General features: G+C 42.7%; 1 protein-coding gene across 1 annotated transcript; it reads left to right on the plus strand.

Moving 5' to 3' along the window:
* The first annotated feature begins 40,306 nt into the window (after positions 1-40,306).
* On the plus strand, positions 40,307-111,682 carry C6H14orf132 (chromosome 6 C14orf132 homolog). Its single transcript, XM_074956184.1, has 2 exons — positions 40,307-40,658; positions 109,197-111,682. Exons 1-2 carry the CDS (start codon positions 40,344-40,346, stop codon positions 109,419-109,421), a joined length of 540 nt encoding a protein of 179 aa, XP_074812285.1. The 5' UTR covers positions 40,307-40,343; the 3' UTR covers positions 109,422-111,682.
* Positions 111,683-136,977: the final 25,295 nt, after the last annotated feature.

Consider the following 136,977-nt stretch of genomic DNA (forward strand, 5'->3'; position numbering starts at 1 on the left):
TTTGGCCCAATGTTTACCAACAGAACAAATATAAATATATATTTATGTAAATATACACAGGTAACCTTGTTTTAAGAGACTGCCTAGGACAGAATGTATTCTGCCTTTGCAGCTCCCTGCTGAGGCCCCTACAGTCCTACTAACACCCCACCCCAAAAAGCAACCAGCTGAGAGGAAAAGAGCAGCAAAGATGGGTTCTCCAATCTTGTCTAGAAAGGACTCTCTGGGGTGGCCATTTTGGAAACCACAGACCTCATCCTCCAAGGGCTAGAGGGGTCAGCAACAGCCAGTCAGGGCCCTGCGTGCCCTGATAAAGGTAGCTGCATGGCCTTGGCATATCATTTCCTGGCTGGGATGGGGGGTGGCAGTGACAGCAGCAAAGGTGCTTGAGTGATAACCTGAGTTTGGGTCTGGCTGCATTTTGCATAGGTGGCTTTGCAGGGAGATAGAGGACCCAAGAACCTTAACCCTGAGATAAGGGTAAAGCCAGAGGGGCCACGCTGGATGAGGCCCAGGGAACAAGCAGCAATGAGCTGAATGGAGCAGTATGTGGCAGCTGTGTATAGGGTTCCTGGGTTGAAGGCTAGAGTAGTGAGCACACCCAGCTTCCCCTACCAGTCACTGGTAAAGTGGCAAAACCCCAGCAGAGGTTCATTTGGACCCTGATACTTGTCTGGAGGCCCAAGCCACTGAAGTCACCCCCAAAGTCAGCTGGCTGCCTGTAGCAGAGGCAAGAGAAGGACTGCAATACCACACACAGCTGCATGGAGGTGAGTGCCTCTTCATTCTGTCCCAAAACACCCCAAATATTACACCCAGTTCAGCCACATCTTTATTAGGAGACCCACTTCCATTAAGCATTGATCTTTGCTGATACCTTGAGTGAGTCACTTAAAACAGGTTCCACAAAATTCAGCATGTTCTATGGGCTGAAACTAGTCTTTTATCCTAATTTCCTTCCTCCATCCCACAGAGCTATGATTGTAATCAAATGCATCCTAGGTCCTTCCAAACCAACCCTAAGTTTGGTTTTGGTTCTGCAAGTTTGCTTAAGAACCACATGGGCCAAAATGAAAATATTTAATTTAAACTCCTGTCAGAACACTGGCTCTGATACAGAATAGAGCCAAAATCTTAATCAAAAGCAAAGCACAATCTCTCCTGCCCATCTCTAGGAGAGTTTTAAATTACTACTTTCACAAATGGCTTTAAATCCATTCACTTCTTCAGCTGCTGCATCTGCTAGTTTCTGTAGCATTGGAAGGGCCATTTAGAAATGGCCCTTTCAGACAATGAAGAGGAAAACATAGAAGTTGGTCTGAAGATGGCAGATCGTGATGGGTCACATTCTAAGATCCACGGAGAATATTTTCTCACTGCATGTATGTTATCTAAAGACATTTTGCAAAGGCAGAATGTTTATATTGTGTATATACTTGACAGTATAACATAACCCACCCAGACATTCACACAGAACATTTAAACCCTGGAATTACCCATATTGCCCAACACCCATATCAATATTTTTGGGGGTGAAGCATGATCATATTTAATATTTTTATAGTTTTTAGGCACTTCCTTGAAGAAACATTGTTTAGAAATAAACAAATTGGATTTTTCATTGTTTCAATAGTCACTAACTTCTTATGCATTAGGGACACCTGCTGGTATAACAGTAATTTTGCACATCCTGCTGGATGTGACAGAAAAGGCATGTGAGTTCAGAGTCATGTGAGATGAGCAAAAGGGTGTTCTTGGGAGCTCTTGGTAAAACACTGAAGGGAGGGCTGAGTTGGATTCCTATATCTGATGGAGTCATCCCCCTCTATGGAAGCTGCTAAACTTTACCAACTTATCTCTGGGGTTCATAAAATGAGACAAGCTTGAGTTTGGTGGGTGTTTTGAATGGATCAGACTGCCTCAGATAGCAAACTTTTTAGAGAAGTGCAGGGTAAAGTCAGTTTGCTTCTGAAGTGGTATTTCACTAAATCTTTTGTGGTTATAGCAATGGTTACATGGGAAAGTAAGGGAACAGATTCTGCAATCCTTCAACTTTCCTCTCAGCAGGCATATGTACACCTGAGGTACCTGAAGTTTATCACAGCTTGAGAGGAAAAACTAGGAACGCTTTGCTAGAATATTTGTTTGCATTACCTCGCCATCTAGAGGTGCCAGTCAAGAGTGGTACCTGTAGCAGAGGCTCTGGTATCTGTCACTAAGTGCAGTAGCAAAACCACAATTAAGGTTGTGTCAGAATTTTCCTCTTTTACGGAATCTGTACCTCAGTATCCCACCTTTTTTCAGAACTTTTTTGTAAACATGGCATGGGGAATTTCAACCAAATTTCAGCTACTAATATGTGAGGCATGATCTCCAGTGTGTATTGTATTTGTGTGGTGTTAGGGGTTTTTTAAAATTTGGGGACACTGAAATGGTGAGCTTGATATTTGTTTATTTAACTCCACACTGGACACTTGCTGCCCTTTACTGTTGCCTGATCAGTAATGTTATGACTTCAGAGATAATCAGCCACTCATCACTCCCTTCCTCTAGTTCATTTGCTTTCTACAGCCCTGGCTGTCATAACAATGGCTGCCTTTGATAACAGATGTCTCTCAGACTACCATAACATTATTACAAAGGAGCGTCCCAGGGGAAACAGCAATGAAAGCAGCCAGTAGTCTTACCTTTCTATTGCGATGGATGTGCTCTTTCCCGCAGCAGCAGCCCCCAAGCTGGGGCTGGGAAGGAGGGGAGGTCTCTCCCCCACCATAGCAGCCACAGAGCTGAGGCTGTGAAGGAGGGCCGTCTCTCCCTGGCAGCCACAGCCCTGGAACAGGGGAAAGTCACCTCTTGCTCTGGCTGCCGCAGCCCTGCATGTCCCAAATTCCCCCTACCCCCTCTTCTCACCCCACTGCACCCTCCCACCTGCCCCCTATTCCCCCCCCAAGGCCACCACCTCACCTTACATGTGAGTCTTCTCTAGGGTCCAGACACCTAATTAGTGGAGCCACACCTGCATGGCTCCACTAATTAGGTGGGTGGCCCTTCATTCTCTTGTGTGTGGCCACTCCGGTGTGCACCTTAGAGGGAACTATCTGCAGACCACCTGAATGGAGCTTGCAGACCACAGTTTGAGAACCTCTGTTCTAGCTCCTTTTCTTGTAGACTGTTTATGTGCATCTTACAAACTGGGGGCTGTGGCTTTCTGAATATTCACACTTTTTAAAAAGTGTGAGATTTATAGATACAAGTTTTCTGTTACACATTTTAAAAATAGAAATTACATTGAAGACAAATGTGTAAGTGCTTTCTTTAAAAAGCAGATATGTTTTTCTGATTAAAAAATACCTAAGGAAATTCACAAACTTCATTTAACATTAGTTAAGGATGTTCTCATCAATAAACCATAAAAATTAGAAAGGATAAAGGTGAGTATTAAAAGGTTGCAATGCCAAGCACTCTCAACCTAGGAAATTCCAGAATGAATATTGCCCATTCAGTGTATGGCTTGTACATATGCATTATGATGCACCCTTTAATTACACAACACTGTATCATTTTTTTTACACAGGATTCCTGGTTCAGTTAGTGCACAGGCTGGATCTGCTCTGAAGAAGAATCAGGGCTGTGTAGTGAAGGAGTTTGTTGCCTGTAGGACCCCTGCCTCATTTGTTGCAGAAGCTTTTTGTAGTGAATGAGCAAGGAGACTGTAGGAACAGAAAGGATGATCTTGTAGCCACCCTAGAAACTTGGATTCTATCTCTGGTTCTGCCACTGAGTTCCAATGCTGGGGAAGTCAATTACACCAGATTTTTAACAGGTAGTCACTTCTGCATGAAACTAAAGAGTATCATAGTTTGTATTGTATTTCCTTGTTTTTTATGCTTGTGTTTAATATTAAATGAAGTTTTCTGCTTGGGAATTTAATAAGTAGAAGTATAGTTTAAAAATAATGGAAGTCTGCAAGTAACATTTCTAAACTCTGACAAAAAGGTATTTAATGATCCTACTCACAGGGTAGAAGCCGTTTGTCTGATCTAGAAGATAAACCTTTGAAAGGAGGTTAATTAGCACCCCTAAAAGGCCTCTTGACAGGTTCAAAGGTGTGACTGGTAAAAGCCTACTTTTTTTTTCCTATAAAAGTTTATGCATATGAATCATGGGGAAACTAATGCTGATAAGAAAATTTAAGCTTTTAAAAGGGGTGCTGGCAAAGCTCTTGCATCTCTCCTTGACAGAGAAAAAGATGAATGCCTATGGCAGAAATATTACTGGAGACAAGCAGGCTCTGACATCAGAAATCATAAGATGTATACTTTGGTCACTAGGTGTAGAAATAGGAATAACCTTGAGAAAGTTATTAGGGAAGGTATGGTGGAAGGTCATCATAGTAGGGGACAACCAGAAAGGAGGTGGAAGGATGTGCAGCAGATCACTGGAAGGTCAGCTGCTAAGTGCTTGAAGATGGCAATGGATTGTAAAGAATTCCAAAAATTCTGCTGTGATGTCTGTCTGTCAGACATGAATGAATATTTTTTTTTTTTACTAAAAAGACATTCTTCTCCTAAATGCATAATCACCCAGAGGATGGGGGAAGGGCTAAGGTGGGATGCAAAATGTTTACCCATGTATTGTGTGGAACTTCCCACAAAAGACTACAGGGCAAGCAGGTGTCAAACGATAAATTAGAAATATGAAAGGAATCTAATGGATATCTGACACAAGACTTGAGAGGTTCCCAAGACACAGAAAGGAGCTATTTTTCTGAGGCTATTAGGACCAAAAGCATCAGAAGGTAAACTGGATTTCTATACATGTATTTTCTTTTCATTATATCTAAACTGACGGAACTTAATCTAGATTAGTGTAGGCACAATTTAAATCTAGGTATGTCATGCATTTATTTAAAATCCTTTCTTTGTAGAATAACTATTTTTTATAAAACTACAAATCTCAGACTGCAGTTTTGATAACTTGCAGGCCACCTCAAAAGCTGTGTCTACCCTAAGAGAGAATGCATTAAATTTTTTTTAAAACAAACATGTATTAAAGTGTGGAGAAGGCAAATTAGCTGACATCCATTAAAATTTGCCTCATCCAAATTAGGATTTTGTCACAGGGTGACTGGGCCCTTGAAGGGGAGTCAGGAGCCATTCTACCCATGATAGGCTTCTTTAAGAAGAACAAGCCTATGTTGGACCACCTGGAATTAACTGCCTACATGGCTTTGGCAGTTAACTGACTAACAAGCACCTCACCCTGATTAAAATGCTACTATCTCTTGGTTAAAGGAGGGTGTTCCTAGAGAGAGGATTCCTAGGGAGAGGACATAGGCTCCAGAAGAAGAGCTGTGGAGCTCCTGAGTTTAGGAGAAGGCCTTGGGAACCCAGATCCTGACCCAGGGCCAGAAGACCTCCCTAGTAGGCAGATGGACGTGAGCAGCCAACAGGAGAAGAGGCCTACTTGAATTAGCACCCCGGCTTCCAGGAGAAGGATGGACTCAAGGGCTAAAAAGCTTGTATTCTGTACCAGAGTTAATTAATAATCCCCACCAAAGGGTAATCTTGGTCTAAGCACTTTGGGCTGGGAAAAATTATTGCAAGAGGGTGAGACAGAGCTGGGGGCCTGAAGAGTCTCCTGGTTCCTCAAGGGGTCATGCTTGAGGGAGGTGCCCTATCAGACTTCAACACATTAGTTAACCTAGGTTAAAAATATACACTTCTTCCTAGTGAAGGCAAAGCCAAAGAGAACAAAACCCCTCAATTTCTAAGGGAGATTATGAAGGGAAAAGAGCTCTGGGATCTTCCCTCTGAGGCCTCAGTCAAAAGAGCATAAGCCAACACTGCCCTCTCCTGCAGGGCGTGCCTTATTCAGGGCTGTGGTCAGATCACACATAGGGCAATGCCTAAAGAGATGCAGATTTAAGGGGGAGTGCTAGTGACAGAGCCCAACTGTACCAGGCTCTACACCACCATTGGCAGATACAGGCAGCACATCACTGAGGCCACAGTTCAGCAAAGCACTTAACTTTAAATACGTGCTTTGAATCAGGGCCTGGATCTGCTTCTTACCATTACAGTCTTTTGAGCAAAAGAATTCCTGAACACCCTTTTTTGTCACTCCAGTTCCTTTGGTCCGAAATATATTTTTAAAAAAATGTCATCTTGGAATGTTGCTAATTGCTATGTATAATATTTTCTGTTTCTTGAAGGCACAAAATAATCTTTCAAAATAATCTTCATTTATGATATGACTACATGCAGCCTACCATATAGTCTGTGACAACAGGCAGATTGCTAACAAAAAGTCCCCGAAGGCCAAAATTTTCAATGTAACTTGTGTGTGCTGTAACATTACTGAAAAGTAGCTCACTTCTTTTGGTGCCTAGCATGGCTGGGATTTTCAGTGGGACTGTTCCCATGCTTAAAGTTAGGCATGTGCTTAAGCACCTTGTGGAATCACAGGCTCCTGTATTGGTGGAGTGTGCCAGTGCTTCCAGTGTGACCATCACACCTGTAAATTTAAAAATTCAATTCCCATATGATTTTCAAATTTCCTTTCCATGAAAATTGTCAACAGTAAATCACCTGGTTGCATGCATATTAGGGGGAAGTGAACTAAAAAGAAATCGGGTGCATGGACAAAACAAGGACATTTAAAAATTCACGTGGATACTTGGAAAACACTATTATCCCAGGTTTAGCAATAAACCACCAATGGAAGAATTATATTTTCCCTTACTACTCCCTTTAAAATTACAATTGGCAATTAATGGTGTCCACGTAGTAGATGATCCGGTTTTATATTTGATGTAAAATAAAGATGAGCTCAAACAATATGGAACTGGACTTCATGGAAGAGGACTAGCTACACTATGAGCCAGGACTAAGACAGAACCCTTCCTTCCATTCCCCTTCCCCAAGATGCCCCCACACCTGAACTTGAGGAAAAATCCATGTCTTGATTTGACTTCATGGCTCATGCCTGTGTATGCTATAAAATAGAGATGGGCAAATCTTATTGTGCATGTTTGTATGGGGTTCTTTAACTTTATTTCTCAGGTGTTGGTTTTGCAATACCAAAAGCAGGGGTGAGTCACAGGGCCAGATCATGTCCCCCAAACCGGGCCTAGAGCTTTCGCATGCATGTAGATTTCCCATTTAGGATTAAGCCCCTTTTCAGTTTAAACCGATATTTACTGAAAAAATCATGGGATTTACAAAAAGTATTCAGTTTTTTTCTGATTTTCACCCTACTTTTGTATCATTCAAATATAAAAAATAACTTGTTTTATTAGGAAAATACAATACATGGCATGAGATATATGTATTAGTCTGTGTGTCTGGGGTTCGGAGTGTGGGAGGGGGCTCAGAGCTGGGGCAGAGGGTTGGGGTGGGGGGAGGGTTCCAGCGATGAGAGGTTTGGGGTGCAGGAGGGTGCTCTGGCAGGGAGAGAGGGCTCCCCCCAGCAGGACCTGGGCTGTGAGGGAGAGGCGCCTCTCCCCGCAGTAGCAGCTCTGGGGCTGTGGCCACAGGATAGGCCCCCCCAGCAGATCCGGGCCAGGGCTGGGTTCACGGAGGGGCACCCTGGCTGCAACATGTCCGGGTCAGGACTGGGTTTGGGGAGGGGTGCCATGCAACCGGTGTTGGCTGGGCCGTTCAGGCCGGGCTGCCCCAGCCGGTTCCAGGCTGTGCCACCCAGGTTCAGGCTGGGGTAGGGGCGCCCTGGCAGGTTGGAGGCTGGGCTAGGTTGGGGCCAGCGGAGGGGTACCCCTCCCCGGCTGCGTAAGGTCCCCGGGCAGATTCCCGGAGCGCCTGCACAGTGCTAAATAGGCTGCTGCATGGCCGTGCAGTTTACAGGGAACTTAGATCTGAATGTATATGAATCTCATGCCCACCATGTTTCACGTACACATTTGAAGCTGATACCAGATAATGGTTTAAAGATTTGGCACACTAAAATGGGAAGAAAATGAAAATCTGTATTAGGTTAAGTTTAAAAAAAAAACAAAAAAACAGGAGAAAAGGCTGAAGTTGAGTGTATGCACTGCAAATGGTGTGGCCCAATTATTAAATGTAAATATTTATAGGTTAATAGTTCTAAGTCTACAACAGTAAACTGTTTATTCAAATGAAAAGTTTTTATTTGGGGATTAGAGATAGTTTTCTTAAATGCAGAAGTGGCATTGTGTTGAGTTCTGTAGCAAACCACACTGATGAACAGAATTCAAAGCATTAATCTACTGAATACTTTTCCCCTTGTCTTTCCCTCCACCAAAATAAATGCTGATATTTACCCAGAAAATTATTTAGTTGTTTGCACTGATTTTCACAAGTTTTTGTTGTTGTGGTAATAAACACTGATACATTCCTGGGAAAAATTGAAGACAAAATTCTGAAAACAAAGGGCCCTACTTATGATGCAGTAGGGGGCTTAGCTGCCTCTGGGGCACCAATCCTCCATCTGCATTCTGGGCTCTGTGCTGGGGAACAGGCTGGGGTTAGGATGTAATCCCCACTCTAACACTATGGAAACTTTTTTAAAAATGTTATGCAGCCTGGGGCAGCTGTATTGTCCCATCCATGGACTTCTACCACGTCAGGATGTCAGAAGCAGTAATAGTTAGAGGTGGGCCTACAGTTTCAATTGAGCTGTTCTGTCAGGAATCTGTCGTGGCAGCCAGAATAGGTAGCATGGTGCAGAATAACCTTGGCCTCCCACACATCCCCAGGATCCACACAGATCCTTTTGGGGCTTTTTCTGTGAGAAGACAAAGTTCACACTGTGGGTACAATGGGTGTCCACAGAGCAATCATCACCAGAACTTATTCTCTCTGAGATTCCATCCTGCTAATTTTACCATAGCAGGGGACAGCTGATGACACACAGTTTTATCTGTTTACTGTCAGAAAAACATTAAAAAAGAAAGTTATAATAGTCACAAGGGGGCAGAAGCAGCTCAGGATAAGTAGTGAGTTTGTCACCTAACAGTGGGTATTGTGACAAAGCTCTGTCCTTGTCTCCGTGGGTCCCACATTTCCTGGCAGATTTCGCTAGCCTCAGAGGCTCACTGTGACCCTCCACGTAACCCTTCTCTCTCTAGAGACAAGGGTCACAGTCTACTGAGCCATTTTCATCATAAGCCAGCAAGGGAGGTGAGGAGAAGCTATCCTCCCTTGCACAGTCTCTGTCTCCCAGTCTCAGTGATTAATCAGGGGGAGCAATGGGGGGAGCCCAGGCCCACCCTCTACTCCAGGCTCCAACCCAGGGACCCTAATAATATCAGCTATGGTAGCTGACCTTTTAGAAACATGACACGTACAATTCCCTGGGCTACTTCCCCACAGCAGTCCCCACTTCCTCAGGCTCCACTTCACCCTTACCTCAGGGCCTCCTTCCTTGTGCCTGATATGGTGTGTACTGCTCAGTCTCTCCAACAGCACAACTTCCTTCCACAGCTCCTGGCATCCACTCCCAACTGAGTGGCTGGGAGGCTTTTAATTAGTTTCAGCCAGTCCCTGATTGGCTTCAGGTGTCCCAGTCAACCTAGCATTCCCCCTGCCTTCTGGAAAGTTCTTAATTGGCCCCAGGTGTCTTAATTGACCTGGAGCAGCTGCCATTTAACTTATCCTGGTACCAGAGATTTGTTTAGCCTGGCGCTAATATATCTATCTCCCACTACTTTTCTATGTCCACTGACTCCCTTGATGCCTTTGAGGAGCAGTGGGCGCTGTCCGGGGTTCTCTGCTCGGTGACCCCATCCGGTTCCCTCCGTCTAACCGTTTGCTAGGAGGGCCCTATAATACGTGGGTGTCTACCCCCCCACCCCCAAACTGCCCACCCCGCAGCCATGCCCATCTTGCCGGGCACTCTCAGGGGGGGGATAATCGGTGACACTGGGCGCGGCACTAGGTAACTCGAGGGGGAGGAAGACCACGAGTGTCGAGGAAGCCCCCCCGCTCTAGGCCACCAGGTAACTCAGGAGGGTGGAAGACCAAGCCCCCCGCTCTGGGCCCAGGCTAGCCTGAACACTTTCTCCCTCCTGAAAGCTGCTGTGTTATACCTTCTGTTTGCGTTGTTTTGTTGCATACTTTGATTTGGTTCTTGATAATTCTTGTAATTGTCACAATAAAATTTTTTTTTTCTGTTTCAATAAAAAAAAAAAAAACTTATCCTGGTACCAGAGATTTGTTTAGCCTGGCGCTAATATATCTATCTCCCACTACTTTTCTATGTCCACTGACTCCCTTGACGCCTTTGAGGAGCAGTGGGCGCTGTCCGGGGTTCTCTGCTCGGTGTCCGCGTCAGGTTCCCTTCGTTTGACCCTTTGACCACACTCCTGTCCCTGTTGTTCATTAGTTGTCCCCCGTAATTATTTGGTTTTCCAGGTCCTGTGGACCCCCCACTTTGCCCGCCCATTTCCTGGATCCCAATAAGACTACTTTTCTATAGCCATCTGGCTTTGCCCCGTCACAGTATATGTAGTAAGTTCTCTTACAATAGTTTCTGGTTTTAGGTTCTGATAAAATCCCACCAGAGCAAAAATGTGAGTATAGGATTTCATAAAATGTACACCAGATATATCCCAATTGGGTCATCATTATTGCCATGTTGAAAAATGTTTGCCAAGAGTGTTGATTAGCAGCGCCTAAAAGTTAAGGCCTAAAGATCAGGTTTCCCGGGAGTGTGGGCTATGGAGTGGGCATTTGGTTGGCTGGTTGGTTGAAGTTCTTGAAAACACTTTCTTTTAAACCTCAACAGAAAGCCTGGTTTTACACCTAGAAAAAGTAATTACAAAACTAACCAATTCAATAACAAATATCTGAGGTCTATACACACACTTTGTATGTATGTGACTTTCTCCCTCTATCCATTGTTGTATGCTCGTCCTTTTAGGCCCAGATCTTGCAAAGATTTTTGCACATGCTTAGCTTCGAACACTGACTCCAGTAGAACTATTCACGGTGTGTAAGGATTTGCAGGCTTAGGGCCTTGCACTGCAAAGATTTTTTTTTATGCAGAGATTGTAGCTACCATTATGGACTTGCCTCTGCAAGCTGCCCCAGGCTCTCAGAGCTTTCACACCCATGGAGAGCCCAACTGATTTTGGGAGTGCTTGTGTTAAACATGCTCTTTCATTTTTAATTTTACAGCCACGTAATGGCATCCAAAGCAGAGCCGGATCCTAACTGCAGCAGGCAGCCCTCTGTTCTGATCAGCATTCAGAATCCTGAATTGACTGGCAGCTTTGAACTCACCAGCCAAACCCAACAATAGTAACTATTCCGTGCAAACACACCTACCTGCATGGAGCAGCTTGCAGGATCTGGTCCTATATTTGTACAGCACCTAGTAGAATGGGGCTGTGGTTCTTAAGTGGGCCTCTGGCTGGAACTGTGACATAAATATTAAATACTAATATTAAATATTAAAGACTAATCCTTCAACTTAAAATTCTGAATGGTCTGACTGTTTTGCATATAAATGAATAACTTAGCTACTGAAATGTACATTATGGGCAAAGCTGGTGAGAGCTGCACTGCATGATAAAATCAATACAGCTAACAGGGTAATATACCACTGTTAGAACAAAATTGTCCATCACTTCATGAGAAAGACAGACCACTCAAAGAATTGGATTATTCACCTACCAAATGGAATACATCACACATTGCATCAAGTCTTCTACCCATTTATCAATATGTATCTGGAGAGAATTTAATCTACTTCATGTGATAATAATGCATCTCAAAAATAAACACAAACATTAAAAATGGCAAACATTTCCTGGAACAAATCTTGCAAAATCTTGCAATACAGGTGCCTGATGTAGCAACTCTTGGTGTGGTAAAAACACCTTTTTCCTTCACTTGTCTGAAAAATCCTTGGAATAGCAACCTGAAAAATAAAGGCTGCAAAGTAAAGAAGGCAAAATTTAGGGCAACATTCTCCTTTCCTCTCAGATTGTACTCCTATGTAAATGCATAGACACCAAAGAATTGGAGATAAATACAAAGTGAGTTGCTTCATACTGTACTAATCAAAAAGACAAATAGGTGCAGTTATCTAATTCTGAGTTTTATTCTTGCTTAGAGATTGGCCCAAAACTAAATCCGAATTCTCTGCAGGTGTCAGAATTTGAACCTTGTTCCATCTCCTAACCTATTACTGACAATATTCCACAAGTTGGCCCTTAATGGGTGTGAGGAATTGGTTCCTATATAAGGTGAATTTGTATTTGTTCAGCCTTTTTGCTATACTTTCCTAGTTAATTTTTTCTTCTCCCCACATTCATTGAAATAAAGCTGCTGTGGGTGGACTGCCCACCTTCTGCATTTGCACTGTTCCATTTTTTATATTTATTGATTTCTTTAGACTATCTACCTTACAGTTTTACACTGCTGCTCACCTCAGTAGTAACTGAGTGCCTTCCACATAAAAATGATAGGAAAGTCCCTAGTGGACTTCATGAAGTCTCTGGCCCTTCTCCATTTTCAGGTTGAAAACTCTGCATGGGGTAGGGGGTTTGTTTTTGATTGTTTAGATTTTATTCATTTACTCTTTTTTTACTTACTCTAAGGACTTGTCTTCACTACTGGGGTAAGTCAACCTAAGTTTTGCTACTCCAGCTACGTGAATAATGTAGCTGGAGTCAACGTAGCTCAAGCTGACTTACTCTGGTGTCTTCACTGCACTGAGTTGATGGAAGACCCTCTCTGGTTGATTTCCCTTACTCTTCTCGGACTGCTAGAGTATCAGGGATCAACTGGAGATTGCTCTACCATGGAGGGGATGATAGAGATCTGGAGAACTAGGTTGTTTGTTTGGCATTAGGAGTTAGAACCTCCTTGATGAGGGAGAAAGGAGGAAATCTGAGTCTCTTTATTAGGCTCATTATTTGGCTGCACTCAACCTGATAGTCCATAGTCATGAAAGCTCTTTGCTTGAGCAGGGTCTGAGGCCGGGCCGAAGGAAGAGTTTAAACCCTGACAATGGAAATGTTTGATTATTTTGGAAGGCCAGATACCTCTGTCAGCTGGACTTCGTGACTTTTTGCTTTTGGTCCAGAGCCCAAATGCAGCTCCCCAAGCTCTCTGCCTACAGTACTACAAGACAGTCATGGCTTGTTCAGCAGATTGTTTCTAACGCTAACTCATATAAATAGAACCCCATACAATGGAATAGATCCTGTAACAAAACTCAGAGTAGCAATAAATTGGTTAGTCTGTAAGGTGCCACAAGTACTCCTTTTCTTTTTGTAACAAAACTGTGGCCCATTTGTAACTGCACAATAAAATCGGATAGGGGAATGTGAATCAGATGGCTTAGAAATCTTGCTATCAATATGCTGATAGGTTATTCAGAGTCTTGTTTCCAAATGAATTAAAAACATCACTTGGCTAGAACAGCCAAAGATTGTGTATTGTCAGGCTATTACTCAAATTGCTCATGAGGAAAACTCTAAACAATCTCCAAACACCATATCAAATGCAGGAACGTGTGCTTCGGTGACACTGAACTCCATTGCAGTGTAGACAATAGCAATGCAGCTGAAAGTCATCTGATTCTATGTTCTCAAGAAATGCAACTTGAACTGGTTGAGCATGTAATTCATTTCAATTTTATGCTACATGATCTTGTTAGGCAAATAAGTTCTAAAAGAGCTGCACAATTGCACAACGCTGCTTAGTACCCTGGAAACTAAGACCCTTCAAGGTCCAATAATTCCACTTATGGTCCAATAATTAAGGCCCAATAATTCCTATTTCAAATTACAACATGAGGCAATGAACAAGATAATTTATCTGACAAAATATACAAATATTTTATTTGAACACATTAAAGATATTTAAGGCTGAGGGCTCTATTATGAGAAGATTGTAATTGCACTCAGTTAATGATCAACTTCATAGAGCAAGAGACAGTGAAACAGGCTTTAGCATACAGTGTATATATCCACAAATCCCCACATATGCTGCAGAAGCACATTATATTTCTACATTGGCTCCCTTAAAGCAATTTTTGACAACTGATGATGGCTGGGTTGCTCAAGCTGACCGCACCTAAATTGGTACATCCAGGATGTTTTCAGTTGGAGAAGCTGCAACTTTGGGGCTTCCTTCCCCAGTAGAGCCAGAGTTTCACAGGTTTATAGTCCGACATCCAGGGCATGTCGAAAAGCAAATCTACTGTGGCTAAGACTAAAAAGTATTTGTAATTCTGGGTATCCACTCTGAGACCTTGTAAAGGGGCCTGATTTTCAAAAGGTGGATGCTCAGCACTTTCTGAAAACCAGGCCCTTAAAGGCATTGCCAACAGTCAGCTGGAAGTTAGGGACCCCAAATGACTCGTCGCTTTTGAAAATCTTGGCTTTTCCTCCAGGGCGTGGGTGATTCTTGTCTTTTGGAGGCTGTGTGGGGCGTTCTTTTGGTATTGTTTTCACTTTGTCAGTGTAGTTGTGTGTTTTGTGTGTGTGTTTTACTGTAAATGTGCGTAGAGGACTGTTAGACACATTATATCAATTAGAATAAATAGCTATGTCCCCTTAATAGTCAACAATCTAACACTTCACTTATTTTAGTAACATTTAGGGCTAGAGTCACAAAGGGACTTAGACACCTAACTGCCACTTTGAGTGTTTAAATCCCAGAATCAGGCACCACTAGTATACACAAAACTCTTGCGCAGCTGTGGCCAAACTCTGCAGAGGCCTAAACTCATTTGGCACCTAAATGTTTCCGGTAAAAGTTCTCCTGACTCCTGTGTTTCCGCCTCCGTTCATGTGCATTGCTGATCCCAGGAATTTGAATGCCTAAGTCCCAGTGCGATGCACAAACTGGGGAAGAAAGATGTTCCTATGCCTACCTCGCCAGTGGGCCCCGATCCAGAGAGCATACTCAGCTCTCACCTACTGGTTGGAGCCCTACAGGTGAGCTCTCACAAAATGGCAAAGGGAGGAGGACCTCCCTCACAACTTTTAGGCCAGAGGTTAGAGTACTCACTTGGGATGTTGGAGACCCCCTGCTAAATACCCCCCTCCACCACATGGGGAGAAGGGATTTGAATGTGGGTCTGCCATTTCTTAGGTGAGTGCGCTAGTCACTTGCCTATGGGATATTCTGATGTGGGAGTCCCTCGAGCATTCCTGTTAAAGCTATTCCATCATTGTGGATAACTAGAGTCAGCAGAGCAGGGGAGTGGATCCTGGGCCTCCCACATCTGTGGTGAGTGCACTACTCACAGGCCTACAGCGTCATTGTCATGCTTGCACTCATGCTCGTTCTCTCTCTCTCTGGCCCAATAACTCCTTAGTTATTTAGCCACAGTGGACTAGCTTCAACAGGAAAGACAGAGTATCCCACACCGATGCCCCAAGCTCAGTAGTTGGGGTACTCACCTGAGCAGTAGCAGATCTATGTTCAAATCCCTTCCCCCCGACTCCCAGTAGAAAAGGGACTTGAACGGGGCAGGGGGTCTCCCATATCCCAGCAAAGTTCCCTAGCCATTGAGCTGAAGATTTTGATCTGAGAATCCCCACTAGAGGGAGGCACCTGCCCTGCAGCCAGAATTTACATGCTAAACTCCCTAAGAGGGGTGGGGCTTAGGACACATCCCTCCCCTTGGCATTTCCCAATGGCTAGCATGCTGGCTTTTGTGAATCCCATTCTTAGGTGCCCATCTCCCTCCATTCATTGTACAGGGAGCCTGAATGTATTACACTCCAGACGTTTTGCTAGTTACCATCCTTATCCTTGTACCTGCTAGTTCAAACAAAACATCCATATCCATTATTCTGTCATTGCCTCCTTGTCTTTACGAGGAGTTGGTGTGTTCTTGTACCATTTCTTAGCAATGTGCTTACTTGCTCTTAGCTAATACTTAGTGTATTTTTGTTCTGTCAAGGCTAGGCCTTTTTGGTTCACAGCCTTTGGTTCACACTGCTAGTTATACACAGAGCTCCAGCAAGGCCTACAGTCTCAATGGGAGTTAGGTGCCACAATATATTTGAGGATCTGGGCCTAAGTGACTTTCCCAAGGTGACATAGTGAGTAACAGTCAGAGCCAGGACTGGAAAGCTGTAGCTGACCTGGACAAACTTTGCAGTAAACACCTTATTCAACCAATTTAGCCTCTTTCATTTGTCATAAACAATCAGCAGACAGACTTAAATTTTCACGGAATTGTTTGTTCAAAATTATCCAACAGTTTGTGAGCAGCGTTTAAGCAGTAGCCCAAATCAAAACCTTGGATATGAATAAACATACCCGAAGGCCAAGGGCTTTGTGAAATTAAGATAATTATCTGAATTTCAAATGGCCCCTAACTTTAGAGTAGGCTGAACTATAAGCCCAGATCCAAAACATCCTGGAATGTTAGGATGATTGAAATCTGCGGCTGTGTTTCTTGGCCCATCTCAGATTGAAAGGGAAGAACAAAATCTCTGTGTCAGAACCTTTGACTTATTAACAGTACTCTATGCAAAATGACAATGCCGAACAAACATGCAAATCATATGTGCAGCCCACAAATGAGCAGCACACAGCAACCAGCCATCATGCTGTGCTCTCATTATGGTGGCATCAGAGATTGCTGCTTCAGCTCCTACATCCTTCTGTTCCTCAGGACTTTGATATCTCTGCTTCCTGTGCTACTGAATCCCACTTGAACATGAGAGCACAAGTAGGCATTGACTGCTGTTGCTATGCAATGAGAAGCTGAGTGATGCAAAGGGAAGGTAAGTTTATCTTTCTGGTGATTGAACTGCTGTTGATATAGAAAGAGTCAGTAAGCACTAAGGACTGAAGCTTTTTCATTTTAATCTGGGGACAGGGGAGGAAAAGAGAGAGAGATACTGTCATAAAGTAAAAGACTTAGAACAGAATCCAGCAGCCTGTAAATGCCTCAGACAGTTCTAGACCTAAGGGATGAAAATGGAATGAATCTTTATAGGCTGCAGTTTAATCATTTAAAAAAAAATCTTTGAAATCAAGTTTTGGAAGAGCTGGCCTCCCTTTAATAGTTCATGATGAAGGCCATTAGCTGGTGGTATCACAATGCTGGATGCCTCTTGAGAATGGACCTCTTGAAGGAGATGGACTGTGGTCTGTCAACAGGGGTATCAATTCTATCCTCCAAGAGACTTTATTGTAGAGCCACAAGAGTTCTCCATTAGCCTATGGCATGGACACAGCAACCCGGTTTGAGGGAATTGGAGCTATGCTGTGGTCTGAAGACTGCTAGGAAAAACAAAGGGAAAGGGAAAGAATGGCTCAGGATAAGCCACTTCTCAGCACCTGAGGATCATTAAGAGACAATACCAGGACAGGAAGCACATGGGAGATCAAAATAACTGTGGCAGGTTGAAAACGGAACATTCTCTGAAGAGGGAAGGAGTTGTTCAGGGGAACAAGGCAGAGACACACGATGCCCTGCTGGAGGTATCTGAAGAATGAAAACTTTGCATCTAATACAAATCCCACTTCTGTTATAGATTTCCGATATGTACTGAGGGGACTACACTGCATTTTCAAATTAGGATGGAGATGCTGCATGGCCCAGCACAACTTAAATTATTACATGATCTAAACATGCTAAATTACAAAGAATTTTTTTTTCTGAGTCAAATACAAATCACAGCAAATTTTTCAGGACAGCTTGAAGCTTTGCTTAAGATTACAAAGAAAGGCTAAACCTTAGAGAAGCATGTGACAAATATGGCAATTTCTTGCACTATCCCAGACAAACCATATTGAATTAAGTTTATATATCATTGTGTGCCAGGGATTGTGTGTAATTCCATGGGGGAGGGGGACCACAGCCCTCCAGGAGTTAAGAACTGCGGGGATCAGGCAAATGCATTCAGGTTGTAACACCTCTAAAGAGCTACCATCACCTAGAGAGTGGCTTGTATATACTAGTTTAAACTGAATTCTCCAGGGTCCAACAGACAAATGCTTTTGGTTAAATAGCTTGAGTTAAAACTGACTCAGGGCCTTCTTTCTGATCCTGTAAATGGACAGTTCCTTTGGTCCAAGTGTGGCTCAATCCTTACAGAAGCATCCTTACTGAGGCCCCATAAGACTGAGCATGCATGTTCTGAGCTGAACCTATGATGAACTTTTAACCACAAGAAGATCTCCTGTGTGGGGTTTGAAGGACTAATCACCAGCTAGAGCCCTTGGCAGAGTGAGTGGTCATCTGTGGTAGCCTTATTAGCAGGAATGTGGTTCTTTTATTGTTTTTAATGTTTTCTCTGTAATGCTTTTACCTTAAGAATAAATGTGCTTGTTTAATGACAGGTTTCAGAGTAGCAGCCATGTTAGTCTGTATCCACAAAAATTAAAGGAGGACTTGTAGCACCTTAGAGACTCCTTTTCTTTGTGCTTGCTTAGAGTTTTATGTGGTAGTTAGACTGCAGGCAATTACATTGTTTACTATCTCTCCGAAGCGAAACAGGCCTGCTTAGGCAGTCTGACTTTGCTATGGTGTTCACTGCATAGGAAGAGAGCTATGCAGTCTGTTAATACCCGAGTCGGGAGGGGGAGAAATGCAGGTCTCTCACCAAGAGAAGTGATGGATGAGGAGCCTGGAACCTAGGGTGGATGCCATTGCTGGACCTTAGAGCGGGATTATAGGTGTAGTTGCCCTGAACTGTGATGAAGAACACAAGTTACATCAGAGTTTTAACTCCTAGTTAGATACCTTACATCCCTTCAGTGTCTGCTTTGATAGGTGGTTTGTTTCATTATATAGGCAATGTATCTGATTTGATTAGTTCATGGTGGTTTGACTTGGCAGGTGCTATATATTTGTCAGGGAACAATGGATTTGTTTTGTCAGATGGTAATGGTCTTTGGCAGCATGATCAGCTTAGGTTTTACTATGAGATGCGTTGTGCACATCAAGTTAATGATGTACAAGGCAATACAGGTTACCCTTTTGGTGTATGTTTTAGTAATTAATTACAATATGTAATCTATCCACATTTTTTCCATAGTGAATCTTTATGGTATCACAAACTTTTCTTGTCAAAGGGATTTGACTGACAGGGATTGGGGAATAAGGTTTGACTCACTGTAGGAGTCTGGTCCTTTACATCCATCTCTGAAAGCAGTGGAGTTGTGTGTAATGACAGTGTCTTTATTATGTGTTGTATGTGCACTCTGAGCTTTATGCAAGGAAGTATTTTATTTATCTAAAATATAACTAAATAATATGAACCTATTGTTAATGACTATTAATGACTGCTACAAACTTTCCTAAGGTAGCTTCTAGTCAGTGCTGAAATGTTACATACAGTATTTGTAATCTGTTTGGGGCAGGAACTGTCTTTCACTATATGTTAGTTGATAGCATCTAGTTCCAATCCTTTTGCTTATGGAAACATAAATGTTAAATCATCATAATCATCTTGGATATTGCCTGATTTTTATGCAGAAATCACTGAACCGATTTCTGAAAGTAAAGACTAGGTTATTTAAAGGCCTAGAAGCTCCTTAGAATTGGTTTCTTTACCTAACAATAACTGTTTCTGGAGCTCATGGTGCACTACAGCTTTTCAGATACCACAGTGAAGGACATGGCATAAAAACCTAAGTAGAAGCCTGTGTTTCTTTCTTAATAAAAATAAATAACTAACAAACTAAATGTGAATCCAATACAGAGTTTCATATGTTTTATTTCAGCACGTAATCTTGTACTTAAGACATTCTGGAGGAGTCATTAGGATATTGTCTAGCACTTGAGTGAAAACCAATTAATGTTGGCCTTTTATCTGCAAGGTAGGATTTGTTCTATTGTGACTTTTATTGAAAGAAAATGGCAGCCATATAAAAATAAGAAAAGCTTAGACCTCCAGTGTAAGACATAGTGGATATCATCTGTACATGTATTATTTTTAAAGAAAGAAAAGATTTTAAGGACAAAGTTTGTCTCCTCCCCCCCGAAATCCTCTCAAATTATATAACTGACAAGTGAAATACAGATTAAAATACTCACCACAGATTTTCAGAAACATGATAGGAAACTGCTTAGCTGCTTGCCATAGTGATACATCCTAAAGGGTAACACTGTTAGGTTTTGGTTTTCTACTCAGCATTTCAAACAGCAATCTGGGTTTGAGCTGTTTCATTCTAAACTGCTCCTCTGCTTAGAAAACAGAAGAATACAGGTGAAATCCTGACGCCAGTGAACTCAATGGCAAAACTACCATTAACTTTAATGGGCCAGGATTTCACCCTCTGACTTCAAAACACAGTTTAAAGTGGCAGTGTACAGACCTTTTAAATGAGGTTACAGTCAGAGTGACTATGGACTTCAGCCAACGCTTGTTGAAGTCGATGGGATTCTCTCCATTTACTTTCACAGACACTGGATCAGTGTAAAAATGCCATCTCTTTGCTCAGCAGATTTGCTTCCTGTGTACATTTCAAGTCCTGTCTGCTTATTTTTCTGACTAACATAATATTAGAGAGAGAAGGTGAATGAGGTTAGATCTTTTATTGGTCCAGTTTCTGTTGGCTCGTCTCTCTCACCTTTGAGCTTCCACCAAGCTCTCCTTCAGGTCTGGAGAGATCTATGCAAGCTCAAAAGCTTGTCTCACTCAGCAACAGAAGCTGGTCCAATAAAAGATCTTACCTTACGCACCTTGTCTCTCTGCTACCCTGGGACCAACATGGCTAGAATCGCACTGCAAACGTACTTGACTGTTTTTACTTCTCTTAGAAATAGAGAGCCAACAGAGTCCTGGGAGACTGAGCTGGATTCTGTTCTGACTCTCAAATCATCATTGGACTTCTTATGCAGAATCTTTATTAGTGATGATAAATGAGCCCATGTTGAGATTGCAGGACTACTACTTAGAAAAAACCCTCTCTTTTACTTGTTAACTGAGGAAATTACATATGGAAATTGAGACATAGTAAAGATGGAAACCCATGATAATACTCTCTTCAGGGTATAACCACACTGTAAGAAATACTTCATGTTTTGGAAACCTTAATGCTGTCTTTTTTTGTCCTTCACAGCTGAAATTCAACCCTATATTTACTGTTGCAGAGGGTGTCAATGGTGGTGGCCAAGGATCTATGTTATCCTATGACCCTAGCATACTGTGCAAATGCTATGGAGGGCAGTAACTGTGCAAATCCAGGTCTAGGGCTGAGTGATGGGTCTTATGTATCAGCTACTTACAGTCCAATTACATGCTATAATGCTGCTGTAGTCCGAAATGTAATGAGGACTGGACCATACACCTACATGTAATAACAGAAGAGAATAGGGAAACCCAATGTCCATCAGTGCCCAACTTCTGCCCTCCTCCTGCAATCACCAGAAATTGATCACAAGGGATATGTCATCATGGGTTCTGAAGGAAAGCAAACATTCCCAGCCCACCCTCTGCAAATAGTACAGAGCTCTTGCAAGCTTGTCTCTCTCACCAACCAAAGTGGGAGGCATGGATCAGCATTACGTCTCACTCGCAGTCAGTACCCAGCCCAGGCTGGGGAAGCTAATGATCCAACCAACGGACCAAATTTGGTGATGAATCCTGGTCACGTGCCACTCGGGGCACGTTGCACATATGCTAAGCTGACGACCAACAAAAGTTGGTCCAATAAAAGATATTACCTCACCCACCTTGTCTCTTTAAAAAATTATAGTTTAGAGAAACAACAAATGGTCTGCCAAATCTTATCATTATTTCTTTTAATGTGAATTTGAGGATATTACTCCCTCTATTTTAGTCATATAGGTTCTTGGGGTGGCTTACGGGACACCATGATTAAAAAGTGCCCTAACCACTAGGCTATTAGCTATTTTCGTGGGGGTGGCGGGTCTGTGTGTGTCTCTCTCTGGTTTAATTAGAAATTCCATCCTGGACCAGAAAAACCTTCGCAGCAAAAGTTTGATCAAAAATTTTGGTTTCAATGAATCACCATTTTCCAATGAGCAATTCTGTTGAAAAATTCCTGACAAGCTCTAAGAAACTGTCAATTTTTTCTAAAATCTTAGTCCAGTACTACAAATATCTCCAATGGGCACAGTTCATGAGAATTACAGCCATTGTTTACACCTTCAGTCCTTTTGCAAAAAGAGGCTGCTGAATGGGAAATGAAAGGTTCTACACATGCTTCTGCATCTCAAAGGAATTTATGCTTCAGTAAGGACTCACAGGACACCTTGCACTAAATTACAAAATCTAAGTGGTTATATTTCCTGGCATCAGAGAGTCATTATTCCAATGATCTAGTGCACCATAGCAACAATTGTCAAAAATGGCTAGTTATTCCAGGTGACTGAATTTTGGGTGCCCAAAAAGAGATATCTTAGAGGACAGGTGCTGAGCACTTCCTGAAAATCAAGCCCTTTGAAGATGCCTCAGGTTGGGCACCCAAAATCACTAGTCACTTTTTTGAAAATCTTGGCCAAGGTTCCTTGAAGACTAGGTATAATATTTTCCTCTGGAGAACACACATGTTCTTGGAGGTATTTAGAGTATGCCTTTGTGTGTTGTTATCTCTTGTATTCATCAGTACAGGCTAGTATAGGAAGGGGTGGGGGGGTGGGGGGAATCACAGTCTACTAATTTTGGCTTGATGATACATCTCCTCTTGTACCACCATCTGATGAATGTGCACTAATTGGTTATTGGCGGGGGGAAGGTGGCAGAGTGAGTTGTGGACAGTTCTCTAATTGACCATAAAGTAGCAGAGCTGTTGCTGGGGTGCCAGGCAAAAGGGGAGCAGTTTTCTTTTTCCTCATGCTTGGGCTGCTCCCTGTCCCTTAAGAAGTTGCACATCAATGTACAGGATCTATACCAGGATTCTTTGACCACTTTTGCTTCCTCTTCAGCCAGAATGAATACAATAGCAATGGAGTGGCAGCAAGGATAAGACAGAGACAGTGTCTGGTAAGCTCTCTAAAATGCCAATCTCACATCCTCTTAGGGTTGAAGCTTCTGTTAAGCCCTGCAAAGTCAACTCAAAAGAAAGAAAAGTAAGCAGAAGCCTTTCCCTCTGTAGCAGAGATGGGAAGATCATTAGCAGGGAGCAAAACTGTCTTTCTTCTTCTGAAGCCTGCAACTGGAAATGATGTGAAAGGTGCTCATTAAACCAGAATCTCCTTTCCAGATTCTCTCCTGCCTACTCTCTGTTCTCTGCTTTAATAAGAATTCTGGAGAATGTGCTGTGAAAATACATTCATTTGTTCTCTTGCTTTTCAGGATTAATTACCTACTGTCAGAGAGGGTGGAGGGGAGAAAGTTCCCAAACGATCTCCTTTCTTCAGTTCATTTTTCAGTTGCCGCACATCCCCAGGGCTGACACTGCCATTCAGGCTGAAGAGGGGTGCTTAGGGATGTAAAATACTAGGGACAGCAAACAAAGCTTAATGCCTGTTCATTGGATGAGTGACTTTGGGTTCCGAGGAGGTAGGCATGTTGCAGCTTGCTTAAAGTGGAACAAATTATAGGGTCAATGTTGTATATCCCCTCAGGATGCCCTGCAGTCCTATAATTTCTCTTTGATTGCATTAAAGTGTTTTAATTAAAAAAGTGAATGAATTTGGCCATGCAAAACACTGCTAACTGAGAGGAAGAAAATTGGCTCCTTTGGTAAATGGAGGCCGTTTGATTCTTTTTGGACTAAATAGAACTGAAGTTTCTTGATGGTAAAAAACAGTGGGAAATACTGATGTGACTTAACTGGTTCTTCAGTAAACCAAAGTGTTTGTTGCATTTACATTTATGTTTCAGCTAGACTTGTTTTTTTTTAATTACAAACACTTCCTGTGCTTTTTAGTATTCACTAATGGTTTGGAGCAGGATATCCTCTACCCTGTGACAGCACGAGCAGAGGCAGTACAAGATTTCCCCATGCTGCTCCTCCATTGTAACTCATCCATGACTAGGAGGGATCACCTCTAGCACAGAGGGTCTAGCGTTTTGACACCATATAATGATTTTTCTTTGTGTCCTTTAGGCAGTAGCTCTGCGCCCGAGAGATGATCCAATCAGATTCAGGAAGAGAGGACAAATCTTACTGTTGATAGGCACAACTTCTAAAAGGAACTGTCAGACAGCTCTTGCAGCACCAGTAGCTGTTAACTCTGTTGATACATCAAATAAAAAGAACATAGTGTGTAAGACCGTCTGTAATAACACCATCGGATCACTTCTATAACAAATTTACAGGGGTGAGGAGATGCTATAGTATTCATTCTTTATTTAGAGCTTTGGCTCTCTACTGAGATTGCCAACTGGTGGTGGATTTTGTGACATGAGAGCCTCTTCGGGGGGTGAGGTTGGGTGGATTGAGACCCTCAGACTCTTCTCACATAAAGAGGTGCGGCTCAGAATGTTGCCATTTATTTAAGATATGTGTAGCTGCCTACAATTATTTGAAAGTTGCAACCATCACTGAGACAGGAATAAAATGGTGTACACAGCGGAGGAATGGGATGAAACGGAGAAAAGGAAAACTTAGGTTCAATGTCAGGAAAAGCTTCTTGAGACGTATTAGCCTGTAGAATGGTTTCCAAGGGAAGTGCTCTGGTATATGTAATACCAGCCTGGACAAAGCCCTCGAGAATGTACAACAAGGAACAATCCTATGTTCTTTGTATCTCAGAAGAGCTGAGTTCTACACAAAGGTATAACAAGATCCTGTGACTGGAAGTTGAAGCTGGATTAATTCAGTCTGGAAATAAGGCATACATTTTTAACAGTGAGTAACTACTGGAACAATTTACCAAGGGTTGTGGTGGATTCTTCATCGCAAGCAATTTTTAAATCAAGATCACATGTCTTTCTAAAAGATCTGCTCTAGTAGAAGCAGGAATTATTTCAGGAAAGTTCTATGGCCTGGGTTATGGAGAAGGGCAGACTGAAAGACTATAGTGGTCCCTTCTGGCTGTAGAACCTAGGAATTTATATTCCCAGCTCTGGTGTTGGCCTGCCATGTGACCTTCAGCAAATCACTTCAATGCTCCGTGACTCTTGTTTCCCCATCTTTGAAATGGGGATGATGATACTGACCTTCATAAAGTGTTCTGCAACTTACACATGGGCAGCGCTACATAGGCACTACAGTAACACAAATAATAATATCTGGGCTAGGAACTGTCATTATTACACTGGCAATTGGTTTAGATGTAGCCAGTGGAATACAGCAAGGATGAATTTGACCCTGTAGGTGTTTTCGTAGGCAGTGAGTAATATGGACCCATGGTGCTCATTCTCCACCAATATTCAGGAATGTGGGCCCAGCTCCACCAATATATGGGCTAATATTTTCAGAGCTGTCCCGTCCATAGGACAGACCGGGGCAATTGCCCCGGGCACCGCACTTTGGGAGCCTGGCGCTTCAGGGGGAAGCGGGGTCCAGGGCAGCCTGGGGGGCTAGCGGGGGAACTGGCACTGGCAGCAGTGAGCAACCCAGCCCCAGCCTGCCCCACTCTGCCTCTTCCCGCCCCTGCTCTGTTCCCAGCCCTGCCTACATTCCATCCCTTCTCCCACACCCCTGCCCAGCCTCTTTCCGGCTTCCACCTCCCCCCCCCCCCCCCCGAGTGACGCCGTGAGCCGGCGGGGCAGGGTGGAGCAGGGCAGGCTGGGGCTGGGTTGCTTGCTGCTGCTGGCACCAGGCCCCCCTGGGCCCCATATCCCCCTGAAATGTGTGCCCCCCCAAAGTACGGGGCACGGGGTGGTTGCCCCCGTCCAGCTGAAGTGGCACCACCAAAAATTATATAAACCTGGCGCCCATGCATGTTTTCCCATCTCTCTTTACTTTTGTTTGTATCATGTAATCTAAAGATAGAGGAAGCTGTTTCTTTGATATAGCTTTTTTATCTTTCAGTGTTAGGAGAAAATGAAATCTCATTATTTTCCTTCTATTTGTATTTTTTTTAATGTAAAAGCCTCAGACTCGCCCAATGAACACTCCTTTGAAGTTTCCGTGTCACTTTTCTATCAACAGTATCCAATTATAGATCCCAGACAAGTTGCATATTAAGGAGGCATTCTTTGATTGCAGAATATCATGCTTCTATGATTTTAAAGTTTTTAATGGGCTTTTGCAAAACACAATATAGCTTTGTGTCCAATTCTCTTCTCTTTTATTGTGATTCCCTCCTTTACAATATCCATTAGGTGTCTTTTAAGGATGGAAACTCTATTCCAATAGAGCGCTGACATATGAAACAGATTGTTCGTTGTATGGAAAGAGGTCTGCATAAGTTTTGTTCATTGGTAAAGAAAATGGAAGGTTTGGTGATGACCAAATTCAGTTAGCCTCTGAACTCCAAAGGCTAGATCATTTCCCATGTTGGAAAATTAACATGCAGGTAACAGGAAACTCTATGAGGTTCCCTTTGACTTTCACTAGATAGTTCCCTTGGGGGAGAAAGGAGACAGGACTTACCCCATATGGAATCACCATGGAGTTTGCTCCTGCCAAAACAAACCTTGTCAAGCTAAACAATTCCATTCCCCACTATTTTTATATGAATGTGTGGCCTAGTGGTTTGAGTCCAACACTAAACCAGAAATTCCTATGTTCTAATCCTGCTGAGCGAGTTCTGCCACAGACTTGTGATAAGGCCTTGGTAAGTTCCATAACCTCTGTTTCAATTTCCTTGGCTATGAAAACTGGGCTAATAACACTGACCTACCTTTAAGGACTGAATCACTAATGCTGGTACAGTGGTTTAATTATATGAATCATTTTATAAACTCTGAGGGGTATGAATTGTAAAGCACTCCAACATGCCGCATGCTCACTTCATGATCTATGGAACTGAAGTCAAAGGGCTCATATTCCCTGAAGGGACTATTATTGAGGTGATACTAGGGAATGCCAGGGAGTTAGAGCAGTCTAAAGGGTTTAAAGTTGCATTTGTTCAACTTAACCTGCAAGCATCTCTCTTTGCAAATGAAACTGTGTAGAGCCAGCTGGCGTGCACTAAAAGTTGCCTAGGGCACATTGACATAATACTGTTAAAAAAAGTACTTTTGTTAACATGCGCTAGGGAAGGTTTCCTGCACACCAGCAGGGTCTGCATGGGCCAGTTAGTGCGCAAGATGTTGATGTACTTTAGAATTCACACCCCTCCAGTTCATGTTCCCACAGCACGTAAACCAGCCCTAAATATTCCTTTAATATCCAGTTAGGGTTATCTGACCAGACACACAGCCTTCTGTGCTCTCCTTCACTGTGTGGTGTGGACGAGAGGAAATAAAAGTGAAAAGGGACAGTATGCTCCCCTGCTTTTTGAGAGCATGTGGAAGCCCCCTAGAGCCTGCCCTGAGGTAGGCACTCGCCATTGTGCGGCACTCCAGACATAAGGTTGCCAGGTGTCTGTTTTTTTGAGCAGAAAACTCGGTTGAAAAGGGCCCCTCTCGACTCCAGTCACTGCTGCTGACTTGGCCATTAAAAGTCCAGTTGGCTGTCTGCAGCGAGACAGGCAGGGTGCCTGTTTGGTTCCGCGTGGCTCCTGGGAAGCTGCCAGCATCTCCCTCTGGTTCCTAGGCATAGGGATGGCCATTGGAGGTCCACACTTGCCCCAGCCCAAGTGCTGGCTCCGCAACTCCCACTGTCCAGGAACTGCGGCTAATGGGAGCTGTGGGGGTGGCGCCTGCAGGCAGGGGCAGCGCGCGGAGCCCCCTGGCCGCACTGCCGCCTAAGAGCCAGAAGAAGATGTTGCTGCTTCTGGGAGCTGCCTGAGGTAAGCACCACCCGGAGCCCACACCCCGAACCTCCTCCCATGCCCCAAGCCCCTGCCCCAGCCCTGAGCCCTCTCCCACACCCCAATCACCTGCCCCAGCCTGGAGCCCCACCCACTCCAAACACCTCGGCCCTAATGCCCAGCCTGGAACCCCCTCCTGCACGCCAAACCCCTCATCTCCAGCCCCACCCCAGAGCCCACACCCCCAGCCAGAGCTCTCACCCCCTCCCACCCCTACACCCTGGCCCAGGCCAGTGAAAATGAGGGTGGGGAGAGCAATCGACGGAGGGAGGGGGGATGGAGTGAGCAGGAGGGTGGGACCTAGGAGAAGGGACTGGGCAGGGGCATGGCCTAGGGGAAGGGGTGGGGCAGGGGCAGGGTGTTGAGTTTTCTGCAGATAGAAAGCTGGCAACCCTATCCAGACAGCATGACACTGCTAACCCAAAGAAATATTTGTGATATGCGTTTGGGTTTCATGGGCATTATTGCCTATATTACTAAGGTCTTCAGGACGCTCAGCAGCCCTGCACTGTTAAGAATTCTCATGCTGTCACTGCTGACATTTATGATATTATTATTTTCAAGAGGGACCTGAATCCATCCCTCTTCTGGAAGAAATATTTTGCCAACTGTGATTTGAAGATAGCCCCTAGTATTATAATTCTTAAATGAGTAACTGGCTGAACTTGTGGAAATGTAGGTGTCTTGTAAAATATTGCAAACTGATTTTTTTTCAACTAGTTGCAATTAATTTATTTTACCAGCTAGGTATGTATGGATGTGAATATGAGGGTACGTCTATACAGCAATTAAACACCCACAGGGGGCCCAGGGCAGCTGGCATGGGCTGCAAAATTGGTGTGTAGATGTGTGGTCCCAGGCTCCAGCCTGAGCCCGAATTTCTACACAGAATTTTTTAGCCCTGCAGCACAACCCCCGCAAGTCTGAGTCAGCTGACCATAGCCTGGCTGTGGCCGCCCTGGGTCTTTATTCCAGTGTAGATGTACCTTGATAGACTTGTGCCCATTAAGTATGGTTGATACTGTAAATTTGAAGCAAGTTATGGATGCTGATGAAACCTACATCAACTCAATGTGATGCTCTGTTTCCCCTCTAATGGTGGTTAGGACACACATAAGTTGACAAACTAGCTACAGCTTTGGCCAACAGAAAAGTGTGTTTTTGTTTTTGGTTTTTTTTAGTTCAGGCAGTAGAGGCTCATGGATTGGATTTAGAGGTCATGGGTTTGATACCCACTGTTGACTCAGCCGGGAACATGGCTGTATACCGGAAACAAAACAAATAACAGTTGTGGCATGGAAGTTTTTTAAATTTCAAAATATAGGTATATGTGGTGCCTTTTCAAAGATTGGAATGTGAAAATTCAGGATGACACGAGAGCATACTGATTTATGCCACAGGCAAGCTTACTAATGGCAAGAGGGTGTATGTTACTGCGAGGAAGCCTGGGCCAAATTTTAATGGGCTCAAAGTCCTTCATGAATATTGCTCGAGGTAGGGACAGTCCAACCAGATACATACAAGTATCTTTTATTTCCAGCTGGATATTTCGATGTTCACTTTATCTTAGTTGCTTTCTGTTAAGCTTAAATAGGCTAAAAGATTCATTCCCTGGAAGCTTTTGCAAAACACACATAGCTAAACAGAAGTGGTAGGTTTGTGAGAGATATTTTGAGAGAGATGGCAAAAAAACCAATAGTTCAGTACAGTAATTGTAATGTATCATGAGCAAGAGTAAAGGAAGTGACTCATACAAAAAGCCTTACGTGTATTGTTGTCCATCTATAAAAGCTCCAAAGAAGCAATAATGAATCCAACTCTGATCCTGGGTTGTATTTACAAGGAAGATCAAGTTTTTATGCCAAGAAATGAGAAAGAGGGGACCTGGGTTCTGTTCTATTGACACTACCACATAGAGTTGGCATGTCATTGAGCAAGTCATATGTCTATCCCCCTGTTTCCTGTAACATGGATATAGCAAGTCTTACCTCGGTGTCATGAGGCTAAATTTTTTAATATTTTTAAAGCATTCTAAAATCCTTGCTTTGCATTTCTATAGCACTTTTGATGTATTAATTAGGGAATACAGTGCAAAATACTTATATTTTAAGCCAAAATCTTCAGATTTGTTTGACTAAAGTTAGGCATCGAAGGGCTTGTCTCCAGGAACACTTAATTCATGGCAAGTTGGGGTGTAAATCTTCCCCCACACTAGCCTGCTGCACACTAATTTTCCATGAGGACCCTGCTGCCGTGCACTAGAAGTTCCCTAGTGCACTTATATCTACTCTGCTTTGAAACAGGAGTAGATAAAAGTGCACTAGGGAATGTTTAGTGAGTGGCCATAGGGTCCACATGGACACTTAGTGCATAGCAGGCCAGTGCAAGGTAGACTTACACCTCAACTTGTTACTAACAATGTGTTCATATAGACAAGCCCCAAACTTCTGTTTTGAGCTATAGCATATCTTTTAGAAAGGTTAAGAGAAAGCAGTGTTAGTGGCCTACAAATACGTACATGAGGAAGAGATTTATGAGAAGAGATGGCTCTTAGATCTAGCAGAAAAAGGCGTGATGAGATCCAGTGGTTGGAAGCTGAAGCAAGACAAATTCCAACTAGAAATAAGGCACAATTTTTTTAAGAGTGAGGGCAATTTACCTTTTGAACAATTTACCTAGGGACATTGTGGATTCTCCATAATTTGACTTCTTTCAATCAAGACTGCATGTTATGGCTCAAACAGAAGTTAGGGGCTTGATGCAGGAATTACTGGGTGAGGTTCTGTGGGTCATGTTATGATGAAGTCGGCCTAGATTATTGTGATGTTCTTTCTCTCAATCTATTAAATGTTCCATCTGTGAACATATAGATGCAGACCACTTACCTAGTTGCCTGAATATGGAATAAATGTAGGCACCTATGCTTGAAAATATTGGCATTTTGCCTTGTGATGGTGAAACAGACCTACAGATTTCAAACCCTAACGTACCTCTATTGCAGAGGATTTCCCGTCTTGTAGGGTGAGTTTCATTGGATAACACTGAGTTTTTGTAACAAGAGAGGCGGTATCTTAAGGCTCCTGGATTTAACTAATACCAAGGGCCTGGACTCTGGAAACATTAAAAAATATGGGCTAGATTTTCAGCTGGTATAACTGGAATAACTCAGTTGACTTCCATTACTTCAGTGGAGCTCTGCAGAGGATCTGGCCTTGTGTTTTCAAGATAATGCCAGGAAAGAGGATAATGCTTCTGGGTGGGTTGTGACGGCAAGATGGAGGAAGACAGCCGACTGACCAAATAAGTCAGCTTCATTATAGTGGATTATTGGCACCACTATATAGGTCTGCCAACCATGCTTGTCCTTTCGGCTCAAATTCTTAAGGGATTTGGAATAAATGCCAGCCTTGCCAGCAGCTTTTTCCACTGCTATTGGCCATAAGGGCCTTGTTTATTTCTTCTGTAGCATATGGAGATGATAGCGGTGGAGTAGCAGGGCTCTGTCAGATGTTTATAATGAGCTCTTTCTGCGCCTTCTATCTAACCAGCTTGTCACTTTTGGTCTTAGAATTATGGAGAAGGTGTGAGGCGATAGCCTTGGCTGACACTTTCAGCTGACTGCATTATACTGAGTCAGCAGCTCCCAGCTTACAGAGGAGTGCCCAGGCTTTGCATTGGAATGAGTGAAGTCAAGATGAGGGCTAGTAAATGTCTGTAAAAACTTCGAGGCCCTCCTCTGAAAGGTGCTATAGTAGTGAAGGCTAAGAGATGACTTACAGTTTAATAAATCCCTCCACAGGGAGAAGATTTCTGATAGTAGAGCATTCTTTAATCTAGCAGACAAAGCCATAACAAGATCTAATAGCTGGGAAGTGAAGCTAGACAAATTCAGAGTGGAAATAAGGCATACATTTTTAACAGTGAGGGTAATTATCCATTAGAACAACTTCCAAGGGATATGGCAGATTTTCTATCACTTGAAGTCTTTAAATCAAGATTGAATGTCTTTCTAAAAGATACATACTCTAGCTCAAGCACAAGTTACTGGCTTGATTCAGGAAGTATTGGGTGAAATTCTATGGCCTGTGTTATGCATGTATAGATTAATGCATTATAAGGCCAGTAAGTACCATTATGATAATCTATACTGGCCTTATAATGCATTAATCTATACATGCAAAGTGTTACCAAACAACATTATTCTCCTTACTGATTAAGCATTCAGTTCCCTGAATGGCACCAAAAAGAATGATAAAGGGAAAACATTTCTAAGTGAATTATCCTTTGGTAATTCAGTCCAATCAGGCTCTGTATTAAAAATGAAGAATCCTGCTGCTTAAATTATGATGTATTGTAACAACAGGGGTCTATCAGAGACAATGCATGCCATCTCCAGGTAGGGTTTCACACATCACTTTGAATTATTCCTCCTGAAGAGAACTAACACTCAGCTGCAGCTGTGAATGAACCAGGCTTGGTACAGTGAAGAGAGTAAAACTTAAAACTGACGTTCAGAAGAGAATAGCATTTGTTTAATTATATCACAAGTTCACCAAAACCTCGGATTCACCTTCTCTCCAACATGGAGAAATATTATCTATGTAAACGTAAAATCTGAGATCAAAGGGAGGCAGAATTGGGAATAGGGTGACCAGATGGTCCAATTTTATAGCGACAGTCCCAATTTTGGGGGCTTTTTCTTATATAGGCTCCTATTACCCCCACCCCGTCCCGATTTTTCACATTTGCTGTCTGGTCACCCTAACTGGGAATGCTACAGCACTGCTTTGGTAGTAAGATACAACATACAATAAATATGACTGTACAGATACAAGCACTCATAAAATCCTTTTCAGTAGCAAGACTCAACTGTCAAGTTTTGTAAAGTCTGCTTTGTGAAGCAAAAACATAACTTATGCATGCATTCAGTGCAACAAAGGATTTCCTACTATGCCCCAGGAAATCTAACAAACCGAACTATTCTCTAATTGACTTATGTTCCACTGAACTGAAAAATGTGGTCTTTTTAATAAACAGCTCTAAAGCAAATTAAGAAGCATGTTAGGCAATTGTGGCTTGTTTTTGGAATGCAATAATGTTACACAACTGAATTTGCATTTTAAGCTAGATGCTTTTATGCTGTATTTGTCATAGGCACTAATAAATCATAACTCTATTTAAATGCTCTCAATCTACTTCATGAGACCCATGGTTGGCATGCTAGCTACTGGACCCCTATTCACACCTTCCACCATCATTAATAGAAGACAGAAGCAGCCCACAGATTTATTTTACAGTAGAATTTAAAGAATTTGAAAGATACAATAGAGTAGTTTTGATGCAAAATTTAGTTTTGCATAAGGAAAAAAAATGAAAAATGTTTATAAATTCTCTTCTAATATATTGTTGGAATGAAAGTAGTTCATTTTTCATGGCATAGTGTTTGCAATTCAAATATTTCCGCATTGTGCTGTTGCAGGAGCCAGGAAGAGAAATTGTTAATGAATAGAAGCAAAAATTGACTAGTCTATTTCCATCAGGCAAACAGAATGAAATGCAAAAAGTAAACGAACATCATAAATCATATAAAAAAGATTATCTGTCAAATTTGTTTACTTAAATCATCTAAGGCCTTGTTAGTGAGAGGACATTTTGTTTTTAAAATGTGGAGATTATTACTTCCTTTTAGAATAAAACATAACCAAATATCATACCTATTATAAACAAAAACAGTAAATTTACCTCTTTCAAAAAAGAATGACATCTGAAACAGTAACCTCCTTTGTGGTGAAGAAGGAAGCTGGAAGTTACGAAGTTCTCTTAGGCAGCTTTTCCCAGGCAAAACTGGCAAATTCTGCCCAGGTATTATTCCCATAAAACAGACTGCCTAAACTGTGTTGGCAGGGAAAGGGCCCCAGTAGATAAAGTTCCAGCTCTGGTCAAGCCATTCAGGAAGTAATTCTCAATGGTAACCATTGGACTTTACTGCTGCATATAGTTAGATCCCATACTGGAGTACATCTTGCACCTGCAATAATCCATTACTTTATTATTCCTCCACCATCTGCCACTTCAGTCAAACTTCTAGAGTGCTTAGCAAATACAAGATATCATTTACCTGCTGTATATCCAATGAATGGATAACAGCTGTGAAGAATAATACTGGCACCACATTCCAATGGCACCAGATGTAATGAGACCCTCCTCCTTCTCAGATAGTAGAAGAGCATGTAAGAAATCAAATGTAAGCAAAGTTCTGCATAACCCAAACTATGGAAGTGAAGAAGAAGAAACGAAGCTAAGCATTTGGGGTTCAGAGTAGGAACAGACTGGGGCTGAGTTGCTGTCTTCTGTGCTAAGCACAGCAATGTTAAAAATTGTTTATATGAAATAGTTTTTCTGCTAAATCCAAACTCGGCTCTCACCTACAAGGGTCTAAATCAGAAGTCACTCCACAAGGCATATGCACCATGGAAGTGAAAATTTTGAAACTTGAAAATTTTCAACCAGCTGTATTCTCCCTGACCTTAGTTACATAGGTCTGGAGCGGAATTCTGGAGTTGGACACATTTCGTGTGAATCAAGATTACAATGAATAAGAGAATATCAACAGTTTGATGCTAGAGCCAAATCATGAACTTGGCTCTAATATGCTAGTCCTACAGCCCTGGGGTGGGGGACAACAAAAAAACCAACAACCCCTCAGACCTTAATGAGCAGATTGAACGACTGCCCGTTAATCACCTAAGCATCATTTGATTGTCCAGTAAACCTGCAGGAAATTCACTGCACCATTCCAAAATCAAAACTGGAGAGAAAACTACAGGTTAAGCTATATTCCTTCCTTCCTGCATATTTCTGCCCATCTTTCAGAGGATTAATGCAGACATGGGCTGAGTGTCAGTGCCAGAGCCATGCCCCTGCAAAGCTCTTAATACACAGATCAAATAATATCCTCCTTTAGGCCCCAATTCTGAAGAGACTTAAGCACATGCCTAACCTTATGCACTGTGAGTAACTCATTGATTTCAATGAGATTGCTGAACGTGCATAAAGGTAAGAATCAGGGCCTTTGCTACTTTATTTTCCTACTAAAGTGATACTGCTATAGCTTTTATTGTGAAGGCAGCCAAATGACCCTATTACACTCACAGGGATGGCTATAAATGCATGCCAAGTTCATCTCTAGACAATTAATTATTGCAACTGCTTTGCTTTGAAATTACCTTATGGCTTGTGATGCATGTGTCAATAACCTTTTAAACCTTTTAAGACTCTGGAGGACTTCCCAAAGTGAGGCAATTCCATTATTCAGAGAATATAATTTAAAATCTTAAAATGAGAGAGCCTCATTTAGATTCTGTTGGGTTTTTTTTTTTTTTTTTTTTCCCCTTCAGTTAATGGGACTCTTGACACGTAGGAGAATGTTTGGCAGGGACACAAACAAAGTCATTCAAGTAACTGAGAATTGATTTTTTTTAATACATCATCTTCTTTCCATAGTCACCCTCTGCAAAACTGTACATAATTATCTTGAAAAAAATAGTATAAGATGTGTCTACTGATTGGGAGTGGGGAAAACACAGTTAAAACCCCAGTGCATAGGATCAGAGAAAAGCTGCCACTACTATGCTCTTACATTCTTATTTGTATCATAGTAGCATCTAGAAGCCATGATCAGGGCCCCATTGTGTTAGTCTCTGTAACTAACAGCAAGCAGGGGCAAGCAGTAAAAACCCAACTCCAGCCCCAAAGAGCTTAAAATCTTGAAGATGTTGCAACATGGATGAAACAAACAGATGTGTGGCAGGGGTAGGATGAGGTAACAGTAATACAAATAAGTCTAGCATAGTGAGCAGTAGTTGCAGCTTTCTACCACAGTTGCCAACTTTCACGTGGTAAATAAGCACCTTGACTTTCACAATAAATCAAGCTAATCCCATTTCAAAACAAGGCCAAAACAAGCGAATCTCTAAGAACCCCAACACTCTACGTGACTAGATCCCCCTGGAGTACAATCTGGGATCATGGTGGGCCCGCTGTGCACCCATGACTCTCTTCCCCTACCCCTTGTCCCTCCTTGCCCCTGCTTGCCCCTGCTTGCTGGGAGCTGATTAAAAAAAAAGAAAAAGAAAAAAGAAGCAGCAAGCTACAAGCCAAAAACTAGCCAACAAGCAACTCACAAGCCAATTAAGCCAAAACCAAGCCCAATTTCTGCATTTTTTTCCACGGGTTTGGCATGTCTGCTTTCTACCCACCTAACGATGGCCAAGGGGCAAGCTTTTGAAAGGATCTCAACAGAGGTGAGACTCCAGGAGGGATCTGAAAGTGGATAAAATAGCAGCTGTACATATCTTTTGTGGGCGATTTTTCCCATGTGTAAGGGACAGCATGAGAAAAGGTGTGAAGATGTTTGAGGATGAAGCTGCCTATTGAGTGGTAAAGGCTGGTAATGCTGGGGGAGTGAGGGCACCATTAAATGTCATGATGAATTAGAGTGGTTAGGTAAGGTGGGGCTAAGTCGTGGAGGGGCTTAAAGATGTGATGTGGTGGAGCAGAGGAACCAATGCAGTGATGCAAAGGGAGGGGTTCTGTGGCCAGAGTGAGGAGCCAGGAAGATGACTGCAGCAGCATTTTGAATAGACTTGAGAGGGTTTACATAGACGTTTACAGCATTCAAGTACCTCTGTGAACTGGGATGGATTGGTACAAGGTAATATAAGGCTCTGTGAATGAAATGCAGGCAAACTGGAAACACCTATTCCTCATTCTGTTAATTGGTCCGGCCCTTGTCTTACTAGGAGTTCTACAGAACCCAGCACTCACCCCCACGCTCAACATCATCATACTGCGTACACACAAGGCGGTTGAATTAAGGTAGCACAGGCAGGTTTAATTTTTGGCATTTACTAACTTTTGAGTGCATGACTTTGTAACCTTAATGTTCTTGTAATAGCTGTGTGTGTGGGTAAGTACCTAGGTTTTTAAAAAAGCAAACTGAAAAAACAAATTCCCTCAGATGACATCATATTGACACCTACATGGGTACCATAGTTTGAATCTTTAAATCCACCGTGCAGACTGTTGCCGCTTGAACTGATAGAGGAACTGATAGCAATTGTAGATTGTCATCCTCTATGTACACCTGCACTAGAAGAGGGGATGAGGCTCCCACTTTTCAGGTGGGATTCTCAGATGTCTGCTGACAGCAGAGGATTGATGCGATTCAGGAATCTTGAATTTCATCCAAGGTTCTGGAGGGGAGTGGGCTTTAGCAATCTCCTGCCTGTTTCCCCAACGTTTGACACCTCCTATCCCATTCCCTCCATCCTGTCCCTGTCCCTTCTCTTCCCCACTCCTGGCTTCTTGTCCCAGTTCCATTCCCTTTGCCTACCCAGTTACAAACTCTACTCCTCGGGTTTCTCGTCCCTGTTTTCTTACCCAGCCAGACCTTACCCATCTGGGCTCACTGTCTAAGCTCCAGTCCTCCCCTGCCCTTGCTTCCAAATCACTCCCCCACCACACACCCCAATCTCAGTCTTCGTGCCCAGCCAGTCCCAGTTCCCCACTCCTGGCTTCCATCTGAAATGTCTCTCCCAACCCCACTAGTTCCCACTCATTCTCCCTTCACACTCCTCCTTCTCCTCTCTTTCCCCTCCCTGCTTAATTACCCCAGTTTCTTCAATAGCCGGTCCCACTTCTCTCCCTGCATCCTAGCTCCTTGTTAGTTCTGTCTTTCCTTGTCCTCAACTCCTTCTCCAGCCAGTCCCAGTCTCCTTCCTCCTCCCAGCTCCTCATCCCGATCTGTGTCCACTTTCAATTGGCTGGCACCCAGTCACCCCCAATTCCGTTGCCGGTTCCCAGTCCCAGTTTCCTTGTCTAATTAGCCCTTGCCTCCCCTCCCACCCAGCTCCAAGTTCCAGTCTCTCCGCCCAACCAGTTCCGGCCTCTCTTCCACAATTGCCAGTCTCCCCAAAGGTGATTTTGTCTGGTATCGACAGGAGTCTGTGATTTTTTTAATGAGGTCACGCCAGTGGGGGTGGGATAGCATGTTCTTAAAAATGGCACCCTGTTTCAGCGTTACTTCATACACACCAGCATGACCTTGCATGTATGGTGGGGGTTCATGCCATTCCCATAAGTACTGGAATGTCTTATACCACAGCCAGGAATGTGTGAATGGCTTAGTCCTAGTGCCCAGCCCAATCTACCTGGGTGCAGACACTAACAGGGATAGTTCTTCTGAGAGCCTGTATTCCTGGGCTGAAATATGCTTAATCACTCTATGGTGCAGTCCAGTCCCATACAGCATGAGCAGTGAGGGTGGAATCTTCTGAGATTTTAGTTGTTAAGCTCCAGGACGTCTCTACCAAGCATGTGCAAATTGTGATCTTTTTTTTTTTTTTCAAAGGCTTATATCTCAGCCGAATTTGGGTGGATTTTCATGGAGACGAAAATCATCCCTGACACTAAAGTATCCACCTGCCCAATTTCAAGTCCCTGCTCCAAAGCAAGCAGGGTATTAGAGCATTTCAGAGGCAAGGTCTCAATTTTTTAATATGGGCACAACATATTTTTTTTCCTAGCCTCCTTCTTAGAAACAGCTGGACCATTTGGGCTGAAATTTTCCACTAATATTTCAGCCCAAGGCAGAACCCAGCATGGACGTTTTTAGTCCAAATAAGTGTGTCAAAGTTATAAGCAACTGAAAACAGCGTCTTATGATGGGAAATGACAGGCAACCTATGGTCTACCAAACCTGCCTTTAATATCATAACTAATTGTATTAGCATCTGAAACACTTTTAGAGGAGAAGGAAGCTTGACTTGACTTTAGCAAAGCTTTTGATACGGTCTCCCACAGTATTCTTGCCAGCAAGCTAAAGAAGTATGGGCTGGATGAATGGACTATAAGGTGGACAGAAAGCTGGCTAGATCGTTGGGCTCAAGGGGTAGCGATCCATGGCTCTATGTCTAGTTGGCAGCCGGTATCAAGCGGAGTGCCCCAAGGGTCGGTCCTGGGGCTGGTTTTGTTCAATATCTTCATTGATGATCTGGAGGATGGCGTGGATTGCACCCTCAGCAAGTTTGCAGATGACACTAAACTGGGAGGAGTGGTAGATACGCTGGAGGGTAGAGATAGGATACAGAGGGACCTAGACAAATCAGAGGATTGGGCCAAAAGAAATCTGATGAGGTTCAACAAGGACAAGTGCAGAGTCCTGCACTTAGGACAGAAGAATCCCATGCACTGCTACAGACTAGGGACCAAGTGGCTAGGTAGCAGTTCTGCAGAAAAGGACCTAGGGGTTACAGTGGCGAGCAGCTGGATATGAGTCAACAGTGTGCCCTTGTTGCCAAGAAGGCTAACAACATTTTGGGCTGTATAAGTAGGGGCACTGACAGCAGATCGAGGGACGTGATTGTTCCTCTCTACTCAGCGTTGGTGAGGCTTCATCTAGAGTAATGTGTCCAGTTTTGGGCCCCACACTACAAGAAGGATGTGGAAAAATTGGAAAGAGTCCAGTGGAGGGCAACAAAAATGATTAGGGGGCTGGAGCACATGATTTATGAGGAGAAGCTGAAGGAACTGGGATTATTTAGTCTGCGGAAGAGAAGAATGAGGGGGGATTTGATAGCTGCTTTTAACTACCTGAAAGGGGGTTCCAAAGAGGATGGATCTAGACTGTTCTCAGTGGTACCAGATGACAGAGCAAGGAGTAACGGGCTCAAGTTGCAGGGAGGGAGGTTTAGGTTGGATATTAAGAAAAACTTTTTCACTAGGAGGGTGGTGAAGCACTGGAATGCGTTACCTAGGGAGGTGGTGGAATCTCCTTCCTTTGAGGTTTTCAAGTTCAGGCTTGACAAAGCCCTGGCTGGGATGATTTAGTTGGGGATTGGTCCTGCTTTGAGCAGGGGGTTGGACTAGATGACCTCCTGAGGTCCCTTCCAACCCTGATATTCTATGATATTCTAAGCTTGCACCCTCATAGTTATGGTTACTCTACAGTACAACACAGGGGAGTGATGGGTAGTTTTTAATCAGTGTAGCTTTCAGAGGTTTATTGTTCCTGGATAGGGAAAGAGAGGAATGCCACTTCAAGCAAAGTTGAGGTCTTGGTCTCCCTGAAGCCAGGGGGCTTGCCCTTCCCTTCAGGCCTAAGGGTGTTAGGCTTTGCATGCACTAGTAGTCTTCTGGGCGTGGACTCTTTTTTGGAGGTGGTAGGGGGAATCCCCTTAGCGGGGAGTACATCCCCATGCCCCAGGTTTGAAGGACTGCCTATGCCTGACACAGTGAACCTGCTTCCCGCTGCCCTGGTAGGAGTACGTGGGGGAAGCCAGTGGCAATGCGCTGGTGGCCCAGCGGGGCCAGGGAAGGCGCAATGTCCGCCCAAGGGCGGCAGTGGAGTGGAGTGGGGAAGGCCCGGAGAGCAGGCGCCGCCCGCAGCTAACCGCTGTGACAGGCTCAGCCACGCGTGCACGGCCCCCGCTGCGGCCGGCAGCAGCCCGGGCTCGTCCCCTGGGCAGGCGAGGGAGAGCCCGGGCAGGGCTGAGGGGCTTCGCCCGAGCAGTAGGCGGGGAGCAGGGAGGGGGAATCACATGACAGCACGGGCTGGCTCGGCGGCTGCTGTGCTGGGAGCTGCCGCTGCCCGAGCCGCTGCCCGCGCAGACCATGAGAGGAGGCTGCGGGGAGCCGGGCTGCTGCCGGGGCGCCGCGATCGCACTGAGCTGGAACTGCTAACGCGCCCGCGGCTGCTGCTGGGGGAGGACCAGCTCCCTCCTCCTCCTCCTCCTCCTCCTCCTCCGCAGCGCCACAGGGACCTGCCGACCCCGGGCAGCAGCGGCAGCCTCTCCAGCAGCAGCACCGCCACCACCCGCAGCAGCACCATGGACCTTTCCTTCATGGCTGCACAGGTAAGTGGCCAGTCCCGCCAGAGGCACCAGATTTCAGTGCCTGGTTAACCCCCACCCCTCCCTTCCCCACTGGATCTGAGTCCCCTTCCTCCCCAGAAACTCCACCTCCCCCAGGGGCTGCCCGGCCGTAGCCTCCTGTCCGGGGAGCTTGGCAGGTCCGCGGGGGGACTGACACAGGAAGAGGCTGCTTTCTCCCCCCTGCCTCCGCCTGAGGCTCGGGGATGGCCCGCGCCCGGCAGGGGCTGCGAGAGGGAGCGGGGCATGTGGATCAGAGCGGACGCATTGTGATAACTGATCTTCCCCCACTCCCTGCCCAGCAGGGAGGGTCCTTTTCCTAGTGACTCTGAAGCTCTGTTTAGAACAGAGCGAAAGACGAGCACTGACCCAAACAGCTGGCCGTAGAGGGAGTGTTTTGTATACAGTCAATCCTGCTGGGTTGTTTTATTTTAAAGGGCACTTAATGATCATTTAAATTGTACATTGTCATTATTTGGCAAAGGGGAGAAGGGATTCTCCTGGTGCTCCCCGGGGAAAGAAAACCAGCAAGATTTCAATGCCAGCCAGCACCCTTTCACATAAATAAAAAATTGTATTGACTTGATCACATAAACTGTTAATCATCATCACTTTCATAACAATCATTAATAATACCCAGAACAGTCGCTTTATTTTCTCAAAGACCTTCCAGGAAATCAGTAGGCACCATATTAATAAGAGCTCCTATGCACAAATCAGCATACAGCACAACAGCTGTTTACACTGAACAGAGCTGCACTTCTGAAAATGGAGCTGCTGTTCTCCATAAGTAGTTTCACAGTTGCCTCTCTGCTGCTAGGTTTATATTCTTACAGGGGCACAACAGCAGCAACATTAGAAGCAAAATCTTATTTTTTAGTTGCCTATTGGTACTCAGCTGGCTGCCAGACCATTCGTTTATATTATGTTACGCTTCAAGTTTATGCCAGGTGATTTCATGTTAAATTGGATTATGTTGTATGAAGGGAGGAGCAAGCATGAAATTTTTCCAGTGCTAATGTCTGCTGGGTGCCTCCAAGGCTGAAATATGGTTGTATAAAATCAATGGTTATCTCCTTATGCAGCCCTGCATTCTATTATATTTATTTTGTTTTCAAATTCGAGCGAGAACAGTATTTTTCCCACCAGGGCCAGAGATTATTTTATCCCCTGAAATATTAATGGGAGTACAGTGCACAATTTGTTTTTCTCTCTTTAAGTGTGTGTTTGTGCATGTCTGTGTGTTTATATATATTATTTTTGGTTCTGAAAACTGTTTCTGTATATGTCCTGTGTATGCGCAAACATATGACAAGCTACCAAATAAGTTCTGTGGGGTAGTCCTATAAATATACAAGGAAATAAACATTCACTATGGGGAGAGCAACTCAATGGTTCCAGATATCCTCAAGGCCAAGAAATGTCTGTGACCTGGGTGGTGCTATCATGTTTTTTTTTGTATTGTTTTGTTTTGAAGAGAGAAGCTGTATCTAAGATATGCTATGAAAACACAGGGTTTTATGCCAATAGGGCATCTTCAATAGACTGTACTTTTAGGATACTTTAAGGTCATTTTTAGTTGGTTTGTTTTTTGTTTGTTTGGTTTGGTTTTTACAGAGAGGTGGGTATGATCTGCAAAATTTGGAACTTTGCCAAAGGATTCAGCCCATCTCTCTTTAGAAATATACTAAGGGCCAAATTCTGGTCTCACTTTACATCAGTGTAATGGCCTGGACACTGCCTACAATTGCATTTTATGAGTGTAATAAAGAGCAAAATTTGGTCCCAAGTGTGCTGTATTTCATTAATGGGATGGTAGTGTTCTCTTGTATGCAGTCCTCTCCCTCTCCGCAGCCTACTTCTTCTTGGTGTGGGTATCGAGCTATGTCTTTCTGAAGGAGGACTGACCCCATTGCCCAAAAGTGAAGTAGTCTCTTGTATTTAGTGGGAATGTCCATAATAAGAATATTCTATAAGCAATGCCATACTGGGGAAAAAAATCAATGGCTTATCTAATCTGCTCTCGTTCCTTCAACAGAGTCCCATTCTGGATTATTCAAAGGAAACTGTCATACATGCCAAGTGTCCCTGTTTAAGCGGGAATATACTTCTTTAGTTACAGAGTTTTCTATGGTCACCATTACCATAGTCCATGGGTACCTCAAAATCACTGATGCCTTTATCTGCATGGCACCACTGTGAGGAAGAGAAATATTATCATCCCTATTTTACAGATGGGGAACCAAGGCAGAGGAAAATTAAGTGATTGACTGAAAGCCACAGAGAATGTCTGTGGCATAATCTGAAATAGAACCAACGTCTCCTGAGGCCAAAAGCTGTGCCTTAAGACCATCTGCATTCCTTTCTTAGCACTATACTTGCTGTTTACTGTTCTCATTCTAAAAATCCTGTTTTCCCCATCTTCAGTATATTCAAAAAGCTGAAGAGCTGGGCCCTTATTTTCTCCACAAAAGTCCCCTATTAATAATTTTAATATGTACTAAATTATGCAATAGGAGTGTGTGGGTGTGTTTCTTCCTGACCCTCCAACTTTTTCCGTGAAATATGAAGATGAATAGTCTCTTTAAGGTCCTAGCTGGTGAAGTTTCAGAATCTATTCTTTATACGAATGTCTGAGTGTATTTAAAGTCAGTTATTTGTGGTGTTAATATCCTGCTGCAGTGAGTGCTAGAGAAAGAATGAGATCATCCCTCCATGGATCTGTGTATATACAGATCTCCCTCTCTTGTGGTAAGGAGAGGTGGAAGGTCTGCTGCCTCCAGAATGCTATTTCCCTACATCTCTGCCTGGACCCTCTGAGGAGAGTTGCTGGTGTAGGGTCCACTCGGGGATAGGGTGGAGACTGGGCAAACTAGGGGAGGATTGAGTGGACCGAGGCAGGGACAAATGATTGGACTGTAGGAGGAAAAGGTTAAACAACCTGAAGCTGTATTATCTTTTCCACATGGTGCCCTCCCACCCCGTGGTCCCGGGAATTGCCATGGCCATAGGAGTCCCTGGGAGTGCAACTCCAAAGCCATGCTGCCAGGGGCCAGAGCCAGTGTAGAGGCAGAGTGCCCCTATGGACCTTCTGCGCTTTTCCCAGGAGCCAAATGAATTCCAAGGGATCTTCCCATTGGGGGAAATGAGGGAACTCCATGAGGAGATCCTTGTGCAGATTTCCCTCCATAAAAACCTGTTGCATAGGAGGGGATGATTTGAGGTCTTATGTGTATATTATGTAAATCCATGTTAAGGGTTGCTATGTTTACTAGAGATGCCCAACTAGCCTTCACTAGACCTTTACCACAGCACCTCTTACTCTGTCTTCGTTCTGAACAAAACAATCCTTTCCCAAGTGGAATTTCATACAGACAGACACACGTCTCTTATTTTTGTTGCCCTTCTTTTTCCGGCCTCCTTTTCCTGCTGTTTTTGTAATTCAAAGCCAAGATGTATGGTCTGTTTGACATAACGGCATTATCCTAGGGGTTCCAATGCTCAGTGTTGTCATCATGTCGCCTATTGTATTATGCAACTCTTCATCTTTCAAACTACCCCTTGGCTTTCAATCTGCTCGGTGTGGCTGGAGCCATCTGTGTCCATAGCGTCTGTGGTGAGATGGTGCACTGAGTTGGCCCTGCTTGACAAGGCACGTGAGGAGTTTGTGGTTAAAGGAGAGGATGTGTGAGGACAGGAGATGAGATGGGGGCAGGAGGAGATCCAGTAAGATTGTGTTTGCCATTTTACGGCATAAATGCCAGATGCATAAATATTATACCTGATTTTTATGACAAGGTAGGCAGTGCTTATGAGCAAAGAGCATAGCTAGCCACAAAGGCAAGGGTTAAATCTTAACTGAATTTCCTTGCTCTTGTGAGTTCATCAGGCCATTAATATTCCTGTGAGAGAGGCTTTGTATATTGATCTTTAAGTAATGCATTCACACAATACGTCAGGGATAGGCAACTTTAAAGTAGCAGAGGACCACTAAAACCCTTTGTTTTTAGGCTACATATTGCATAACTCAGAAATGTTTGCTACATATAGTCTGTTGACCATAAAAATAACTATGTACTAACAGTGTAAAACTGAAGTGTTTTTAAATATAGAAGCCCCTTATAGCTCAACCTTTAATTAAATAAAAAAAAGTTTAAACAAATCTTTTATGAACCTTTTTTTTCAGTGTGCAGAAGAGCAGGGGATTAGGGGTTGTCCATTAATTATGTAACACATTAAGGGTGGATCCTTAATTTTCATGCTTGTTTTAGTGTTACAAGAGTGAGAGGAAGGTCTTGAAAAAAATCACTCAAAAAGGTGTTATATAATTTATGGAGAGCCCCTTAGTAAATGAAAATAACAAAAAATAACTATGAAAGATGTTTATGTCTTTGTTGCTTTCAGTCTGCCTCCTCTCTGCTTCCGGTGTACGAGATATGTTGGCATGCAAGTGTTGAGCTATATTGTAGTATGTATGTTTTACCTTTGCGTGCTGTGTGTTCACCTGGGAGCACATTTGTACTGTAAATAATCTTAGGAATAAAATTGGCTTCTCTTTATTTTACATAGAGATTCAGTCTTTCAAAATAACGGCCCAATTCTGTGAGGTGCTGAACACCCTCAGTGCCCAGTGGGAGCTGAGGGCATGCAGGACTGAGCCCTGAATTCTGACTACATATCAGAAGGCTGTGCTGGTTAAAAAACTGACCTAGTTTAGAGGGGAAGTGAAAGCAGCTATACAAATAAAAAACAAATAGAAGAAAGAGGAAATTGATAATAATGAATATAAATCATAAATTAGAAACTGTAGAAAATTGATAAGGGAAGCAAAAGAACACAAGACGAACTCTATGGCCAGCAGAGTTAAGAACGATAAGGAGTTTTTAAAATATATTAGGAACAAAAACAACCATGACAGTGGTATTGGTCCATTACTAAATAGAAATGGTAAAATTATCAATAATAATGCAGAAAAGGCAGAAGTATTCAATAAATATTTCTGTTCTGTATTTGGGGGGAAACAGATTATATAGTCTCATCATATAGTGTTGATAACACTCTTTCCTAGTCTAGTATCTCTGGAGGATATTAAACAGAAGCTACTGAAGTTAAACATTTTTAAATCAGCAGGTCCAGATAGCTTGCATCTAAACATTTTAAAAAGAGCTGGCTGAGGAGCTCACAGGACAGTTTAATGTTGATTTTTCAAAAAGTTTTGGAGCACTGGGCAAAGTAAAAAAGACTGAAAGAAGGTGACTGTTGTGCCAATTTGGGGTAAATGAGGTGACATGAGTAGGCCTGTCAACCTAAGATATTGAAGTGGCTGTTCTGGGACTTGATTAATACAAAATTAAAGATGGATAACGTTGTTAATGGAAATCAACATGGGTTTATAGAAAATAGATGTAATACAATCCAATGGCTGGAAGCTAAAGCTAGACAAATTCGGACTGCAAAAAAGGTATCAATTTTTGATTGTGAGGGAATTAACCCCAACAGTTGTGATGGATTCTCCATCACTGACAATTTCAAAATCAAGGTTAGATATTTTTTTCTAAAAGGTATTTTCTTGAAATTATTTTAGGGAAGTTCTCTGGCCTGTGTTGTATAGAAGATCCGACTAGATTACAATGGTCCCTTCTGGCCTTGGAATCTATCAATTATTTTGTCAGTGACCACAACCTGGTACCAGGCAAAGATGTGTTTTTTGGTTTTGTTTTGTTTTTTGTTTTTAAAAGCTCTGTAATTAGACAACAAGTTTAAATGATGTTTAAAAAAATTTGGAAAAAAAAGAATGGTTATATGGTCTTAAGTGTGATACATATCATTGCTATCGTACATGCCAATTGTATAACTAGGTCCAGTTAGTTATTTTTTAGGATTTACATTTGTAATATTCCCCTATCCCCACAATGTTTAAAGGATTTGAAAAGATAGGAGTAATTTTTGCTAAATAGTGAAAGAGAAAATTGCGGAATCCTCCTTTCCTTTCTTTGTATTTTTATTGCACTATGTGCTATGTAAACCACTACAATTTTCTGAACCCCATCAATGTCCTTTGCATTGTACCAAAAAAAGAGTACCTGGTAAGGAAAAGACTAAGCCTTTTAAGACTCTAGAGAATGTGGTCAAGATTCTAAATGAAAAGGAGTACTTGTGGCACCTTAGAGACTAACAGATTTATTTGAGCATAAGCATCCGATGAAGTGAGCTGTAGCTCACGAAAGCTTATGCTCAAATAAAGTACTCCTTTTCTTTTTGTGAATACAGACTAACACGGCTGCTACTCTGATTCTAAATGAGTTCATCGGTACAAGTGTAACTTACAAAATTAAATTATCTTTGTGTTCTGCCTGGTTCAAAAGATTTTTTTTGTACAACTTCTGAGAATCCAAGGTCAAGTTAAAGTTAACTCTTAGGCCTGCAATGTGAGTTTGCTCAGATTAAGTACAAATTCTTCACGTTGCTAGAGTGAGTTTTCTAACCTTGAATTTATGCTAGGGCTAGGTACATCTTATATCTTGTCCTCCATAGACATTAAAGTGCACCTCAGCAGTGCACTGTGGAGGTTAAAGAAACACATCTAAAATAATATAGCAGATTCTGTTTTAATTGTTCCCATATTCTGTGTAGGAGTCATTCCATTGACTTTAATAGGTATGGATCAGGCCCTTTTCACAGGAATGTGTTCTTTATCTCCAGTGCAGCTTAGAGAAACCCCAGGGCTCTAAATTGTGCCATCTTGTTAATATACTCCATAGACTGTTACGGTAGCACAGAACAGCCAGATCATAGCTCCCCAATCAACTCTACCGCATCCTCTACCAGAGGGTCCAGGAGTGATGCCAGTGTAGAGCTATTATAAAGATTGTATGCTATTTGGAGAACTTGCAACAATGAGGTTATTCTGCAGGGGCCTTTTAAAACCTTTATGGCCCCTTTACACTACTAGAGCAGTATACAGTGGTCTCAGCATAAGGAAGAATCTTGACAACTGATTCTAGATGCGTGTGTTGAAACCTGGATTCAATATCAGCTTAAAGAGTTAGATCTTGCAGACTTGCTTAGTACCTTGAGTAGATGTGTCTGATATTCAGGAATGCACTGATCACACTTGGGAACTTGTTCTTCGTTTGGCACAAGTTCAGGAAAATGTTCTGATCTTCAAAACAGTATATCATGTGGAAGAAAACAAATTAGAAAAGGAGATTTAAAGATGCATGAGTATCACACGTCAGCTTTTTAGACTTAAAAGCCAAATCCTCTTTGATCCTTAGTATCCAACATTAATAATTCTACCTAAGTGGATGCAGACCTCCCCTTATATGAAAATATAATTATTTCAATACAAACTGGCATAAAACTTACAATATAGTAAGGCACCATAAATTCCTCTACCAGCTTTGCTGTTTTCCAAAAGTTAAAGTAATTTTTTTTTTGCATCCTTTAATCAATACAGATCTAGAATGTCTTGACCCATAATAAATTGAAACAACCTATTTGGGAAACTAAAAGATCAGAGATGGGCCCAAGCTGCAAAATTCAGGTCCAGATCCAGGTTTCAAATTCTCAAAGTTCAGGGCATCTTTTAAGATCAGGGGTTTTGATATGACCCATTATAGAGATATGGGCCACTTGTGAAACTTAGATACAGATCATATTCCACCCCATGCCCCCTCAACACAGAAGTCGGTCGTGTTCAGATCCAGGACATTTGTTGGGGCCCATTACTCTACAAAAGGCTATCTGCTGCTAGAGGCTCCGGTGTGAATAGTCTTTGGTGTGGCCTATCTAGGATTCGATGCCATATGCGATTGGCAGAATCTTAAAGGAAATATCTCTAGCTACAGAAACGGTGGAGACCAAGGCAGCATCTCCAAATCTCATGTTGCTTCTCAGGTAGCAGAATCATTGTGCCAGAAAAGTTTTTGAACTTCATTCTGCAGAGATTTGGTTTGTTTTGTGAAATTCTTACACTGCGCATTGGAAGAGGCTGCTTTGTCCTATCATTATGGCCTTGATCCTGCGCGATGCTGAGAACTCTTGACTCCTTTCCAGCAACGTGTGCTGTCCTTAATATCTATGAATGGTCCCACTGACACCAGTGGGGGCATTCATCTGCTTAAAGTGAAGCACATGCTAAAGAACTTTGCTCAGCACTTTAGGAGATCAAGACCAATCAGAGTGGGAGAGTGGGAATACAATTATAGAAGTACTTTATCTCATGCTCCAGAAGTATCCCAAACAAAGCTGGTGTTTTGGAAAGAATCATTTTAAAGAGATTAATGTCAGCAATTGTCTATTTCTCCCTCCTGTAAAAAAAAAAATCAGTGATAAATATTCCATTGGAAATTACTATATGCAGTGGAGTTGTAGCTGTGTTGGTCCCAGGGTATTAGAGAGGCAAGGTGGGTGAGGCTATATCTTTTACTCAGCCAACTTCTATTGGTGAGAGAGACAAGCTTTCAGGCTTACATAGATCTGAAGAAGAGCTCTTTTATGTCTCTCACCAACAGAAGTTGGTCCAAAGAGAGATATTACCTTACCCACATTGTCTCATTGGAAATTACTAAAACTTTTAGGGAAAGAAAGGCAGGTGGGTAGGAGTGTGTGTCTGTGTGTGTATGCACCTTTTTGTGAACACCTGGGTTTCACATTCATTAGTTTGTGTTTTGTGGGGGTTTTTGTACATGTGCATGGATACACAGTTTGCAGAGAACAGTGCCCCTCTTTGCTGTCAGTTTTATGTGGCAATCAGCTAATAACTGAATTTTATGAACTATTACAATTATGATTTTATTTCTGTCTGTTATGAACCACCACATCCCCAGTCACTACATTCTGAATCTTTGACAATTAGTATCTGAGTCTTTTTTAAAATTTCCTGCTAGTGCAAAAATAAAGTGGATAAAAATATTTGGAAACAGACATTGGTATTATCCATCAACACACCTTTTTGGGGTTTTGGGTTTGTTTGGTTTTTTTTAAAGGATTATTTCCCAGCTTTCTTATGGCAGGAGCTCTGCTGGGGCCCATTGTAAAGAGGAAATTCCAAGAGGTGGAAGTGTGGAGAGGAACCAAGATTGAAGAAGCACCGCGTGCTGGTTGAATATAGTGTTTGTTCTTATGTGTATATTTTGCCCTGCCGTAAGAGCCCAGTACTGCAGTGTCCTGGGCGCTTTTAAAAGGGCTGAGCACTGTCAACTCCTTTGAAATCAATGTGAAGTGAATTCTTGGAGTACTCCCTCCATTCTTAGATTACTGGATTCTAAGTGTATATAAACAGAGTTGCAATCTGAATTCTTTAGAAAATTTAGCCCTGAGTTTTATACAAATCCCTTTTTAATGGACATAGACTGAATCTCACAATGCAGGAATAAAGTGCAAACAGCAAAGCATGCTAAATTAGACAGACACTTTATGAAGAATGAATAAATTGACCAACTTTACTGGCAAGTAACATTCTTTGTGGGTTAGAAGGTTACCATTAGTTGTTTTAATTATAATAATCATTACCGTTGTTACAGGCGGGGTTTATGGACTGTGTGGCAGGGCCGGCTCGCTCCTGTCCCTGCTCAATTCCACAAACAGCTGAGAGACCTTTATGCCGGTAAAACACCCAGTGCAGTTTATTTACAATGCTGGTTCCCATTACCCCTGTATACTATACAGCCTTACACCTAGGGAGCCCCCAGCTTAATTAGACTTTTAGTTCTCCTCAGCCCATCAATTAGGCCCAGCTCTTCTTAATGAGGTCTGCTCTGGAGAAAGTACAGCAGTTAGAACTGCAGTGACCAGAGTGCTGGCTTAGCTGCTGTTGCTCAGTACTCTGTCGCAGGCTGATACACTTTCTTGAGAATTTTGTATGGCTGCTATAGATATTGGACAAGATTCTGTGGCCAGTGTATGGTCTCTTTGCATCACTTCTCCACCACAGCATTCCTCCTAAGGCCTCTCTGCGAGTGGGAGAAACTGCCTGGCAGAAGCTTTCAGTTGTGTTGGAGATGCGGTTGAGAATTAGGGAGTCAGTTCTGGCTCTTGATGCACCTGTTCCAATTTCTGTGCCAGACAACACTCAGCATAGAAGAGTTTAGCCCAATGACACAATTTTATTTTTTTTAAAGCAAACTATTTCCCCGCCCCACTCAGAAAACTCAAAAACAAACCAAAACTTGGAATGAGACTTAGAGCTACAAAATGAGAATCCATTTTACTGCTTGTTTGAACATTATCAAATCATAGTGTCACTTAAAAACCCAATTTGGATCCTTCAGATGAAAGGTGCAGTAATGTAGAAAGTGGAAAATTAGAATGGCAGCAGAAGTAAATTTAGCATTGACCAACTTTGTTAGCAGGCTCAGTGTACCTGCAAGGACTTTCATGGCAGAAAATCCCTTCAGTGAATGTTTCTAAGAATCCTCCATCTATCCTACAGAGCTGGTGTAACCCACACACCTTCTGGGTGTGGTGTTCTGTCCCATGTAGTGGCACCAAGACTGCTTAGAGAGAGAGAAAATGAGTCTGCTTGTTAGGGGGCTTATTCCTTCACCCACTCACTTCCCTGGTTCTTCTCGCATGAACAGAGAGCAACAATACCCGAAGTCCAAAGGTGCAAACAATTCGATGTTTATTGGGGTGAACTTCCAGCAAGCATGATTCCAGTTTCCTTCCTTAGTATCCTCCTTCCCAGCTCTGACACCACAGAGCCTTACACCTGTGTCCCTGTTCCCATCTCCCCCTTTAGCCAAACAGGATTCCAGTTTCCCCACTCCCATTCCCTGTTCCCATCTCCCCCTTTAGCAAAACATGATTCCAATTTCCTTACCCCCATTCCCTGTTCCCATTTCCCCCTTTACACACACACACCCACCCCCTCCCACCAAGGCCCCCTCACTTCCTCATTGACTATAGATTATATAGTAAAACTTCAGTTCTGCTTAGCTATACCTTAACCAATCATTTTCCTGAAATTTAACTAACCAATCCTAACATATTGTGTAACCAATTATATCCCACCACCTTAATTAGTTTACACCCAGCAAAATTAATTATACAGCAGACAGGAACAATCACAGAACCAGACAGAGATTATACAGACAAGCAATAGCAAAGTGGGAACTATAATGACAAAACAATACAGAAGTGAGGATTTCACATCCCAGTATTGATAAGTGAGTTCTTGCCAGACAGGATGCTGTTTCCTTTTACATTTTCTAGGCACTTCCCTTTCTCTGGAGGTGATAGGCATTATCAGGACAGGATTGTATTCCTAACAGCCCAATAGCACCTTCTTTCAATGTGACTAGTTTGGAATGTGAGGATGTGACCTGTCGCTTCCTAGCTTATGGCTGCCTCTGCTGCTTAGCCAAAGGCCTTAGCTTAAGCACAGGGCCTCAGACTGTCACAGTAAGAGAAGGCCCTTACACCAGCAGACAGTGATTTTGATTCTTTCTTTTATACTTCTAGAACTAGCCAAGTGATAAGAATACACCTAAATTCTTAGAGTACAGGCCTTTACAGACAGGCCTGAATATCTATATCCTAACACTGCTCTTCAGCCTTAGCTAACAACCAGTTGGCTTTAAGCTCATACGGAAGACTGGAGGCTCATGCACTAAACTCCAGAGGTCCCTGGTTTGATCCCGCCTGCTAACGACCGGGGTCTGTCAGCGTTACAAGTAGGGGCTCGTCTGGGATTTCAACTGGGAAGTCTCTGGACATGCTTCCTCAGCTAGGGGAAGTATGTAACCCACACACCTTCTGGGTGTGGTGTTCTGTCTCCTCTAGTGGCACTGAGACCACTTAGAGAGATTAATGAGTCTCAGCCAGTTGGCTTTTAGCTCATGCAGTAGAGGCTCATGCACTAAACTCCAGAGGCCCCAGGTTCAATCCTGCCCACTGACAACCGGGGGTCTGTCAACATTACACTGGGACTAGGCATAAGCAGACTAAGCAATTGCTTAGGGCAGTGGTTCTCAACCAGGGGTAACGTACCACTAGGGGTACGCAGAGGCCTTCCAGGGATACATCAGCCCATCTAGGTAGTTATCTAATTTTACAATAGGCTACATAAAAAGCCCTAGCAAAGTCAGTACAAACTAAAATGGCATATAGACAATGACTTTTTTATACTGATCTATATACTATACACTGAATGTAAGTACAATACCTATATTCCAATTGATTTATTTTATAATTATATGGCAAAAATGAGAAATACTGAAAAATTGCTTAGTAATGTGCTGTGCCACTTTTGTGTGTTTGTCTGATTTTTGTAAGCAAGTATGCTTACAAAGTGAAGTGAAAGTTGGGGGTATGCAAGACAAATCAGACTCCTGAAAGGGGTACAGTAGTCTGGAACGGTTGAGAGCCACTGGCTTAGTGCCTCAAGCAGTTCAAGGGGCCCCCTATTAATTATGATGTGTTTTGGGGGGCAAAAATATTCCTACTTAGGACTCTGAATGGGCTAGTGCTGGCTCTGCTATGATTTCACATAGTCCCTTGCCTAGGTGAGTGTTATGATATAAAAAGAACCTGCTAAATCAGAGGTCCCCAAATTGTGGGGCGTGCCCCCTATGTGGCACAGAGGAACGTTCAGGGAGGGCGTGGCTGGGCCAGCCCCCATGGGGCACGGGGAGGGAACACCACACAGCTCTGCTCCTGGTCCCAGCCATGGCTGCTGGCTCTGTGCCTCGAGCTCTGCTCCATGCCCATGCCCGGAGCCCGGCTGCCAGCCCCAGGCTCAGGGCTCTGCTCCTGGCCCCTCTTCTAGGGTCCTGGCTGTCAGCCCCATGCCTGGGGCCCTGGCTGCTGGCCCGGTGCCCCAGCTGCTGGCCTCGGGCTGAGGCTCTGCCCCTAGCTGCGGCCCCAACCTCGACCCCCTTACCCTGGTCCGTGTCCCCCTCTCCCAGAGCTGGCCCTGGCTCCTGGGGCGGGGGTGGGGGAACAGATAAGGTAAGGGGTGAACACGAGATAAAGTGTTTGGGGAGCACTGCCCTACATGGCTTACACGGGCCATCATGTAAAATGGGTGCCCTAAAATAGAAATGGTAAATCAGTGTTGCTCTTAATAAAAAAGTGCTTTCAACAGACGAGCGCTGTCATCTCACTGGAGGTCCACCCAGAGCAACAGTAAATCGGAAACATTTGTGCCATCCACTAAGGGCCTGATTCTCCTCTCAGGGCTAAATTAGGACTAATTCCATCGGCATCAGTGGAGTAACACCAGTGTGAAACCAGTATAAGTGAAAGGAGAATCTGGCCTGCATATTGTTCATGCCAGAAGCACAAATAGCTTTATTATCTGGGGTGTCTGTAATTCCCATTGTAGGGCCAGGGGCCAGATGCACTCAAGGGTGCATTTTGAAAAATTAAGTAATGCACAAACCTTGCACTGCCCTCACCTGCGGAAGAGCAAATTTAACCTACAAATGGTTAATGCCCTTTCCCTCCAACCCCAGCACATGGCCTGAAGATGTCTAGTGCTGAATGCTTGGTGAATGTCCTCTCCACAGCTCTGGGGGAAAACCAGGAGCAGAGGAAAACATTCCCCATTGTGATACCTCTCTGCCTGCAAATGTTCTGACATGAGTCTCTGGGTGTGTGGCAGCCAGAATTTGGTTTATTACTTGCAGCTACTGTATGCCCACACATACAGGCTCACACCCACGTGCAGCTCCTTTTATGTATGTCTCCCAGCAAAGCAAGTTTGAAACCACAGTTATTCCTGTTCCTCGACTGAACCTCTCGTCGCTCCCATTCAGTGTTGAATTCTGCACTCATATTAGCTGTCAGGCCCCGAACCTGCCAAGAACTAGCTAACTAGAAAAAGTTAGTATTCCAGTCACTTCAACTGAGCTGGAAGCCTATTAGGAACAGACGTTGGGAGGCAGAGGCAGACCAAGTGCCAGTTCTTTTGTTATATGACAAGCTGAGTCCTCTCTGTTGAATGATCAAATAGTGCATTTTTGACACCAAAACTGGCTTTTTTGCTGCTACAGCTGCTGTTCGGCTTATTTCCGAGAAGTGGTTATAATGTTATAAAAAGGGGAAACATCTCCGAAATGATGTTTAGCTTTTTAAACAATAATACTTGCAACATTATTTATCCTCTGCCAAACCCACCAGTCAAGCATCAGTAAGGCACATGCTCCCCTGCTGGGCATCAGGGTTTGGGCTGCAGGAACCTGGAGCTGGCAGGAGCTGGTCACACTGTAGAAGCAGCATATTCAGTCCCTCAGGAGGAGGAAGAACCTAAGAGAAAACTAAAGCCACCCCCTCTGGAGGACGCTGCAGCATGCGTGTGCTTGGAGCAGAGAGGAGTAACAGGAGAATGAGGCAGATCAAAAAGAGTCTCCCCAAATAAAAGGGTTTCCAAGACAGAGCATCTGATGCTGAAGACTCAGAGGGGCTGATTCTCTGCAGCTGATCTGTGGCTCCAATTGAGTGAGATACTTAAGCATGTGCCTGACTTTGAGCTTGTGAGCAATCCCATGGACTTCTCTTGTGATTAAAGTGAGGCACGTCCTTAAATGCCTTGCTGTTTTGGGGTCCCTGGCTCACAGCTTTGGGGCTACATGTCATTGCTGTTCTTCAAGGGGATGTAGGATATCTGGACACTCGGACCAGAGGGAGAAAGGTCATTTTCCAGAGCCAGGCCTCCATTATCACACCGTTAGCATTTGCTAGGCCTGTCCCATGACCTTCCTTTCTACCCCTGTGTCTTCAGACTTTGTGTGAAAATTTTCTTTGAGAATGGAGTCCCACAGATCTGCCTGGTGCTTCTTGGACTTTCCACTCTCATTTCCTAACTCAGCTTTTGTGCTCGAGTGCAGGGATTCTCAACCTTTTTCTCTCTGAGGCCCCCTCCTCCTCCCCCCACCAACATGCTATAAGAGCTCCACGGCCCACCTGTGCCACAATGACTGGTTTTCTACATATGAAGGCCAGGGCTGGTGATAGGGGGTAGCAAGCAGGACAACTTCCTGGGGTCCTATGCCACAGGGGTCCCTGTGAAACTACATTGCTCAGGCTTCAGCTTCAGCCAGGATTCCGGGGCTCAGGGCCCTGGGCTTCAGCCCTGTGTGGCGGGGCTTCGGCTTTCTGCTCTGGGCCCCAGCAAATCTAATGCTGGCCCTGCTTGGCGGCCCCTCTGAAACCTGCTCTAGGGAACCCCAGACTCCTGATTGAGAACCACTGGTCTAGTGCATGCAACAAACTAAAGCCCCGATCTTCAAAGTCTTACATTCATACCCATGCTTGGGTCTTTGTAAGATTTGGTCCAAAAGGTGAAATTCATTCTTGTGGAGAGGGCCACTATAAAACAGGGATTAAGTGGGTGTGCTGGCCCACTGCTAAAAGGGACCCCAAAACTTGCAAATGTCTGCTCTGTTGCAACTACTATGATCGTCTGTAGCCAGTTCTCTCACGTTTTAGCACAGCCCTTTTGAAAGGACTAAAAAGAGCTATCGCTTTGTGGCAGAGCTGCAAAGTTCAGGTTGGCCAAGGTGACTAGTAGTACAGATTAGGAGGGCATCATTATTGGCCTATGGGACTCAGAGCCAACAGACATGAATTCGTGTCGTGATAGTGACACTGGTTCATCGTGTGAACTTGGGCAAATAATTTCATCTCCCCGTGCCTCAATTTCCCCATCTGCAAAATAGGGGTAACAAACACTACCTTGCAAAGCACTTTGGATTAAATATGCTATATTTTATTATTTAAGTGGAGGATTTTTATAATATTTTTACATAGTTTTCCCATATGAATGTAGTGCTTGTGAAATGTGCTGGATTAGCAGACTGAACTCCTGTGTTCCCTGAATACATAGAATACAGGCAGCAGCAGCATAAGCTTTCCCATGTTGCTCTGTACCAGTGTGCCTGTGACTTTTACAGGAGAAAAGGTACTTCTGGCTTTATGTTCATTCTTCTCTGCCGAGTCTCACAACCAGAGTGCCACTTAGCGTCAATTGTGATATAGAATCTAATGCACCTGGCATGAAAAAACCGCACTAATTTCATAGAGGTCATCAAAATATCGGAGGGTAAAATCTTGTGGTCACTCTCAATCTGGGCTGATTGATCCAGCAACTCAGATCTGAACGGCTCTGAATCCCATTTTCAGTACATGGCGCCACCCAGTCAATTGGAGAAAAACATTTAAAACATAAAAATAAAACAATTGAGGGGAAGGGAGTGAGTTCAGACGCCTCCTTTTTTCCTGTTCACCTGTCCTCAAATTTTCTCCCTTTTCTCCATTGTGGGTGGACGTTATCAACATAAAAATGCTTGTTATTTGTCATGTCCTAACTTTAAAGAGCATTGTTTGGTATTACTGGCAGCCTCTTCTGTGCTAGTCTTTGCCAAATGTGCAACCTTTTCACAATTCTAGACCTCACACCACTTGACCAGGCATGCTGTGAAAATGGACAGATGGCTATATCAGTGAAATCCTGAACAGATTCACTGACAAAGTGCGACAGTTGGTTTATTCTCCTGGTGTGTTCTTTGGCACTCAACATGTAGATGGGATAGAAAGAGCAGAAAATCAAAGGTTTTTTTCTTCTGGATGCCTTGCGTTCCTGTGTAGCTTTGCAAATCATTATCCAAGTAATGTCATGGAGAACGAACAGAACTGGGCCCTCTTTGGAAACTTCTTTTACAACTGTGCTTTACGCTTTCCACGTGGCCCTCATCTTTACCCAAGCATCCCTGACTTAGCGTGCAGAGAGGATTTAGAATAGAATACACTTTGTTTTGATAGTATCTTCCTTACTCAGCATGAAGAGGTATGATGTATTCTTAACAAAATTTGAAATGCAAGTATTTTTCAAATGTTGTGAATACATAATTAGTCCCATTTCCATAACATTTGCCCAGTGATATCTGTTCCCTGGAATACGGATCAGCGATAAAAAGAGAATTTAGTGATCTGCCAGCAAAAGGTAATATGCTAAAGAAGCTGCCATTGAGGGCCCCAATTCAACAAACCATTTTTGTTCAGCAAACCAAAAGGAATGGGGGTGAGGAGAACATGGGAAATGGAAGAAAGGCAGTGGCCAAATTCTGCGATTTGAAAGCTGGACCTTTCATCCGTGTGTGTGTGGAGAGAGAGAGATCTGTCCCTCTCTTTCTCTCTCTTATGTTATATACTCAGTGTAATAATACATCAGTGCATCCTCTCTGGAATGATAAGAACTGGATGTGCCTTTCATGATAAAATGGGACTGATTACTGTCTGCCTTATTGGGTATACAATATAGAATGGTTTGAATTGATTTTGAATTGAGTTTGGCCATTTCTGAATGCCAGCTCATTACTTCCAGCAGTGTTGATTAGGAAACTGCATCTAGGTTATAAAATTTGAATTCAGTGCTAGAGGAGAGGCTATGGATTTATCGAGGTCTCCTGTGAAATGAAATCAGTCCTGTCATGCTGCTTAACCCGTGTTATTTAAGAAATTTAATAAAATAAAAAAATGCAAAATTATATAAATAAAGTATTGTTAATATATTAAGAAACTGTATCAGTGAATAAACAGCAATCCTGCTTTCTCAGGCCAGACAAAGTGATTTAATTAAATATTTCTTCCCTCTCTAATTTCCATTTTAATAGTGATACTGTTCTGCATATTGCTCTTGCACAACAAATGTCACATGAAGGAACCACACTTAAAGCCTAAGTAACTATATTTACTAAACATATATAGCATGCGAGGCCTAGCTACATGTATACACTGCTGCTCTCTCAGAGCTCTGGTGGCTTCTAAAACAGAAGATGGTTGGGGCCACTGGGGGGCTCACACACTCTTTAAAAGGATATTACGCAATTCCTATATGCTATAGATGCTTGCCATTTTTAAGCCCTGATTTAACTTCAGTTATGTGCTTAAGTCCCATTGACTTCAAGCCACTTTCCAGAGGAAGGTAAGTATCATTTAAAGACAGGGCACCTGAGGCACACAAGGGTGATGTGACTCACTTAAAATGTCAAGGAGTAAATTAGTAACATAATCAGGCCTGCCTGACTCCCAGTTTGGTGCTCTGTCCAGTGGAACACACTACCTGTCCTGTAGGTCAAGTTGAGATTAGTCCTACATGGGGGCAGGAAGGTTTCTCCTACTTCTTGTGTCATGCACAGAGAGCCAGCTGGACTGGCGTGGTGATGTGCACATGTGTCCTATTCCACTGTTCACTCCTCTCCCCATGCATGAGGAATTTACACTACTGCATATGCCCGCCCCAGCCCCATCCAGTATAACCAGTATCTCAAAGCCAACTTCTGTCTGTCTGATTCTCTTTGAACTTGATGAAGTCTAATCTCCTTCCCCATCTTAAGCAAGTCTTGCCCTTCCACGCTGCACTCACCACAATCAAACTCATACACAATCAATTATTAGGGGCCCCCTTTCATTCGAGGTGACCTCAGTAAGTATCATCGCTGTGCTGTGAAAGCAAAAGCAATCTTTTCAGGCCCAATCTTGCAAGCTCTCTGAGGGCAAATCTTTCAGTAAAGCCAGGGCAGGCTGGCAGGATCAGGCTCTACATTTACACATCCCAGGAACTAGGTGAAATCTCAGTGATTGTTGATTTGTTCAGAGGCAACAAATGCAGGATTGGGGGAGGAGAACCCACTTTCAGTTTATGTAGGGCTACTTATTGAGGGTTATCCCACGTTCAGCTCAGTTATGGTAGCTGCAAGTTCCTGACCTTCTCTCAAAGAAGTAACAAGATGGTGACAAAAGAGATAATACTCCAACTGTCTGTCATATTTAGACCTTGTTGTTCCACATCAGCCAGCTTGCACCTATTTTGGGCACAGAAAGTTCTAAAAACACAGGAGTAAATGGATTCAGTATTTACGCAGTAGAATGAAACTAGTTTTCTAATTATTTTTAAAGTAGACCATTAAAAAACTAAATCACAAGTAAAAATGTAATATCCCTGCTAGTTGCTAAGACAATATTGACAACATGCCGAATAATTGAATTTCTTCTACTTCCTATACTAATTTAGTAGGAGATCCAAGCATTTAATGCCAGATCCTTAGCTGATTTAAGTTGGCAAAGCTCCATTGATTAAATTTATACCAGCTGAGGATCTGGCCCTTAAAGTAAAGATTTTATTCCTGGATTCAGTGGGTATGTTATCTCAGGCTTACCAAATCTACTAAAATGAAAAAATATTCAGCACAAGGCCAAACAATATTTACTGTAAAAAGGCAGAGAGGATTCATAGTTGTGTGACTATAAAATCAAATTGAAGATTCCCTTTGTTTGTTTTTTGAAAACAGTGGTGGGGGAAAAAACATTTGAAACAATTAATGCTTTCTCCCTTGTAACCTAAAAACAAACACTTAGCCTCACACCTTCCAACTCAGCCTCTCCAAAAACATGGGCACAAGACCAATTTTATAATAGCTCATTTAGTCACTAGATATTTTTAAAATTCAAACAAAATTGTTGATAGTTCACATTCTTTTCTAAATAACGCAGTAAGTCCCAATTCAGCAAAACTGACACGCTTAAAGTTAAACATTGTTTATGTACTTTGTTGAATAGATGCCTGGTATAGGGGGGTCTCAGTTAAACAAAATAAAAGAATATAGCAGAGTTTGTAAAACTTCACCTCCTCAGGAAGCAACCAAAGGGTCTGATCCTAGGAGGTGGTGAGCACCTGCAACTCCCATTAAAGTCAATGGGACTGGAGTATATCCAGCACCTCAAGATCAGGACCATTTTCTACAATATTTGTTTTCTACACATTGATAAACTTCATTTAGAATAAGACCTTTCTGAGCTCACCTGAACAAGCTCCTTGTCACAGGATCATCAGCCTTGCAGATTTGTGTTACATGAAAATCCCACCCAGTTTGCAGGACTTCACTCACACCACCTCCAATAGAATGGACAGATTCATGAAATGAATAGATGCCCACTAATTACTCCTGCCAAAGATCAGCTTAAAAGGGCCACCTAGTCCACCCCTCTACATTAGATTGAATTAATTATCCCTGACCTATTCCTGATAGATGGGCATCTGATTATCTCCGGTGAAGGTGATTGTCCATTCTCCCTTGTCTCCTGGCTCGGTGCTATAGTATACTGGCTAGTGCCTTAAAGTATTATCATAAATCATTAAAAATAAATGAAGAGAATACATGGGATACAATATATGTGCATTTATAATTGTTTGTTTGTGTACTCAGTAAGCCACAGTAGGTCACCCAGTTATTAGTGTGAATTAGGAGATATGACACAACTCACTATTCCTTTCCCATCCACAACTCCAGCTAGTGTCAAATTAATTCAGCCCATGTCTTTTAGGGTTGTTAAATGCATTCCCCATTACAGATGTTAAAAGCATAATCCTGTGTAGGATTCTATTTGCCTGTTCCTGAGCCTTCCGTTTAATAATATTTTGAATTCTACCTCTACTCTTACAAATAGGGCACCTCCCAGAAGGCATCAGGAGTGACTAAGTGGAACAATCCTTCAACTGACAAAATCAAGGTTCTTGAATATTTTTCAATTTAAATTTCTCTTGCAGTTTTCTAAATGACAGTAAACCAGACTTTTTGTACAAGGCCCATATCACTGTAATCAACCCTCCTAGCAATACAGTTCCCCATCCTTTCTTAAATTTGGTATTGCCTGGGAACATTTACTTAAAAACCCATCTTAAATTATTCCCTTAGGACCAAATTTTACTCTGTTACAATGCACAAATACAGTGTAACTCCATAAAACCTATTAGAATGACTCCAGATTTACACCATGGTAACCTTTTGTTAATTTTCCAAACTCTCCAGACAGCCAGGTTGATGGGCACAACTGCTGTGCAAAGAGATGGGCCAAAGCATTAATAATGGCATATGCGTATTTCTATATCGCAGACCTGTCTACCAATCCCAATGCAATGCAGTGTGTGTATTCTTACTATCAGAAAACCTCAGCAGTGATAGGATGTCACCTCATATTGTTGCCATTTAGGGGCTAGGCTGTACCAGCCCTAATGCCATTGTGCAGGGAATAAGTCTCCCCCAAACCTTCCACTGACCCTATAAGCCACCATGTTAGGTATCAAACACGGAAGCTGTTTACTTGATGCTACACTAAAGGTACATCAACACTGCATGCTCCATAGAGTAATGTGTAGAGTATAGACCCAACACCCTCCTCCCCCCAGCATGGGTATGAATAGCAGTGTAGACAATGAGGCACTGCTTAGGTGCAAAAAGCCATGCCAGACCCTTAGGGTATGTACTCAAGTACGTACTCTCTGTGGCTTTCTACACACCAAAGAAGTGCCCGTCTATTCACACTGCTGTTTTTAGCAGTGTAGTATCCTGCAGCTGTCTCCCAGCTGCCAGAGTCTTTCCCCTCTCAGGGACCTTCAGGAGAGGTGAAGGGCTCCAGCAGCAGGAAAAGGGTCTGGCAGATCCCCATTGCCAGGCCTTTCCCTGCTTCCTCCCCACTGCCAGAGCTTTTCCCTGACAAACAAAGTTACACACTACAATGTGGATTCAGCCTGCTTTTCACTGTGGCATGTAGCTACACATACCCTGCACATGATCGCCACAAGAGGTCTGCCCTGGAGACATAGGCTTAAGGTATGTACCCTACAGAGTTCTCTACACACCCAAGCAGTGCCCTCCCCCTACCCCACCGGTACAGCTATTTTAGCTGTGTAGTGTCCCACTGCCAGAGCCCTTCCCCACCACAGGGAGCTGCCAGAGCCTTTTCCTGCTCTAGGAATAGACTCCGGCAGTGAGGAAAGGTCCGTCAGATCCCTGCAACAGGGACAGGCTCTGATAGGTGGAGGCTCCCGCAGCTGCTGACCTGCCAGAATTTTTCTTGCTGCCTCCCCTCTGCAAAAGCCTTTCATTGCCGTCTCTCGCTACACACTGCAGTGTGAGCGCAGCCTGCTTTTTGCTGCAGCATATATCTACACATGCCCTACATGCTGCCACCACTGGTGTGCAGTGCAGACTTACCGTAAGGAGCAAGCAGGCAGTCAGGGATGGATAGTTGGTGGAGCTTTAGTGCTGCCTCCCACCCCCCCCACCCCCCCATAGCAGCCAACAAAGCTGCAGTGAAATAAGTGCCCCATCTTTCCAAGAGCAATAGGGGAGCACCAGAGGAATTGTGCCTCACTGATGCACCAGGCCCCTCAGGCTGCCCCTGGACTTTCCCAGCTCCATGCCACCCCTAACTGCAGGCTAAGTGCTTTAAACACAAATTAGCCTTAGGCTTTTAGTGGGAGCAGGAACAGGCTCTCCCTGCACAGAGCTACTTACCCATTCCAAAGAAAAAAGAGTCTGGTGAGACATGTTATAATTGTCACATGCATAAAACATACAGCAGGGTTTGTAAAATATGCAGAGGTCATGAGCCAGTATTCTGAACATGCACATTGCTGCTAATCACCAGCTCCGTTCACACACACTTTGCCTTCAGCACTCAATTATTTTATTTTCTTTGGCATTACTGTTTTTCAGCTGAATGTAGTGTCCCCTCACAGCTCTGCACCTGAATAATCAGTAAATGTGATGAATCATTTGTTCGCAGACATTTTAAAAATAGAAGCTTAATAAAGCAAGTAATCAGCACTCAGCTGGTAGTATACCCAGTCATGAATGCTGGATGTTATATGATGAATTGGAAAACTGAAATTATTAAACAAAGGAACTAATGATCATCCTTTTTATTTTTTCCTCATGGATGTAATAGACCGAAATGTCAGACTGCAACACACCAAACTTTGAATTCTGAACAGTTCATGCAAACATCTGTTTGCAATGACACATGACACCTTCTGGGGACAGCCACCTGTGTGTGCCTTTTTGCAGGCATGAAAAGAAAGGCCACAGCGCTACATATTTCCCCTTAAAAATTCTCTCCTTATTAAATGATGGATCATTTTAGAAACTGCTATTAGAACTTGTTGGGAATTTTCCATCTGAATGATTTTTCAATGGAAAAAACAATTTTGACAATAATGAAATTTTTTGTGGAAATTTTTTTGGTTTTTGTCAATTTTCTGTTGGGAAAACTAAATGAAATATTTCAGTTTGGGTCGGTTTGATCTGAATCAAATATTTCAGTTTGTGGAACTGATCTGAAATGCTTCTTTTCCCGTCATTTCAACACTAAACTACATCTCCCTATAATGCTGATTGCCTTATGGGTGTTGTTAATGCAGATATCTGATGCCCCCTTTTTCTCCTATGAGCCAGACCTCTTGTCTGGACTACAATTCCTATGATGCAACATGGTCTCCCTTCTGACTGAACCACTTAGTGCATCATGGGAGGTGTAGTCCTGCCAGGGAGCCCAGCCCTCAGGGGAGGATGGGGGCATCAGGCACCTGCATAACTGCCATGAGGCACTGTGGCACCATAAGGGAGATGCAGTTTAATGTTGAACAGACTTGAAATGAAATGTTTTAATTCAGGAATATCAAAATATTTCATTTCATTTTGATAGAAAATGTCAAAACAAAATGTTTTGCCATTTCAGGTTTGAAATTTTCCAGAACTTTTTGTTCTGCTAAAAATTTGTTAATATTTCCACTTTTTGTCCTGATTCAAGATGAAAATAAATATTGAAATATTAGAATTTCCGTTGGATGGAAATAGGATTGCCAGGTGTCTGGTTTTCTCCTGGAACGTCTGGTCGAAAAGGGAACCTGGCAGCTTCTGGTCAGCTGACCAGACGTTAAAAGTCCAGGTGGCTGCAGTAACCGGCCTCCACAACCTGGGGGGGCAGAAAGAGCAGGAGCTGCGGCTGGAGCCACATGGAGGAGTTGCTCTCTGCTCAGCTGCTGACACCTGACAGAGAGCAGTGGCTGGCTTTTGGACCAGGCTCCAAGAGGTAGGTGCTGCTGCTAAGGTTGCCAACTCTCCTGGTTTCATCGGGAGTCTCCCAGAATCGGGCTTTATCTCCCGGAGGCTACTGAAGCCAAAATGGGAGATTTTAGGCCGCTAAAAGTCTGGCGGCGCAGTGGGGCTAAGGCAGGCTCCCTACCTGCCCTGGCTCCACGCTGCTCCCAAAAGTCGCCAGCACATCCCTGCAGCCCCTGGGGATGGGGGCAGGGGGTTTCTGCGTGCTGCCCCTGCCCCAAGTGCCGACTCCACAGCTCCCATTGGCGGGGAACTGTGGGGCGGGCCCCTCCCCCCCACTTCTGCCTCGCCATGCCCTGGTACCTTGCTACAGGGACCAACCCCTCCCCACCTCAGCCCCTTGCTCTGAGGACCTGATTGCCCCGGCCCTGGCCCTTCGCTCTGGGGACTGACCCCCCCTCCGCCCAGCTGTGCCCCAGTTGCCCCTGGTTCTCCTACACAACACTCAGCAAAGGTTTAACAACAGATACCATGTTGTAAGAGTCAATGTAGTACAGAAAAATTAATATTATCCTGAGAAACACTTTACAATTACAACTTCTCCATCACTTGAAGATACAGAACTGTGTATTCTAAGGAATGACTGGTAACTGATATGTAAATATAACCATTTTCTGTGATGGGGATGTGGTGTTGGATTATGAACTAAATTCTCTACCTACTCTCTTCTAGGTGGGCTTTTTTATTGTCTTAAAGGTTAAACCAAATTCAGACTATATTCTCTTAACACAGTTGACTTAATATATCAACATGTTAGTGCCTTGTTTTGTTAATCTTGAGAATAGCTGGTATCCAATGTAAATTATATTGTTATCTTATAGTTTTCACATCATTTTGTCATGGCTTAATAATACTCTACCAAACATGAAAAATGGTGAAACTGTAAGCATGCAAGTTTCATGTACTAGTTACAGCAGTTAGTGCTGTTCCCACGGTGGTGCTAATTGAACTATTGCAAATATACAGAAATGTCCTTGCAGAATTAGATGTTACACAAGCTGGTCAAAATACCTATGTTAACTATGGCTCCACTGAAGACAGAAAAATAGCTTATGACAAATTATAGAGGATAATATATAATATAACATAACATAATATAATTAATTAATTAATATAATTAATTCAAAAAGTCCAGATTTAAGGGGACCTGTGCAGTCAGAAGTATTGACCGCACTATGTTACCAGGCTCTAATTTAATTATAAGTCAGCAAGAAGATTAATTGAAATCAGTGAAAGCTCAATACTGTTGTACATTGAAAGAGAAAGAATGGGAAAGGGGAGTGTTAAAAGGGCTGTGAGTGTGCTAACTATGCTCCTTTTCTGAGCCAGAGCCCGACGGCTGTGCCCGGATTGGGCAGGTGGGCCGGCTCCACGTCAGCTCCTCCCAGCTTGGCTCTGCAGGCAGCGGGTGAGTCCCGGGAGAGAGGGGAGTGAGCCGGGGTGGGGTGGGGTGGAGAGTAAGCGACGGAGAGAGGAGGGGAGAGGAGTTATTGGGGGGAAGCTTGGGGGTAAGAGGCAGGTCAGGGGCGGGGCATCTGGGGAAGAAGCAGGGCAGAGGATGGGGAAAGGGTGTTCAGTTTTCAGCAATGAGAAAGTTGGCAACCCTAGATGGAAATTCTGACTTTAACACAGCAATACAGCGTATGTAGTCTCAAGATTAGGGATCTGTTTCTCTTGCATTTGCTATTACTGTTTTGAACTTTGGCCTCACTTTTACTAGGATTGTATTTTTCATTATCAGTAATCTTTCAATTTCTTTTTGTTCCTCTTTCCACTTAATAGAGTCTGACTCCTTGCATCCCAAATTTCTTTTGATTCTATTTGTCCAGACAATGCTGTGTCTATAAGACCACAATAGTGAGCATTTTAGAGCTTACATGCCAAAATATTAAAAGTTTTATAGGCAGACATCTATTAATTTTTTCCAAAGTGAGACTTTGCAAAGTGAGACTATATAGCAAATTTCTCTGAAAATGACATTTGAAAAGGATGCATGCAAAGCTCATATAAGTCAGTTTGAAACTATGGAGGATTAAAGTATAATCCATAGATATGTCTGGTTTCAGAGTAACAGCCGTGTTAGTCTGTATTCGCAAAAAGAAAAGGAGTACTTGTGGCACCTTAGAGACTAACCAATTTATTTGAGCATGAGCTTTCGTGAGCTACAGCTCACTTCATCGGATCGAAAGCTCATGCTCAAATAAATGGTTAGTCTCTAAGGTGCCACAAGTACTCCTTTCCATAGATATGTAGTGCTCAAGAGGTCATCTAGTCCAGCTCCCCATGCTGAGGCAGGACCAAATATATCTAGACCATCCCTGACAGGTGTTTATCTAACCTGTCCTTAAAAACCTCCATAGATGGGGATTCCACAACCTCCCTTGGAAGCCTATTCCAATACTTAACTGTCCCTATAGTTACAAACTTTTTTCTGTTATCTGACCTAAATCTCCCTTGCTGTAGATTAAGCTGATTACTTCCTGTCCTACCTTCAGTGGACATGGAGAACAGTTGATCGCTATTCTCTGTATAGCAGCTAATGTGAAGGTCAGTCAAGGCCCAGTGCTCTGAATGGGCATCCACATTTCTAAGTATGAATTAATATCACATTTCCACGCAAACACACCCCACTCCATACATATGTATTTCTAGACACCTTGTCCCTCCCCCATAAGCCCTATCTCATGATTCCGTAACCAAGGCCCCAAATTTTACAGATGATCAAGGCCACGGTTCATTTGAATCCATCTCTGACTTAGATTGTTTAATTTTCTGAATTTTATCTCAGCGAGAACTGTGGTTTGCAATAGTATTTGATATGCAATTGAGAAACTAGCCTTGAATGAAATAAATTCTGCTGTCTGCAAAACTAATCATGGTTCTGCATTTTCCAAAAATGGAAGAGTGATTGCAGCTCTATTATTTTGATGATTTCTGATGATAAAAACAAAAAGTGGTTTATTTGGAGGCAAAAATCTTGCCCTTTGAACACAAAGATTTGCAGAGGTGGGAGCATTTCTGATTTAACTCATGGTGAAACTTCATGTTTTCGGGGGGGGGGGAGCATTTGTTGATATATATGGCTAAATTTCACTTCTTATCAAATCTAGAGGTTAAGACCAAGAGTAAGAAGATCTGGGTTTTTCTATTCCCATACTCCTGTTTCTGCTGCTGTCTTGCTATGTGACCTTGGACAAGTCATTCAATTTTATTTAATTTCTGTGAACCAAGTTAACCTCTTGTTAATTGTTAAACTCCATTGATTTCTTTGGGTTTACGTGTAGGCCGAATGTGATCCCTAGGAGCTGAGTTTCTTTTTGCAGCTGTAAAATGAGGATAAGATTTCCCTACCCCTTATTCAAATGGAGTTTGTGAGGTTTAATTACAGTGTATGCATGAAAATGAAAACTGGTAAAGTGGTTTCACACAGCTCAAGAAATATGCAAAGCACTGTAATTACAGAATACAGTTACAAAGGATTCCAGAACACTGTAACCATCAGGCAAAGAATTTCACACTTTAAAAAAGTTTCAGAGTAGCAGCCCTGTTAGTCTGTATTCACAAAAAGAAAAGGAGTACTTGTGGCACCTTAGAGACTAACAAATTTATTTGAGCATAAGCTTTCGTGAGCTACAGCTCACTTCATCGGATGCATTCAGTGGAAAATACAGTAGGGAAATTTATATACATAGAGAACATGAAACAGTGGATGTTACCATACACACTGTAACCAGAGTGATCACTTAAGATGAGCTATTACCAGCAGGAGAGCCGGGGGATGGGGACCTTTTGTAGTGATAATCAAGGTGGGCCATTTCCAGCAGTTGACAAGAACGTCTGAGGAACAGTGGGAGGTGGCGGGGGGGCCGGGAAATAAACATGGGGAAATAGTTTTACTTTGTGTAATGACCCATCCACTCCCAGTCTCTATTCAAGCCTAAGTTAATTGTATCCAGTTTGCAAATTAATTCCAATTCAGCAGTCTCTCATTGGAGAGCCACACAAACTTCCTCATGGCTGGACTTTACAAAAACTAGACAAGCCATTTACAACACACACGTTGCTTCTCTACAAAAAAAAAAGGACACTAAACTATCTAAACTACTACATGCCACAGGGGGCCACAACAGTGGTTCCCTTAACCCACCCAGCAATATTGTTAATCCATCCAACTATACTCTTAGCCCAGCAGAAGAATCTGTCCTATCTCAGCGCCTCTCCTTCTGCCCCTCCACCCCCACGAACATGATACAGTTCTGTGGTGACCTAGAATCCTATTTTCGATGTCTCCGACTCAAGGAATATTTCCAACACACCTCTGAACAACATACTAACCCACAGAGACCTTCCTACCAAGACTACAAAAAGAAGGATTCTGGGTGGACTCCTCCTGAAGGTCAAAACAACAGACTGGACTTCTACATAGAGTGCTTCCGCCGACGTACATGGGCTGAAATTGTGGGAAAGCAGCATCACTTGCCCCATAACCTCAGCCGTGCAGAACACAATGCCATCCACAGCCTCAGAAACAACTCTGACATCATAATCAAAAAGGCTGACAAAGGAGGTGCTGTCGTCATCATGAATAGGTCGGAATATGAACAAGAGGCTGCTAGGCAGCTCTCCAACACCACTTTCTACAAGCTTTCTACAAGAAATCCCACTGAGGGTTACCAAAAGAAACTACACCATTTGCTCAAGAAACTCCCTGAAAAAGCACAAGAACAAATCCGCACAGACACACCCCTGGAACCCCGACCTGAGATATTCTATCTGCTACCCAAGATCCATAAAGCTGGAAATCCTGGACGCCCCATCGTCTCAGGCATTGGCACCCTGACAGCAGGATTGTCTGACTATGTAGATTCCCTCCTCAGCCCCTACGCTTCCAGCACTCCCAGCTATCTTCGAGACACCACTGACTTCCTGAGGAAACTACAATCCATCGGTGATCTTCCTGAAACACCATCCTGGCCACTATGGATGTAGAAGCCCTCTACACCAACATTCCACACAAAGATGGACTACAAGCCATCAGGAACAGTATCCCCGATAATGTCACGGGAAACCTGGTGGCTGAACTTTGTGACTTTGTCCTCACCCATAACTATTTCACATTTGGGGACAATGTATACGTTCAAATCAGCGGCACTGCTATGGGTACCCGCATGGCCCCACAGTATGCCAACATTTTTATGGCTGACTTAGAACAATGCTTCCTCAGCTCTCGTCCCCTCATGCCCCTACTCTACTTGCGCTACATTGATGACATCTTCATCATCTGGACCCATGGAAAAGAAGCCCTTGAGGAATTCCACCATGATTTCAACAATTTCCATCCCACCACCAACCTCAGCCTGGACCAGTCCACACAAGAGATCCACTTCCTGGACACTACGGTGCTAATAAGCGATGGTCACATAAACACCACCCTATACCGGAAACCTACTGACTGCTATTCCTACCTACATGTCTTCACCCAGACCACACCACACGATCCATTGTCTACAGCCAAGCTCTACGATACAACCGCATTTGCTCCAACCTCTCAGACAGAGACAAACACTTACAAGATCTCTATCAAGCATTCTTACAACTACAATACCCACCTGCTGAAGTGAAGAAACAGATTGACAGAGCCAGGAGAGTACCCAGGAGTCACCTACTACAGGACAGGCCCAACAAAGAAAATAACAGAACGCCACTAGCCATCACCTTCAGCCCCCAACTAAAACCTCTCCAACGCATCATCAAGGATCTACAACCTATCCTGAAGGACGACCCATGACTCTCACAGATCTTGGGAGACAGGCCAGTCCTTGCTTACAGACAGCCCCCCAACCTGAAACAAATACTCACCAGCAACCACACACCACACAACAGAGCCACTAACCCAGGAACCTATCCTTGCAACAAAGCCCGTTGCCAACTGTGTCCACATATCTGTTCAGGGGACACCATCATAGGACCTAATCACATCAGCCACACTATCAGAGGCTCGTTCACCAGCACATCTACCAATGTGATATATGCCATCATGTGCCAGCAATGCCCCTCTGCCACGTACATTGGTCAAACTGGACAGTCTCTACGTAAAAGAATAAATGGACACAAATCAGATGTCAAGAATTATAACATTCAAAAACCAGTCGGAGAACATTTCAATCTCTCTGGTCACTCAGTTACAGACCTAAAAGTTGCAATTCTTCAACAAAAAAACTTCAAAAACAGACTCCAATGAGAGACTGCTGAATTGGAATTAATTTGCAAACTCGATACAATTAATTTAGGCTTGAATAGAGACTGGGAGTGGATGGGTCATTACACAAAGTAAAACTATTTCCCCATGTTCCCCCCCCCCCACCTCCCACTTTTCCTCAGACGTTCTTGTCAACTGCTGGAAATGGCCCACCTTGATTATCACTACAAAAGGTTCCCCCCCGCCCGCCGCCCGCCGCTCTCCTGCTGGTAATAGCTCACCTTAAGTGATCACTCTGGTTACAGTGTGTATGGTAACACCCATTGTTTCATGTTCTCAATGTATATAAACCTCCCCACTGTATTTTCCACTGAATGCATCCGATGAAGTGAGCTGTAGCTCATGAAAGCTTATGCTCAAATAAATTTGTTAGTCTCTAAGGTGCCACAAGTACACTTTAAAAAGTTAATTATTTGTGCTTACAGTCTGTGTGCCTTCCAATTAATTTATTCTCTGTTTCCTCACGCTACATTGATAAAAAAGGTAATTCTGAAAGGGCACAGTCCTTTAACGTATTCTGCTTTTAAACCCATCTGCACAGATTTGATCACCTGGGCACACAAGCAATTTTGAGCAGAAAAACAGTGCATGGGAGGGGGTGAAAATTTGCTTATCTATAAGTTGAATCCACCTAGTAAAAATCAGATCAATATTTTTATTATTTTCGCACTTTTTGGTGATGCCAGCATTGATTTGCAGAGGTCAATAAATAATGTATGTGGATAAGTGTTTGCTGTAGACAAGGAAAGGAAACAGATATTATTAGGGTCCTGCGCAGATACAAAATTTGTATCTGCATCCAATCCGCAGACATGGTCCGCAGATATCCAGAGATTTGCAGGGCTTTATATATTATGCTGTTGGTGGCTATTTTGGTTGTTTCTTTTTAATATAGTGTGAATGTATTAGAAACCAGGGAACATGCGTGATGAAAATAATGACAGGTTTCAGAGTAGCAGCCGTGTTAGTCTGTATCTGTAAAAAGAAAAGGAGGACTTGTGGCACCTTAGAGACTGACAAATTTATTTGAGCATAAGCTTTCGTGAGCTACAGCTCACTTCATCGGATGCATGCAGTGGAAAATACAGTGGGGAGATTTATATACCTAGAGAACATGAAACAATGGGTGTTACCATACACACTGTAACAAGAATGATCAGGAAAGGTGAGCTATTACCAGCAGGAGAGCGGGGGGTGCGGGGGGCTGGAACCTTTTGTAGTGATAATCAAGGTGGGCCATTTCCAGCAGTTGACAAGAACAGTAGTAGGGGAAATAAACAGGGGGAAATAGTTTTACTTTGTGTAATGACACATCCACTCCCAGTCTTTATTGAAGCCTAAGTTAATTGTATCCAGTTATGAAAATAATGTTAGGGATGATCAGTTCTTTAGCCCAATCTATTTCTGCACAGCACTTTCTTGAAATTCAGTAATTTTTGCCGCTAAGGTCTTGACTTCACTGGCGTGTAAACTCAAGGTGTAATTCAAATGCGGCCCATAACCCAGTTCCTAGCCATACAAAACAATCTCTAGCTCTAAAAACTCCAGCTGGTCAGGGGCTGTGGGTTGAAACTTAAGTGGGTCTGATGCTCCAGCTAGTAATGCAGTGGGGATGCTGCCAGTAAAAACACTCTGTGCTGTTCCAGTATTATTTTGCAGTGTGGCTACTGACACTCAGGCTAGGCTAACACAAGAAGAGATATCTTGAACTACTCTGCAGTGAAGACATACCCTAAGACTTACCTTGGCTTCTATCACTGTCATCTTCTGGTTCTCCTCCTACTTCTCTAATTGCTCCATCAGTGTGTCCTTTGGAGAATCCTCATCATCCCCCACCCCCAACTTTCTGTGTGGGTTCCACAGGGCTTTTTCCCTCTACACCTCATTGTTGGTTCATCTCATCTGCAAACACAAATTCAACTACCATCTCTATATGCTGACAACTCACAGATCTACCTCTCTACTCCAGACTGGATCCTGTCCAAACTAAAATCTCGGTCTGTCATTCTAACATTCTCCTGGATGTCTAGCCATCAGCTTAAGCTCAACATAGCTAAAATAGAGTTCTTAATCTTTCCTCCCAATTGTTCCCTTCCACCTCCTTTCTCAGTCACTGTGGACAACATCATCATCTTACCTGTTGCTCGGGCCCCAAACCTGGGCATCATTTTCTACTTGAATCTCTCTCTAGGTCCTCACATCCAGGCTATGTGTAAATCATGAAGATTTTGTCTGCGTAACCTTTTCTCTGGCCTTGACAAATGCAATCTTGCCCTGCTCATATCCACTCTGAATGCTGCTGCAGAAATCATTTTCCTAGCTCATCACTTGGATCATATCATGCCCCCCCTTCACATCCCTCCAGCGGCCTCCCCTTTTCTATCACAAAAAACATAAACTGCTTTTCTTCACTTTCAAAGCCCTTCACGGCTTATTTCCATCCTACCTATCCTCTCTCATTCTGTATGGACATGGCGACTTCCTCCTCTGATTGTCCAGTAATGCCATTGTCCACTGTTAAATCTTCAAACAAACACCTTCATGTTTTCTCCCATGCTGCGTCTCGTGCTTGGGAAGAGCTCCTTGTAAACATCCAGAAAGCTACCTCATTTTCCTCCTTCAAATCGCTCTTTAAAACTCACCTCTGTCATGAGGCCTACAAAAAACTTGACAGTTGGCTGTTGGTGTACCGAGACCACTGTCTGTCATGTTGACCGATATTGTCTCATTGTTTCCGCCCTTGTCGTTCTCTCTCCATCTGTTGTCTCTTGCCTTGTACTTAGATTGTAAACTCTTTGGGGGCAAGAACTACCTTTTTGTTCTGCATGCGTATAGCACCTAGCACAAGGGGTTCCTGGTCCTTGACTGACTCCTAAGTGCTATGGTCATACAAATAATAGTGAATAATAAAAAAAATTCAATTTGTAGCCCATCTAACTGCAAAGGGTTCAGCTTGTTAAATATAATCTTCATGAAATGTTATCCCTTTAGCAGAAATGCTAAAAGCTAGTGACTAGTATGTTCCCATGCATATATCCAAATGCTTCTGAAAGCTGTTGACCTCCTGTGGATCCTCTCAAAATGACCTCAAAATGTCCAGTGGTCCGTAGCTGCTTATCATAGTCCTGCTACATGTTGTATGGATTGACCATATTTTACGGGACAAGTTGGATCACATAGTGTTTTTTTCATATATATCCCAAGCACATTTGTTTTGATGAAAAACTCTCACTTCTTGCTCAAGAAAGGAAATGGTTTCTTCAAACTGTTAGCTGTTGGGGCAAAGCTAAAGAGACAAACAACATGCAATAGAAAAAGATCAGTTATACTAATTGAGCTCAGTCTCTTCTTGTCATTCCAGTTTCCTCATGCTCATCCCTTTTCTCCTACTCTAGGTTAGCTAAGTAACAACCCTCAAAGCGGTTAACCAGACTGGCAAATCCAGTTACCTCTTTAGTTTTAATCACCTTGTCTCAACAACAATGCCAGGGAATTATCCAGTCAATAAAGTTGCATTTAGAAGAGTAATTCTTTCGTAGATTTATTTATTTGTGTGAGATTTCTTTCCCCTGAAACAGTCTGAGTTTCAGTAATTCTTCATCCAACTTGCTGGCAGCACAGAGAACAATCACTGCCAGACTCTTATGAATGCTCACATCATTGCATCCTTCATGGAGCAGTGAGAAAATGCTAGCTTTTAACTTATCAGTCCTGAATTATCCACTGGCAGCACATGCATATATCACTATATCAACCAAGCACACATCAACTACCGCATTACTGCCTGCCTTTTTTCAGTTTTGTCTACCTATCCATGCTGCAAAAACAATAAATTTGTAATGATTGTGTATTGAAGGTAAAGATGGCTTCATGCCAAAAGATCTGAATCTGCTTTCAGATCGGATTTCAAACACCACCAAAATACAGGGTGTTCTGATCTGGGTTTCTGGATTGGCTCATGACAAAGATGGGACTAGGGTTGCCAGGTGTTTAGTTTTTGACCAGAAAGTCTGGTTGAAAAGGGGACCTGACAGCATCTGGTCAGCAGTGCTGACCACACACTAAAAGTCCAGTTACCAGAGTAACCACAATTAGGGTCCCTGCTGAGAGACAGGAAGAGCAGCAGCTGTTGCTGGAGCCTGGAGGAGCTGCTCTCCGCTTAGCTGCTGAGGGAGAGAAGTGGCAGGCTGGCTCCTGGACTCAGCTCCAGCCTCTCCAGCAGATAGGTAGGTACCAGAGCTGCCACCACCCGGGAGGGGGGATCCTGTCTGTCCCCGCCCCGCTGTGCTCCCACTCCGGCCTCTCGCTCAGGGGACTGACCCCCACCCCCAACCTTGCTGTGCTCCTGCCCCAACCCCTCCAGGGACCAACCCCCTCCTCGGACCCACTGTGCCCTGATTGGGCAGGCAGGCAGGCTCCAGGTCAGCCCAGCTCTTCAGGAGGCAAGTGAGTCCCGGGACAGGGGCAGTGAGCGATGCGGGGAGGTGGGGAGAGGAGTGAGTAGGGACAGGGCCTGGGGGAAGGGGTGGGGCAGAGGTGTCTGGTTTTCAGCAATTAGAAAGCTGCCAACCTTCGATGTGGCACATTTGCAAAGTTCAGATTCAGAGTATTACTACTAGTTATATAGCACCCAAAAATGTACCAGGGTCTGTATATTAGGACAGTGACCTGTCCTAAAGAGCTTGCAATCTAAAACATAAAGGACAGACTAGGGACTGGGGGGCAAGGAACATTGAAGCTTCAGGATGTATTTCAAACAGCCTTGGAATTTGAGGGATGTTTGAAACTCAGTGTTTTGATTTACTCCAGTTTGAAATGATCTCATGAAGGATATTAAGGAAGTTCTCCGTTTTGGCTACGTGCACACGCTTGTTAGCAAGAGCTATCTCTGGAATAATGAGTTCTTTTTATCATCTCTCTGCTGTAGTTTGTTTTTGCATAACAGAGACATCTCAACAGTCATTTAATAGCGAGTGCTAAAAGAGCCACTCTTTCATCTCACATGCTAACTAGAGGTTGTCACATTTTTTCAGACAAAACATATTTCCATTGGAAAATGCTGTATTGTCTAAAGGAGCATGTCAATTACAACAAAATGTTATTTAAAAAAATGGGGAAAAGGATTTTGATAAGGTCAAATGTTCTGATTTTCCATTTTGTAATATTTTCCACTTTAAAAAAATTCATTATCAGAAAAAAATTTCAATTTTTTTTCATAATGGCTTTTTGACCTGAATTTTGCTTATTTTTTAAGTAAAATATTGAAATCAAAATGAAACATTTAGATTTGATCAAAACAGAATGCTCTGATCAACCCCAAATGATTTTTTTTTAGATAATTATGTTTTACAGAAAATTGAAAATTTTTTGCAGAAAGGAAATTCTGGTTCCTGCACAGCTCTGTTGCTAACATTGTACATTTTCAAAAGTTTTAAAGCAGTTGGATACATTTGAATTATGTTGAGCTCAATAACTTAAATGCATCCATTTTCTAATAGCCACAAAAGATGTGGAACCTAGAGCACTGTTGGAAATCATGCTTTCTAATGTTCTTCTATTCTTCTGATCTATCAAAGAATAAAACATCTTTGTAAGTAAGCATTGCCATGGTATTTCAAGGAGCACCAAAAAGTTAGAGATCAGGCATGATCCTTCCTACTGGGAAACATATTCTGGATATCTTGCTGTCTGACTAGATTTTTCAGGATGCTCAACTTCTCCATGGGATAGTCATAGATTCTGTCCTACCTAGGCATTGGGAGGATATGTTGAGGGGATGGAGCATGTGCACAGCTGACTAACAGCTGGGTGGAACCATGAATGGAATATACATACTTAATATGGCACTCCTAGCTGACAGATCCAGACCAGAGCTGTATCAAGGATATAGGAGTTGTGGCTCAAGGTACCATTTGGTTTGGTTTGATTTTATGGCTCTATCCTGGACCCTACAGCTGCAAGTGGGGGAGAGAGGAAGCAGGATAAACAAAGGTGAGTTCAGGGTGTGGAGCAAGGAGTTCATTTTCACAATCCTCTGCCAGCAGTTCCATTCGCCTTGAATATAGGCTATGTGTTCAGAGCCTTTCTGCCCCCCTTCTTTTCTGAACTGAGCCAGCTGCCCTCTGGATCAGTTAGCAAGGCCACATTAACCAATAGGCTCATGACGCCCAGGACTAGGGTACAGCAATTATAGGACCACCATTCTGGAGAAGTGGGCAGATATGTAAACAGGGGAGTGGTAACAGTGAAGGGAACTAGACAGCTAAGTGGAATCTGAGGCAGTCTGGCATGACTTCAGCCGTTGTAGCTGTGCCAATCTAGGGGAGGAGCTGTAGGTGCATGCTGGCCATGCACCTGGAGGAGAACCATGCCAGCGACAGGATGGGATATGAACAAGAGAATCTGTTAGAAGACGAGGAGATGGACAGCCGCCATCAGCTGTCTGAACTGGCATCTCAGAATGAATATAGGTTGTGTTTATGCAAACATAGATATGTATTGGGTTAATCTGTCTCTGTTGGCCAGGCCCATACAGATCCAGTATATGTAGCAATAATGGATTTCCAATCTCCTTACTGGTGCAGTCCAGGATTTTAATATTAATAATAATAATTAATAATAATACATTAATATTGTAACAACTAGGGATCAACGGAGTTTGGGATCCTATTGGCTAGGCATTGTTCAGACACAGAGTAAGAGACTGTACCTGTCCCAAAGAGCTTACAATCTAAATAGACAAAACAGATAAAGGGTAAGGGAAGGGATATAATACACAAGTAGAGGAAGTAGAGTCAGTCTGCAAACACCATGTGAGTATTACAATTTAAAAAAATTATATGGCTGTCATTTAGTTAGGAGGGGATTAGCTAGACGGAAAGACAAGGGAAGGGAGAGCAGGTAGGGGGACAGGGCAAGGGAGAAATAGTAGGGTGAGAAAGGAGAAGGGTGTGCAGGGTTGGTGGGGTGAGGCTTGGGTGCAGAGAATGTGGGGGAGGGAGTTGGAGCAAACAGTCAGTGAGCACTGGGGAGAGAGTGTCCAGCCAAACCAGTATAAAGGATTCTGATTACATCATCAGTGTCCACTGGTCCCTCCGTGTCTGCTTCTGCTGGTATCCATTCCTCTGGTCCCTGGGGCTGGCAGCTCCTCCCTGGAATTTCTTCCCCTAATTTATCCCTGTGAAATTATATTGCTACATTGCTTAATAGCTGATCTTAAACCCATCCTTTCCATATGAAGATATACAACACTGATATACAGCAGAGCGTCAGGTATGCTTCTCCCCAAGCAATTGGACCCAACCTTCATTCATTAATCTACACAGAAGAACTACATTTATTTATTTATTATTTTGACTGAATTTGTGGAACTATTGGCTATGTTTGTAGCTTGCTTAATGTTATGAAGGAACTTTCTCACCGAGAAGGTGCTCTATAAACTCATGAGAATAACGATAACAATAAAAATAGTTACAGCAAGACAGCATCTTTTATTAGAGTTGGACTGAACAACAGCAACCTACTACCTGGAGGATTGTCTGAGATCCGCGGTTCAAGATAGTCAAAAGTGACTAGTGATAGCGGGTACCTCTTTTGGGGATGCCCGGTTTGAGACACGCTAAAGCGGCTTTACTTTCAGAGGGCGGTTGCTCAGCTCTTTCTGAAAATCAAGCAGCACTCAGGGGTTTCAAATCAGCTACCCACAAACCTGAGGCTCCTAACATCACTAGTTAACTTTTAACAATTTTGCCGCTATGTATCTATATGGTATAATCCCATCATAGCACTGATGGCCCTGATTGGACAGCCATTTCTGGAATTATCCCATACCAGGAAGAGGAATGATATAAAAACATGGCTTCCCTTACTGCTGTCAGCACTTGATTTGCCAGTGGGCAAATTATGGCGGGTAAATGAGGAATATGTGAATGGAAGACCTTGGCTGGTGGGTTATTTTGTTCCTGGTGCATCAGTCGTATTTATATATTTCTACCCTGGTAGTGCCTGGGGCCCAATCATGAATGGGGTTCCATTGTACTGGGCAGTGCACAAACATGGAGTAATAGACTGTCCCTGTATTGCGGGGCTCACAATCTATCAGTGGTTTTCAACCTTTTCATTTGCAGGATCCCTAAACATGTTCAAATGCAGATGCAGAGCTCTTTGGAAATCTCAGACATAGTCTATGGACCCCCATGGGTCCGCAGACGACAGGTTAAAAAACACCGTTCTATGGTAATGGTAACCTTTCATGGACCACTTAGACATAATGTGCGGAAACCTCGGGATCTGCAGACCACAGGTTAAAAACCACGAATCTAAATAGAAAAGACTGGCCCAGATAGAAGTAAGGGATATAACAGAGAAGCAAAGTTCGCTTATTTTCACAATGTTCCTCCTGCAGGTGTGAAACAAATCAAGATGTGACAATTCGTTTGCTCTTGGGTCTTGTTTTTTCTGTGTTTTATAAGTAGCGTCATACTCAAAATCCATCTCATTTGATCCTATGCTGTAAAGGTTCCAATAAATACCTAGATTAGATTTTTTTTTTTTGGCATTGTTTCTCTTTTGAAACATGTCAGTTCAGTTCTAAGATAGATAGGGTACAGACACACTCCCTTGGTAATGAATCATCCTCTTATGTGCTTTCTAGAAATTTTCTGTCTTCGGGGCAGAGGAGTTTTCACACTGGAAAAAATTTTCAACATGCACAATTCTGTTTTTTTATTTCAAAATGACTTTTAGTTAGTTTATAGTAAAACAAAGTTTTAAAGAATGTAAGAAGTCACAACTGAAATGTTGCAAAATTATTAAAGCAAAACATTTTGAGTGACTGAGCCAATTTTTTTTTTTTGGCCTTTTTGATTTGTGAAAATTTTCAAGATTTCAGTTTTTTACAGGAAATGTTTTTAAAATCTTGAGAATTCTCATGGGACAGGAAAACCACTTCCCACTCTGATCCACTTGTGACAGCAGTGCTCTGTAATTACAGATCTTGTTAGCATTTCCAGCATGCACCCCTATTTTCATGTGTTCATAACTAAGCTGGTAAACCATACACATGTATGGTATTTCCTGGGTACGGGAATAAACATGTATTTCGTGCCTCAAGCCTTCCAGTCACATTGCAGGAAGTTGGTGTTATGCCAAAGTCTAGGGCTTGTTGTAGGGTTTGTACAGTCCTCTGGGCCTGATCCAAAGTCCACTGAAGTCAATGAGTCTTTCCACTGACTTCAGTGGATTTTGGATCAGGCCCAACATGAAGTATGCAGGGCCCCAACGGATCATTCCTAACCTTCATATACGCATGATGTCCCTCTTCCTCTGTAGCTGCCTCCTGCCTGTCTGTGACACTCTAGGCTGTGGCAATTTTCCTTTTTCCTCAACTAGTTTGTGAAGTTCAGGCACACTCCTTGCTGACCCAAGAAGCCTAGAGGAGGACCTACAGCACAACTTTTCAGGAATCATAGTAGGACAGTGTTCTACAGAGAAGCTAATGCAGACACTGCAAACGCTGGTGATTACACTGTCCTCCTCTTTGAATTATTGTAAGGACAGAGCATCACAGTCTAGTTCTCTTACCTCCACAATAGTACCCCAACTATCTCTGTTGGTCTCACCAGGGTGTTGGCTTAAGTACATTTGTTTACTGTGACTTATCAGCATTTGCCTACCAGCAGGTAAACCCCGTAACCCTTTGAAACCAGAGACATAATTGTGTACGACAGTCATTAGTGGATAAAACAGAAATCTGTCTGAGAGCATCTGTTTTAAGAGATTCCAACATTATTAAAGTTTAACCATACTATGTTTGGAAGTTAAATTACCATGCTAATTAGACAGTACAACTACTTCACAAGTCATAGGTCCTTTTTCTTTAGGGTCACATGCACATTTCATGTGAACTTCCTGAGTAGTTGAGAGTTTGGCCTACTTTTTCATGCAATCATGCATGAAATGTATAATTTGCAAGCAATCTGCAAGCACATTTCATATCATGTGTGGGTCAAACAGGGTCTAAATAACCCAGGATACTTAGAGCTCACATGTTGTTGCTATTGCAGAATAAGTGGACTCCACTTGCTTGGATCTCTTCTTTCTCCGAGCTGCCATACCAGTTAAACAACCACAGATTACATCATAGCTTCAGCTTGTTCTGAATGGCTGCCATTCCTAGAAACATTTCCAGATGATGTACTTCCTGAAATAATAGCATGAGTGGGGGAAAAGTGAGGGGGACTGAGTCTCCTCTCACTTACACATCTGTAAATCAGCTGTCAAGCCATTGAAATCAATGTCGTTATACCAGTGAAAAATCAGTGTGAGAGGAGAATTGGATGTTCTGTATCCAATTACTTGAAATCTCATCGGTAGATCAGGTATCTGGAGTGGATACCTGCCAGAAATTGGTGTCTCCCACTCATCTATGCCACGCATCAATATAGGTGTTGGTATAAAGCAACACTGGTAACTGTGACATGCAGTTGATTATCATCTTAAGTAAAGTAATTTCTTTATTTATTTTAATATGGGTAACAATTAAAAAATGGGCTGTTGTCTTGTGATGCCGCAGAAAGTTTCTGAGTGTAACTCATCACCATTTAAAACAGAAATGAAAACACAAGGGATGGATCAGGGTTCTGAAATATTCTGATAGTCATCTGGTTGAAATGTCCACCATTAATAGAACCAGAAGTGATTCTTTAAGCCACTTCAGAGCAGAGATCATGTCTTCATGTACGTTGGTTCAATGCCCAGGACAATAAAGACCCAATCTTGATTGAGGTTTCTGAGAACTACAGTAATGCAAACAATTGTGTTATTATTTATATTACACAAGTGACTAGACTCCCCAATCAAGTTAGGGGCCTCATTGTGTTAGGCGCTGTATAAAAAACATAATAAGAAACAGTCCCTGCCATAAAGAGCTAAAATATAAATAAAGAATTGATATAAAAGTGGAGAGCAAAGAGAAGCAAAGGAACGTGAAGTGACTCATTCAAGTCATAGAGCAGGTCAGTGGCAGAGCCAGAAGTAGAAGCCAGGTTTCATGAGTAACCACGCCAATGCCCTATCCACTGGACCATAGTGCCTCTCATCCCCTCAGCCCTGACCAGAACTGACCACCTCCAGGAGAGAAAGAATAGGTCAGTCTTCATGTCTTTCCAGTCCTTGGTGTCTCTGCTGAGAATGTAAATAAAAGCTTGATCCAAAATCCATTTAATTTAATAGGAGCCTTTCCATTTACTTCAGTGTGGTTTGGATCAGGGCTAAGTGATGTGGGCTTTTGAATTGGACTGAGATCACCAAATTCATTTGTCATAGGCCACAAAACAGCCTTCAAATGATCGGAGTTTTCATTTTCTACTGACTTGGCTCAGATTCATATCAGCAAACGGTAAGTGAGATGTTGTACAGAGTATTGCCAATCTCCTGAGCTACCCAGTCTGCAAAAGATGGTACTTTTCTCCCAAGCAGCCTATTATAAACTCTGCATCTTTGTATGCCCCATATTCTCAATAAACTAAAGTTTCACTACTTCTATCATCTCTGGTAATTTGAAAGTGAAGCCATTATGCTAGACAGTATCTTTCCACTGATGAGATTCATAAGATCCACAGGTGTTAAGCAATTTAAAAATTCATTGTCATTAATTGTGCAATTTAAAAAATCGCAGTTAGTCTCACAATTAATCATGCATTTAAACAATAACAGAATACCATTTATTTAAATATTTTTGGATGTTTTCTACATTTTCAAATATATTGATTTCAATTACAATACAAAATACAAAGTGTACAGTGCTCACTTTATACTTATTTTTATTACAAATACTTGCATTGTAAAAAACAAAATAAATTTTTCAGTTCACTTAATACAAGTACTGTAGTGCAATCTCCTTATCATGAAAGTTGAACTTACAAATGTAGAATTATGTACGAAAAACATCTTCATTCAAAAATAAAGCAATGTAAAACTTTAGAGCCTACAAGTCCACTCAGTCCTACTTCTTGTTCAGCCAATCTCTCAGAAAATAAGTGTGTTTACAATTGCAGGAGATAATGCTGCCTGCTTCTTGTTTACAATGTCACCTGAAAGTGAGAACAGGCATTTGCATGGCACTGTTGTAGCTGGCGTCACAAGATATTTGTATGCTAGATGCACAAAAGGTTCATATGTCCCTTCAACCACTATTCCAGAGGACGTGTCCATGCTGATGATGGGTTCTGCTTGAGAATGATCCAAAGCAGTGCAGATCGATGCATGTTCATTTTCATCATCTGAGTCAGATGCCACCAGCAGAAGGTTGATTTTCTTCATTGCTGATTTGGGTTCTGAAGTGTCCACATCGGAGTGTTGCTCTGTTAAGACTTCTGAATGCATGCTCCAAACTTCATCCCTCTCAGATTTTGGAAGGCACTTCAGATTCTTAAACCTTGGGTCAAGTGCTGTAGCTATCTTTAGAAATCTCACACTGGTACCTTCTTTGCATTTTGTCAAATCTGTAGTGAAAGTGTTCTGAAATGACCAACATGTGCTAGGTCATCATCTGAGACTGCTATAACATGAAAAATATGGCAACATGCGGGTAAAACAGAACAGGAGACATACAATTCTTCCCCAAGGAGTTCAGTCACACATTTAATTAATGCCGTCTTTTTTCAACATGTCATCAGCATGGAAGCACGTCCTCTGGAATTGTGGTCGAAGCATGAAGGGTCATACAAATGTTTAGCATATCTGGCATGTAAATACCTTGCAATGCTGGCTGCAAAAGTGCCATGTGAATGCCTGTTTTCACTTTCAGGTGACATTGTAAATAAGAAGCAGGCAGCATTATCTCCATTAAATGTAAACAAACTTGTTTGTCTGAGTGATTGGCTGAACAGGACTGAGTGGACTTGTATGCTCTAAAGTTTTACATTGTTTTGGTTTTGAGCAGTTATGTAACAAAAAAAAATCTACATTTGTAAATTGCACTTTCATGATAAAAACATTGCACTACAGTACTTGTATGAGGTGAATTGAAAAGTACTGTTTCTTTTGTTTATCATTTTTACAGTGCAAATTTTTGTAATAAAAATAATATAAAATGAGCACTGTGCACTTAGTATTGTGTTGTAATTTAAATCAATATATTTGAAAATGTAGAAAAACATCCAAAATATTTAATAAATTTCACTTGGTATTCTATTGTTTAACAGTGTGATTAAAACAATGATTAAATATATTTCTATGTTGTATTTATATGTTATATATTATATTTCTATGTTGACAGTTTGGTGGATAGTATTTCATTTTTGTTTTAATTCCATGATTCCTTTACATAATAGACACTAAATAAACAATTTTCTTTACTTAACTGAGATATACTTCAAGCAGCAGTGAAGCACAGTTGAAATAAATTACCTTCTCTTTTGAAGGATGTAATGAAGAATTCAATTTTCTACAATATCTCTGGTCACTGAGTATATTATGAAATTGTTACATCATGGTTTCCAATTTCATTTCAAGGGTAAATTTACTCAAATGATGAATGTCATGTAGAGAACCATTCAGAGCAGCATCAATGCTTTCTGAGACTGAAAAGATGATATCTAGATGTCAAAGAAACCTCCATGAAATGCTTGCTCTTGCGTTCTCTCGTGTTATGGGCTAGAAACCATTGATGTGCAAAATGTTTGCAAGGAAATCTGAAGACATGAAACACGTTACCTTGTTTTGGGACCCTCTATGAGTGTGTATGAAACTTTTCATAGAATCATAGGACTGGAAGGCACCTTTAGAGGTCACCAAGACCAGCCCACTGCGCTGAGGCAGGACCAAGTAAATCTAGACCCATCCCTGACACATGTTTGTCCAACATGTTCTTAAAAACCTTCCATTGATGGGGATTCCACAGTCTCCCTTGGAACCTATTTCAGAATTTAGCTACTCTTATAGATATTCCTAATATCTAACTTAAATCTCCCTTGCTGCAGACTAAGCCCATTACTTCTTGTTCCTACCTTCAGAGGACATGGAGAACAATTGATCACCATCCTCTTTATAACATCCTCTGAAGATTTTCAGGTCCCCCTGTCTTCTTTCCTCAAGACAAACATGCCCAGTTTTTTAAACCTGTCCTAATATGTCAGGTTTTCTAAAGCTTTTATCACTTTTGTTGCACTCCTCTTCACTCTCTCCAGTTTATCCACATCTTTCCTAAAGTGTGGCACCAAGAATTGGACAGAATACTCCAGCTGAGTCCACACCAATGCCAAGTAGAGCCGGACAATTACCTCCCAGGTCTTACAACACTACTGCTATTTCACTCCAGAATGATATTATCCTTTTTCACAATGGCATCACATTGTTGACTCATATTCAAAGTTTGATCCACTGTAATCCCCTGACCCTTTTCTGCGATATTACTACCTAACCAGTTATTCCCTGTTTTGTAGTTGTACGTTTGATTTTTTTTCTTCCTAAGCGTAGTTCTTTGCATTTGTCTTTACTGAATTTCTTTCTGATTTCAGACCAATTCTCAAATGTGTCAAGATCAATTTGAATTATAATCCTCTCCTCTAAAGTGCTTGCTATGTCTTCATCTTGGTGTCATCCTCAAATTATATAAGCATACGCTCTACTCCATTATCCAAGACAGTAATGAAAATATTCAATAGTTCCAGACCTGGGACTGATCTCTGGTGGATCCCACTAGATTTGACAGTGAACCATTGATAACTGTTCTTTGAGTACAGTCTTTCAACCAGTTGTGCACCCATTTTATAGTCATTTCATCTGTTTATGAGAATGTCCTGTGGAACTGTCAAAAGTCTTACTAAAATAAAAATATATAATGCCTAGTGCTCCCCCCCCCCAACTGGGCCAATAACCCTGTCAAATAAGGAATTAGTTTGGTTTAGCATGGTTTGTTCTTGACAAATCCATGCTGACTATTCCTTATAACCCTATTTATCCTCTAGGTGCTTACAAATTGTTTAATAATTTCTTCCACTATCTTTTCAGGTATTGAAATTAAACCTATTGGCCTATAATTTCCTGGGTCGTTTTTGTTCCCCTTTAAAAGATAGGTACAGTGTTTGCCGTTGTCCAGTCCTCTAGGACCTCACTTATCCTTCATGAATTCTTGAAGGCCCTCACTTCAACAGTTCAGAGATTGCTTCAGCTAGTTCCTTAAGTACCCTAGAATGAATTTCATCAGGCTCTGCTGATTTGAATACATGTAACCTATCTAAATAGTCTTTAACCTGTTCTTTTCCCTATTTTGACTTGCGTTCCTTCCCTGTATTAATATTGTGTTGCATATCCTGTAACCATTTACATTTTTAGTCAAGACTGAAGCAAAATAGGCTTTAAACACCTCAGCCTTCTTGATATCATCCGCTATTAGCTCTCCTTCCCTGCTAAGTAGAGGATACACTTTTGACTGAACCTGAGCCCAGTGTTAGCCAGTCTGGGCTCAGTTCCTCTCAGTCTTTTTATGTCTCATTAAAATATCCATTTCAGCATATGAAGACAATGTTATCATTTAGATTTCAGCAGAGCCCATAATATGCTCGGTTCTTTCCAAATATCTGAGAAAAATGTACAGTTGCTTAAAAGAAATAATAATTTGACTAACTGTTATTTACTTAACAATTCCTTCCTAGCCTCTTTATCTTCCTGTGTACAATAGTGGTCTTTGAATTATATTTGAGATAGGTACAGGCAGATCCGAATTTTTAGATGTATTTCTCTCTGGTTAGACTTATAGTAAAAAAAAGTATCTTAAAAATGGATGGGCACAGGGAATAATCTTCCAAAAACACTTTGCCAGTTTAAGTGTTTCTGTTGAACTGTTCTGAAAAAGCTGCATTTTTGTTGTGAGAAATGGCTATGCGTGCCTCCCAGAGGATCTGTCCTGATCCTGACCTCTGTAGCTTGACTTCCTTTATTCTAAATGCTTCATTGTTATCTTATGTATGTGCTTATGAGATTGCATGGAGAGCAAGTGGAAAGTAAACCCAAACCAGCTGCATTGTGGGCCGACTAAGGTCTCCTTAAATGGAGACCTTAGTGAAACATTTTCAAACCTTGATGGCTAAAAAGAAATATCACTGAACTGACTTACATAAACTGCTGAACACCTGCAGCACAGAACCTCTGAATATGCAGCCACTTATTTAGATGCCTAACTATGGCCTTTGATGTGTAACTTGGGGCACACAGGCTTGAAAATGGCTTTAGTTTGTATGTTAGACTTGAATTTCCTCTGACTTACGCTGGTTTGACACAGTGTAAGTCCAGTGATCTCAGAGGAGAATCAGGCCCTTTGTCTTGTATTATTAATGGGGTGTGAAAATGCGCCTTCTTCCATAGAAAGCCAGAGCCTTAAATTCAAAGTATATAAAAATGTAAGACCAGCCATACTGGGTCAGACCCATGGTCCATCTAGCTCAGTATCTTTGTCTTCTGACAGTGGCCAGTGCCAGATGCTTCAGAGGGAATGAACAGAACAGGGTCAAATGATCCATACCCTGTCATCCACTCCCAGTTTCTGCAGTCAGAGGCTTAGGGACATCTCGAGTATGGGGTTGCATCCCTGACCAGCTTGGCTAACAGCCATTGAGGGACCTATCCTCAACATCACCACTTGCCTAGGAAATATTAGAGACCGCTCATCAACCAACCTCTTTTGGTCTTCACATTTCTCCAAGGTGACTCCTTAATTCCTCCTTAATGGGGAATTGTCATTGAGTAGGTCTGTTTCCAGTAGGGTCTCACAGGTATTGGTTCTTGGCCCTACACTATTTAATATTTTTATCAATGACCTAGAAGAAAACATAAAATCATCACTGATACAGTTTGTGGATGACACAAAAATTGGGGGCGTGGTAAAAAAATGAAGAGTACAGGTCACTGATTCAGAGTGATCTGGATCGCTTTGTAAATGGGGCTCAAGCAAACATGTGTTTTAATACGGCTTAATGTAAATGTATATATCTAGGAACCAAGAATGTAGGCCATATTTACATGAGGGGGACTGCATCCTGGGAAGCAGTGACTCTTAAAAAGATTTGGGGGGTCATAGTGTATAATCAGCTGAGCATGAGCTCCCAGTGTGATGTGGCCGAAAGAGCGAACGCAATTCTGGGATGCATAAAGAGTGGAATCCCGAGTTGTTTTACTTCTGTATTTGGCACTGGTGTTACTGTTGCTGGAACACTATGTCAAGTTCTGGTGTCCACAATTCAAGAAGGATGTTGAGAAATTTGAGAGGTTTCAGAGAAGAGCCAAAAGTGTGATTAAAGCATTAGAAACTATTCCTTACAATGATAGACTCAAGGAGCTCAATCTATTTAGCTTAACAAAGAGAAGGCTAAGGGGTGACTTGATTACATCTATTAGTACCTACATGAGGAACAAATATTTGATAATGGGGCTCTTCAATCTAGCAGAGAAAAGTATTACACGATCCAACACTGCAAATTTAAGCTAGACAAATTCAGACTGGAAATAAAGCATACATTTTTAACAGTGAGAGTATTTAACCATTTGAACAATTTACCAAGTGTGGTGGTGGATTCTCCATTACTGACCATTTTTAAATCAAGATGGGATGTTTTTCTAAATGATTTGCTCTAGGAATTATGTTGGGGAAGTTATACAGGTCAGACTAGATGATCATAATGATCTCTTCTGGGTTTACAGTCTATGACTCTCTAATTAGATAAATGTATATGGCATCCCATCAGAGGCAGGACTCAGTGATGACTGTGGGATTTGACACATAGACTTTCTGTAGTGATACCTGACAGGCATTTAGGTGTTAGGTTTTCCTGAACTGCACATCAGCCTGAACTAAAGACCAGTCCATCAGAGTTTGATCATCTTACTTTTTTATTCCAGTCACCAGCCATTTGCCCCTTTTGTCTCACATTCACTTTAAAACCATCACAAAGAGCCAGATCGTGACACCTTTACTCAAGTTGAGTTGACTTCAGTGGGACTGTTCATGAATACTCAACATGAGTAAAGTAGTATAATCTAGCCCAAAGAAAGCGTTTATTCTTTTTCTGAACATGCAAGCCAAGCCCTAGATAAGTGAATTCAGCAATGCATCTGTCTGGCTCTGAAAGTGGGAACCCAGAGGCACCTTTCACACCCTGCTCTGTCTTGTGGCACAGTGAGCCAGACTTCTGTCAGCCAACTTTGATTGGGATTTTACTAAGACCCCTGAAGAGCAGATTCTGATACAGCAGAGCTAATTAATATTGTAACCTAGCTTTCAAATATCCAATAACAGTATTTAAACTTTAGCATTAGGATCACTTAAGAGATGCTTTCCCACAGATTCTTGTGATGCACAGGTTGTTTGGAATGTAAGATTGGTCATGTAAGGCCATATTTCCAAAGAAGCTACAACCACAGAAATAGGGTACCTGCCAACACATGCATTTTTGAAAATAAAACAGCAGTTCCATGTGCAATATGGGTAATTGTATGTGCAAGTAATTTACACCCCCCTTTATTTGAGAAGCTTGTCAGCATGGCACACTGATCTGGTTTTATGTGTCTTCTGTAATTGATCTGTGTAAGTGTCTAATTCAGTGCAACTATAGGGTGAGTCCTTGGGCCAGATTGTATCATCCCAAACTGTCCTACTTAAATCAGGGAGTAAGGGGCTACTCAGTATGGGTAAAGGCCCCTGTTGGCCTGCTACGACAGTTGCTTCCACCTGCATGAAAGCTACGAGGGGAAGCAAATGATCAGGCTTCCTGTGCTATTGGCATCTTAGCATTCCTTATAGCAAAGGACTTTGGAGCAGTTCAGAAGCCATCGTGTTGTTCACTTTTAGAATTCATTTCATGTCATATTCATAGAAGCTCTTTCCTTGGGGGCCCATGGAATTGCACCTTTCCATGTACTGAAAAAGATAGCTGGAGAGAAAGAAACAAAGTACAATTATTTGAAAGTGAAGCCTATTTTGATATTTATAAGAGGAATTTTTTTCTGCCTTATAGATCAAATTCAGCCCTGCTGTAAACAAGTATAACCATTGGGTTCAGTTAAGTTATGCCCACTTATACCTGCATTGATTCATAGATTCATAGATACTAAGGTCAGAAGGGACCATTATGATCATCTAGTCTGACCTCCTGCACAACACAGGCCACAGAATTTCACCCACCCACTCCTGCGAAAAACCTCTGACCTATGTCTGAGCTATTGAAGTCCTCAAATCGTGGTTTAAAGACTTGATATGACTGCATTACATTTTGTATCTTTCTTATTTGTGAAACTTAAATCTCTTATTTTTCCTCTTTTGCCCTTCAAGTGTAATCTTCAAAAGCACTATAAGGGAGTTAGGAGCCCAAGTCTAATTGATTTTCAGTTGGACTTAGGGTAAATTTTTCAAAATCACCAATGGGACCCTGAAGCCTGCATCCCATCAAAAATCAATGGCGCATGGCTCCTAACTTACTTAGACACTTCTGAAAATGTTGCCCCTAATTGCCATAGGGGTTTTTGAAAATTTCACCCTTATCCTTTTCCATTTAGCAAACACTGATTTCGTTTTCTGTGTTGAGAGTGGGGTTGAAATCAACATTTTTTTTTCCAGACAGTCTTTTGTGTCCCTGATTCCTTCATAGACTTTAAGGCCAGAAGGGACTATCAGATCATGAGAAAAAGGATTTCCTCTTCCTTATTTCTCCCTCTTTTAAACCTTTCCCTCTCATAAGGCCAGTAATGATCCTGCTGTTTGATTTCCCCCTCAGAAAATGAGTAAATAAAATTAAAATAAAATAAATTTTGCATCATCCCAATTCCAGGCACCATCTTCTAGGCACTCTCCTCCTTTCCCCCATCCTCCCCTCACTTTTTTCCATGACACTATCCAATTGGCTACTGCAGAATAGGCACCTCACTGTCACAACCAGACCAACTGCTATACAGTCTGTGGTACTTGCTTGCCAGTCACAAACCATAGCTGGTGAGGATCTCATCCTGGCCCAAGCACATCAGTACACATTAGCTCCTGTCATAAATATAAAGGGAAGGGTAAACACCTTTAAATCCCTCCTGGCCAGAGGAAAAAACCCTTTCACCTGTAAAGGGTTAAGAAGCTAAGACAACCTCACTGGCACCTGACCAAAATGACCAATGAGGAGACAAGATACTTTCAAGCTGGAGGGGGCGGGGACGACAAAGGGGTTCTCTCTCTCTTCCCTCCACCCATTTTGTTCCGGCTTGCCCTGTCTCTCTGGCAGTCTGGGACTGCTTGTATCAATCAGCATAAGAAGAAAGACTTTCTGCTGAGTCCATTTCCTTATCCCATAAACACTGTTTTATTTCCTCCTTGGACATAGTCAGGAATTGCTCCTGAGCTATCAAATCACACATTCCGTCAAAGCTAGTGACACCCCTTCCTTGTACCCACTTATCTAACAGATCCTTCATCTGGTTTAGATAAGCCACATTACTTAGTCCAGGCCCTCTCTTAAGGGTTTGAAATTTTACTCTGTACATTTCAGATGTAATTTGAAATTGCTTTAAAACCAAATCCTTGAACTTATTATAGTCAGAAGCCTCATCAATAAGCATCTTATTGAATATATCCAGAGCTCTTCCAGTCAATTTTGCGACCAATGTGGTCATCTTGTGAGCTTCAGGAATTTTATGGAGAGTGCACAGATTCTCAAAGGTGAGAAAATATTCAGCAATATCACTGGATTCATCATACTGTGGACATAGTCGCTCCCATTTGTGGATTGTTGGGGAAGGATTGTTAGGGTTATCCAGGAGATCCTCTCAGCCCTTACCTTCTTCATCTCCAGTGCATGCTTCCTCTCTTTTTCCTTCTCCTCCAGTTCTTTTTCCCTTGCCTCCATAGCTCTCCTGTGGGCAGCCTCTAGGGCTTTTTCTGCCTCTTTTGCTGCCTCCATTTCTTTGTCCTTTGCCTCCATTTCTCTGTCCTTTGCCTCCATAGCTCTCCTGTGGGCAGTCTCTAGGGCTTTTTCTGCCTCTTTTGCTGCCTCCAGTCTGGTTAACTCCAATTTGTGTTGTGCTTTGGTTTCTGTCATGTTAGCCTCTCTGTTTTTAACTAACTTTACACCCGAGAGTTAGAAAGAAAACAACAAAACAAAACAAACAAACAAACAAAAAACTTGGCTTGTCAATATATATATATATATATATATATATATAGGTTGTGCTGTAACCGTATAGCTATGTTCTCTGATAGTGATTGTCAGCCTACAGAAAAATCCTATAAAAAAACCAAAACTAACACCTTTGTCTCCAGGCAAATAGACAGAAAACCCCTCTAGTTGCTCTTAGCTAAAAAACAACTTCAGGTCTGTGAAGACTTGTGAATTTTCCTGCAGGAGGTTAACAACCCTGCCTTTAGGTAGAGAAAACTCCAGCTCACAAAAGGCAAATCCCTTTTGTCTCTGCTCTGGCCCCCAAGCAGAGACAAAAAACCCTCTAACTGCTTTCAGCTTAAAACCTGCTTTCCAGCAGCCCAAAGGAAAAAAATATTTCCTTTTAAAATCTGTGCTTCTGGTTCAAAAAAATCTTGAAATGATTTCAAGTTAATCCCACCGCTCTGCCACCATGTCAAGGTTCCTTCCCCACTCTGAACTCTAGGGTACAGATGTGGGGACCTGCATGAAAAACCCCCTAAGCTTATTTTTACCAGCTTAGGTTAAAACTTCCCCAAGGTACAAACTATTTACCTTTTGTCCCTGGACTTTATTGCTGCCACCACCAAGCGTCTAACAAAATATAACCGGGAAAGAGCCCACTTGGAAACGTCTTTCCCCCCAAAATCCCCCCAAGCCCTACACCCCCTTTCCTGGGGAAGGCTTGATAAAAATCCTCACCAATTTGCATAGGTGAACACAGACCCAAATCCTTGGATCTTAAGAACAAGGAAAAAGCAATCAGGTTCTTAAAAGAAGAATTTTAATTGAAGAAAAAGTAAAAGAATCACCTCTGTAAAATCAGGATGGTAAATACCTTACAGGGTAATCAGATTCAAAACATAGAGAATCCCTCTAGGCAAAACCTTAAGTTACAAAAAGACACAAAAACCAGAATATACATTCCATTCATCACAACTTATTTTATCAGCCATTTAAACAAAACAGAATCTAATGCATATCTAACTAGATTGCTTATTAACCCTTTTCAGAAGTCTGACCTGCATTCCTGCTCTGGTCCCGGCAAAAGCAACACACAGACAGATGGAGAGAACCCTTTGTTCCCCCCACCCTCCAACTTTGAAAGTATCTTGTCTCCTCATTGGTCATTTTGGTCAGATGCCAGCGAGGTTGTCTTAGCTTCTTAACCCTTTACAGGTGAAAGAGTTTTTTCCTCTGGCCAGGAGGGATTTAAAGGTGTTTACCTTTCCCTTTATATTTATGACAGCTCCCAACAGCAATGGCCAGCCCTGACAGTGCCATTAGAGTACTTCCTGACTGGCAGTTCACTGAATTACCATCCCAGTTGTTCAGTGACACCAGTACAGAATGCAAAAGGTGCGTGCACTCAAGCTCCTTCAACCATTGCACTTTCCAGGTACTCATTCTGTGTACGTATCAAAGCCCTATTCCCACTAACCATACCCTTCATTTGACAGAACCATGCCTGCTTATGAAGGAATGTCATGGTGCACAAGGAATAACCAATCTTGGTTAGTCAAGTGTTAGAGTTTAAATCACTTCTAACTATTAGGGGATTAGGAAGAGCCCTTAATAGGGGGTCGGGGGAGGTTATCCCACATGTGCCAACTACAGGGTTTCTTATTTTTGCACCGTGCCATGATGTTTCTGGTATCAGCCACTATCAGATATAGGATTTTAGATTACATGGACCTTGGGTTGGATCCAGGAGGGCAATTCCTCTTTTTCTATATTCCAATGTTATATTTTTTCTGAAAAAAAGCAACACAGCCCAGTGCACAGTGCCTTGTGGGAGGGCATTTCATTTCAGACACATGGGAATGTACTAAATGCAATTAGTAATACCATCTACATTGTATTAGTGGCATGTTTCAATAGATGCTGTGCAAAAACTAAGAAGAGGTTTATCTGTCACATGAAAAAAGTCCACATGCACGCAGCTCATAATGCCACACCTTACATTTAAAAAAAATCCTTATCTTAAAAATAAATCAGGTAAAGATGCCAAATGGAATTCTCTACCAAGTAAAAGCCCCAATGTTTCATAGCCACCTCTCTTGGCTTTGGATGTGGTACTGGTGTAAAACACTGGTGGAGAGGGGGTCAACTGTCTCATTCTCTTGATTATAATTAAATAGTATAAAACTAGCAATTACAGGCTGTTTTTCATGAACAGATCTCAAAGTATTTGACAAGGGGAGATAAGTATCATTAGCCTTTTTTTAGAGAATGGGAAACTGAGTCATAGACATATCATGTTAATTGTCCAAAGTCACATAGCAAATTACTGGCAGAGCCAGGAATAGAACATAGCTCTTTCTGATGCTACGTCAACTGCCTCCTCAAATCACTGAAGATGATTTTTTTCAATTAGCTAGTGAATTTGTCAACTACGTGCCTTTGGGGCCTGATCCAATGCTTGTTGACGTTAATGGATTCTTACTATTGACGTCAACGGGCCTTGGATCAAAGCTTTGTATTTTTTCTCCCCTATATATTGTTATCTGCCTAACAGGATGTTTAGCCTATTGCTGTGTCTCTGGATAGGGTATGAGGGTGTTTGGCTATCATTAGCAGAGATGGAAGTGGATGTGCATATCTCAACACAGGTTGAGTTCAAAACTAATTATTATTAAACGACTAGAACTCATTACTGATTGGCTTAGTGAGTTCATAAAAAATAAAAATCTGTCCACTCCAAATGGCTCAATATGATGCCGATTTAGGTGGTTTTGGTGCTTCTGACAAAGGCTGGAAGAATTTCAGAGGGCAAGTGTTGGAGGGGCTGAATCTAGAGGGACCTATTATGTGAGGGTAAATCTTAACGGGTCTAAAACGTGAAGAATTTTTTTAAAATCCACCATGTAGCTTGTGTTGACCATTGTATGAACCAGCTTGTACTAGGAATAATAATATCTTGTAGGCTCGTTCAAACTCAGTTGCACTGCCCATAAAACATTAACCAGCTGAGCCTCAGCTGTGCCACACTAACAAGCTAACACAGCTTAGCTCTATTTCATCAAAGAAACATATAGCTATTCCATGCAGATTGAAGATCCATCAAACTATCTGCCTGATGCATTTTATATCGTGTTGGTTGTAGTCCAAAGGCAGGCTGGGATACATTTGCCTACTGAGGGGAGTAATTGCTGTCACAGCAGCACTACTGTAAGTAATGATACAAAATAACTGCCTCATTGTCAACAACTCTGAGACAGATATACCCAGCGAGAGAGCCAGGGCAGTGCCCTCATCATGGTGTAACCCTACTGATAACATCATTATATTAAATCATTCTAAATATTAGTTCCCACATAGGAAAACACATGCAGGAGTGGAAGAAAATATCTGGCTTTCAAAGAGAATGCTTCAAAGGGAAATTATATAGTATTACAGCCTCAGCTTTTTCCTTAATGGATATTTTCCTTAAAACCACATGTTTTCAGACCTGCTGCAAGAACTGAGGAGTAAGAATACTGCTAATGGTGTATTGGTTTTCATAAGAATTATAACATTTTTGTTCAGCATTTTCTTTCCCTATTTATTTTCTTCCTTTCCCTTCATCTTTATGTTGCATTAGATATTTCAGAATCAAAGAGGGACATGATGTAGGAGATGAGGATATGTGATGTGTATTCTATAGTCTTTTACTTAAGCTCTTTTTTTATATGAGCACATTCTCTCTCTTTCCCAGTACCCAGATCAAGATCTAGAAATATATTTGGTCCAGTCACTTTTGTAAACATAAAAATACATCTGGGGGGAATATAAAGATAAAAGTCTTCTGAAACAAAGTAGCATTACTCCTCCCAATACACACCCTTTATTCATGAAGTTTGGCAGGTCACAATAGATATGGCTAGCAGCAGGACGCCTTGACCAAATAAAGGAGATGTCATTTACAGCAGCTTTCAGGAAAACCAAAGGATGTCAGCATGAGTACAGACCTGGTGAGGGAAGGCTACCCAAGTCTCTCAACGCAAACCACTTTGGGGTCCCAATCCATGGACTGCAAAAGGAGTCAGAGCAGGCACAGCGAGGATGCCAGTCTGCCATGGTAGGATGACATGGGCAAGATCCTCAGCTGCTGTAAATCAACGCATCTTCAATTATTTCAATGGAGCTACACTAAATTACAACAGCTGAGCATCTTGTCCGTATTGCCTGCTTTCCATCCTTAGGACCTACTAGGTGAATCTGTCTATCTTAGGTAGTTATAGGGCCCCATCACTGTAGTATTTGAGCACCTCACAGTCTTTGAGTTTTCCCCATAAGACCCCTGTGAGATAGGGCAGTGCTGTTATCCTTATTTTACAAATGGGGAACTGAGGCACAGAAAGACTAAATGACTTGCCCAAAGATGCACAGGAAGCCTATGGCAGAATTGAGACTTGAATGCAGCTCTTCCAAATCCTAGTCTAGAGCCCTCACCACTGGACTGTCTTTCCTCTTTCGCTGTTGTATGGCAAGGAGATACCAGACTCAGAGGAAGGCAATTTTAGCCAAGTGTTTTGTGCTAAGGGAGATGTGATTTTATTCAGAAGGCAACTACTAGAGACTAAACGCCTTCCAATCTGTGATGAAGAGTGAACCTATAAATAGAGAGAGACTCAATATTATAGAATATGTCCGTACCAGCTGCTGAAAGTCCACACTTCATAACGGGTCACTGCAAGTCCTTCAAAAAGTCAGCTGAGCTTTTTCGCCAGGTGCTACTCTCAGATATTGAAAACAATTCATTTGCATTGTGTGTGGTATTGCAGGGTTCCGACTTGACATTACTTGCAATGCTGTGCAAGTCCACACTGTCCATGTACTCTGAATGGTACTTACACAGAAGGGGCAGCACCATGTGTCCTAAAGTTCTTATAGCTTCTGGGATTCAAATAATGAATAATCTGAGTCTAGTAAAATGATTTGTTGAAGAGGCATGCCCTTCAAACGAAGTGTTCTACTGATAGCATTACAAATGCACACGCAGAGAACATCTCTCTCTTTACACTATGTGGTACAGGGCTTCTCAAAATTCATTGCACCATGTCCCCCTTCTGACAATAAAAATTACAACACGACTCCAGGAGCGGGGACCGAAGCCTAAGCCCGCTCAAGCCCCACTGCCCTGGGCCAGAGGGGGACCAAAGTCGAAGCCCAAGGGCTTCAGCCCCAGGTGGGGTGGGGGCTGTATCCTGAGCCCAGTGCTGAAGCCCAAGCCTGAGCCCTGCTGCCCAGAGCTCAGGCTTTGGCCCCGGGCCCCAGCAAGTCTAACGCCAGCCCTGGCGACCCCATTAAAAGGGGGTCGCAACCCACTTTGGGGTCCTGACCTGTGTTCCCTGTAAGCTGTGCGTTTGGGCGGCCACCCAGGAGAGATTCAAGTGCCACTCAGTTGAATAGCAGAGCCACACACATCCAGATGGCAGCATATGTTCTGCCCCTCCTCCCCCGCCCTGCTGCTTTGCAGCCACCTTGCTCCTGCAGCTATTCCTGGGACCCTCCTGCTTGCTGTGCAGAGCAGGGCGGGGGAGGGGGAAAGGATGGTGCTGATTTCAGGGTGTCTCCCTTCCTCTCCCCCAGCTCCTGTACCCCATCTCCACAGAGCAGGGTAGAGGGGACAGGGCTCAGGACTTGCAGCAGCTCTGAGGTCTGAACAAGCCTTCAGGTGAGTGAGTGCCTTAAAGAGACAGTGCACGGTTTGTTACACACACACACACACACTCTCTCTCTGTCTCTTCCTTTCTCCCCTGTCCATCTACCCCATCTCCGCAGAGCAGGGGAGGGGGGACATGGTTCAGGAGGAGGAGAGCTTTCAGTGAGTGCCTTAAAGAGACAGCAGACGGGAGTCTCTCAGAAACTTCCCTAGCAGCCATCACGCACACTCTGTGTCACACACACACACTGTGTGTCTCACACTCACACACAGTCTGTGTGTGTCTCTCTCTCTCTTTCTCTCTTTCACACACACACACACACACAGTCTGTGTCAGACACCTCCCAACACTGTTGTTGTTACTTCTTGGTACTTCCTGCAATGCACATATATTCTCTGTAATTTTCTTCTTTCAAAGTGTGTTATTTTAATTTTTTTGACTGGTCTATGCATTTCATAATTTTTATTTCTCTCTTACACTTACATTTAATTCTTTTGAGTAGTGTGTTCTAAAATGCCTAATTTGTCCTGGTTGGAAAAATTATCCCTATTAGTCACTTTTTAAAAATATATATTATATACAGGGTTTTTTGTTTCTACTGGTGGCGCACATCCGCACATTACCTTGGTGCACATAACAAAATTTATTCCGCACATGGGTGAAAAAAATTAGAGGGAACATTGGTCCCAACCCACATTTTGAGATGTAGTATAAATGTTACACTGGTTATTTTCCGTTAAAAATGAAATATGCTTCACATTCCACTTGAAGCCTTTAGAGCAGGCCACACTGAAAGAGGGTCTGCCTTTTACAGCTTTGAGTGCTATTGATAACAGTTTACCCATATCAAACACATTTCATCCCAGAAGGTCCCCCACATGCTTTACAAATGATGGTCCAAATTCTGCAAAGCAGAGGTGAGTAGAGGTCCTGTCATGGGGAAAAGTGGCTATGCTCTGTTATCCTCCACACTAAGCTGCTTCTCTGGAGCTCAGTTATACAGGACTAAGAGGAGTGTGGTAGGTGTGCTGGTGAGGACTCAAATCCACATAAATAGGAGGTGAGGGGGAAGAGTTACCTTGTTCCCCTTGCAGTTAAGTGGGACTTGATATTTGAGGCAATGCAAGTTAATGCTGCTAAAAGCAATAACCCTCTGTGGCATAGTAGTGGGAGTATGTGCATAGTGAAGGGCAAGGGCACCATATGACAATGCTGCAAAGCAGAAATAGGGGCCAGGAGACTCCCAGAGACAGATCCCTGCCACATGGAAGGCCAGAGATCCACCAGATCTCCCCTGCATCTCAGCTTCTTCACCTCTTGATGGTCACTCCCTATGTCAAGAATTGATTTTAAAGATGGTTTTCCCACAAAAACCGTGGGATCCTTTGAGAAGTTGCTAACCTTTTCTTTCCCTGGGATGTGCAGAGCTTAGAGCTGTGTTTGCTCCAACTTCTTAGCGCAGGCTCCAATGCTCAGGTCCTTTCTCGTTAAAAAACACTATGGTTTTGTTTTCTGAAAGATTGACTCTCAAGTGCCTTGAATGAAATAGGTTTTTAAAATATAATCCCAACCTGAGACTGCAAATATGGTTGTTCAGCTGGTCACTCTCCCCATTTCAAGGCCCATTTGATACTTATAGCATCATTTACGAATGCTCCCCGGGGGTATTTTGAGAAATCTGTCTCTGTAAGATCAGGCTTGAGTAAAGATTAATATGAGAATAACAGGATTGTTCAAAGCTTTGGCTTCACTCCACATTTCATCTTTTGAAGATGGATAATGCACCCATCATCCCCTCTCTAATAACTGAGAAATAGGTTCTTGATTCAGATTTAAATGATCATTTACTGCTGAAAACCAAAAAGTGGAAGGTGCAGCAGACATGCTACTGAAACTTGATCCATCTCCCTTTGATGTTAATAGGTGTTTTCCATTGATGTTAAAGAGGACTGGATCAGGCCCTGGAGAGCTTGCTGAACAGCAAGCACCTGCTCCCCCTGCAGATGATGTGTGGTGTTTGTGGTAAACATAATTTTCACCCACATAAGTAAGAGTTCATTTGTTGACCAAAGATTTTTTTCCAAGGGCTTTTTCAAACATTACACCCTAAACCTGAGAAATGATGATTATTGTGAGGAGTGTAACACTGATTTCTTGAGATTTCTAACAAACCTGAGGGAATGTAAAATATGTTCTGTGCAATTGAAATGGAAAGATAATATCTCCTGTGTCTTTGCTGTGGATCACCCAGTTATATGAATAATTTCCCCCCAAAACTTCATAGTGGAGACACCATACGCTTCAAAAATATGATGCAGTTCCTTGGGCTATTATCTCGGCTGGAGGCGATTGTAAATGTTTTTCATCTGATAAAGTTTTCCAACCCACTAAAATCTAAAACTTTGTGTATCAGATTTTCAAATTGTCCCTGTGAAACAAACATTTTGCAGTTCTATTTTGTCTAAACAGTCTCCTTACAACAAGGTGCCTAGTTTTTAAAATGTTATTCCTTTTGTGAATCTTTTTGGACTGTTTTGTAAGTTTAATTGGTGATGGAATTATGCTCGGGAAATGTTTAGGAAAGCAAACAATGATCATACCCCCACATTCTTGAAAGAAAATCAGACTGTGGAAGGTTAATATAATAAGGCCTTTTGTAAATGTCTGCTTCTTAATTTGGAATTTTGTGAATCATTTATTTTAGGATCAGAGGACGCCTGGTGATCGGTTTTAGGTACCGTTTTCATAATAAAAAATATTTTTCTGTCCCTGGAATACTCAGTTCATTACAGATTTTTTTGCAAAGTGTCTTTTACTAAGTTTCCTTGCTGTAGTCCATTCTCCCTAGGTGAAAGAGTTGTATTTTGTGTGGCCAGTCTTACAACATGCTGAGCACCCTCGACTTCTAATGGCTCCATTGGGAACTGCGGGTAGTGGGAAAGACTCAGCACCTTGCAGGATCAGACTGTTTGATGCTAATGGTAATCATCCTTAAAGGAGTAGGATCATAGAATCATATCATAGAATATCAGGGTTGGAAGGGACCTAAGGAGATCATCTAGTCCAGCCCCTTGCTCAAAGCAGGACCAATCGCCAATTTTTGGCCCAGATCCCTAAATGGCCCCCTCAAGGAGTGAACTCACAACCCTGGGTTTAGCAGGCCAATGCTCAAACCACTGAGCTATCCCTCCCCTGCAATCCCTCCTTGCGGAAGCTAAGGGACCTGGCCAACCTCAGTGCGGTACAGACCATGGGGAGAGGTTGCCAGGAGAGGGTCCTGTGGGAGAAGGGGTTCCTGTACCGAGAATGGGCTCCCTCAGGGGACATGGAGCCCTGGGGGATCCGTAGGTCTTGGAAAAATTTTTGAAGGAGAAAGTAGTTAAGGACATTTAAGTCAATGGTAATTGGGACAAAATACAACATGGTTTTACAAAAGATAGATCATGCCAAACCAACCTGATCTCCTTCTTTGAGAAAGTAACAGATTTTTTAGACAAAGGAAACACAGTGGATCTAATTTACCTAGATTTCAGTAAGGCCATTTGATATGGTGCCACATGGGGAATTATTAGTTAAATTGGAAAAGATAGGGATCAATATGAAAATTGAAAGGTGGATAAGGAACTGGTTAAAGGGGAGACTACAGCAGGTCCTACTGAAAGGTGAACTGTCAGGCTGGAGGGAGGTTACCAGTGGAATTCCTGAGGAATCAGTTTTGGGACCAATCTTATTTAATCTTTTTATTACTGACCTCAGCACAAAAAGTGGGAGTCTGCTAATAAAGTTTGTGGATGACACAAAGCTGGGAGGTATTGCCAATTCAGAGAAGGATCAGGATATCATACAGGAAGATCTGTATGACCTTGTAAACTGGAGTAATAGTAATAGGATGAAATTTAATAGTGAAAAGTGCAAGGTCATGCATTTAGGGATTAATAACAAGAATTTTAGTTATAAGCTGTGGACACATCAGTTGGAAGTAACAGAGGAGGAGAAGGACCTTGGAGTATTGGTTGACCACAGGATGACTATGAGCTGCCAATGTGATATGGCCGTGAAAAAAGCTAATGCGGTCTTGGGATGCATCAGGCGAGGTATTTCTAGGAGAGATAAGGAAGTGTTAATACCGTTATACAAGGCACTGGTGAGACCTCATCTGGAATACTGTGTGCAGTTCTGGTCTCCCATGTCTAAGAAGGATGAATTCAAACTGGAACAGGTACAGAGAAGGGCTACTAGGATGCTCCGAGGAATGGAAACCCTGCCTTATGAAAGGAGAGTCAAAGAGCTTGGCTTGTTTAGCCTAACCAAAAGAAGGCTGAGGGGAGATATGATTGGTCTCTATAAATATATCAGAGGGATAAATACCAGGGAGGGAGAGGAATTATTTAAGCTCAGAACCAATGTGGACACAAGAACAAATGGATATAAACTGGCCATCAGGAAGTTTAGACTTGAAAGTAGACGAAGGTTTCTAACCATCAGAGGAGTGAAGTTCTGGAACGGCCTTCCAAGGGAAGCAGTGGGGGCAAAAGAACTAGCTGCATTCAAGATTAAGCTTGATAAATTCATGGAGGAGATGGTATGATGGGATGTAAGTACAGTGAGATAACTATCCATTCTTGTTTCCTTCACAGAATAAATCTACTCTTTCCTTTTCATTCCTATAAAGGAAGAAAAGGACCACCTGTGATGAAGCAGGTTAACGTTTAATAGCCTCCTTAATCTGTGGATCGAGGCACAATGTTCAGGCATATATCATTTCAAGATTTTGTATCCTGATATTAGTTACCTAAACAGCAGTGTGTTTTCACAGAGCCCAGCAGCTCCACAGTGGTCGAAGCAGGAGGGCGTTTGCTGAGATAAGCCACCCTAGTCACCTGGGAAGATGCAATGAGACCTCTCGACACCGAGCCAACAGGAAATGGAATTTCAAAAATTCCCGGGGCTTTTAAGGCGGAGGGGCAGATGGTTGTTTACCTGGCTGCAGGGCAGTGGAGTTCGAACTGCTGACCAGAGAAGTCAGGATGGGCATTGTGGAACACTTCCTAGAGGCCAACTAAAGTGATAAAATCAAGTGTGGTGTCTACACTGGTACTTTGTTGACACATTTTTTGCACAAAAAGCCTTATGTCTCTTGTTGGGGTAGTTTTATTTTGTTGCCAAAACAGGGCATTTTTGCCACCAAAAGTCGCATCGCAGTTTGTACGCATTCACTGTTTTGTCAACAAAAGCTGCCTTTCGTCAACAAACCTCTGTAGTGTAGTCAAGGCCTTAGGCTACGTATACACTAGCACTTTTGTCGGTAAAACTTTTGTTGGTCAGGGATGTGAAAAAACACACCCCTGACAGACATAAGTTTCACCGACAAAAGTGCTGATATGGGCGGCACTCTGTCGGCAGGAGATGCTCTCCTGCTGACATAGCTACGGCTGCTCGTTGGGGCTGGCTTAATTATGCTGATGGGAGAGAGCGCTCCCATTGGCATAGAGCGGTTACATCAGAGACCTTACAGTGTCGCAGCTGCAGTGCTACAGCCGTGCCGCTGTAAGGTCTGTAGTGTAGACATAGCCTAAGCAAACATTTTTGTAGTTACAGAGCAGACATTTAAACATTCCCTTGTAACATGGGATACAGATGTTATAAGTAGGATTAAAACATGCAACATCATAGAATCATAGAAGATTAGGATTGGAAGAGACCTCAGGAAGTCATCTAGTCCAACCCCCTGCTCAACGCATCCTGCAAGCATTCCATAAAATCTAAACACTAAAACACATTCTGATAACTCTTATATCTGTTTTAATATTACTAACACACAGTTCAGCCAGTCTGGTTTCCAGCTGTGCATTTGTCAGTGTTCAGTGAGGCCTAGGGCCACCTGGTCTGCCAGCGTCACACCTGTCTCTGCCTTGATTTGGCCAGACAGATGTAAAATGGAGATAACCACACTGACCTCCTCACAGTGGTGCCCTGAGAGTTAATTCATTCCCGGTAATATTATTTAAAGTACTCATATATAAAAAGGCTATAACTGATCATTTCACTTCTCCAAGTGAGGAAGAAGAAGCATATGTTTCAATGTGTTTTTCAGCTTTATCCCATACATAAGGTTCATGCTGCTCCAGGAGAGAAGTTGTGGATAATGCAACCTCCTAGTTCAGAGACACTAAACTAAATTTATTACTGGTATAATAGATACTTTGCAGTCCTTGTAGTTACACCACGGGTGCATTTGGTCTAATTGTTAATAGCTAGGTACTAATTAACATAGCATAAGCTTATCCTCTCACTGATATGGCTCTCCTCCATCCATTAGCCGACCCAATCTACTCAAACATTCTATCATGTGGAAAATATTCCACCCAAGTTGTCGCTCTCTCTAAGGCCACTGTCCTATTCAGTCTTAAGCATGTGTTTAATTTGAAGCCAATGAGACTACTCACCTGCTTAAAGTTAAGTGTGTGCATACTTTTTTACAGGATCAGGGCCTTAATAATCAAAATATTACAAGATTTCCACCATTCTTAAATTGTGGGTCCCATCTGGTACCATTTGATGGGACCCATAACCAGGCTGAGTTAAAGCTCTAGCTTCTTTACAAGGAAGCAACAACCAGCTAAAGATCAATAGCGTTTTTATGTACGTGGTTTGATTCAGCTGTCCTCCCAAGTAAATCAGAAGCACTGTATTTTCCCAGGCCTGCCTCAGAGTCATGTTTATTAGGTCAGAACGGATACAAAGTTCTGGAATAAATCTTTTTACTGCCACATGCCATAAACCGTTAATAGAGAAATGTATGTAACTGTTACTTAGTGGTGTCTGATCCACAGGCACAGCATGTTTTGATGCTGTGTGATCAGTCAACCTTCCTACAGAAAAACCACTGGAGGGATTTGGGGGTGGGGAATCTCAGTGAGACACCCCTCATGATACTTTCCCCAAAGGGTGCTAAGAGTAAGTGTCAGTGACAAGTTTGCCTCATGCACCAGCCCACCCCACCCTGTGAAATAAGCAGGGGATCCTGATGGCAGAACCTGGGGATATGCAAAAGACCTATCCATGCAAAGGCCTCATACCTTTGCACCTACTCTGAGGCCCCTTGTGCCCCCTCTAGCTTCCTGGCAACATGGCTGCAAAGGAAAGCTGTGCTGTAGATTGCTCTGGAAGTACCTATGAAAGTGGTGCCACTCCTGCCATGAACCCAGCCTCTCATCCCCTTCCTTCCTGCCCCCTTTCCAGCCCTGGATCCCCAAACCCACAAGCGCTCTCCACATGGTCAAGGTCAGGGGTGGCCAACCTGTGGCTCCAGAGCCACATGCGGCTCTTCAGAAGTGAATATGTGGCTCCTTGTATTGGCACCGACTCCGGGCCTGGAGCTACAGGTGCCAACTTTCCAATGTGGCAGGGGGGTGCTCACTGCTCAACCCCTGGCTCTGACAGAGGCCCTGCCTTCACTCCTCCCCCTCCCCCACAGAGCCTCCTGCATGCCACAAAACAGCTGATCGGGAGGTGTGGGGAGGGAGGGAGAGGCGCTGATCGGCAGGGCAGCCGGTGGGCAGGAGGTGTTGGGAGCTGGGGTCGGGGGGGGGTGATGCAGGGTTGCTGACATATTACTGTGGCTCTTTGGCAATGTACATTGGTAAATTCTGGCTCCTTCTCAGGCTCAGGTTGGCCACCCCTGGTCTAGGTGAAGGGGGAGTGAGCCATGGGGGCGCACACTGTTCCCTACTGTACATGCAAGGGTGGCTGTGTGTGTGGAGTGCCCCTTTGTTATTCAGACCTCAGGGGGCTGATTAGTCTCTGCCTCCTAAGTGCATTGGTTCCATTCTTCGTGCTGTGGGTAACCCCAGATTATACCAACAAAAAACAGTATAAGTGCATTTCACCAAACTGAAGAACAAGGAATCTGACTCGAGAAATTTGTTTTAAGGCAATTGGTTGAGATTTTCAAAACAGCTAAGGGATTTAGACACATAGTCCCCATTGAAATAAATGGGAGTTGTGTGTCCACATACTCTAGACAGCTTTGAAAATTGCAACCATTATTTAGTAGTTTTGTTTATCAATTTATTTATTACAAATACATTTCTGTTCACATGTGCAGACCACTACAATAAGCCAGGCTATAAGCACAACCAGACAATAGCGAGAGAAGCCTCTGTATGTGCCCCATTCCCCTGTGGGGTGAGGATCCCTGTAAGTAGCAGGCTTTCTGCCCTGTCCCATCCATATCTCGTCCCCCTGTGCAACATACCCATGCTGTAAAGGGGTTGGCTTCTTGGAAGAACTCCCCAAATTCTGCCTGTCCACTTGCATGGCTGCCAAGGGGGTGCTCTGAAGCCACAGACAAGGAAACTGAATTTGCCTTAAGCTTTTCCTGTGGCGGATGATTACAGGAGAGAACATCTTTCAGAATGCAAGTGCATTTAGTTGAGATTAGATCTGGTCAGGAATTTTTCGCTCAAATGTTTTTTTGATGAAAAATGTGGTTTCCGCAAAATAGAAATTTTCTGCAGGAAGATTTTGATTTTTTCTAGCATTTTTGATTTTCTGCTGGTATTTTTGTCCAAAGCCTTCAGAATTTGGCCCTAGGACAGCAGTGACTTGATCCTTAAATGGATGAGGAGTCAATAGATTTGTTGGAAGAGATGGTGATGTGGCTGTATTTCTTTTTATATATGACCTAAGACAAGCTTGGGAGCATGATTTACATTGTTCTTAAGGAGACAATGAACGAATCAGCCTTTTAAACTTCACTACCAGACTGTTGGCATGCCTTGAAACATCCATATCCTTAGATTTTGAATCATGCACTGAATAATTGCCTTTTTACTGAGTGCTTTTGTTTAGTTCCATGTACCATGTTGATACCTCCATTACGTGTAGCAAGGGAATCTGAAAAAACAACAAGGAGTCCGGTGGCACCTTAAAGACTAACAGGTTTATTTGAGCATAAGCTTTCGTGGGTAAAAACCTCTCTTCTTCAGATGCATGGAATCTGAGTCTTCTGCACTGGGGATGTCTATATGGTGGGGAGGAAAGGTGGAGCATGAAATCCCCCACCTTGTATTTCCAGCAGACAGCGCTGTAGTCCTGTTTGGTTTCTGAACATATTGGGCCAGAATGTCAAAATAACTCCATTATTTACTCAGATTCACACCACCTGACGGCTCTGGCTGTTTATCATCAATTAAGTCTTCTGCAGCTTGTTCAGTGAATTTTCAGCATACATGTTGGGGTTTATGAATCCTCTGTCTCCACAAGGGTATGTTCCAATTGCAGGGGGCATATCTGAATAAGCTTTTGTAGGTTTCTTTTCACAGGAGGACAAAATATTGAACTTCGGTCAATAGCTATCCTGGCAAAGGAAGATGAATTGTGACTGTGTAGGGCCTTTTGTGTTCTCATTTATTATGTGTGATTTTTCTGGTCACTGTCTGATTATACATCATGTGGGGGAAGAACACCATATATCATTTTCTTGTGCATTATTTTGCATTCTACCTGTTTAATTCCTCTAAGCAGCACAATTCTGCTAGGTTTCTCGGTGTTGATAGTTTTTACTCTAGTCATGAGGTGACAGCCATTCTGTAAGCCACTGCCTACATTTTGACATCTGGGTGGCTGAAGGGTATATACAGCCCTACTAGAAAGGTCATTTGCCTTCCTTTAAAAGTCCATATAACTTTAATTTTAGCTTTTTGGTAAAGTTTGTTCAGCTGTGAGAGGTCTTTAAAATAGTTGATCGTCAAGATCATGTGGGTTTCATGCACCCAATTTGCCTTGACTGAGATTTTTTTGTGTTATGAATTGTCCAAAGAGTTGAATATACTGTTACCTACATGTTATATCAATGATGCCAGTGAACACATTTGTCTATAATCTCTATCTCTATAGGAAGGGAATGTTATCTTTTATTTAGAACATGGGAGTGGGTGCCAGATCTCTTCAGTTTATGTTCCTAGTGCTGCCTCACTGGACCAGATTCTCTGGCCTTCTCCACTCCTTTTGCCCTTCTCCACTCCTTTTGCATGGCCCTTAGCTCCTATGCTGGGGATACCCTAGCAAGGCCTTCCACTGCACAACCCCACTGCAGGGGTGTGCGAATGAGCCGGCCACCTCCTGAGTGCCAGCTCATGGCCTACGGTTGCTCTGCAGGCAGCCTGCCTGTGTTTCCCCTTTCCAGGTGCTTCTTAAATAAATTCCACACCGGCATTTTTTTGTCCAACAGTGCCCGCTCTCCCAAGGTCTAATGAATTGACATAAGACACAATACAAAACTCACTACTAGGGCTTCTCTTCTCCCCGAGTCTGCTCTCCACAGCTTTTCCCTGCCTTGGCAGGCCTCTCTCAGCCCTGTCTGGCTGGAGTCTTTTTCTACTCCCATGGAGTTTGTTCTCCCTGGCCCCCAAACTTCTTCAGACCTCTGGCTTCCAGGACCAAACCCTTCCCCCGGTCTAGGGTATCTGGCAAAAGCCTCCTGCTCACTGCAGCTCTTCTGACTGCAGCCTCTGCCACAGCTTCTTCTCATTGTCTCTCCTTGAGTGTCCCCCCTCTCTCTACAACAGGGGTTCTCAAACTGGGGGTTGGGCCCCCTTTGGGGGTCGCGAGGTTATTACATGGGGGGTCGCAAGTTGGTTGAGGCAACCCCCGCTTTGCCTCTAGCATTAATAATGGTGTTAAATATATAAAAAAGTGTTTTTAATTTATAAGGGGGATCACATTCAGAGGCTTGCTATGTGAAAGAGGTCACCAGTACAGAGGTTTGAGAACCACTGCACTACAGCTTCCTGCTGCTCTTAGAGTGGAATCACCCAATCCCAGCTCAGAAGTACCTGCTTAGTAACAAGGGCTGGCTGGCCCCAGCCCCCTAGCCCTTAAAGGCGGCTTGTTTGTGCAGGGAAGAGTGGTTCTTCAGCTGCTCCCCTCTTCCAGTCCTCCCATTGTGGATGATTCACCAAAGAGAGGAGCAAAGTTAAGTAGCAAAGAAAGGAGCTGAGCAGCTACTTTACAACATAGGATTATCCTGCTTGAGAGAAGTAAAAATACAGGCTTGGTTTTAAAAGTGCCTGATTCCCCAATCACAGACTGAATTTAAACTCCAGCCACCTCCACTCAGAAATTATCTTGATGGGAGTCATATAAGTACCCAGGTGTACAGAAAGAAAACTGTCTTTCTCAGACCCACGTTTAATATCACAGGTCCCCTGAAATGAATTTAATAGTGCTGATGGAAACGTTATGATGTGCACATTTAAAATCTGCCTATACTATCAAAAAGTGCAAAGATCCCATGAAGATGATGCAAGGCATGTACAGATCCATTGTCTAATGTTTAAGGCAAGGAATGTGCCTGGCAAAGGACATTCTTCCATATATGATCATTGCATCCCAACATCGTGCATGTGAGAGCTTTGCAGTTTTGCCAGAATGAGTGGTAGTTACTGCTTTGTATGAAAAGATAAATAACATATTAAGACCAAAAAAAAAAGTTGACCCTGGACTTTAATCTAATGTTGTCAAATCCTTCTTCGCAGATTCCTGTTATGGGAGGAGCTTTCATGGACTCACCCAATGAGGACTTTGGTACAGAATACTCCTTGTTTAATTCATCGGCCAATGTCCATGCAGCTGCTTCAATGCAGAACCAGCCAGAAGAGACATCCCGCTCCTCAAACGATGCCATATTGTTATGGATTGCGATCATAGCAACAATTGGAAACATTGTGGTTGTGGGAGTGGTGTATGCCTTCACATTCTAAGAAGAGTGGAGACTGGAATACTGCAGGAGTGGACGGCTACAAGTGTGTTTGTTGTGCGTGTTTGTGTATATATACATGTATAGCTATATAAATATAGATAGATAGACACATTTTGTTAATTATAAGCTGCGACAGTACTAGAAATGAAGTGCAAGTTATTAAACTTGAACTTCAGTAGCAAAGTTTGGATGCATTGGCAAATTTTGTGGTGGTGAAAGCTTTAATCAAGAACAGCAAATACATGTCACATATAAATTTGATGTGAAAGGCCAATGTTGATATGCGAAACACAAAATGAAAGCGGGTTTTATGTAAAAAATGCTTATTTCCTATTGGTTGGATTTTCTAGTAGCTCTTCTGTTTTTTGTTTGTTCCTTTTGTTGAGTTTTTAATCTGCTTTTGGGATTGGTATTTCTATCACAACATTATATGAAAAATGCTCTGTATCTTATTCTCCATGGAAATCTAGTTATCTAGATGTCCAGATGCATTGGATGGTGGGCATTGGCTCAATTGTAATTAACGGATTTTCAGGATTCTTGTGTGTTGAACTAAAATACACATGATCAGTTGGCTATGTTTAAAGTGTAGATATTATTAATCTTAAAGCAGTGGGCATGCAGGTGGATGCATGGCTGATTTAACTAGGACTCTCGTTCTAAAGACAGTGAGCAGAGATGATATTCTGAGTGTTAATACTGAATCTGCTTGATATTTCTAGAACCTGTACTCCAGAGGATGAAGTGCTGGCAAGTGAGTTTTAAATGGGAGGGACAGAAGCTCCAATTTCCATCAGACTATTGACAGCCAGAAATGATAATGATTATAGTTCATTGGATTGACCCCTTCTAGAAAATAAAGACTGTCGATCTTTTGGGTTCATTATGCTGAAATCCAAATTTCCCATAAAAGCCATGTGGTCAAATAAGCTTTATTTATGAATGAAAGAAATTACTTAAAGTGCAGTAATTCTTCAGTCTAATTCACTGCCAATGATTCATCTATGGGGATAAATGAATCACAAGGTTTACCAGATAGCCCTACAGTGCACATACATAACCTCCCACGGTGAATTGGGTACATGAGTTACATACAGTGGTGGGATATACGGAGCACTGGAGGGCAGTAGCTTAAGGGAAGTTGCTGATAGACCTTGACAAATGTTTACATTTAGGCACTAATATGTTTCTATGGCCGGATAATGAGGGGGGAAATGTAAAATCAATTGTGCTAGCAATTTTATACAAATATTTGTATTCAGTGTTCTATTAATGGGTAATGTCTTTGTTGTATTAATCTTGTGAGCAATGATTTTTAAGGGCTGTACCCATCTAAAATAATCTGTAGCCTTCCTTGCCAAAGGAAGGGTGTGTGTATATATATAGGTGATGGATGTGACCATAGAGAAATGGCAGCAGATAAATACTTTACACAAAACCTCTGTGTTGATTGGACAGTTCTCCCTCTACTCTTGTCCCCTGCAGCTGTTACCCTGATTCCAGAAGGCCCTGTCTGCAGGCATGGTGGGTATTTTTGACACTTCTTTGTCACTCCGCTCAAGGCTGGAGTAAGAGCTGGTAAACGTATGGAGAGGTTTTGCTTTTATTTTTCTCTCTAAACCATTTTTCCTGCAGGGTTGGTGGATAGTCACTCAATCCAGAGCAATATGTCCTAAATAAGCATTTCAGCTTTTGCATTTATTTATTGTTAGTCAAAGTATTGGCCTGTAAAGCTGTCCTAGTTCTTTTGCAGCTGGCTCACTGTCAATCAACTGCAAAGATCCTTGATCCATGAAATCACAGGAGAGGATTCCCAAGGCCCTTTTCTAGGGGCCATACCGTACTCTATATGGCTACCACTTCAGGAGGGAGGTGCAGTACCATTCCACACCACTGAACCTCTGGAACCTGACTCCTGGTTAGACTATATGGATGATCAGTCACGGAGTACCTGTGACAGACACCTGTGAAGCTGGTATTTTAGATGATTGGCATCCTGCCATGTCTACTCTCTCCTTTATAGACAGAGGATTTAGCAGGGGGAACATCTGTTAATGCTCATGTGAATTACATACATAAATTCCCTACATTCTGGTAAGAGAATAAGCCATTAAGTGCCAAATCCTGTAGCCCAAGAAAGGCCCTGAATGCAGTGAAAATTAGTGTGGCCGGGTGCAGAAGGGCCTCTAAAGTAGTCTCAAAGAGGAGGCATTTGGGGGTAGGATGAGTTATGTCAGCCGTGCATTTGTAGTCCCCTCCCCGCCCCCATGTACATGTGTATGTAGTGGAAGAGCACAGCCCCCCATGGAGCAGCCTGGTGAAGGAGACTTCAACCTCCCACCCCACCACCAATAGCACCTGTCAAATGAAGTCCTTAGTGCAAGGCCCATCTAATCAGGCTGTGGGCAGGGGAAAAGATTTGGTCCTAAGTGTGTGTGGGGGCCTCCTGGGCTTTCCGTTTTAACACACTCATATATGGTAGAACAGTTTAATTCCATGCCCTCAGCTATTTCAGGTGTGTCACTAGCATCATAATTGCATCAATTAGTTATTAATAGGATGTTTTGGTGCCTCAATAAGGCTCTGCAGTGATGCTACCTCATGCAGTAAAACTATTTTTGCAAGGTTGATAGTAAAGCATTTTCACCCTGATTAAAACCAGTTAGACAATATTGTATTTACCCAATGGGAATCTTTTGCTGCTCAGTGAATTTGCCAGTAGAATGCTTTGCCTAAACTTTTAATTTTAATCTAAATGCAATTAGCAAAGTTTATCTTTAATCTCCCAAAGTATTGGACCAAATTGAAAAGGTACAGTCAACCATGAAAAAAATACTTGAGAATGAGTTGTTTTAAAATGAGAGACGCTGTCATGTTGTCTTATGCAAAGAGGTGCCCTACTTTCATATGAAGTCAACAGGAATTGCAGAAAAGATTCGAACGAACCAGTTCTCCCCCTGTCCTCTTCATATATATTTTTCATCATCAGAGTTGACTTGCCAGGAAGGGCCTGATGTAACTTAATGTAACTGATTTAAGAGGGCGACATATAAAGTAGGGTATCTAAGGAAAATATTTGCTCTTGCTGCATCTCAGACTTGAAAGATTGTAAACGTGTAGTTAGCACTGTGAATTCAGGAGATTTCCACAAAATAAAGGCAGGTGCTATGGGAACTTTATGATTAAAAAATAGCCTTCTCTAGGGATATATTTGGACTGTTGAATGAAAAGTCTGGGCAGTGCGTTGTCAAGCATATTAGGGATGGGCTTGTACTGAGGCTGAATCCCATCAAACTATGCAGATATGCAGCTCCAGAACCAGACGTTAGCTGTCTAGGTATTTATAACAGGATCTCAATGTGGTAGCTGAGCCTAAGATCCAGATACGGATTGGAACTTCACCGCGTGGCCCTCTCTCAGTATTGGGCCAAACCAGAACATGGAATCCAAATACCTCCACATATTGGGGAATTTCAGATTTGGATCCAATTCTGCATCTAAACGTTGTAAAATGGACCCAACTCCCAATCCTGACTGGTGAAAGAAGCAGTTCTGGGAGAATAAGTAGGGCCAAAGTAGATGCTTCTGCATCAGGAACTCTGTTAGACAGGATCCACATTATATACCTTTAACTGCATTTTAGTGCTCTTCTTAAGCAGGTGTATGCAATGCCCTGACCTGTTCCACTTACTTCCAGCACTTACTGCTGACTGCACCATAGTTACTAGCCACCTGTGGACTGTGTAACAGACCTCACCCTCTTTGGGATGTAGTATGAGCTTCAGCATGTCAATCAGGAATTTCTGCTTGTGCATTGGTGTAGGCTGGGGAGCCATTCTACGTGGCTATTTGGCAGGGGAGGAGAAGCCCCTCCGCAATTCTCCCTTGGCCCCCTTGCACACCAAGGCAGGAGTCAGCTCAAGGATTAGTTCTAATCAGTATTAAAATAGAGGCACGTAACACAAACAAATGACAATGAGATACTCAGTGACATGCAGAGAGTGTTCATAGTTGTATTAGGCCTTTGTAGTGGAGAAGGCAGAACACCTTATAAATCTAGCATACGATCCCTAGCTGTATAAATGCCACACCTTGCACATGCTTGTAGTAACAATATCTGTCTTGTTCAAGGTTGTAAATGTACCTCAGCTTGGGAGGAGCAAGGAAATGGACTGGGCGATCATCCGTAACTTCTACTGGCTCTCAACCTTTCCAGACTACTGTACCCTTTTTAGGAGTCTGATTTGTCTTGAGTACCCACAAGTTGCACCTCACTTAAAAACTACTTGCTTACAAAATCAGAGATAAAAATACAAAAGTGTCACAGCACACAGTTACTGAAAAAATGGCTTATTTTCTTATTTTTACCATATAATTATAAAATAAATCAATTGAAATATAAATATTGTAGTTACATTTCAGTGTATAATATATAAAGCAGTATAAACAAGTCATTGTATGAAATTGTAGTTTGTACTGACTTCACTAGTGCTTTTTTGTACCTGTTGTAAAACTAGGCAAATATCTAGATGAGGTGATATACCCTGTATTAGACCTCTACATACCCCTGGTTGAGAATCACTGTTTGAGGGCTCTCTGCTCGTGTATCTCACTATTTTAAGAATGATTTGACCATGAGCAGTCACCATCCCAACTGAGCTGCCCTGTTGGCATTTTAGCAAAGAGACAAAGGATTGAACAGGTATGGAGACTGCTGGTTCCTCCAGGTCAGGAAGAAGGCATGTTAGAAGGGAGAGGTGAGGGGGGAAGCTTACAGAGCTGCCCCTGCTGTCCTTGTTCTCTTTGGCCTCCATCGCTATTAATCCAGTACATGTCCCCAGCACTAACATTCCTTTACAACAAAGTGAGAGAGGTGGAAAACATGCCTGTTTCCCTACAAATGTGGTTTGAAATCCATCATTTCCCTTTGTTAACAAACTGACAACAAGCAAAATGGGGGAAAGAGATGGCTCGTGTGTTGCAAGCAATTTAGATCACCATTTAACAGGGCTCAGTCCTGCAAGCTGCTGCACGCTCTTGTCAGGCGCTGAGCCCCCTCAACTCTCCCCAACTTCAGTGAGAGCTAGGGACACTCAGCATCTTTCAGGAGTGCTCAGCACCATTCAAGAATGAGATGAGAGAGGAGACAAGCTAGACAAATATCTGCTTCAGATACACCCATATCAAGCCAACTGGAAACTTTTCTACTGTGGGTGAGTCCAATCCAAATACAGCCACAGTCTTTGTTCAGTGAGCCACTATATATTTTCTCTATTATTAACAGCCTCCTGTTTAATATCCTGCCATTATTCAATTCTTAATATCCTCTTTGCATTGTCCTGCAGGGAGCTAGTAACTATTAATTTAACACAGCTCCGCTTTTTACACCATGTCCCAGCAAGTATAATTTTACTGAGTTTCCTGTGGTTAATCACACAAGTAGATCTGGAAAATGACATTTTGTTAAAAAAATATAATTTTTGTTAATAAAAAGAATTGGCCAAAATCAAAACCCCAGGTAGAAACACTTCTGAGCTTTGGGGTTTTGATATCTGGAACTGAATTTCATCTCACTAATGCTAGGGAAGATAAAGGGCATCCCGTGTTTCCCCTAGTTGTATAAAGTCCCATGCAGAATTCAGAGCTCTGTTAACTAGCATTCTGTTCCTGTGCTCCCAATTCATTTACTCTGATCTCTGTTCACACAAGAGCTGGACATCCCAGGGGGACATCGTGTACAGCTGCTCCTCCCTATTTCTGTTGTTGAGACTCCTGAGGGAAGCACTTATATTTACCCTGTTGCTGGCACTAGCAACTGTAGCCAGGGATCAAGACTGAGCTATGTGTACCTTGCTTAATCACCACAGGAAAAGCACAGGAGAATTTATGCTGGGAATGGAAGATGAGGGGTTGTCCCTCCTTAGCCCCAGCCTTGGGCATGTCCTACACAGGTTGGAGCATCCTGGTGCCTGCTTTAAACTATGCCAGCTTTCATGGTCCCCTAGCTGGGCATTGCTGGAGTACATTGAGCTCCTCATGCCCACCTCTCTCATCCCTCCCTATCTCCGACATAGCCCCTGCACCAAAGGCTCTGGGGTGAGATGGTGTAGGAGGCAACCATGCTGATTCTGTGTTGACTGAGGACTCCCACACACATCAGGAATCCCCAGCAGCTGTGCTCTCTTTGTGCTGCCTAAAAGTCACAAAGCGGGTAGAGTGAGGCCAAGAATCTACCTTTCCATATCAAGAACGATATGCGCCTTCGCAGAATGAAGTGGGTGACATTTTTATGTGGTCCCAGTCTATTCCAGAGTATTTAGGCTTGGCCTGTGACAACAGGTAGGTTATTTTGAGGGTGTCAATTATCCTAGTCAATTTTGTAATGGGTTGTGTGTGCCTGTCATGTCTGCATTGGCTGAAAGAAGCCAAAACAAACCTGACGGGCTTACACAATAGACCAGCGATTTGACAAGCACGATTGACCTCTGTCAGAACTAACCCACAAGCTATGGTATTTGAGGCCTATCTATTACATCAGAGCTGCTTGCTGCTGAATATTCAGTGGAAGGGGAGAAAACATTTATTTCTGAATGGCTTGGCATTTAGTCCCCTTTAAGCTGATGTTTTTTCCTTTTTTGTTAATTCTTTTTCTCCTGATCTTGTTATTGCAGTCACTCATTTTGGGAACTATCATAACACTTAGCCAGGAAGACTCCCCTAAATTATAAAATCTGCTTGTAACAGAAAAGCCTTTGAGCACACTAGGTCTCCGTAGCATATTGCAGGGTTCAGCCCCAAAGACAGGTTCACCTTGAAGTTCATGGACATGTTCAAGATGTTGTTGCCAAGGCAACTAGCCCTTTAGCATAGCACAACCTTGTTCGCTCATCATCTGGAAGGCTTAACAAAGTCAGAAAATCCCGAAAGGCCTTCTTTGTTAGATCTGTCCTGTACTTCCTATGCAAGGTGGTGTGGCTGGCGTGGTGCGGGGGTGGAAGTCTTCAGGTACAGAAACGGCAAAAAAGGCCTCCAATTTTGGCAAAATGTTTGAGGAAAGATTTATTATGTAAAGCCCTATGATGTGAACAACAATAGAAAATTATATAACAGACAGATCTCATCCATAAATAGTTAATGAAGAAGCATTATTTGCATAATGCTAACACCACCAGCTGTTATATAGAACTTGACAGTGGTAGCTCTCAAAATGCTTTATAAGGGAGGTCAGAATCCTTTTTCTCATTTTACAGAGGAAGTATAACTAAGTCTCTGAGAGCTGAAACAATTTGCCCAACATCATCCAGCAGACCAGGGGAAGAGCCAGGGCTAGAACTGAGGTCTCACAATTCCCTGTCAAGGGCACAGTCCTTTAGGCCATACTGTCTCCCTTGACTGTTTTATTTCAAATGCACCTTCCTCTAAAGTATCTGGCTATAACAAATCAAACACAACATGACACAATTCCTTTATTTTGTTATCTTCCCCCATTGGCATTTTTTGAAAATCTCCCTTCGGGGCACATGAGTTAATTCCCAATCAGCCCATCCAGTTGATTGGGAACCAGAAATAGTCTTCATCCCTTCTCTCAATTTTGCAGACCTTCCAAATACTGCTCGAGAAAGTCCAGGGAAGCAAGAGCATCTTCCCTTCCCATAGGTAAGTGTTTGTTACCAAGGGCCATACAAAACAACCCAATATTTCCGCAAGCCAGACAATACATTGAGGGCCTCTGGGTCATGGCACCACTATGTTGCGACTCCCTTTGAGACCTCTTTCCACTCAGCTTCCCAAGAACTTAGTTCAACTCCAAACTTTGTCACTCAGGTATCTGTATTTGGCACAGCAACACTATGCTGAGTTGATCAGACTCAAACGCCAGGGGTGGATGCAGGGTACATCACTGATCTAAAGTTACACAGAAAACCCTTTCCCTTTTTATACATTTACACTTCTCACTGCATTTACTATACATTGCATCATGCATATTTATATTGGCTTGGTTACAGTGTAGGAACCATCCCTGGACAGCATGCGCTGTTCATGCCTTGTCCATGCTCAGCCTACTCTTTACCGCATCTTCACATTCCTGACTTATCTTGTCCATTGTTATCTTGTTCATGGTAAATGATTCCTTGGGTGTTCCCCCTGTTATCTGAGCTAGCTTAAACATTCTCTTTTAGCCTACTGACCCATTTATTTATCATCGTTACCACAAATATTTCATCAGTCTGCTAACCAATTTCCCTCTCTAATCTTGTCTTCCAAGAAATGAGGTTTCCCCCATATTTAATTACTTATGTCAAGCCAGGCTTACATTCCTACCTCTTCCCATTTATAGCATCTATGCTCATCAATATTTGTGCAGCTTAAACATGCCTGCTGCCTGAGTCAATAGAAGCTCAGCCTTTACCAGCAGGCTGGCACCCACAAGTGCAAGCTCCTACCTAGCCAGCTTTTAGTAACCAGCCTCCTTTGAACCTGGCTCTGTGGATGAGGGGAAAGCAGTGGACGTGTTATTCCTTGACGTTAGCAAAGCTTTTGATACGGTCTCCCACAGTATTCTTGCCAGCAAGTTAAAGAAGTATGGGCTCGATGAATGGACTATAAGGTGGACAGAAAGCTGGTTAGATCGTTGGGCTCAACGGGTAGTGATCAATGGCTCCATGTCTAGTTAGCACCTGGTATCAAGCAGCGTGCTCCAAGGGTTGGTCCTGGGGCCGGTTTTGTTCAATATCTTCATTAATGATTTGGAGGATGGCGTGGACTGCACCCTCAGCAAGTTTGCAGATGACACTAAACTGGGAGGTATGGTAGATACGCTGCAGGGTAGGGATAGGATACAGGGGGACCTAGACAAATTAGAGGATTGGACCAAAAGAAATCTAATGAGGTTCAACAAGGACAAGCGCAGAGTCCTGCACTTAGTATGGAAGAATCCCATGCACCGCTACAGACTAGGGACCGAATGGCTAGGCAGCAGTTCTGCAGAAAAGGACTTAGGGGTTACAGTGGACGAGAAGCTGGATATGAGTCAACAGTGTGCCCTTGTTGCCAAGAAGGCTGACGGCATTTTGGGCTGTATAAGTAGGGGCATTGCCCGCAGATCGAGGGACGTGATCGTTCCCCTCTATTCGACATTGGTGAGGCCTCATCTGGAGTACTGTGTCCAGTTTTGGGCCCCACACTACAAGAAGGATGTGGAAAAATTGGAAAGAGTCCAGCAGAGGGCAACAAAAATGATTAGGGGACTGGAACACATGACTTATGAGGAGAGGGTGAGGGAACTGGGATTGTTTAGTCTGCAGAAGAGAAGAATGAGGGGGGATTTGATAGCTGCTTTCAACTACCTGAAAGGGGGTTCCAAATAGGATGGATCTAGACTGTTGTCAGTGGTAGCAGATGATAGAACAAGGAGTAGTGGTCTCAAGTTGCAGTGGAGGAGGTCTAGGTTGGATATTAGGAAAGACTATTTCACTAGGAGGGTGGTGAAGCACTGGAATGGGTTACCTAGGGAGGTGGTGGAATCTCCTTCCTTTGAGGTTTTTAAGGTCAGGCTTGACAAAGCCCTGACTGGGATGATTTAGTTGGGGATTGGTTCTGCTTTGAGCAAAGGGTTGGACTAGATGACCTCCTGAGGTCCCTTCCAACCCTGATATTCTATGATTCTATGAAACCCAGTCCTCATGTAATTCTGCAACTGGAACTAGGGTATTATGATTACTAATAGAAAATGGGGGTGGGGGGAGGGAGAAGGATGCTGATGGTGTAGCACTAAGGGCAGCATCCCAGAAAGTGGAAAAATCTTATGCATACCCACATTGTCGTTGTTATTATTTGTTTGTTTCTGGTAACATTAACAATGTGCTAGGCACTGTACATACACAAAAGAAGACAGCCACTGATTCAAAGAGCTTCCCATCAAGCAATTCAGTTTAAAGGGTTCTGAGGATAAAATTCCTGATGAAGTAAGAGTTTGTCTAAGAATAATGCGTGGCTGTGTTGATGTCAATGTCTAAACTCGCATTGGCATCAGTGGGGCCAGAATTTTACCCAATGTGAAATCGTACTCCACAGTGTATCTGTGGTCAGAGCAGGTGTTTGGAGCTCACATGTCAGGGTATTTGTGGCCCATCTTATCTCCAATAAGTACCAGAACTCTAGCAGCCAGGACTAAATGTTTTTGGATGTTGAATACTCATCAATATAATACTGTTGAATATTGACCAATATCATATTGCATTTAAATATTCTAGCAAGCCCTGGAAATGCAAATTTTCACAGCTAATGTAATGTTGGACTTATACAGTAATTTGCTTATATTAAATTGTGTATCGCAATTTTTTCTTGACATGGAGAGAACCCTTTCTGTTAAGGGTTGAGGTAATATTCTGTATCCAAAAAACAATCCAATCTGGCTCCAGTGGAGTAGGAGAATCCAGAGCCCCAGGAATACGGAGGCTTTCTTCCAAAGCCTAATACACTGTCATCTTGACTTTTTTTTCCAGGTGTCTGGCAAAGTGATATTTTAAAAAATATTATGGGAAAGCTACTGAATAGACTGTTCATGCTTTATCATGTTTCACTGTGCTGTAATCAGCATGGGTAGCACAAATAGATCAGACAGATTCTATGGGACCCTTTTCCATAATAGAGCCAGAGATGCAGTACTGACCTTACACCAGTATACGGCATTATGATAAAACATCATCATGGAGTTAAACTGTACCAGGCACTCAAATCCAATGAAACAATCATGTCAGTCTCTTTGGGTGACTTTTCAATACACAATCTTTTTGTGATGTAGTGAAATAAGACATGTCTTTGTATGTCATCATTTGGTATGTGGACCTGTCCCTAAATATTTTCCTACAGTTCCATTTTACAGTGTGTTTAATTTTGCCTCTTCCAAAAATAATGACGGGCCAGTTTTGATACAGATATTGCTATCTATTAACTCTTTTCCTCTTGACTGTTCTTCAGGTTGACATGGGGGCAGGATTGAGACCAGCAAAGGCTAACATATCATTCAGTTAAAGAAAAATAACCTGAATTGAAATACTTCTGGAGTCCTGTTATTATAATTTATTTTTTGTATTCGTGTTGTGCCTCAGAGTCCTAGTCATAAAACAGGCCCTCGTTGTGCTAGAAGTTCTGCAAACACAGAACAAAAAGATGATCCCTGACCTTAGCGGTTCCTAAGCCACAGATATTTAAAACCCTGGGATCTCTTTTGCCCTCAGGTATTCATTGAAGCAGATGTATGAACATTCCTAAAGGCCATCCACCTGCTTCAACACGTGGGGGAACATCATGGGCTCAGAAGCGAAGTGGGACAGCAAGGGAGGCAGACACTCACAGAGGGATAGCTGGTAGCTCCTCCAGCACCTCAGAGTCTCTGGTGCCCTTTGGAGGAGTAGGGCATTGATTGGGCCATTCAGAGATTTAACCTGGAGCCAGGTCTTTCAATTCCATTCCAGCAAATGATATGTGATCATTCCTAAATCAACGTCTGACCAAACACCATGGATGTGGGAACTTGCTTGGAACTTTTGTGACAGAACTGAAAAAAAGTTTAATAGCGAGGCAGTGAAAGAACCCTTCAAGGCACCTTCAAACACAAACTGATCCTGCTGCCACTGGAATCAGTGGAAGCAGACAGCTAAACTATGTGCGTAATTTTACTCACACAAGTAGTCTCTTTGATGTCAATGGGATTATTCATATGAGTAAAATTAAACTGTTTGCAGGATCAAAGCCTAAAATTCATACCGGGTTATTAGGTTCCTCCCTTCACAAGAATGCCTACAGCCCCAATGCTGCAAGCTGGTCCATGCAGACAGAACCTTTCCCTCTTGTGAGCCCCCATTGGCTTGACTAAAGTTCCTTGCTGATAAAATGGGTCTGCCTGTACAGAATAGCTTGCAGGACTGGGGCCTTAAATCTCTTTTATATCTCTAAAATCTTTGTTATTTAAAAAGAAATCAGATCAATGTATTTTTTAAATGAATGGGTAATAGAAAATCTGAGAATTTTGATAGATGGGGCAGAGGGGTGTATAATATAGCAAATTTGTAACTTGCCTTCTCCTTCCATTTCGCTGCTTGCTTGTGGAGTGTCTGAACTTAATCAAGTGAACACTTGCTTCCATTCTGAAGTTGACAAGCCCTTAACTGGGTGCAAAATCTCAATAGAGTTTGTAGGTGATGTAAATTGGTCAAAGAGATAGCTTTGTTACCTAGCTTGCAGTGTATTTATTTTTTTCAATTTTGGTTAGCTTTTCATTTCAATTACCACATGCAGAATTTTTGCAAAAATTCAGACTAATTCCACTGATGTTGTCCAAGCTTCACCCAAACTCTCGTTGTTTTAGGAAGTTAAACCTTCCTTTTAATCCTATTTAAGGCACAGGCTTTCTCAAGAGTCCTTTAGTATTGGTACCATTTTTATTAAGTATCTTTCACAATATAATGCTCATGTTCTTTCTCTCTGCTACTTCTTTCTCTGCTTAGTTTGCTTTGAAGGGGCTTCACTGTACTGTTTTATATTGTATGGGTTGGTTTACAGAAACTTTATTCTTGTAATGAATTGTTCTTGAAATGTGGATTTATCTGTACAGATACAAAATTTGAAAACTGTTCTGTGTCTAATTGGATTTTTCATAATTTATTGTAATCCTTACTGGTATAGTAAACAGAAAAATGTTCTTTTAAACTTCTGCTACATTCACTTCCTAGTTATTTAACTGGCTTCACTATGTATTTACTTATTACTACTTGTTTACTCTTTTTACTATAATGAGAATAACAAAATTTGTTAATGTAAGATTAAATTTGTGCTTTTTCTTGATAAAGTTCTTGAAATTGACCACAACAGGATGATTTTTATTTCATTCTCTCAGTTAACTTGAAAGGGATTGGATTATAATTAAAGTTGAGTTTATCAGTATATTAATAATCACCTATAATTTACAGATCTCCATTATTTGTTAACCTCTGAGAATTTATTAAAAATAAAATAACATCATTTAAAATAAATGCGCCACTCATCTGTTACACCAACTACCAAGAACAAAGGCTGTAGATCGATACAGATAACAGATTAGGGTGACCAGACATCCTGATATATCAGGGCCATCCTGATATTAGGGGCTTTGTCTTATATAGGCAACTATATCCCCCTCCCCGAAAAAAAAAGTATACCAATTTTTCACACTTGCTATCTGGTCACCCTATAACAGGTATACACACTTATATCCCCACCCAACAACTCAGCTAGATGATCATTCCCTCCCGCTGTCTGGAAGGTTGGTTAGCCTTATCCACCAACCCTATGTTCACTGTAACAGGAATCCTGCTTGCAACCCTTAAAATCCATTCTGCAGTATCAGGGCTCGGATATGCTCCTCCTGCAATGCTGTTACCACTTCTCAAGGTCTTTTGCCTCACTATAGATATTGCCATTTTGAGGACTATGTAATCTGGTGATGCACTCTTGGGTCTCTTATCCCAGGCATGAGATAAAGGGCTTTGAACTATGTCAGTAGCACAGTTAAAGAAGCATGTCCTGTTCTTTGTGCTACGGAATAGGGCAGGAGTAGCTCTCTGACTTCCCGGTGATACTTGATGGGGGAGCAGACCTATTGGCTGGCCTCTAAAGGTATGTCTACACTCCAGTTAGACACCTGTGGCTGGCCCATGCCAGCTGACTCAGGCGCACGGGGCTCAGGCTACAGGGTTGATTAATTACAGTATAGATGTTTGGGATTGAGCTATAGTCTGAGCCTCTGGACCCTCCCATAGTCCTAGACCCCGGGCTCTAGCCCGAGCTCGAACATCTATGCTGCAGTTAAAGAGCCCCACAACCTGAGCCCTGTGAGCTCAAGTCAGCTGGCATGAGCCAGCCACAGGCTTTTGATTGCAGTGTAGACATTCTCTGAAGAGGCAAGACGAAGTGGAAAGTGGCCCAGCCGTCTTCTCTTAAGGGGAATTACTGACAGGGCAGGTAGAAGGGTGACTTCATGGTCCTCCGACAGATGGATAAGAGAAAGTCCAACCCTGTTGAGAGGAGGGCAGAAAGGAGTGTTATGAAACTCACCTTACATGGTTTAAAATAAATATTTGTCTTAATTTTGTTGGGTTGGGTGAATCTGCAACCCAAAGCTCACAAATCTGTATGGATGGTAAATTTAGCTAAAACTCATAAAAACCCAGATCAGCTGGTACTTATCAGGCACAGTTAGTATGAGTCTTTAACACTGGAGTGAATTATGTCATTCAATGGACTAGAGTCACTACATTTCAGCAGGTAATGCCTAATCATAGTTCATTCAGCTGTTGCCATTGTGGAAATCTGGTTGAATTTGAATTTTTACAAATGTGTGGAAAATTTGAAATAAAAACAAACAAAGGTATGTATTGTGTGAAGACTAATTACAAGTAGCTGTGAGAATTCTCAATAGTCAAGGAGGAAAACAGTAATCCGTTTACAGTGTAAGGTCTGTCAAATCTGACTAGTATACACCAGTTTAGTTTCATAGTGTCAGTATTATAAATATTCTTGAGCTCCACCACCTGCTTAATCTGAGATGAGGACAGTGTCCTTTAAATTAGCATCTTCTGTGGAGAGACTCACAAGGAAAATCAAGAAAGACTTGCCTTTAAAGCTCTGGTAGTCAGCCACTCTACTCACTGCTACACTTAGGATTTCTGCAGCTCATAGAATAAAAAACACATTGCAGATTTCTTTGTCATTACGAGTTGAGCTTACTGCAGAAGCTGCAATGTATGCTACCTTTCCTACTGCATGTATGCAGTTGCTGAAGTGAAGTCTTTATGAATGGACTATTAGCCATTTAATTAAAAAGAAATCTTTCAGGGCAGACTGAGACCATGCCTTCTGTTTTGAATTGGTGTTTTAAACAAATCTGCAGCGGTTGTAAAAGGCAGCAGACTGACACTGCTGGAAGATGATCTCATCTACTCACACTATACAAAACAGGTACCATGGCAGCTGTTCCATCAACATGACTCAGCCTTGACCCAAAGTGATTATGTCTGCAGAGGCAAATTCATTCAGTCTTCCTGCCCATTCAAGTCCTTGGCCTCTCTGCTGAAGCTGCCAACAACAGAGACAATTAAGGACAGTTCTGACTGTGTTTTTTTTCTTAGAGATGAGTGAATAATTTACAACAAAATTCAGAGGTGTATTTTGAAATTCTAAATACTTTAGATCAGCTGATTTCCCATTTCTCTACATCAGTGGTTCCCAAACTTGGGACACCGCTTGTGCAGGGAAAGCCCCTGGTGGGCCAGGCTGGTTTGTTTACCTGCCGCGTCTGCAGGTTCGGCCGGTCGCGGCTCCCAGTGGCCACGGTTCGCTGCTCCAGGCCAATGGGAGCTGCTGGAAGCGGCGCGGGCCGAGGGACATACTGGCATACTATCTTGTTACTACATTTTTATGCCAGTGTGAATTTAATAATGGTGTGTGGGGTAGAAAGGAGTAGTTTTAAATTGTTGGACACCAAGTAATTTTATTTTAAAATTACTGAAAGTATTTAGTCCAGCGAAACAAGAAACAGTAGGCTTGCTCTTCTTAATTGTTTCTTTTACTGCCAACTCAGGGGTGTGACTCCCACTATTTTGGAACATAAGAATGGCCATGGCCGGACCAACAGTCCATCTAGTATAGTATCCTGTCTAGTGCCAGATGCTTTCAAGGAATGAACAGAATAGGACAATACAAAACACCTTTCAGAGTAACAGCCGTGTTAGTCTGTATTCGTAAAAAGAAAAAAGAAAAGGAGTACTTGTGGCACCTTAGAGACTAACCAGTTTATTTGAGCATGAGCTTTCGTGAGCTACAGCTCACTTCATCGGATGCATAGCATATCGTGGAAACTGCAGAAGACATTATATACACACAGAGACCATGAAACAAAACTTCCTCCCACCCCACTCTCCTGCTGGTAACAGCTTATCTAAAGTGATCATCAAGGAGGGCCATTTCCAGCACAAATCCAGGTTTTCTCACCCTTCCCCCCCAGCCCCCCCCAGACACACATACAAACTCACTCTCCTGCTGGTAATAGCCCATCCCTCTTTGAAACCTCTCTTTATAATGCGCATGATAATCAAGGTGGGTCATTTCCAGCACTAATCCAGGTTTTCTCACCCCCCCCCCACACACACCCCCCTCCAAAAACCACACACACAAACTCACTCTCCTGCTGGCAATAGCTCATCTTACAATGTGCACAGCAATAATCCAAGTTTAACCAGAACGTCTTGGGGGGGGTTTGTAGGAAAAAAACAAGGGGAGATAGGCTACCTTGCATAATGACTTAGCCACTCCCAGTCTCTATTCAAGCCCAAATTAATAGTATCCAATTTGCAAATGAATTCCAATTCAGCAGTTTCTCGCTAGAGTCTGGATTTGAAGTTTTTTTGCTTTAAGATAGCGACCCTCATGTCTGTGATTGCGTGAACAGAGAGATTGAAGTGTTCTCCGACTGGTTTATGAATGTTATAATTCTTAACATCTGATTTGTGTCCATTTATTCTTTTACGTAGCGACTGTCCAGTTTGACCAATGTACATGGCAGAGGGGCATTGCTGGCACATGATGGCATATATCACATTGGTGGATGTGCAGGTGAACGAGCCTCTGATAGTGTGGCTGATGTTGTTAGGCCCTGTGATGGTGTCCCCTGAATAGATATGTGGGCACAGTTGGCAACGGGCTTTGTTGCAAGGATAGGTTCCTGGGTTAGTGGTTCTGTTGTGTGGTATGTGGTTGTTGGTGAGTATTCGCTTCAGGTTGGGGGGCTGTCTGTAGGCAAGGACTGGCCTTTCTCCCAAGATTTGTGAGAGTGTTGGGTCATCCTTCAGGATAGGTTGTAGATCCTTAATAATGCGTTGGAGGGGTTTTAGTTGGGGGCTGAAGGTGACGGCTAGTGGCGTTCTGTTATTTTCTTTGTTAGGCCTGTCCTGTAGTAGGTGACTTCTGGGAACTCTTCTGGCTCTATCAATCTGTTTCTTCACTTCCGCAGGTGGGTATTGTAGTTGTAAGAATGCTTGATAGAGATCTTGTAGGTGTTTGTCTCTGTCTGAGGGGTTGGAGCAAATGCGGTTGTATCGCAGAGCTTGGCTGTAGACGATGGATCGTGTGGTGTGGTCAGGGTGAAAGCTGGAGGCATGTAGGTAGGAATAGCGGTCAGTAGGTTTCCGGTATAGGGTGGTGTTGATGTGACCATCGTTTATTAGCACTGTAGTGTCCAGGAAGAGGATCAACCTCAGCCTGGTCCAGTCCACACAAGAGATCCACTTCCTGGACACTACACTTCCTATTGTTCGTTTTAAACCTGCTGCCTTTTAATTTCATTGAGTGATCCCCTGTTCTTGTGTTATGTGAAGGAGTAAATAACACTTTTTTGCCACACTATTCACGATTTTATAGACCTCTGTCATATCCCTCCTTTAGCTGTCTCCTTTGTAAGCTGAGCAGTCTAAGTCTTTTTAATCTTTCTTCCAGTGGAAGTTGTTCCATACCCCTCATCATTTTTGTCACACTTTTTCCAATTCTAATATATCTTTTTTGAGGTGGAGCAGCCAGAACTGCACACAGAGTTTCAGTTGTGGGCATACCATGGATTTATACAGTGGCATTATGACACTTCATTTTATTACCTATCCTTTTCCTAATGGTCTCTATCATTGCTAGCTTTTTTGACTGACATTGCACTGAGTGGATGCTTATAGAGAACTATCCACAAGGACTTCAAGAGCTCTTTTTGGAGTGGTAACAGCTAATTTAGACCCCATCATTTTGTCTGTATAGTTGGAATGATGTTTTCCAATGTGCATTACTTAGCACTTATCAACACTGAATTTAATCTGCCATTTTGTTGCCCAGTCACCCCATTTTGTGAAATCCCTTTGGAAATCTTTCCAGTCAGCTTTGGACTGAATCAGGGGTGAGCAAACTTTCTGGCCTGAGGGCCACATCTGGGTATGGAAATTGTATGGCGGGCCATGAATGTTCACAAAATTGGGGGCTGGGATGCGGGAGGGGGTGTGGGTTCTGGGATGGGGCCAGAAATGAGGAGTTCAGGCTGCAGGAGGGGTTCTCTGGGCTGAGGCAGGGGGTTGGGGTCTGGGGGTGGATGAGGGCTCTGGCTGGGGGTGCAGACTCTGGGGTGGGGCTGGGGATGAGGGGTTTGGGGTGCAGGAGAGTGCCACAAGAACCTGACATGAGCCGGTGACCTAGTGAAGGAAAATTTGCAGGCTGCTGTGGGGGCCCAAGCCCAAACCTACAACCCAGGGGCCCAAACACGGACCTTTGAACCCGGGGACAGCGTCCTTGTGTTGCTCCCCTCTGAGGAGTCCAAGCTGCTAGCCCAGTGGCAAGGCCCCTACAAAGTCATCTGCCAAGTTGGCCACATTACTTATGAGGTCTGCCAACTGGAGCGATGGAAGAAGCCCCAGGTCTATCATGTAAATCTCTTGAAGGCCTGGCGTGGGCGGGAGGGTCTGCTAATAAACTCATATCCCCCCGACCCAGAACTAGCGCCTCAGATTCCCACTCTGGCAGAAGAGGGGGAACCCCTTCTTGGGGAAACTCTCACCCCTGAGCAGCAAAAACAAGTAAGATGTCTGATGGAGGCCTTCCCCCAGACATTCACAGCGATACCAGGACAGACCCTGCTAGCCCAGTACGTCATCTGGACACTACCTGCCCCCTCCCCGGGATAGGCAGTTCGGGGAAACCCCTGACCCCTCCCACACTGCCTGCAGGATGTGGTGGAGCAAGAAGTGCACATGATGCTGGAGATAGGGGTAATAGAATGGTTGCAAAGTGAGTGGCACAGCCGCATTGTGCTCGTCCCTAAGCCCGATGGGACCCAGTGATTCTATATTGATTTCCAGAGAGTTAATACGATTTCTTAGTTCGACGCATACCCAATACCCTGGGTAGATGAACTACTCGACTGTTTTGGGGAACTACGCTATATTACCACCCTGAACTTGACGAAGGGGTACTGGCAGATCCCGCTGGACCTAAGCTCGAAGGAGAAGACGGCCTTCACTACCCACAGCAGGCTCTACCAGTTTACCCACCTGCCTTTTGGACTCCATGGGTCCCCCGCAACCTTCCAGTGGCTGATGGATCGCCTACTGCAGTCACACCTGGAGTACGCCGCCCCCTACCTGGATGATGTAGTGATCTACAGCCATCACTGGGAGGAGCACCTGAACTAGGTGGCAGCCATTCTATGAACCCTCTGAGCCACGGGACTGACAGCCAACCCCAAGAAGTGCCAAATCAGCTACAAAAAGACCACCTACTTGGGGTACATCCTGGGACAGGGGAAGGTGCGTCCCCAGTTGGGAAGATCCAAGCCATTCAAGAACACCCTCCCCTGACCACAAAGAAACAAGTGAGACAATTTCTGGGGCTGGTGGGCTACTACTGCCGCTTCATCCCCAACTTTGCCTCAATTGCCGCCCACCAACGGAACTCCTAACAAAGAACCAGCCGCAATGTGTCAACTGGTCCCCCGAGTGTGCCAAAGCATTCAAGACATTAAAGGATCATCTCTGCCACGAACCAGTGCTTTATAGCACCGATTTCTCTCATAGGGTTGTGGCCCAGACCGATGCCTCGGCAGTGGAACTCGGGGCTGTCCTCTCTCAGACCTCAAAGGAGAGGAACACCCTGTCCTTTACATTAGTCGGAAGCTCTTCCCCCGAGAATGCAACTATTCCCCCCCTACTATTCAACCATGGAGAAGGAGGCCCTGGCAGTTAAATGGGCTGTAAAGGCCTTCGGTATTACCTCCTGGGGGACTCCTTTATTGTGGTCATGGATCACCCCCCCCCCAAGTGGCTCCAGATCATGAAACACACTAACGCGAGGCTAATGAAGTGGTACCTTGCCCTTCAACTGTTTGCATTTACCATACAACATAGGGCAGGTAAGGAGAATGCAAATGTGGATGGTCTCTCCTGGCTGGGGGAGTGGGACCATACCAGCCCCGGAGAGTGGGGGCTGGACTTGAGCGGGGTGGGTGTAGAGAGGGGGCGTGGTCTCCCTCCCTGACGGACAGGGAGAGAACTGTGACCGCCCCCTGGTGGGCAGAACCGGGATATTCACGGCTACCTCGCTAGAAGCAGAGGCGGGGCAGGAACCAGAAATATAAAAGGATGGCCCTCCAGCTCAGTTGGGCTAGAGCTGCCAGAGGAGCAGGATGTCTCCACCCCGCTGCTGGAGCCGGACCTGATGGAGGCCGCTACACTGCCAGAGACCCGGAGGGACTTCTGGAGTTGCCAGACACTGGGGACACAGAGGAGCTGTTGGGGCTGCCACTAGCTGTCTACCCCAGCAAGGCAAATGACAACCCTGGAACCCAGGTACCGCCTGACTGGGAGTGTAGGAAGGAGCCCAAAAAAGCCAAATAGGGTTTGGCTGTGTTACAAACTGCAAGTCGACCAGCGTGTTGTGGCCAGATTTCCCCGCTGACCCAGTGGCGGACCAGTCCGCCACTGTTTGGGCCCTGGGCTGGAACGCAGTGGAGTGGGTGGGCCTGTGTCCCCCTACTCCCTGCCACCCTACTCCTGGGAGTGGCAGCCTCCTCACCTTTGGGCCAGGAGGCCTGCATTGGTCTGGTGCCTGCCCAAGCTAGGACGCCAGATGGTTTGGCTGGCTCTCTTGCCAGAGAACTAATCCCCCCCGCCCAGACTGCTGTGTTGCTCTACCTGACTGTAGGCCAGAGCCATTACCTGATTGCTGCCCCGCCCTGATTGAGGGCCCCGGGCAGACAGATGCCCTTCTGCTCTGCCTGACTGCATGCCAGAGCCCTTAACTGATTACACTCCTGCCCTGATTGAGGGCGCTGGGCCTATAGACTTACTGCTACACTGCCCGACTACGGGCCAGAAGCATTAACTGTGTGCTGTCCCGCTCTGGCTGAGAGCCGGGGCTCACAGACCCAATTGCTGCCCGGCCTGGACTGCAGGTGTGGACCTATAAACTGTCGCCTAATTCCCCCACTGAACAGAGTCGCTATAGGAGCATTGCAGTGAGAGGGCAGGGAGAGAACCGCAACCACCTTACAGTTCTCAAAAAAGTATTTTGAAAATTAAATAATTCTTAGAGTATCTTTAGCATATTAGCTATTAAAGAAGCTGTTGATTCTTCATGACAATGTTTGGAAAGATGATTCCTGTTTTCCTGAGCTGACTGAGGGAATTTATTGAGCACTGGCAATAATTAATGTCCCGTTAATATAAATAATCTATACTTAAATAGCTTCTTACATTAGTAACTTGATTAGCAAGGTCATTAGATTCCATGCTGGTACATAATTTTCTTAACCATTTGCATAGCAATCATATTAGGAAATCATATTAGGAGCTTTGCATTTAGTTAAGATATTTGCAAGTATGCAAAGGGGTTTGCCATTTCAACATTTAATAAATAAACAAAAGGTTTAAAATATTTCCTATTACACATATTTTTCCTTGGAGTTTTAAAGACACAAACAGAGGTTTTTCTATAAAAGAAAAGGGGGCAGAGGGGAATGGCATAGTCCTTTTACTACCTAGATCTATTGCTCTGATAAGACTTTCCTGTTTCCTACCTTCCTTTTTAAAGTATACTGCATAAAGAACATTGTCACAATTTTTCCAACTTGATCAGATCTTTACTTAAGACATGACTGTTTTGCATGCTTTGTATTCCTAACAGTAGGATTACATTTGTACCAAACGAGAGGGAGGTGTCTGTTCTAGATAAGACATTTTTTGGTTTGGCTTTTGACCCAAGCTCCTTAGAGTTACAAACTCTTTGTTGTAGCAATTAAATATTTTCTACAAAACACCCATTTTAATAACCAATACATCTTTTAAACATAGCACAAAAGAAAACACTATAAAGTTAAAGCAAGGTAAAGTTTAAAATGCAGCTTTCCTGAGTTTTTGTAACACTGTTGGGGTAATAAACATGGTTTTATGGCTAAGGAGGGGTTATCTTCCTGGCATTTGCTTTTCTCTAGGGTGACAGATGCAGAAACCTCCTGGAATTTCTTTGATTAGCTTGAACATTTTTCTTATAATCCCATGCAAGAAGTTAATAGATTTTGGAAGAAAATGATAGTGTCTATGTTAAATAAACCGTTTGATGGTGTTTGAATGCAATATATCGTAGGCTGCCAGAAGATGATACTGTGGTTTCTCTATGTTTAAGAGCAGACTCTCAAGGAGGATGGGAGGGTCAAAGTAAGGAAACTGCTGGAAGCAGGAATAGCTACCACTTCTCTGTGTAAATGTGCATGTAATTCTAGTAAGACCTGGGAACAGCACTCGTTTGCGCTGTTAGATTGGCCAAACCACATGAAACTTGCTTGGTTTAATGATGAACTTGAAACTTGGAAAAGGTTTGTCCAATGAACATGAGCTGATCAATCAACATATTTTACACCAAAACCTTGGCAATTTTATGTTTTTTAAAAAAGCCCACAAAACCAGGTGAAGGTTAGCAGCATTGACAGGGCTGTATGATGAGTTTGGAGCTCATTTGAACCCAGGTACTCCAAGTGAAATACAAAGGCTGCAAACACACAAGAACCAAAGAAAATGTGCACATGAACTCACTGTGATTTTTGCACAGCTGCCTTGTTTGCATCGTGGAGTGAATAGCCTCAAAGCTGACACTCGCCCAGTGCCATTCCTGCTATACGTATTCCCTTGCAGCTTGAGCCAACCTGCCTACTTTCCATTCCTGAAAACATTCCTGTTTATAAAGCGGCAGTTCTGTTAGACAGTCCAAAGAACAGTGCGCAGATGTTCAGTTAACAAAGGATTTTTTAATTCTCATTGCAACATAATGTCTTTGCATGGGGTAACTAATACAAAGCAGACAGCAAGAGGGTATCCAAGCCCTTCCTAAGCAAACATCATTTCTCACTCCTCATGCAGAGAAAGGACTTATCAGTAAACAACTTTACAGCTCTGGTTGAATATAGGCATTGTATTATACCAAACCATATCCAGCCTTTGATTCGGAATTGGAGTAACCTGCACTGCAAATGAGCTGAAGCAGTAACTGCCCCAGTAATTTCAAGTGAATTGTGTAAACAGTGGATGGCTCACTTAATTAGAGCAATCTGGGAAAAGTACTGCAAGAGGCTGGCTTAGTTTTCATTCTATTTTCTGCCATGTTCCTCAACTGGATTTTTCTGTCAATTGACATCTTAATTTTCCTTTGATCTAAATTAACACTGACTGAATTTTCCTGTTTTTGCATCTTCTTAATTTGTTATTCCTTAATCATATCAAAACGTCCAATTGAGTCTAAATGACATTTTTCTTATCCACAGTAACTTCTCGGAGATCTACATTTTTATGCCCTCTAGTGATATCACTTCTCTAGCTAAGCAAGCAGCTTTTTAGTTACTCATGGTCTTTGTCCATGCACACTGTTTATAGAGCTGGTTAAAACTTAAGAATTTTTATTGGGAGAAATTTTGAGCTTTCAGAATTTAGTTTTGTTCTGAATTAGAACAAAACCCAAATGTTTTGAAATGTTTCGCAAACCAGAAATCTAAACAAAAAAATTGTTTCAAAACCATGGACATATGGTGATTCAGAAACAAAACATTCTGGCCTAGACTGGAACTGCTGGCTGAAATTCACATTCTTGATATTAGCCATCCTTTTGCAAGACATGTCAAGTTCAACAAGCCATCAATTTTTCCATGAAACTGTTCCATCAGAAAATTTCCAACCAGCTCTAATTATTTATAGCTATTGCGATGGTGTTTTTAAAAGCTCATCATTGATATTGTACTTAGGCCCAAATTTAACAAACATTGAATCAGCAACAAATGCATGGTGGAGGAGCTCACAACACAGAGGCAATATGTAAGCTTTCACTGGTCACATGGGGAGAAATTCACTGCTGTGCAGAGGGCCAGCACAAGTAATGGCCATCATTTAAGTCCCCTTAACTGCTCATATCAGTATTTAATTTGGACTTAAGTGACTCAGAAGCCATGTGACTTTCACCATTGAGTTGTAATCCTGCTCCTATTGAAGTAAATTCAAAGAGTCCTATTGACCTGAACAGAGAAGGATCCTTGTTTACCAAACGTCTCAAACTTCTGAACCTAGTATGCTTCATGTCCCATTCTTCTCTTGCTCCAGAAAGTCAGTCCAGTTAGTGCCAATATTTTAAGGGTTATCCTTACTTCCACTTTGGGTTTTTTCCCTTGCCTCCTCTGCAATCTGCCTTCAACTATTGTTGTTGTTTTGGATACTGTTAATACCCTCCACACATCAGACTATTTCTCATATTTGAAAAGTATATTGGCTTATAGTTGCAAACACTTCTATCTATTATGAATGATACAAATTGTCTTCCTTATGAATAATTCTTTGAGGGATGCATCATAATACTGAAGGCTTTTCTTTCTCTTTTCCCCCTAGTCTTTTGTGGGTTTAATGATCACCTTGATATTACAATAATCAAATATTCTCCTTTGTCTATATCATTTGTGACTCCTCCATAATGTAATTTTATAGCCTTGAGATATCATTAGAATTCAGTGTGGAGCAAAGAGGTTTCCAATGGAATGCTTCATTAAGTACTATCAACTCATCGTTAGAGCATATCATCATTACATTGAATTATGTTTCTGTTTTCTTTCTAAGTTATAAAAGCAAAATGATCTACATCCCATCCACCTTTTGGTCTGAATCACACTGTACCTCAGCACCCCACTTCAAAACTAAAATGAAAATTGAATCAAACTCAGTCTTCATGCTTCTCTAAGCAGGCTGGGGGAGGTATTCAGCACAGATATACTTTTGGACATAGTGTACCTTTTCAAAATTCCTTCCTCCCCCCCTCTGTGAAAGTCTCTTTCTTATGGAATTGTCCTGTAAAATTTAAATGAGAAAGCATTCCCAGCTAAATTGAGTGGCCTGTGTTATCCATCAGATGAGACTAGATGATGATGATAATACAGTAGTTCCTTCTGGACTTAAATTCTATGATTTTTTTTGATCGATCTGATAAAATGTAATGGAAAATTCTCTCCTACAGAATAGGTTTTAAAAAATATAGAAAGTTTATTATATTCTACTAAATTCTGTCAATTTTCAGAGTTAATTTCTCTAGAACCCCAGTAAATTTCTATAAGCCATACTGTTTTCAGCCTTACTTCAAGGTCTTAAATTGGGCATAAGTGGTGCTGGCCTTCAGCACAGCAATTCATTTCACTCTTAGTTTCTTTATTTATTAAAGATAAAGAGAATTGTTGACCATGCACATTATTTTCTTACATGAGTATTAAAGGAAAGGATGACAAATATGAGATTTCTTAGTTCAAGTTTAAAAAAATACATGAATTGAACCTTGTTTGTCAGTAAACAGCAAAGCATACTGAGTCCAGGGAACACGTATAGTTGTGCTAACACATGGACTTTGAGATCTATCCATGAAAAGCCCTATGTAAGAGCAAGGTATTATCATTATTATTTATTTAGTACATCCTGTGATATTTCCATACACAGAGAGCAAAAAATATGTTCCCCTCTCTTTAAAGTCTCTCAGTTTGACAAGCCAAATTGCCACTGTTCTGATTAGCATTCCAGAGCAGCTCTATGGCATAACTGGCCTCTAATTACATGGCTCAGAGCAGGGGTTGGCAACCTCTCAGAAGTGGTGTGCCGAGTCTTCATTTATTCACTGTAATTTAAGGTTTTGCGTGCCGGTAATACATTTTAACATTTTTAGAAGGTCTCTTTTTATAAGTCTTTAATATATAACTAAACTATTGTTGTATGTAAAGCAAATAAGGGTTTTAAAATGTTTAAGAAGCTTCATTTAAAACTAAATCAAAATGCCATGCCCCTCCCCGCCCCCGGACCGGTGGCCAGGACCCAGGCAGTGTGAGTGCCACTGAAATCAGCTTGCTTGCTGCCTTTGGCTTAGAGTTATGAGCGCTCACATTCTGCCTCTTTCCTCTAAACTTTCTATCACCTGTGGATTAACGGAAGGGCTTCGCCTCAGGCCTTTGCTCTCCCATGTAATATCCTAACCTTATCAGATTTTGTCACGCATATGCTTATTCTCACAGCCTTTCTTCATGTTTTCAGCTGTGGGAATTCCTGCCACATGCAGTAACTGTAATTCAAATGGCACCCTAACTATTGTTTTTATCTATTTTATCTAACTGTTGTTTTTCTCACATTATCACTACAGCACTGTCAAATGAATGCAGCCTAACTCACTGATGTGTTTTACTTCAGTGGGAGTCTGCAAATAGCATAACTTCTTGCTAAAGCAATCAAAAACATGGCCCTGATGCACCATCGTGACACACTACAGCATTTCTGCCTCAGTCTAATCCTTGAGCATCCTAATGAAGAATCTTTGCTCAGACCCATTGCATAGAATAAATGCCTCCAGTTTCTTAGTGAACTGTTTCTCACTGTACTTCCTTTTTTATCTGGGTTTTCCCTTTTATGAGAGAGAGAGATGTCAGCTGTTATGTTTCCAAACTTTCCAAAACGGAGGAAGACCCAGATTACATGATCTGGCTCAGATTCATCATTCATCTTAATCTTCACCCAGTGAATCATGCACTGGCATTTTAGTCAAGCATCGGAAATGGTTTTCCTGTGGTTACAAGCCCTGTTCCCATTTCTGGATCTTTATTTAATTTCCTTATGGGGAAAGGCCCACACCAAAAGTCCAGCTCTGAAGTGTCTGAATTTTCCAAATGATCCCTATGTTTACAATGGGTGTGACCTGAAAGCCCTAATTTTAACACATACACCCAGGTCCGAGGCATTTAAAAGCAGATTGAAATGTACCTTGAGCCCATCTCGGTTTGTATATAGCCCTTTCACTTTTGCCAGAGATTTTTCTCTTCTTGGTCTCTTACTTGAGGGGGTGAGTCACTGTAAATCTACATTTCTTATTCCTTAAAAATGCTGCAGTATGTTGGCACATTACAGCAGATTGGTATGTAGGACATCTTAAAATTAGAGATGTGTCAGTCATAACATACCCACAATCCTGTTCTACCCACTGGCAGCCACTTTTAATACTAAAAGTAACTTTGTCCATTAGTTATTTGCCATAGGATGAGAATTATCCTGCACAATGTCAGCAACTAAAATCTTCTGGGATAGTTTGGTTTTTTAAATATATATTATAAAAGTTTTCTCCTGAAAAAAGAGCTGCCAGGAGCAAATGTTTAAACGGATCTTGACTGGGATGCTGATTCTGTGCCGAGGGCTTGTTTCCACTGAAACTGTTAGCTCAGTTTAGTACTTTTGCGTATGTCACTCATACTAGCCTAGCTTGAGCAACCACATGAAATACCCTCTGAGCTGTAAAGAGTTACTGGAATAACAACTGATGAGTTGTTGTAACTCAAGTTCCCACATACCCACTGGATTACTAGGTCAAGCTTCAGGAGCCCTTGAACTTCACCCCACAGCCTGGACAGGTCAGCTAGCTCAACATTAAAGCACCACTTAACTGAAGCT

The sequence above is a fragment of the Natator depressus genome, chromosome 6 (assembly GCF_965152275.1).
Source record: "Natator depressus isolate rNatDep1 chromosome 6, rNatDep2.hap1, whole genome shotgun sequence".
In the NCBI taxonomy this organism is placed as follows: Eukaryota; Metazoa; Chordata; order Testudines; family Cheloniidae; genus Natator; species Natator depressus.

Bases quoted from the DNA above. Each gene is read 5' to 3' on its own strand.
- C6H14orf132 (XM_074956184.1), top strand. From the start codon at position 40,344: ATGACAGCACGGGCTGGCTCGGCGGCTGCTGTGCTGGGAGCTGCCGCT. The intron at 40,659-109,196 runs GTAAGTGGCCAG...CCTTCTTCGCAG, and splicing joins TTTCCTTCATGGCTGCACAG to ATTCCTGTTATGGGAGGAGC.